Genomic DNA, 107,935 nt, shown 5'->3' with positions numbered 1-107,935 from the left:
ATTTAAATATTTCTAATTTTGAAGCTACTCAGAGGGCGACTCTCCGAGGGGCAGCCTGTCCGGTCCTCCCAGCCTAGCGGAGACCCGCAACCAGGAGCTGAGACGCCGGGGACTGTGCACGGGCACCCGCGGGGACTGCGCGTCTCCACGTCTGGCACGATCGAGATTTTGCGGGGGGCGGCCCTAGCGGCGGGGAAGGGGGCATCCGCCATCCCCCTCGTTGGTCCCCAGGAGAGGGAGCACAGCCCTGCAGCCGCAGTCCCGAGAGCCGTGCTGGAGGCAGGCGGCGTGCAGGGCGCGCAGGGGCAGCCGCGGGAGTTGCGCGCAGGCTCGGCGGCCTCGGGCGGCTCTGCGCGGCCGCGGAGCGCCCCGCGGGGACGGGCGGGAGGCGGCCGACGCGCCGTGCTGCGCTGCGAAATACGCTAGGGCATGCAAACCGCAAGGGGATGGGGGGTTTTCTTCTTTTTTCCTTCGTGTCTCCTCTCGGCTGCTCCCTCCGCAGACGTAGGCGGGAAGGTAGCCAGTCATGCCCCCAGCAAGCCCGCACGCACATCCCTGAACCTCAGGCAGAAAAGCGCCGCGGCAGAGACCACAGGTTCCGCGCTCGCAGGCTTCGACCGGCAGTAAGGGCGAGTGGGCACGTCCCGGCGGGACCAGCGCTTGGATAACGCGTATTTCTCCTCTCGGCTTCAGGCTGTCACCAAGCCAAATCCCCGTCCCCGGCGATGCCCTTGTTCGCAGCTCTCTACAGGGCACTTATAGAGTAACCTGTGCACCGAGTTCTCGGTGGAAGTAGCAAACCGTTTTATAGCCATCATCATCATCCTCCTTTGAGTCAAGTTGTCACTGTGCAGAAATGTAAATAATCCCCCATCCAGTGGTTCTTCCTATGAAAGGCAGTGTTATGTCTTCTTTACACATCATCATCTGCTTATTATTTTATATATACAGCTTACTGCTTTAATGGTTAAAGAAACTCACCATGGTTCAGAGAGCTGCAGTACATTAAATGAAAATTCAACAACTTGAAAATTAATAGCCAGTCCTGGGGGTAGTGGCAGACGGTAAAGGCACATATTATTGCATGACCTGAGGTCTCTTTACTGGTGGATTAACACAGCAGGCAGCATCCTAGCATGATGGCAAAGGCATGAGCTCAAAGCATTGCATTTATTACAGAGTAAGTGCAGAAGCAGCTCCTCTGCTGCAGCTGGTGGCACTAGCTCCAAGAAGCAGGATTGCTGTCCCTCTCAGCAAGACAATGAGCACAGCCCACCCCCAAGTCCCTTTCTCTCTGGGAAATCCCTCTGCCCTGAAAATGGCCTGGGTCCTTAGGTTTATTATAAATTTATCTGTCAAATCGACTGCATTTTGCAAAATATGCAATAAATGCTTATGTCTTTGCATTCTGATGTTTTTGGAATCATTAAAGCTCTTTACCACTCTATAAAATTCTACCCTGTCGCTGAAAGATACGCAATTAAAGTAAGTACTGCAAAAATTTGACATAAGAAGTTTAAACATACTTACAGGATTCCAAGACATCTTCTTTCTACATGAGCAGTTTGGAGCATCTACCTAAAAACTTAATTTCACCCCTGTGATGATCCAGCAGCTTGCTAACAGTGAAAGAGGTGGAAGATTACAGCTAAAATAACATGTAGCACCGAATAGTGAGAAAATGGAATTTTTCATTTGATTTCAGGGTTGAGAACACTAAGGCATATAGAAGTACTGTTAAAAAAATTAAAAGCAGCGCCAATGCTATTTCTCAAATGAGACAAAACTAAGGATAACATCTGGACAAGCTGGTTTCAGGTTAAAGATGACATCTGGACAAGCTGGTTTCAGGTAGTGAATTTTTCTTGTACTTTCATGCAAATAGAAATCCATCCCTCTAAAAACTAGAGAAGAAATTATTCCATAATTAAGTAAAATACTAGATGAGAAATAGGTATAAAAGTTTTGAAAAGCAAAGAGGGAACAGAAAATAACAAAAAAAACTTTTACCATCAGAAGAATACATGAAGGGAAAGAAATCAACTCAGATTGTCTGTATTCCTGAAGAAAATAAAAGAAGCAATAAATGAATTTTAAAATGGCAAAATAGAAAAGAGAATATCAAAGAAAAGCTGGGGAAATCACCTAGTTGGGTGTCAAAAGAAGGAGATATTGATACAGGACAAAACACTAAAAGATAGTGAGTTAGTTACTAAGACCTGCAGATATTTCTCCTGGGCTTGGTACTGGCACAGCTAACCTAACAACAGTATTTAAATTCTCAGTTAAAAACACCTTCTGATGCTGGAAGTAAGAAGGCCATCTTTAAAAAAAAAACAGCAACCAAGATGAAGAAACAAGTTAATCATGTCTCTTCAGACCTGCTAGGCATCATTTCAGAATCATCAAATTAACCAAAGTTAAGCAAAACTGCAGGATTCACATCACTACTATTACTAAGGAGGAACAAACCAGAATAGCTTCTGCAATGGAAAACCACATCTCTATCTTCTACAGTCATATTTAATGAATCTATCAATAGAAGAACAGAGCTTCATAATTCACTGTCTTTCAAAACCATTTTAGGTCTATCAGGAATTTGTTAAAGAAGATGCATAGCTCTGGGGTCAGTAGGAAAGTAAGGCCATCTTTCAGAAACTGCTTGAGACTACTGTCAGCAATTAACTTTCCATGTTAAAAAGTTGAGTTCTTACAAGTCTGGTCTTGAGACTATTGTATTTAACTGATTACTTACTGAACTAATGGTTTCAAAGAGAAGAAACCCAAAACCTCTCAGATGAAAGTTTCAAATTGGTGAAGTCTATAGAAAAAAAAGTGAATACATTGTTAAATCATCACAGTGTAGAATATCAATTATAAAATGGGAAGTGATAACATGCTGACAAACGGAAAAACAAAAATAATTCATGGGTTGAATTTGGTAAAGATTGTAAGTACCTAAATGTAACATCACATCTCAGCTGTCAACTCTGCTGCTGCCTAGTAGTAGAAAATCCAGAGAAGACATATATTCATAATTAACTGAAATTTCTCCAGGACTGTAGAGAAATACCCATACAAACAGGAGGAGCACTAATTTGAGCAGCCCAGCACCTAAACTCTGCCCAAACTCACTGGAAAACTTTCTCTACTCTTCAGATTTAAGGAGTGCAAGATAGGCTAATCCAAGGTAAAAGACCTCTAAAACACAGCCAGGCAAGATCACCGGTTCCCTAATTTCTTAAAAGTGTAATTATTGATTTGGATTCCATAATAATACACCTAAGCTCATGCACTATAAAAGGAGCAAAGGCACTTAGCACAAACTCTTGATTTCCAGTCTGGAAGACACTTACTCAACCACAAGGTACCTACAACGTGATTCATCTTAAAAGGACATAAGAAAGAATTTTTGTTATTAAAGCTGAAGTCCAAATAGAAGGAGGAGGAAAAAAATCTGCCGCACTAATATATAAAAAGCAAATATCACTGTATTTTTCACCTGGGAGGCTTCACACTTAGTATTGAAGAGCATTTTGATTCTTCACAATTCAATTGCTCAGGACCACAGAGGAACTTAAAAACACTCACATGTAATTTTACTGAGCTGACATCCTACATCTGCTGAATTTCTCTTGGATAGAGAGAAACATCTATACTGATATATAGAGAGGAGCATATGAGAATTGATGCATGGTTTGTATGCCTGCATACCATTTTGAGTACATAAGAGCTTTGAAAACCTAGACTTAGTGGATGGCCCATCTTTGTTCACTGTGCTTGAGGGAAGTTAATGGCTCTCATGTGGTTGTGTAAGGAGCACTTAACCTGCTGAAAGCAAAGTTATCCAGCGTGTAGAGATAGAAGAACAAATTATTGTGGTGTTCTGTCCTCCACCAAAAAACAGCATATAGAGCAGCAGGAGCTCAAGGACCACTGCAGTCATATCTTCAAAAGCCAGCTTTACATAACAATATTTTGATGAAATTGCATATGCAGACCTTAACTGTGCATTCACAAAACAGTTTTCTTTGTGCACCTCTCTCACTGTAGGACATGAAATAAAACGATGCGGACATGCAACTCTCCAAGGCAAAAAAGAGAGCGTTTACTTTCTGACTCCAACATTTATATATTTCCAAAAGAGATAGTGGATTGGAGCATGACAGTGCCACCTCTCCAATGACACTGGACAAACCAACAGTCCATCAAATTTTTCTTCCTCCATAAAAGAATGCAAAACAATAAGTTACTTCCATAAAGTGCATAGGGTTACATAAAGTTCGTTACAGGAAGGTAAACGTCAGAAGGCTTAGAAAAACTTTAAAAAAGAGGGCAACACACCTCACACCTTAGTTTTATAGTGTCAGAGAATACTTTAGGTTGGAAGAGACCTTTAAAAGTAATCTAGTTCAGTCTCCCTGTCATGGGCAGGGACAATTTCAAAATGTACACACATATAATTTGTGTGCTTGTATTTGAGTAAGCACAAACATAAGAACAGAGTCAAGTGCACGGTACTGAAAACCTGCAACCCAAATGAAAACAGTTCCATTCTTCTTAGGGAAGTTCAGAAAATGTGGTTTTAAATATGCATCATCATGGTTAATCCTACCTGAATGTTTATTCTAATATAAACTTAAAGAGCTATCTTAAACAGCATAATAGCCTAGTGCTACAATAAAGGTAAAGAACATCTCAAAAAATAAAGAAAACTAATGAAAACATTTTGGTATAGGCCTTTTTAAAAGGGGCCTTAAGACTTGATGGTGGTGGATATCCCCAGGAGGAGAAGAGAAAGATGCAGAAATGTAACTTCAGTGCAGCTTGCATATTGTGATTTGAACCACAAAATAATTGCTTTCAGTGAAACAGTCAACATCTTAATGGAAAATAAATTATAAAATTCTCACTTTTCATAACTAAATACTATTTTAATTAGGATTTCTTCTCTGATACATTGATTCAACTACTCACTCACATTACTCATTAAAATTATTATGAACACATATCATCAGTTGCACTTAAAAATTAAGCAGGAAAAGTAATCTCTAGTAGAGAAAAACTGATGAAGAAAGAAGACAGCACCTATCTTTGCATCTGGGGAAGGGGAAGTGTTGCAGTATATAAGATGCTATTCCTTTACATTTAGCATGTTACACTTCCCCTCCATTTAAGTTAAGATGAAATGAAAAACAAATTGAAGTGTAAACAGATCTGTGGTAACTAGGCTGAAGTGCCTAGGTACAGAAAGATAACTTCAAACCACAAACATTCCCCTGGTCTGTTACTATTGTCATTGCCTTTCACTAGACCTTCAAGTATTCTCAACACAAGCCAATAAACAGCAAATAAATACTTTTTGATCTTTCCTGTTTTACAAGGCATAAGTCCACAATCCTTAACTCTTCTTCACCCTAAGAGCATATTTTTAACTTTGCTTCTCCTTCTCCTATCAGACAATTTCCCAATAAACAGAGACTAGGACTCTGGATTTCTCAGGAGCCTGGATTTACCATCTGTTAAAACACATCCTTGAAAGCAGCCAGCTTTTGAGGGAACATGGTGACCAGTGGGAAGAGGGGTGCTTCCAAGTGTGAGGCACACACATGTATGATGCAGACAAGGCAAGGAGTCTTACAGGGGACTTGTACACCAAGGTGCATACTAGTTAATTTAGGAAGTTAAATCCAGCTTGGAGAGCCCCAAAATCATGTGCAGGAAGTGGGCACTATTCAAACTCATCTCCAATCTGTGCTCTCTTTTCCCTGTCAAGGAAGTGACACAGTTCAACCAGTGGACCCCAGTGGCACAAATGTGCAAGGAGTGCACAGTTTACATTTGCACTGCAAGGCAAATGAGGAGCATTCATTTTAAAAGTGGGCCATGAGGTACATGAAGGTGCTTGCAGCATCTTTCTGAATGTGCTTACCAGGGCTGCTGGAATGTACTGTGCTCCAGCACAGTAATGGGTCATCTGTCTATGGAACTAGCTTGGCACTAGTCTAAAGTAAATCCCCTCCAAACCACACTGTGGCTCCTGGGTTCTCAGTACAGCGGATTGTCTCTGAAGATCTGCTTTTATTTTACTCCAGTATTTGCCAGTGTAGCCAAAGGCACAGTAAATTATTAGAGGACTAGCACCCTGGCATGAATCATGGCAAAACAGCATGCCAATGTATGTTTGGTGTATGCTCACCCATACTTTGAAACCCCATAGCAAAGAAATCTTTCCTTTTTGCTGATTTCTCTTGTCTCCATCTAGGACAAAAATCCCCTTCAAATGGTTAAGAATAAGAATAATTTCATGGCTTATAGGATGCTCTAGGGAGAATACTATTTGATTATCTATCTGGTCTTATTTTGTTAGAGGCTAACAGGGCAGCTGTTCTACCTGACTACTGTGAGCACTTACTGTTCCAGCCAGATCAGGAGGACAAAGACATGTGAAAATGAAAAATAATGGGGCAGGTAAAGACTGTGGTCTGTACTTTTTCCAGTTTCAAAAAGATTCAGTTGATACTTGCCCCAGCCTTTGTTGAAAGTTGAAAGTGGCTTTTCAGTAGACCCTATCCTGAGTAATCCTCCTTAGAGTATAAGTTTTTTAATCTGCAAAGCACAAGAGATAAAAAGGTCTCTTCAGAAGGCTGGTCTGTCTGATAATTGGAAAACATTTTCTCCAGAATGACAATTTAACTCTTGGTAACAGTATCCCATAGCAAATCTAAAGGAAGAGCAAAGTAATTCTGTCCAGAACATTAACACTCTGCCTGCAATATATTATGTCACTTGCTGAACTTCTACAACTGCTATTAATTGACCTCTAGGTCTCTCAATTGTAACAGAAGTCTCAGATATGTAGAGATTGCTTTTTAGTATAATAGATTGTATTTTGCCTCCTTTTACATTCTCTAAAGTTTCACTAAATTTATCTTTTGCATCTCCATTTTTCTTAAGATTCCTCTTCCATCTTCCAGTTATTGGTTACTATACTACACTTTATGAAACAAATGTTTAATAACCCAATTGAATACATCACAGTCATAAGTATCTCCTGTGCTTACAAGAGAAATAAGCAGAGATCTGTCTGAACTTCGAATTATTTTAGTTGCTATTGGATATTCACTACATAATCAGATAGAACTGCCTTACAATATACCTTGGTGTAAACTCAGCAGCCAGGTAAATAGATTTATTTACATTTGTAGGATCGTGTCAGAATACATCATGTAAAACCAGCATTCCTCCCTAGTTTAATTATTGAGACAAAAATAGTCTATTATGACAGGTCCTCACTAGATTGTGTAAGGTAAATACTGTTGATTACGAAAAATCATTTGTGGGTAATATCCAACATATAGACATTTAACAGCATTGGCATAGCATGGAGGTTAAAGAATACATGCATATTACACTGTGTCATAACTCACAAGTCTGACAATATTTTAAATACATATTTCATGGTATGTTTTCAAAACTAATTCATTGCATCATCAGTATGATGAAAATGCCTTGATTTTTATATTTTTTAAACATGTCCCAGAGAAGAATAATTTTCCCTCTCAAACAATACCAGAAAATAGGACTAGAAGACCCTTAGTCTTAGGTCTGCTGCTCCTAGACAAACTCTTTTTTCTGTGGTTGTCTTTAATCACAGACTTGCATATTCTAGCATTTGCATATGATGAAAACTCATCATTCTAGCATGACAAAATATGTTGCTGTGCAGAGATAATTCTAGTGAATAACAGAGAAATCATCTATTTTTGAAAGTGGACACATTATCCTGTGGTTTATCAGATGCTCTCAGGAAGGCCATTATCAGTTATGATTATCAATACCAACTCACCCTTTTGATTGGAGACTGATGAAACAGCTGCTTTGATTTGCATCATTGATGACTATTCTTAAGAATGATCCTCTTCTGGAGTAAATCAACCATTCTCTTGAAAGTATCTCCTAAAATAATACTACTGACAGAACTGGTGATACTTATCTTCTGCTATGTTGCAAATGATACTCTGTATATCAGAGTCTTTGATTTCCCTAATAGATGTTAAAAGCATTGCATGTTTTTGCAAAGATTCACCTCAGTGAATTAGCCATGTAAAACAGCTTTATTTAGTCTGATTTAATAAAATAAAATGCAATTTAATTTTCTCATCTATTTTGTTTCATATCTCCTTTACTTTAAATTATTTCTTCTAAAGTACTAATGTTCCCCCCCCCCCCCCCCATTAAATTCTCCTTAGCTTCTGGAAAAATATTGTCCATCCAGAGACCCACCTTCACTTTTTTAGGAAGTATTGCAAAGGCTGTAGTATGTTAGTAGCTGCCAGTCTCAGTGTGCCACAGGCTTATGACAGGTGGTGAGCAGAAGCTTCCATTTGTACAGTTTGCCAGTGTCCCAGAGCTGAGGAATTTCCATGATCTATCTTCCATATATCTTTATCATAGCATGCAGTGTTGGGCACCACAACGTAAAAAAGACATAAAGCTATTAGAGAGCATCAAAACGTGGCCACGAGGATGATGAAGGGTCTGGAGGGAAAGCTGTATGAGGAGCAGCTGAGGTCACTTGGTCTGTTTAGCCTGGAGAAGAGGAGACTGAGGGAAAACCTCATTGCAATCTACAGCTTCCTCACAAGGGGAAGAGGAGGGGCAAGCACTGATCTCCTCTCTGGCAACCAGTGACATGACCCAAGGGAATGGCCTGAAGCTGAGCCAGGGGAAAATTAGTTTAGATAAAGGAAAATGTTCCTCACCCAGAGGGTGGTTGTGCTCTGGAACAGGCTCCCAGGGAAGTGGTCACAGCACCAGCCTGACAAAGTTCCAGAGGTGTTTGGTGAGTGAATGCTCTCAGGCACAGGGTGTAACTTCTGGGGATGCCCTCTGCAGGGCCAGTTGGACTTGATGATCCTTGTGGGCCCCTTCCAACTCAAGATATTCTATGACAGTTCCTGCTTCCTTCCAGATCAATACCAGAATTTGGATACCTATTTACAGTAGAATTTGCAGCTCTTCCTGCATCACACTGTTTCTGCAATGAAAAGATTATTTTCAGAGGACTATATTCCTACTTCCATTTTTCCAGCTTGAATCTTTTTCATCCCAGACATTTCTCAAAGTAGCCACTGTAGTATCAAAGACTTTGTACAATTTCTTAAAATATCTCATTAAATTTCTGAGCTAGTTGCACAAAGTCCACTTAGTTAAAAGTGTAGGGTTTGAATGAAAAATCTATAAAAAAAAAAAAAAAAAGAAAGGAAGGTATAAAGGCAGTCACTCTTTTCAGCGTCGTTGTTCTGCAGAGCCTGTGTCCATCATGAACCTTGCTTGGCTTTGCTAGTTCCACAAAGTGCTTCCAGTAGATTGTTACGTTGTCATCTGATAAAGTCCTGCCTTCAGGTTTTGACATTTATAGCCTGGTTGTGAGCATTACCTGAAGTCCAGCTGCGCTCTCTTGGGAAATCATGGCAAGAATGGGAAACTTATCCTTTGCTCATAGCTGTTGTAGCTCCACATGCTGGGTTTATAACAAAATAGGATCTGCCCAGTGTAAGAAATGATTGTTGCTTAGGAATGGTATTCTCCAACTCAGCATTTTTACTAAATGCTTCCCTTCCCACCCCCCACATGGGCTGAGATAAGAGCAAATAACTGGAAACAGCAATGAGGTGAGAAAGGAAACAGTAGCGGCAACAATAGCAATGAAAAAAGGTGTAAGAAAAATAAACAATTGGGAGCATGGAAAGCTCCCAACAATAAACAAAAACCAGACCACTCCATGGCCACACTGTTTACTCAAATGGAGGATCCCCTTCTCCTGGGAAGAGAGAGAGTCTCTTTCCCCCGGGGCAGCTAGGTGATGTGGTATCAAAACACATCAGGGCCCTAGCCATACTCTCTCCTAGCTCCTGCAAAAAATTATCCCCATCCTGGCCAGAACCAAGGCATGAATGTTGCACCAATGGAAAAAACACACTCCTACTACCTCTTGGCTTTGGGTCATAGAAACATTGTGCCAAGCAGTAGTCCATGTGTAAGCCCAGATAAAGTGAATCATGGCTGTACAAAACACAGGGATTGCCAGAGCCTACTGCAAATGCAAAATACTCTTCAATAGCAGTGGTGTAGTCCCCAGTCAAATTTGGTATCACAGAACAATTTTGTCATGGTGAGTAAAAACTAACTGCCTTTAAGAAGGAAAGCAACTTGCATTTTCAGGATGATGAAGACTTTTGCTAGCAGCAGGTATTCTGGCTGGAACCTATGTGAATGTGTTAGCCAGGAGCACCTATTTCTTGTTTGGACTCAAAATAAGCTGCTTATTCACAAGTATACAACTCTTCAAGACGTGTGACAACTTGTGACCTTACACACTGCATCTGTTGAGGACAGATGAGTTAATAATCCTGTTCAAGCCATTGGTGATTAAGAATGTATTGAAAATAAATCCAAATATTAAATTGCATCTAAATAGAGTTTGGATAACATAAAATGGCAGGATATGTTATTAGATGTACCTAATGTAATCTTACCTTACATCTGTTAGTGTTCAGTGCTGTTTTTGTTTAGAGATGTTTCAAGATAGCACAATAAGCTTTTATCCTGTAAGAATGCTCCCTGAAATAACATCAAATTTTCCTTGGAGAAGCAGTCTGGTTAAAAAAAAAAAAAGAAATCACTATACTGAAACAATCTTGCTTTTTAAATCTATATGTAGGGAAAAAAAAAGTAACATTTTAAGAAGTCATCTGTATGGTTTACTGGTATGTGTGCTTGGAAAGCAAAGTACTTAAATTCAAGTTATAGATTATCTTCAGGCTGGCACAACTTGATCTCAGTAATGTCAATGTCTACAAATTGAAAGATGGTCCTGAGAACAGGCTGAATTTTTTCAGTAACCAAGTGCTAATCTAAAATTAAATGGATGTATTGTCCTAAATCATTCAAGCTACTACATTTCTTTATTAACACATATGCCTTAGAGCTCTGTTGCAGTGGTCCTGTTGTCTCAGCTATAAGTACAGAGTCACGACTGCATTGCTGGAGCATTTCTGGAATAAACAGATTTGAAAAAGTAAAGTAACTACTACATGTTGTCATCTTATGGCAAAGCTCCCATACCTTCTCAGTGATTTCTCACAGGCAGCTCCTCACAGCACTGACACCTTTGTCTTCACATCACAACCAACAAACTGCATGTCTCTCCTCACCTAGCTAACCCGCTCTTTTGTAGCACTCGTCTCCTTATTGGACATAGCTGTGGCCTGTTAAGGGCAGGCCTGTTCCTACTCTTTGGTGATTAGCACAGCTGCAGCTCCTCAGGGGTGAGATTGCCTTCTGCACTATTCTCTTATATTCTATCCCCCCCACAACTATGCACACAAGCACTACTCTCACATTGTAAATTGTGATGGTGGCTTTTAACAGTAGTTTTCCTATAGAGTAAGAGAAAATCATATTGCCAGTGCCTTCAGTACCCACAGGTGAATTCCATGCAGCCCCACAGATTTGTGTCTGAGTAGAACAACAGGTCACTAACTACTTCCTCCTGGGTTGCAGGGGATGCCTGTCCTGGTCTACCAAGGGAGAAGACTGGTTGTCCTGCGGATAGCTGGCCTCTCTTTTAAAGACTGAGGTAAAGAAGGCATTAAGTACCTCGTCCTTGATGACAAGTGTGGAGTACCTAAGTACCTCATGCCTTTTCCTCATCCTTGGTGACCATGTTGCCCTCCACATCCAATAAAAAGATGTAGATATTCCTTTTCCCTTCTTTTGTCATTAATATATTCATAAAACCATTCTTAATTAACTTTCACAGCAGTAGCCAGATTGAGTTCTAGTTGAGCTTTCACCTTTCTAATTTTCCCTCTACATGACCTAGCAACATCCTTTTACTCTTCGTGGGTTGCCTTCCCCCTTCTTCCAAAAGTCATAAATTCTCTTTATTTCCTATCAAGTTACAGCAACAGCCCTCTGTTCAACCAGGCCACTCTTCTTCCATGATGGTTTGTGTTTTGGCACATAGGGACAGCCTGCTCCTGCACCTTTAAGATTTACTTTTGAAAGTATGTCCCACCTTCCTGGATCTCTTTGTTGTTAAGGTCTGTTTCCCAAGGGACTCTCTGAACCATTAACATGTCAATGACCATCCTGTGCAAGTGCATCTCAGAGGTGTTGCTGACCACTTTTCTTACTTCATCAAGAATTGAGAGCTCTCTCATTTCATGGTCTCTGTGTCAAATACAACCCCAACCACCAGCCCCTCTCTGCTTGTGAGCAGCAGGTCTAATGGAGTCCCACCCCAGTAGGCTAACTCACAAACTGTGTCAGGAAATTACCTTCCACACGCTCCAGGAACCTCCTAGGCTGCCTCCTCTCCACTGTGTTGAGTTTCCAGAAGACTTCCAGCGCGTTAAGTCTCCCACAAGAGCAAGGGCTGGAAATCATGAAACATCAGCCAGCTGCTCATAGAATACTTCACCTGTCTCTTCATTCTGGTAGTTTATAACTACACTACACTTTATAAGCACACCATGTCTTCACCAAGTCTGAAAAAATTGTGAAAAATTCCAAGCAAAGCAGAGGTTAAGTGCAGTTGCTTTGGATTTACCATGGTTGCATTTGTCAAACAGACAAGTTGAAAGCAAGCAGCACTTAGCACTCATTCAAGAACTACAGGAGGTAGGAGATGAGGTATGTTGGTTTAATGATCAATTTGCAATGTGGCTCTCAATCAGAATTTTCGCTTTGAGCAGCACCCTGAACATTTGGTTGCTGGACTAAGAGATTTGATGGTTGGTACCTGAAGGTCTTAAGAAGAGTTGACTTTTTGGAGCTGATTTCTCAGAATACCAGGGGAGTGTTCTGCCATGAGGTCTTGGTGACACTATTTTTCCATCAGTTGCTATAAGTTTTACTACCTTTTAATGCCTTTAAAACTTTAATTAAATATTTTTGAACTTCTTGCCAGATTCAAACACCCTTTTGAAAAATCAGCTTTGTTTTTATAGGTCTTTATTGTAATGTAGCCAGTCCACAGATTTCACTAAGGAATTCCAAATAATATTTTAAATATGTAACTGTCAAAATGTCTGATCCTGAATGGGAGAGGGTTGGGTATCCAGCATGTTGGTCTGCCCTCGTTCTGTTGCCAACCTGCTTAAGGTGGTGTAAATACCTATGCAAAACATAAATGGATTGAAACAACTGTTAAGTCCGTCACCAGAATTAAATCATGGTTATAATAACAACAAGCTGGAAACAAAGAGTTAGAAACAGCATCCCAGTCCTACCTACCAATGAATTTTTCACATGCAGTGCACTCAAACAGAATTTCTCCACAGTTAATCCTACACAGTTTTGACAATGTGCAAAGTGCACTAAAGATTTGAGTTCAAATGTTCAAATCTGCCCTCAGCTCCCAAAGCTACTAACTCATACTGACAAGTTATTAACACCTAAAGTAACACACTGTAAACTTTTTAAAATTCCTACTCCATTTCTAGTGACTGAAATCCCTCCTCTGGTAAAGCAATTTCCATAACAGTGATACTGCCATAACTAGTAGATGTTTAATAATAAGTAGTTACCAAAACATATCAGTATACAAATAGATGTACCCATAGAGCATTCCTCTTTGTGGCATGAACCCTTGAGTTACTCTTGAATGAGGCTGTGTGCTTGACTGGATTGTGCTAGTATAATGCTACATTACTGGGAAAGAACAGCTCCAGGCTTTTGAAGAAAAACAGTGCCCTCCAAAAATTCAAGCACAAGATGCAGAATGGGCCTTAAAAGTGAAGAGCAGGATGGCATCAGAACTCTTAGGGCAACAGACCAGGGTAGAACTAGATGTAGAGATAACAAAGGCAGCAAAATTCAAGTATCTAAGACATGGAAAACACACCATATATACTAAAACCTAATGATAACACAGAATTTGCAGAGCATTGAAGAAAGAGCAAGTAAGTTAATTAGCAAACACATAAATATAACATCAAGTGAAACCAGAAATGATGAGAAAGAAGTTCTACTATAACCACCATTTTCCTATCAGTGAAGCAGGTCAGATGCTGGATCCACAGTATAGCCACGGTCCCTATTATCTATTATATTCTGCTTAACAGTAACTCCATCTATATGCTGACCCAGAATAATAAAGGTGTGTGTAAAAGAGACTAGGAAATCTGTGTTCAACAATTGTATTTTAAATGAGAAATTCTTTCAATTGGCTAACTTCAACTGTATGTGAATAATTGTAGCTAGATTGGTAATATAAAATTTGATTAGATTTCTAATACTCTAATTGGACTAACAATAAATTCCTGAGTTTGTATGAGGTGTGTGTTTCATTAGCCCAGATGCACTACACAAAGAATTTGGTCTGCTACCTTGAAACTGTATTTGACTGTATTTGAATGCACTGCTCTTTAAAGTTATATGGCATATTTCATGTATTATTTATTCTTCTTTGCATATTCATCCAATGTAATGATAGACAAATTAATAGGACAGCTTTTCTTTTAACCAAAGACTGTGCATATATGAAGGCCTTGTGACTAGGTATGTTTCATCACTTTTGATGCCATGACAATCAAAATGAGAATAATGGGAATTCTGCTGCAGGCTGTCCTAACTCCCTGATGCTCTGGAAACAAGCAGGGACAGCACAGGTAAAGGCACAAGCTGCAGCAAGGGAGGAGCACAAGCCTTCACAGCACTAGTGAGCTGCCAGCACTGAGTGGTTCTTCTAAATCACAGAGTTAGAAGCCCTGTGTCACACACAGAGAAGTTACCTGTACCCTAAATTCACTCATACTGACACTCTTTGACTTCCTGTCCATCTCTGGAATGCTTGCATGCTCTAGGTGCTGCAAATGCAGAAAATATGTAATCCCATCTTGGTGCAAGTCTGGCTGGAGGGTTTGTCTTTTCCACCTACAGTTCCTCTTCCAATGCTCCTGTGAAGCACCTGAGATCAAACTCTTCCCTTTGCACAGAAAGTCCTACTCCCTCCTGTCTGCAGGAGACTTCTATTTAACATTACATTTCTGAGACTTTTCTGTGAGGAAATAACACTGGAAATATATTCCTCAGATGTTTGATGTTTGGGTATAATTATAATTTTTCACTAGTAGATACTGCATACTACATAAAATGACATAAAACAAGTATTTTTTTTTAACGAGTATTTATAAATTAGTGAAAAATGCTCATGAATAGAACTTCTGAAATCCCTTATAAAAATCATGGCCAGTCAGGCCAAGACAGAGTTACCAAAAGATAACAAACTACTTTGTATAACACAACACTTCTTTTGATAATATATTGCAGCCCCCTTTGAATGCATAACCCTTGCAAAAGTCATTTCCAGAGAATCCATGTTTTTATCTCTCTAATGTGTCTCATTCCTTTGCAGAGTTCTTAAATAATCTGCATCCTAACATAAATCAATAATTTTTAGGGATAATATCTTCAGGAAATTGCTTTTAAAAGGAGTAACACAGTAGCATGTGATTAAATACTGCAAATTATTAATGTGCTTGCTTGTTGCTTTCTCCATTCTGAATTGCCTAAGCATAATTTTAAATTTTTCCCCAGTATCTACTTTGTAGGCATTCTTTCTACTTCAAAATACTGTCTTAGTCATAAAGCATCAAGACCTATAAAAGCTGACTTTATGTGGTGTCCTGAAATCCCTTAGGGATGATCCAGCATTCAGCAGATTTAAGTAGTAGTTCTTCAAGGCTGAAATGACATCTAAGTGTGAAATGCCCTTTTAGGAAAAAAGTAACTCTTGGATACTATAGTAGACAAACAAGTCTTTTAAAAGACAACTCTTGCAGAGCAAAGTCACTGCCTGGGTATTAGTATATGTCTCAAGCCTGTTTTCATACACTAAATGAAAGAATCTGGGATAAAAAAGGCTGCTTGTGCTCCCTTATTGTTTACAGTAGGCAGCAGTGAGCTTAGCTAATGCTTAGTCATCTCCCAGCTCTACCTGTGGCTGTGTAAAGGCCTCTCTAGTGGAAAACAAACCATTCTCACTTAAAATTACCTGCAAAGTTACCAGCTGGGCTTTAAACAGAATCTTGAAGATTCTGTGGTGACTGGATATTGTGCAGCAGCCCTAACATTCTGACAAAACAATTAAGTGTTTACAGACAATGAGCTAGAAATGTTATTTTGCCAATTCACATAAAATGCCCATGACAATGAAAACACAACTAAAATTCAAGGAAGCTGGTGTAGGTAAACTTACTAGTAAGTTACAAACATGTAACAGAACTGAGGGATTCTATTTGTGACACCATATCCCTGCAATTACTCTTCCATGGCTGCAATACAAGCAGTAGGTTTGTATTGCAGGCTCCTAGGAGGTTTATAGTGTTGGAGGGAAAAGCCTCTTGGGTTAGCAAAAGCTTCATAGATCTCAAAATCAAGCTTAAGAAAAGCTATCTGAGGAAATGACACTTTGAGGTTGACCTTTCTTTGCTATTATTTCTAGAAAAGGAAGTGATGGGACCATTTCATTCTTCCTGCTCAGACAAGAAAGTACAGATGTACTCTTTGTGCATGCAAAATATGTAGAAGAAGAATTCTTGTGAGGCAAGGTAAAGGGAAAACAAGATAAAATTATTTTTCATGCAATTCATACTAACTGAACTGGGAATGGAAATACTGAAAGAAAGGAAATTGTAAAACTCTGAGCTGTATTTTATCAAGAGCTACAATGTGATCTACTTTAAGAGAATTCCCTGGGGATCAGTCCAATATGCAAGAATTAATATATGCTCCCACACAAAATTTCAGTAATAATTTGAAACACCATGCAAGTTGGAAGAGGTAGAAAATATCTGAAATAAATTTAAGTTAAATATCTCTTATAAAAATATTGTGATTTTATTGAGCCAAGAAGCTCCTTTAGGGCTATTTAACACTTGTTACAATTCTAATTTTCTTCCACATTATTCCAATACTTAAACAATCTCAATTGCTTCTCAATGGAAAAAATACAGCAAGCTACTTTGCCAAAATTCACCAGGTAAAGTGATTGATTACATCTGATGCATCTGGAGGGAATTTTATTCCCAAAAGTGCTTCCAAGGCACCTGACATAAAAAATGCACTCCATCATTTTTATTATAGAGTGCTAACATGGGATTTTCTGGGAATAAATAAGGGTTCAAATTGTCTCTAAGCCCTTTCTGAGTAAATTTTGGTTACTGTAGGAAAAAAACATCTAATGATATGGATCCTCTGCTTGACTTAACTGCATGTTTTCTTTGATGTCTTGATAAGTTCTCCCACTGTCTGCAGCAAACTCACTGTAATTCTCCACCATAGATTTTTTGGATAACTTTCATTGCTGCTAGTTTATCTTACTCAAGCCCTCTCATCTGCTGCAAAAGGATGGGTCACACTAACCTGCACCCTGTCCTGTGCAGTCTTAAGTCAGTTTGCAAGGGAAAAGAGGAGACAGCAAACAGCTTGGCAGCTGGCAGTTCCCTCCCTGCCCTTGCTGCCCTGCAGGAGCAGGAGGCTCACTGTGCTCCTTGCACCCATCTGCAGCTCCAAAAACCTCTGAGCATCCCCTCCCTTAGCAGTGGCTGAGCCAGCCTACAGGAACCAGGCAGAATTTCTCAGATGATTCAGAAAAGCTAAGGAAAGGATTATGGCTTTACATATATTATAAATGCTTATGCCTTCATACCTTCAAACCATCTGCAAAGGGTATTATGTACTTGAGGTTTGCCTGGTATTTCGCCTGACTTCTCTCCATTGCATGCAGAAGTTTCTGTAAACAAAAATGTTTCTTCCCCAGAGTTCTGTGCCTCAGAAATAAGAGTTGTACTGAATCTAATCTTCCTTGGGCTTGAGAGGAGAAAGGAGACTCAGAAATGTTCTTGTAAACTCTCATGCTTTTATAGAAAGAAATATGACGTTTTGTATTGAATCCAAGGAAAAATTCATTTCGCTAAGCTAAGAAGGAATTCACTAGAATGAAACATGTCAGGAAAACAATCAACACCAAAATCTAATAGAAAACAACCCCCAATACCCAAAATGAATGGAATTTAAACAAATTCTTTTCAGAAAAGTTTGAAGGTGTAAAAAAAAATAGAAAAGCACTGGAAAAGCCTGACCCTAAAGAAAAATTCTTTTCAACTAAACTAAGGAAAAATTTAATGGGATGAAATGTGTTAGGGAAAATCAAAAGCAAACATGACCAAATGGAATCTAAACAAACTGGTTTTGTAAAAAGGTATTCTTCCTCAATTGTTCAGCAAGTTTTCTCTGAGAAAGTACAAGTTCAATAGCTCTCTGTTTGTCTGACTTTCTGCTACGAGGAAAAAGCACAAAACTAAAACATTTTTCTTTTGATAAAGCCCTCCTTGCCTTGTACGTGCATTACAAAGAGCTGAAACACAATAACAACTGCCTTTATCCTGAACAAGTCACCTTGAGAGGTACAATCTAACCCTGAATTTATTTATGGTGACTCTGAAATATGACTATTGAAATATGAGTATATGAAAGGGATATATAGTACTGAAGATTGAATATGAAATACGTTTCATTTGAAGTGATACATTATTACATAATGTCTTCTTTGTTATATAGCCTCTTGTAATCTGATAGAAGACTGCAAGAACAAAAGGGAGACACTCTAAGTAGAGGAACAATTTCTAAAACTCAACTGCAACACGAGCCCCCTGTTAAGTATGAAATCAAACCAACAACAGCCCCTTCTTCCAACATCTCTGTGGGATAGTTTCCAAATAAAAAGCACATCTAAATACTAATGTTTTGAGGCAGAAAACAGTACAGAAGAAGAGAAACTCACAAAAAATATTTTTTCATTGATTTTAAAGAATCTGTGCTTCTTCTTTCTTATGGATGCCTCTATCAGAGGGAAACATGCCCAGGTTGGAGCTGCACATCTGCACCATCAGCTGCCTGGGGCAAGATAGTAAGTCAAGGGTCTGTTTATTCAGAGATTGCATTAGGATGTGAGTTGCCTCAAAATATTGTCTATTGAAAATAGCAATAACCTTTCCTAAACACTTATATACTAATTTTAAATTATTCACAAATTGTACAGGTACTGATATTTACATTCTGATGTTTTCTGTGTCAGATTGAGTAACTCCTCAATTATCTAACTAATGGAAATTACCTAGACTGTGTTTCTGACTCGCAATGAGGGAAATAGTCCATGAAATGAATATACATACTCCTATCTCACAACACATTTGTTGAAATCCAGGTGCCTGTTAAATATTTTTATGCTTTAAAGAGTATTACACAGTTGCATGAACAGGTGAGATGGAAAACTTATACAGGTTTTCTGATTATTTTTCTAAATATTAAGCATGATTGCTTCAAAAGTAGTCCTTAAAGAACCCGTAATCTCTCTCATGGAAGACATCTCATTTTTATTATAGGTGCTCCCTATGAATGAGAAACTTAGTTTTCATGCTTGTGCATACAATGTGCTTTGTGCAATCTACATTTTAACCCTACTCTAAGACTTCACTGAAATTACCATATTTCCAGTTTGGCAGGAAATATGTCTATTGTGCTTTTTGCTGAACTGCTTTTTAAAACAGATGTATCAATGAATCATGTTCCTTTATGTAGTCAGATTTTCTGAAGTGCAAAAGAAAATGATAAGGATTAATTCTTTAAAGGTAAATCAGACTGGGAGGTAATTTGGATTAGAAACATGAAAATGTTCTAAGATTTTAATTTTAAATACGTAAAAATATTCAAATATACAAATAATATGCCAAATTGACAAGATTAGTTCTGTAATTTGCTATGAAAATAGTGTGAGTCATTATCCTGAAGTATTCTACTTGAACAATTTCTCTCCTTCCAATTATTTCTCAATTAAAGTAATTATTTTCTTAGATGCTTTGCATGTTTCATTTTCTTTTATTCCCTATGGTACCATACCACACAACAGATGTGTTGTAGCTTTTTGCTCTTTAAATTAAACCATTTTTGGGGAGAAAGAATAATATGTGGGGGAGCGAAATTCACTGACAAACCATCAAAGGACTGCTAAACAGATACCCAGGTTATTTTATGGCCTCAACATTTCTTTATATTTTAAAAGCTTTTATGCAAAACGGCAAACTATAAAAAAATAATGGTCCTTGAAGGTTTTAGATAATGCCTCCAGGCTTATCCTGCTGGCATTGATCCTGGATTAGGTAGTTTGAAAACAGTTCTTGGTACAATGCCTATGGAAAGTAATTTAATTCTCTTTGCTGCAACAAGACCCTGCTATGAACCACTACGATGGGAGGACAGAGCACTGGGCTCATCCTCACTGCATTCCATTGTGCTTCCTTTGGGACTGCAATTGAACTTGTTAATGAGCTGGTCAGATAGCAGACAACTATGGACTTTGCATAGGTGCACCATGAGACGGTGATCATCAGGGCTCTCGCCTTCCTCAGGCAGTTTTTGGTGGCTCACTTACTATGTACCAAACCAAATGAACTGTCACAGGTCACCAGAGCACCACAGGATGTGGGACAGAGGCATTAAGCTTTGCTCTCCTACAGTGGCCCCACGAGGTGCCTGCTGGTGTTGAAGGGAACCAGAGAACCTGGAGGGGAAAACCAAAGTCATGTAGAGCAGATCACAGCCCACCAGGGCAGGAAAGCGCTGCGTGAAGAGGTCCATTAATCCAGGATTACCTGAGGCAAGTCACCACCATATGGGCAAGAGGGCAAATCAGACGTGACATGAGTACCAAAGGGTTTTGCTTCAACAGAATCCCATTCTGCCTTTGTGTCCCTGTGCCATTAACAAATGTGGGTTACCTGGGGCCTTCCCCTGGACAGGATTCTGGTCACTGCTGCTCCATGGCAGGGAGCCTCTGAAGTTCAGCAAGGTGGGAATACCGCCCACACCAGACCCCTTCAGCCTGGGAGGGCTTGCTCTGCAATTCAAGCAGAGGTCTGAGCTAAAGACACAGGGTGAAGGACTAGTACTTTATAACATTTGATTTGATCTTTTCTCTAAATGAAATGTAATATGTAGACATGGGACCATTGTATATATCATAAGGTCAGGTGTTCACCAAGTCAAAAATGCTTGCTTCCCTGTGCCACTCCAGCCTTCTTGTTTGTTTGCAGTACAATGCTGCACTTTGTTCCATACTCAAATGCTATGGCTTTTCTCAAAATATAGACAGGAAGCAGACTTTATCCTCTCAGTGGTAATTCCTTCTAAAACAAATACGTAATTATGATGTGCAATGGCCCACTACTCCACTGAAGAACTCTTTAGGCTGACAAGCTTTTGTTTCAGATTTTACATGAGGTATACATTTTAGAAATTGTAATCAATAAATGAACTTGCAAATGAAACCATTAATCATTGTGAATAATATATGTACCATCTATTAATCAGAGATTCAGAACTTATAAAACTCCTTCACCATGGATCAAAGTAAATTCTGATGAACGACATAAACATTCTGAAAAGTACTATCAATCTGTGATTGCAACACTTAGCACAATGAAAAAAAATTAACTGTTACTGAAAAATGGAATTGGATGCAAGGATATAGTAATTGGTGCTTGAGCAAGTGTAAGGGATTCAGGAATATTTACTGAAGTGAGAAATGAAAAGCCAACATACATAAAAAAATAAATGTCAGAAGTTATACTTCTCTGTGGAAAGGGAATAGTTTAATCACCTTTATTTAAAAAACATCCAGTCAATAAAACCAGGTAGAAACTCTGAGCAGAAAAGGATAAGACCTGCAGGGGGAGTTAGTGAGGGAAGTCAAGCTGAGATATATTTCTTGTCATAACCCAAATACACTGCTAAAATTAACAAAATATTACTCATAGAAGATTCTCACTTCATTGTGATGATTCATTTATCATTGATGATCACTATTTCATCAACAGTGAAATAATTACAATAATATTGATATTTGCATCATGCTCAAAGGTCTTGAAAGTTTTGCCATTATTATAATTTGTCAACAAAGCAGTTACACTTCAGACATAAATACTAGGCTTCAACAACAAGTGTGATGTGTGAGTAGTGAGAAAGGCAACAATTTCAAGTAGTCATCTCTTTATGACATTGTGATTAGCTCAGAATAAATAGAAGTCATCTTGTTGCCATGAATTGTCTACAGAAGTGAATGGAAAATTTTGAAATTTTCATTGTGAAAATGGAGAATGGATAGCAGGAAACATGTTGATTCAGTTGTAGCATCTCAGCATTAAAAGGACTATTTAATGCACTTTCAGAGTCATAAATATAGCATGTCAAATTGTAATAAGAGATCTAGTCATTCAACAGAGAAGAAATAACTAAAGTCATGAAACGCATGAAAAGCCTTCTCACACACTGGTTTTCTGTGGTGGGCAAAAGGGTTCTCCTTGCCAACACCAAAATGGGCCTGCAATTCCAGCATGTGTTCTACCACGGGAAAAATTCCTTATTAAAGGGCAGGAGTCTGTACTCTTAATATGAGTATATTATATGCTTTATAACTTGAGAAGGTACTTTTAAATACATCCTTCCTTGCTTACAACCTTTAAAACTCAGGTTTTTTGATTCATTATAGTGTAGCACTGTATAAACCTCAGTTGGCTCTTATTTTATGATTTCCTCTTTCCCATCTCCTAAGCACCAAAGTTAAAAATATGTATTTGTAGCCTGGCAGAGGAAACAAACCCTCTTCCATGCTCAAATTACTTAAATTGTCCTAATTGGAGGACCAATTAAATGATTAACTGATTTTTCCACAACACACTAAAATGACACTTCTCAGAAGTGATCTGTTGAGTCAGATTGTCTGCAGATTCAGGGAGTGCTGTATCTTTTGATGTTGAGCGTACACTTCAGAAGCTTTCTTTGTAGCTGCAAGGAATAGAAACTGTTGTTCTAAGGCAAAATGAGACATCAGCATAAAAGGTAAGAAAGGGGGCAATGGTGAAGAGTTGCCTACTGTGTTGACTGTTGTGGGAATGCAAGAGATATAGCTAATTTTTGCTAAACTCTTTCATGTAGGAAAAAAGAATCTGCAGAATCAGAAAAAAATCCTAGCAGCCTAATAGTAATGTTATACTAGTGGTACTGCTGGAAAAGATTCACTCCTTGATGCCAGACCTTCACAAGTAATGTCACACACATGGAGTTCAATGGGTCTGCTGTCTTTAAGATGTTTGAAAATGTTTTCCAGGAGTATTTGTTTTGTTACAAAGAAACCAATCAACAATCAAGGTAAAGATGACCTGTAGGTCACCAGACCCTCCTTCCACCCCTCTTTGAAGGTAGGAATAATATTTGCATCCTTCCCATCCTCAGAGTTTTGTTTTTCCACGACACTCTAAAAACTTAGAGAGTGTCGCCATATCCCTTCCAGGTCATCTGCCCCTGCTTCCACCTTTTTATATTTGAGTTTAGTCAAGGCCAACTTACCTGTACAGGCCTCCTGCCACCTTGGCTTGACCTGATGCTTGCTGAGTTGGACTTTGCTTGAGGTTGGAGAGGAATATGTTTGAAAATCAACCAGATGCTCTGGATCTCTTTTCTCTCCAGAACCATCTGCCAAGGGACTCTTTCAAGCCTCAGCTGCCTGGGGCTGTGAATGGAATTAGCACTGTGCAGAGATCAGGACCAGTCTGCTCTCTTGCAGTCCAGGGCTGGTATCCAGTTTTTTGCCTTGTTCCTTCCTCTAAGGATCCTGAACACCTCTATCTCATGGTCACCCAAGGCTTGCACATCACTATCCTGTCCATTCCTTTTGTAATTATGAGCTGCAACAGAGCTGCATGAGCTCCTTGACTCCTCCATCACCTCAGCCAGGAAGTTGTCTTCAATGCACTTCAAGAGCCTCCTGTATTTCCCTGGTTTTTTCAACTTTTTTTTTGGAGTTTTTTTAAATACTGTGTCTTAGTGTGAGGTGTGAAGTTACCATTGGTAACTGGCAGAGTTGCCAGATGGATCTAGTCTTTGATATTCCCCATATCACCTGATCACTGGCTCATTGCTGGACACTTGTTCTAGACTATTAATGCTGTCAGAACTCTTCTATTAAAAATAGAAACACTTACCATTGTATACAACCTACAGTAAAAAGAGCTGAACTCTACCTATAATGAAACTTGAAGCATGGTTGACTAAACCCCCATCACTGTCATTTCTGAGAGCACTAACCTGTTTTGTGTCAGGTGGCTGTGGTAGAAAAGAGTAACAGAAAGGTGTTTTGAAGGAAAATGTGTTCCATCAGAAATGTTTAAGATAACAATGTCAAGTCACGACTTGAGGGCAATTTTAACTGCTGGTTCTTACTAGCTCCAACATTAACAATTGATTTGGGGGGGTGGTGGGGAGGGAGAGGAGCGCAGGAGTTAAATATGCTGCTATACAAAAAACAGTAATCTTCATAAAACTGTCACATTCTTTGTATTTGTCACTCATGTCCAGCATTAGCAAAAAGTGATGCTAATCTTTGGAAAGTTGAAAAGACATTAAATTCCTTCCTCTTTAATAAGTTATAGCAGGGTCTCAAAAGATCTGCAAAGAACTTGAAAGCAGAGTTGCTTTTCAATATTTAAAATGTTATGAATATTCATCTTTCACTTTTACTCTGACTCCTATCCACCACAAATGCACAGGACAAAATGTTCAAAATGTTTTCCATGCTGGATCTACTTAAATGGTTCTTTTCTCCCATATGATTTGTCAAGTCTGCAAATATTACTCAGGCCCCTGTTTACTTCTTATCCATACATAAAACACATTTTTGAAACTAAATCCTTATTCATTACAGTCCGATTTTTGGATTAAGTGTTTCCTGAAAAAAATATACTATATTTTGCACCATTTTCTGCATTGCTGTTAATCCCTTAGCCCTCCATAAATTGCCTTTGGCAAGGACACCTTCCACTAGACCAGGTTACTCAAAGTCCCTTCCAACCTGGCTTTGAACACTTCCAGGGAGGGGGCAGCCACCACTTCTTTGGGCAACTTGTGCCAGTTCCTCACCACCCTGAGGAATTTAAAAAATTTCTTCTTAATATCTAATTTAAATCTCTTGTCTTTTAGTTTAAAACCATTGTCCCCTCTCCTATCACTATCTACCCTATCTATGTAAAAAGTCCCTCCTCCTCTTTTTAATAAGCCCCCTTTAAGTACTGAAAGGCCACAACGACATCTCCCCATAGCCTTCCCTTCTCCAGGCTGAACAACCCAGCTCTCTCAGCCTGTCCTCACAGGACGTGTCCCAGCCCTCTGAGCATCTTTATGGCCTCCTCCAGACCTGCTCTAACACATCTGTGTCTTTCCTGTGCTGAGGACCCCAGAGCTGGGCACAGTACTCCAGGTGAGGTCTCACCAGGGCAGAGCAGAGGGGAGAATCACCTCCATTGAGCTGCTTTTGATGCAGCCCAGGATGCCATTGGCCTTCTGGGCTGTGAGTGCACACTGATGGGTCATGGCCATACTTTCATCCACGAGAACCCCCAAGCAGATGTCTTCTCAAGGACATCTTCTCTCAGTCTGGGCTCATGTCTAGGGCTGCCCCAATCCAGGCGCAGCTCATTGCACCCGGGCTTGCTGAACCTCATGAGGTTCACTTCCCAAGTGCATCCAGGTGCCCCTGAATGGCATCCCTTACTTCTACTGTGTCACCTGCACTGCGCAGCTTTGCATCATTGGTGATGGTGCATGGATCTCATTGTCTGTGTTCTTGATAAAGATATTGAAGAGCATCAGTCCCAAAACAGCACCCTGAGGGTCACCTCTTGTCATCGGCCTCCACCTGGACATTGAGCCATTTGCCACAACTCTCTCTCTGTGTCCATCCAGCCAATTCCTTACCCATCATATCATCCACGTCTCAAATCCATGTCTCTCCAATTTGAAAGGAAGGATGTCATGTACTTCATCATTCATGAAGAACATTTATGTGTTTCTTGTGAGAACATGTGACTTTACAGGAAAAGAAAGGATCATCCCAGAAAAATCTACAGCTTTTCCACTGAAAGATTTGGAATCAGAATGCTCATTTTAAAGCAAAAAAAAAAAAAAAAAAACAAATCCAAACCGACACCTTACTAACAGTATAGTCTTCTGTTTGTTTCTAAGTGAGCTTTGTTACCCCATATACTCCCACTGATGAATTAAGCTGTCTGGTAGAAGGTTTCTTGTGCTCCACGTCATTCGGTTGTTAGTATATACCCAGCAGCAACATGTTTTATAACCTTCAGAAAATATGAAACATTGCCATTTGTAATATGAATACATGAGGGTATTCTCATTATATAAATAGGAAATCTGTTAAACTCTCACCAAGCTGAGGAATATTTTCTTTCCAATATATTGTTTGTTTCCTTTGGGAAATACTGTCTTTAATAAAAAAGCACCTTTGTAGAGGCTGTAATGAGTTGTTTAAAAACAAGAAAATGAAAAACCCACACACAAGTCCTAAGAGAGAAGACATGAAGGGAATTGAATATTTCTGCTGTCAGAGCATTAAAAACAAAAATACAAAATGTGCTATATTTAAATTAACTTTAATAAGAAGTACAAAAAGATAATGTTAAGCAATATTTTGCATGTGGTTAATAAATATTCTTCAACAGCAAGCAGTGACACATTCAAACATAAATCCAGTTATTTCTTTTACATTTTAGAAAAGTAACGATTTTCCCAGTTAAAACAAGGTCACAAATTACAGAATATTATAATCTTCTTTAATTATTTATAACTATGAAACCTACTAAATAAGTAAACTGTCACCCAGAAGATTTTATATGACATTGATGTTCAAGGTTAAGTATACTTACATTTATCATGCAGTTTCTTATTGTGCATATTTGATTGGTGTTTAAGTTCAAAATTATTGGTTTCATTCTTCTCATTCCCTTATTTCTTTTTAATATACTGGGAGTGCCTATTTTCCAAGTCCTATGTATTTTCACACCTAAGTGACTCACTAAAGTAGATGTGTCATACAATGCATAAATGTTTTCTGACTCCAGCCCAGCTGAGAAATTGCAAACTATGTATGAATCAGAGACCACTTTGTTTTTACTATTTTTTTTTAATCAAGTATAACAACATTTAGTGTAATCACTTCCATTAAAATTAAAGTGCCTTCAAATGTTTCGCAATAAAGTGACTATTTGGAGGGGAGAGGGTGAAGGGGTGCAGTTTAGGAACTGATATTTTAACAGTTTATAGATACGGTGCATATGTGTTCTAACAGATGTAAAGTACTACATTGCATTCCGTGCTATTGCTAAGCTACAGTAGCCTATAAACTGATAAATTCAGCCAAAATGAACATCTAATAAAGAATATCAAAAGCACTTGATCAAAGTAATATCTTGTTCCATTCGCTATTTCCATCCATCCTCAACGGCGTGGTTTGATGGATAAAGTATAGGAAAGCAAATATAACACTTCAACCTGTTGAAGCTCACCCCTTTTAATATCAGATGAATGAAAGCACTCATTGCAATCATTAAAAACCTTGAATGCATAAGGACACACTCCAGAACACCTTATCAAGTAAAGTATTCACATTATGTAAATAATTTGAAAGCAAAATAGAACTTTTAAATTATCCAACAATAAAAATATAATCATATATATTTATGTAGACTCCAACACTAGAGGAAGAGTATACATTATCTTGCATATTTTAAAGTATCCTCCAAATTTCTTTTGTTAGTGTTATCACCTCATCCTAACTTACAGCACTTTCACGATATTCTTAAAGGGTACTAATAAATATCAAGGAAAAAACAGACAAAGCTCTGTATTTCAGTATGGTTGACACTTCTTTTAAGGGCTTATTTTCATGGATTAGAGAACTGACAATCCATATCCAAAGGAGAGTCCAGGTGTAGTTAGGTGTACTCCTCTTCTGGAAAAGTCCTTACTGATTTCACCGATAGAGATAAATATGATGAGGATGTAAATTACTTTTATTTTAATTTCAGAGCAAATTTTGCCCTGATCTCCATCAGAGATGTCAAGCCCTCAAAATTTATTCTCCTCCAGTAAGATATAATCACAGACTCCAAAAACATGAGTTAAAAGATTCGCCTAGAAGATCTGAATCTAGAAAATTAAGAGTTTAAACTAGAGAGAAAGAAAACATTTTATGCAATTAACTTATGCCAGGCATTGTAACAAAGTTTTGATCCTTTAACTTCTACTACTAAAGACCTAAAGTCCCTCACTGATTCTCAGATGACTGTAATTAATAATTGGATTTAGAAAATAATTTAAGGTTCTATTTTTTTAGGGACTTTGGGTCATCTACAGAAATGAGATGGAGGTTTCCTTGACTAAAGAGAAAAGAAAAAAAAAGAGATATTAAAGGGATGTAACTAGAATTTATATTGTGCACTAAGAGGATTCTAACAGGAGGTTCACTGGTGCTGTGATGAGATGGAAGGAATCTTAACAATGCTTTATAAAAAACCATTCATTTTACTCAAGGCTGAAGGGTGATCTGACTTTTACACAAATTCACGTAATTATTTTAGCATTTCTGTAAGACAAAAACTTTATATGTGACATGAAATTATAACACATTTGGAGAGTCTATTTATGTATGTTTAGATATTTCTACAATTGCCAAACTGTGTTTTTTTTTAACGAAGCCACTTAACTTACTGGGTTTATTTTAAAATGTTTTCTTCCTCTACTTTAAAACTCACTGCATGGCTTTAAAAATTTTAGCATTATGTGTCTGCACATAATCGGGCACAGATGATGACAGCTTCATATCCACACTGAAATAATCTTTCATGCAAACTGGTTAGGAGTGGTAATGTTCAGCAGCATAGACTTCATCTGTTTCGTGAAGGCCAAAGCAAAACCTATGCACTACTAAGCTTTCAGAAAAGGAAGGAGAGGTATGCAGGATGAGTGCTGACTCTCTGTGCTTAAGTGAAAGCTATGCTTTTTAAGAAAACAAAGTGTAGAATTAACAAAATTCTACTTAATTTCTGAAGGTTCTTTTCTCCTTCCACCCAAGATGTTCCAAACAGCAGGAGACACACAGTATTGCATGGTCTGTTTTCACAAAGCAGTCACTAGAGGCCTCTCGCTTTCAAAGGCACAACTCGTGTCCCTCAAGTTCAGTAAAATTATACAAGTATTTCCATTTTATGTGCTCTAGGAGTTATTGTCCACAACTCACATGTGGCAGTGAAGGCTCAGAACTGAAGCTGAAACAAAAATACACATTACCTCCCTCAGTGACTTCCTCCTCAGTTATCTCACATTCCAGTGCCATGGTAACAAAGCCATTTGTGTGCTCTCTTTTCTCCTTTCCTCCCCCATGCATCCCTACCTCCTCCCTGCTGCTTCTTGTTGATTTCATGCAGAGAGTTTTTGGTCTCTTTTGAAAAGTCTCATCACCCTGTATGTTATCTGTAACCACTGGGAGGGGAAGGGAAGGTGATTCAGTAAGGCTCCTGTTCAGTCTCTAGATGCTCTTTCCTGTGACTACATGGGCAAATTGGCTCCTTAATTTAGAATAATGTTCAGTGGTATGAGTGGTCTGCCAAACTAAAGCTCATCTCTCAGAACACCTACCATAATATTTTTTTAAAGATGCTCAACAATGCAGCAGCTACAAGTTGAATTAGCTTACATATGACAGGTGGAGGTAATTTAATTGGCCACAGCATAATTGAGAATTTTCTACTCTTCTGTCATGAAGCCTCCAGCAGACAACTCTGACTGATAAACTGTGCTGATCTCTACTTTTCATGCTGATTTATAAATTACTGTTAAATTACCTGACACATGCATCCAGAAATATGTGCCCCAGTACTACACTGGAAGCCAACTTCATAAGGCTCATTTAGAATTACTGTAACTCCAATCTAACTTTACCACAGTGTTTTATCTTTGTATTTATTTTATTAATTTATTAAATAATAAAATATGACACACTGACCCAAGAATAATAGGAGAAGTCAGTTAGATTAATATGCCAACCAAAACATTCACTGTCAGATTCCATTGCAAGTCCTTGATAGAGAAGTGACTTGCATTTTCTCCCTCATACTCCCCATTTTAAGTATTTAAGACCTGCAAGATTTACTCAAATTATAGGAAACCTCTACATATTTGGCACATAGATTTGTGACATTAGCTTTAAAATCCCAGACACAGATTCTATGGTAAATGAAATGACACAGATTCCTTCTAAAGGAAAGTAAGGCCTAACTCTTGTATTCTGGTATTCCTTGCACAATGCTCCCATCTTTACATTTATATTCACTTATCCACTTATCGTTGGTAGTCTTACAAATTTGCAACTTATGTGTACTCAGTTGGGCCCCTGTAAATGTTTCTGCAGTGAAACAGTAAAGCATACTCCTTCTTCCCACAGGAGATTGCTTTAACGTTGACCAATTTACTAAATTTTCTGGAGCGTGCCCATTTAAAAGCCTTGTGATGCCCACAATAATAACTGCATGTATATATTTAAAATGTTTTGGATTTTTTTACTGAGTTTATATAGTATGCCTACTTTGCTATATAAGTGGGCAATAAACATAACTTTACCATGCGATAAACACCTGTTTTTTCTACTGACTCAAGCCAGTGTAGAGAAAAGGGTCAGTGGATGAAAAAATACTTGTACCTAATGAAAGTGGTAGCAGCAGGGCTGACTAGCATGAGACAGCATCGGGCTTCTTGTGCAAACTGAAGATGGGCTTTTTGCATGCAGCTCTGAGTTACCCAGACGGTATTTTCCAGAGAAGTCTTGCTGGAGAAGACTTTACCATTAAAAGCCTTTGAGGAGGTCCCATTCTTGGATAAGGATGCAAGATCCTTCCTTATCAGATAATTCAACATGACCGAGCACACACATTTGGCATGGGGAGACTTCTGACTATACAGTGTCGTGCATGAAGAAATACACAACAGTTTCAACACTGTGAAGGGTTTGAGTATCTGGGATGTAGCCAAGGGTGAAACACAAACCTCTCTTTCTCACACTCCAGTCTGGTGAGGTTTGGAGAGTCCCTAGATCTTGCCAATAAGAACAGAAGGTAAGAACTCTCACTAGGTCACAGGAAGGAGACCTCAGCCACAGAAAACATAATCGAGCTATTCAAGTTCAAGAGCATTTTAGGAGGGGCCTCCATTAAACTATACAGTCAGAGCCCTTTGCCAAAAACAGAGCTAAAAGTGAAGGGATTTTTCTACAGTCCTAATATTTACAATTATTTGTACATATGTACATATTTATATATTTATTCATACCTGGACAACGTGATGTCGAAGGGAAAGTTTTTTAATTTACAAATGAAACATTTTAAAAATGTATGCTTATACCATGAATAAACCCTTTTTTTTTATTGCTTGCCTTCTAGCCTTTTGTTCATAATCACACTATTGCACACATCTCCATGTTACATGGAAGATCTACATTTACATATAAATATATATGAAAATAAGGATATTTTTATTTTCATGTTCTGAGTAAAGTGCTCATTTTTAAGCTACTGTTGATGAGAAAGGTTTAGTCTGACAGTTTAATTAGAGGGAATTCAAGGAATACACACCTTGTCCATGCTTCTCCCCTTCTTTTATAACCTACTAAATGTCTTTATTTTACTGATGTCAACTCTGTCTTAACTATTAATTCTATTTATAATATGCATTTGTGACCTTGGCATCTATACTGTCACACAAAGTACAAAACAGAATCACATCAAAAGCAAAGAAAAAGCAAGAAAATAAAACAGCAAAAGAAAGCAGTGTTTCTCTTTGTTGTTTTTAGCACACTTCCATGTCTTAAGATACTCTTTTATTTGATTTTAGAAATATTTGTACAACTTTTTTTTAAACTCTGAACATATCTATTTTATGCACTATACTCAAGTTACTGTACAAAACTGCAATAAATGACACTATACGACTACATATGTCTCTACTAGAAGACATCATCATAAAGGTGTATCTTTTCTAAAGGTCAACTAATAACTGCTAATGTATGTGTGAATCAAAATATTTTTGATTGGCCAAGTATATTAAAATCTAAATACAGTACACAGTTATTATTTATGCTATGATTTACCAGGCCTTTAGGGGCATAAAGAATCTTTGCAAAGGCTCAGAAGAAAAACAATTTTACTGATAGTATTAAATGTTCTTATAAAATTGCCAATTTTGTTTTATTTCTGTATATGAAATACAGTTGATTCCTACTGATGATGCATGACCTTTTATTAAAAAAATAACATTCAAATCTTAGCAAAATCATTTCTAGTATACAAAGTTGTTGTAAAGTTATGTCAGCAAAATGTAAAGTTGCAATTTACAAAAGCAGCAGTAAATTTTATTATATGGACATATTCCTGAACTTAAATCATGGTTCTTGTTTCCGTTGAAAACAGTGCTTCCTGGGACAAATACAGGTAAATATTGTAATGGCAGGATTTAGGAAAACATTAAGCAAAGAAAAAAGGTATATCATATTACTGATAAACTTAAACCAGAAAAATTTCTGAGTGATTCTAGAAACCTGAAAATAATTCAATTAAGAACAAAATCAAAAATAATAATTTAAAAAAATCCAGCTTTGCTGAACCAGACAATCCAGCTTAGTAATATCAAATAAATAAACAGTGAAAAAATAAGTATCTCACTAGCAGAAGTCGGTTGATATTGAATTTGATTTACCCTTTTCCCTGAAATCAATTAGATGAATTTATTAACAACTTCAAAGAGGACATAAGTAAGAAACTTGTGGCTTTTGCCATACAGTAGTGTTTACTACCTCCTCAATCTAACTTGTATCCAGAATGTTTGTGAAGAGCAGAACTGTACGACCTCCGTACTGTGGTATGTACATGGGTACTACTATTGTATGAAACAATTACACCTTTTTAAAAAAATCACTTTTTTTAAATGACAGTTTCTTTCACTAAAGTAGAATTAGTTACTTTATAGAAAAATATTTTAACTTTAAATTAAAAAAATACTGCTCCTAAATAATTATGTAGGATCACATCTTCATCTCATTGTACGGAGAGAATATAATTCTGTATATTTGAATCCTAGTTTAACAGAAGTCCCCTGGGTTTAACTTTTAAAGAGCTGGCTGTATTTGCCATGGGTGCTATCTGTTTACAGACCCATGAATTAACGCTGTGTCCCTCCTTTGGAGACACACAGACAAGACATTTATATACACACTGTACAGAATGGTTCACAGATTAGCAGTTATTAGTCGGACTGTACATAGCGAACAACCTATCTGATTAGAATGATGCTTGAAGTCCTCAGTGCAAGTCAGCTTTTAGGTTGATGGTGCAAAGCCAAGTAAGACAGGCTCCCTATTTAAATATGTAGCCCAATACACTAAATTAAAAGTACCAAATAAGACTGGAAACACTATTCTAGACATTCTGTCAATTTTGCTAACACTGTTGAATGTCTTCTTTGCTTCTTGTGGCTTTGCTTCTGGTTTTGCCTTGTTGGGTTCTGCAGTTGTAGCACTCTTGGAGATGGTTGGTAGAACTGAGTCCTTGGTAATATTTGGAGCATAGTTGGCAACAGCCACTGCATAGGCATTGTTTTTCTTAATGACAGATGCTTTTTCTTTTTTCTATTGGAAGACAGCAGGAAGTTAAATATTTCATGTGTATTTGCCAGAATAGACTTAATAAAACATAATTTCAAAAATAAAAGAAATAAGTGAGCATATTAAAATAAATACCATGCCAATCAAATCAGATATAAAGAAAGACATTTCCAGTCTATCCAAAAAGAAGGTTGAGGTGACATAAGATTGCTCTTGCACCATCAAATGCCCTACTGAAGTTATGTGAGGAAGTCTCTGTTACTGTGACTGTAAGCATAACTGGAGAAGCATTGCCCTTTCAAGTAGTGGCTTTGCATCTGTCTCCTTACAACAGAATTGCAAGTTCTTTACAATGTTTTCTGTGAAGATTACCCATCATGGTAATAAAATTAAAATTAGGCCACCTTTCTCACATAAAACTAGCATGATTATCATTTGGGCATGTCATAACATACCACTAATAAATACATGAATTTCAGTTAAGGGTATACATTTTTTAGAGACTCTGGAGAAATGTGCTTACACATATATATATATACATAGGCACACATATAGAGAGGTCAGGAAGAGATTGCAATTAAGTGAAAGAAGGAATCCAGACTGATAGTTTTAGAACGGAGCTGAGATTTAGCCCTAAAACTATTTCCGTTTCTCATAAATTATTGGTTAAAAAATGCATAACAATGATGAAAACAGACCAAGAACCTAAAAAACAGCAGAAGATGAGGAGAGTGGGATGAAATTAATTTAAGAAGCTCAGAAAAGAGCAATTTAAGTCCTGCAACTGGGGAGGAATAAGCTATGCACCAGGGCAGGTTGAGGCTAATGGGTTAGAAAGATGCTTTGTAGAAAAAACCCGGGGGGTCCAGGTGGCCACCAAGTTGAACACAAGCCAGCAGTGAGCCCTCACAGAAACAAAGGCCAGCAACCTCCTGGGCTGCATCACAGAGTGCTGCCAGCCAGCCAAGGGAAGTAGTCATTCCCCTTGACTCAGCTCTGGTGAGGCACATCTGGAGTGCTGGATCCAGTTCTGTGTTTCCCTGCTCAAGAGAGACATGGACATAATGAAACTAGTGTAGTGAAGGACCACAGAGGTGATTTAAAGCCTGAAGCATCTGAAATACAAAAGGCCAAGAGAGCTGGGGCTGTTTAGCCTGGAAAAGAGAAGGCTCAGGGGGAGTCTTGTCAATGTATGTAAGTATCTGAGAATAAAGATTAGACTTTCCGCAGTGAAATACAGTTGAAGGACAAGAAGCAATGAGCACAAAATGAAATACAGAATATTCCATTTAAGTGTTAAAAACCCTCCCATTTTTACTATGAGCTTGACCTAGTGCTGGCATAGGTTACCTAGAGAGGTTGTAGAATCTTCATCTTCAAGCATATTAAAAAATATATCTGGACAATGACCCTGAGCAACCATCCCTAGCTGACCCTGCTTGCACTAGGGGAGATAAATGTAATGATCTCCAGAGGTCAATTCCAACTTCACCAGTTCTCTGTTGTTATGGGACTGTGTATGCTTTCAAAGGGCTGAAGTTCAGCCAGAGGCAGGTCACTGGAGAGTCCATGTGGACACATGGGGACAGGGATGTATAGGGAATGAATACAGGCTTGGGGTTTTCGACCAATACATAGGTTCACAGACTAGTTCCGCAATAAGACTAATACTGTAAATTAATCCAATGCTTTGCAGCAATCTCAGACTAAAGAATTTCCAATTACCTACAAGAAAGAATGGAAGGCAGTTCCTCAGGAAGCAATATATATTATTTAGATATATATAAATATAACATATATAATTTATATATAATTTATATATAAAATAATACAATAATATAATGTAATTTAAAATATATGTATGTAATTTAGAGACAAGCAAATAAATCTTAGATTTAGTCCATCTCTTCCACAAAATACAGAATTAAGCAGATGAAAAAATAGCTAATTTCTGGATCATATAAGAAATCATCAGTTGTATTGGTTTGTTTTGATTTTTAATCTGATGGAAGTGACACAAGTAAGGGAATTCTTGTGACATTTCTCATATAGGGGCATTTCAGCTTTTTACTTCCACTGGGAGGCATCTATTCCATTTCCAATTTTGGTTTTAAATTACATCCAATTTGATATTTATCTGGTCCATCTAAAATCTTGCTAGGATCTTCATGGTCGGATGTTGTGCCTATAATACCTTGTCTTAGGAGATGGTGTCACATAAAAAGAGAATCTGGGAATCAGCTGGGAATTCAGCATTGTTCCTTATCAACTGGCATGTGAAAAATAGTTGATCAAATGTGTAGCTTTTTCCTGCACTTGCCTTCCTGTGAGGCAAATTCCCTGTCAACAGCACTTAGAGAAGAATTTCCATGTAATGTGAACACAGACAACTGTCACTGAGGAAACATATTTCATTTTAATTAGTGAAAAGTAAGCTTGGCTTTAGGTGTACAGATACCTTCAGCTAAAAAAAGAGCAAATTACCAAATCAAATTATGAGAGGAACGCTTTAATTCATCTGTAAGTCCTTCCTTTCAGACACAATTAGTGTGTTTTAAAAGGTATCTGTAATATCATTATTGAGACCTGCATAATAAGGCTGAACCATAATTTTGTCTGAGAAACTATGACTATGTTAAAAGCTTATATTTTTGTTAAGTCAGTTTGAAGAAGAGAACTGGACACATGGATGGTATATAAATCTTAAAATGCAATGGATGCTATTGTCACTCCTAGGAAAGGAATACTGGCTAGCTTTTAAACAGTCTTTAAAACTCCTAATATCATGAGACAATGCTGTTTTACTTTAAAGGAATAACCAAAGGATGATCAGTGAGTTTATAAGGGCTCCCTACATTATTACAATTATAACTACCATTATTGTAATAATGGCAATAACTGGCACACAAGGCAATGTGCCAGTCTGAAAAGCTTCACTCAAGACATGCTGATAAACTCGCCCTGATTTACTTCTAGCAGGAGGTAACAGACCCTGAAGTTATGGATAGCACATGCCCCTCCAGAAATCACAGGAAATTATGAAGAATGAACATTTCTTCTAATTCTCCTTTACTACTGACTGAACATTTTGCTTCTTTATGAATTGCTTCTTATGCATTCAAAATGATGAGAAATCGGTTAGTGAAACCTGCTTCATATTTACTGCAATCATTTAGGAAGCAAATAAAATTCTATCCTATTTTAAGAAGGATCACAGAAGTCTATGTATTTTTCAGAAGAAATCTGTTTTCATTGGTAAAATCAAGGACTACGATAGGAAAAAAGGATAAAATATATTAAGTCAGTCAAAATGAGTGAGCTTTAACAATTGTTCTGTGTTATTACAATTCTAAACTGCAAATACAAAAATCACTAGCTCATTCTGTTTATGAAATGAGAAATTCTTTCAGGACAAAACTTCTTCATTCCATCACGGCTACACCATTATAAAGAGCAGAAAATTAAGGCATGACTGTGTTTCTGTGTACTCAAAGCATCAACACATCATAGGTGAAGAATTTTGTACATCTGCTATCTAAAGTGGTTTTAACATTAATGTCTACCTATCATTAGGAACACGTTTCAGAATACTGGAAATGTTCAGAAGTTCTAGATTTTGTTATTCATAGTACTTACATATATGGACATTAATTTGCTTTTCTAAACCTTACATACCGTGAAAATTAATATGCATTATATATTTCTGTATTTTTTTTATTTTGAACTCAACTGAATTAAAAAATACAAAAAGTGATCCACCAATATAATCTGGATTAAATTTTATGAATAACCAGATAAACAGTTGTGTCTGAGGAGTCAAAAAACAAGACAAACAGTTCCCAAAATAAAAAAAAAATATTCTTTATAACCAAATCTGGATTAGTGAAACCAAATGAGATTAGCAAAAGGGCAGAAATATTCCTGTTCAGGACAGAAAATACATGTATATTCTTTTGATTTAAAGCTTTTTTTTAATATATATAGCAAAATATCATAACAATATATTAGAGCTGGTTTAAGTAACTGACTGAAAAGAGGACTATTTCCTTAGGACTTACCTTATCATTCACTACACTTTTTCCATCCCAGGCCCATCCTCGTTTTGTGAAATAATTTACAGTTGCAAATTCAATTAATGCAGAGAATACAAATGCATAGCAAACAGCAATAAACCAATCCATAGCTGTTGCATATGCTACTTTGGGGAGTGAATTTCGAGCACTGATGCTCAGTGTTGTCATTGTCAACACAGTTGTTACTCCTGCAAGGGGACACAAAAACAGAACATCAACAATTTCACTTTGATTTTGAATGTTAGCAAAAATAAACCAAAAAATATCATGGTTTGCTTTTGAAACACAATGAAAGTTTTTTTTCTAAGTTGGTGACAAACATCACTAGAATTGTATTAAATGTTGTATCTGGATTTTCCTTTGAAGCATTTCAGTTCAATTTCTTGTCTAAACTTTCCTTTTTAGATGAGCTGATGATTTCACTTAGAGAAAATAAATTTTTTAACCTGTCAGGGAAGGATACATTATTGTAAGGAACAAAATTAATAATTTCTTCACAGATTCATAATATTTAGCAACATTAGAGAAATAATGATTAATAGGTTAATGTTTGGTAGCTGGCTTCTCTGCAATGGCTGCAGGTTTGGCTCCCATATTTACTGAAATTACTACAGAAATACCCTTTTTAAATGAGAAATTTTTTTCTTTACAGTTGCTGTCTTACTAACCATTCAGTGACATACTCAAGGACATAAACAGTGTAAGTTCTCATTCAGGTAACATGGATTGTATTCTAGAACAGTATTGATTTGAAATGACAGATTATTGTAACTGTATTATGTGTCAGAAAACAAGAGCTGGTGATACAGGAAGGCTGTGCATTCTCTGTGCAGTTACTAAAGGAACTTTGCAGTACTTTTTTACATAATGAGGATCCAGTAAAAAAAAAAAAATCCCTCCCAAAAGAATCAGGAAGAAGATACATGGGCGGAAAGGAAGAACTTTTGTCTGAGTCAGATTTAGCAAGCAGAAATCCACAGCCATAAATACAGTCTCCATTCCTTAAGTAAATCCGTTCTCCCACCTCAGGCTGAATCACACGTAGACAAACCAAACTATTCCCTTTGTGGCACACCATTAAGCATGTCTGCAGAATTAAAGAATTAAAGGCAACACAAAGTGATGTACTCAGCACAGATCAGCAAACCTACACTCCACTATGACAGCAAAGGAGATGCCATGGCAGAAGTATTAGTAACAGCACATCACAGCTTCAACAAATACACACTCATAAAACTGGTGTAGGAGGCTTCCCAAGAGAAAGTAAAGTGACTCTCCCTAAGCCAGATCTTCTGCTGTCAGCAATCTGTCACCTGGGTTCTGAGGATCAACAGAGCTCTGATTTTCCTTCTGCTACAAGAGAAGAAGCAATTTTAACCACTGTATGAAAGAGAAGAGAGGCAGCATTTGCATCTACTGAGACCTCCTCAGACTCCACAATTTTCATCCCTCCAGTAAAGATTCTCCATCTCTGAAGGTGCCACAAGGGTGACAGAGCAAAGCCAAGTGGATTCAGCCTCAGTGCCTTCAAAGGTCTGTGCAGCAGGGAAAACAACACACAGAAGCATTCTGCTGAGTCACACAGGAGACACCTTAGCAAACATAAATCTCTAATTGCTGTTTTTCAGCCTCCATAAATTAAAGTGCGTGGCCTGGAATCAGCCATGACACTGTTGGCATCTACTAGACTATATAATGAAAAGAAAGCAGCTATCGTACAGAACAGTACGAAAATCTGTAGAAAAAATATATTTTGTAAAGAACTAGTCTTTCCTAATGCTTACAGAACATATGGCTTAATTATTTTCAGCAGCTCAGGGAAAAGACAGACTATCTTATATTTTAAATTATCACATGTAAATTTTAACACTGGTCCCGAGCTGCAGATAAACCATTATAATTATACAGAGGTTCAGTAAAGTGAGTGTTTCTCAGATATAAGGTGACCTTATCCACATGTAAATATATACAGTTGCTAAGGTATTACTCAGTTTAAATCCCACTTTATAGAATAAATTAATCTTCTGGAAACCACATTGACTTCTTCAGAAACCTGATTTAAGATTTACTGCTGACCTTTCCTAGTCCCAGTTAAAACATTGTGAATTTATATCTTGTTACCACATGCTACCACTTGACAATTTCTCTAAAAAGTTCAGCAAGTTACACCACTTTGTGACCCAAATGCTAATCAAGCAGCACACTGTCAGACCATTGCCAACATACTTTCATTTATTCCTTCACTCTATAAATTCAGTGATGTTCAAGCTACCACAGTCATTTAACCTGAATTGAATGGGAAAAAATTGGACAGAAAATTTTATCTTAATATCTGTCAGTTTAGGATTCTCTAGTCCTTTTAGATTGCTATTATTCTTCAGAGAAAAGACAGATGATTTTGCACATTATAGTTAATTTGAAAAATCAGTTCTATCAAGTCTTCTTTATGAAAAAGACTGAATGGAAATAACCTGCCTCCTTGCCACTGCTAAACCTGAGAGGACTGAAAAGTTAATAATGTGGAAGAACATGGTCAACTTGAAAAAACAAAACTCATTTATTTCCTAAAGGTTTAACTTAAAACCTCACAAAACCCATACATTGATCAGAACAAAACTGTTCATCATTGCTCATCTAATTCATAACACTAGTGACCTAAAATTGGTATAAAATCAGCAAGTAGATTGTAGCCCCTACAATGAAGTGGTCAAAAAACATTTAAAAGGCTATGTAAAGACTGCATGATATCTCACTATGATGCAGAAAAACCAGTTTACATACAGGGCAAGAACTCTCTTCTATAGCCCAGCACCCAGCAGATGTGGCAACTGAATTGATGCCAGAAGAAACAGTCATGTATTATTTTGTGAGGACCGTGAGCAGTCATCACTTAGTCTTTGAAAAAGATCCAAAAAGTAAACCATCCAACCACCTTTTTTCTCCAAAGAAGACCAAGCATTTTTACTTCACAGTGAACATCCTTACAAGGTTTGTTCGCAGCAGTGCATGCCTACAAAGCTAAATATCTTCTATCACTACAGGTTTATCCATTACAGCCAAGACTGGAGCTATTTGATTGCCTGGGATTTTTTTTTTTTTATGTTTCTGCTTTTTAAACAGCATTTGCTTACTGGAGAGAGAAAATCCATCTCCAGAGCTGCAAATTCAACACTTTTCACTGGCACTAACCTTATATCTCTGGAAAATAGCAGCTCTGTTATGCTTATAACAGTGGAAGAGGTAATCTGAAAAGCTAGACATGTCTAACTAGAAACAGAGAGTGGAAATAAGAGGAGTTAACACATATATAATAAAGTTAAAATCTGTCAAGATAACTACTTTATGCCCACATTTATTAGTTACACATAATGGTTGAAGAACATATCACAAAAGGATTGATAAATCACTTTTTTTTTTAATTTAGGAAATTAATTTCATTATTTTTTTAACAGCAATTGCAAATGTGTTTTGGTAATTAGATATCCAACCTGGCCCAAAACCCAAAGAGATTCATAAATACAAATAACAGTAGAAAGAAAAGATTGTTGACCATTTCAGAGATACAGATTACCACTTCATTTTATCACTCCGAGACCAAATAGAAGTGTAAACAAAAGTTTAAAAATTCTGTACGTAGCATGATATTAAAGCATTGCACCATAACATTTCAGCACACAGGATGCTGTTTGCTTTTATTTACTCAATGTATATGTGTTAGCAGGGAATGCAATACAAAAGGAGTGTACTTTTTTGCTTGAACACCAGCAGGTAAATCTGAACAACCATTGAGAGAATGATTACAGAAAATAGCTCAAGCACTCTTTTCACTAAAATAACAACACCAACCAGCCTTTTTAAATATCTTGGGAGACAAGAACTATAACAAAATCTCTTTCCAGAAAAGTTGAATTCAATCATTTGGGTAAGCTATGTATCCATATAGTGAAACTGGTACCATGCTGCTTCACTGTATCAATACTGAGCAATGGAACACAATTTCCCATGGAGCAACAGACAAGTTTATTCCCAAAGCCAAATGGCAAATGCTATTTACCCCAACTCCAGGAAAAGCTGCATGCAATTATGCCACCCCTGGAATATGAACTAGCGTCTTCACACAAAACTAAGCTGAGGAGATATACTGGTTTGTCTGCAGCCAGCTCAGTCTCTTGCTCAGGGCTAGTTTTCCACTACCCACTGCCTATCACTATATAATTATATCTACATTAAGCAGAAATTCCCAATTAAGAAATTATAAACAGAAATGTGTGAGTGGTGGGATATCTCTAAAGGCACAAAAGATAATCTGCAGCATGTGGAAGGAGAGAAGAATAAAGACACTTGAGATTTTTTTTCAATAAAATGGGAAAATGTACTTTGTATTTATAGAATTGCTCAAAAGGACGGGTCTCTATTATTCAATTCCCATGTAAAAATAACTAGAGAACAAATCTTCAAAGTTCTCCAAGAACTTTTCTTGGGTTCCTCTTCCTGTAGTGTCACAATTAAAAAGTTGCTTTGGGTTTGCATGGCAAGGTTTTGGTAGTGGGGGGCTGCAGTGGTGGCTTCTGCGAGAAGCTGCCAGGAGCTTCCCCCATGCCAGAGAGATCCAAAGCCAGCCAGCTCCAAGAGGGACCCACAACTGCTGGCCAAGGCCAAGCCCAAGCCCAAGGGCAACACATCCAGTGCCTCTAGGATGACATATTTAAGATGGAAAAAAAATTTTGAGCAGACACAACTGCAGGCAGAGAAGACAAGTGAGAATATGTGACAGAAACACCTCTGCAGACACCCAGGTCAGCGGAGAGGGAGAGGGAGGAGGTGCTCCCCCACCAGAGATGAGATCCCCCTTTAGCCTGTGGTAAAAGCCATGGGGAAGCAGCTGTGGCCCTGCAGCCCACAGAGAGGTCCACGGTGGAGCAGAGATCGACCTCCAGCCCACGGAGGCCCCCCCAAAGGAACAGCTGAATGCCTGGAGGAGGCTGTGACACTATGGAAGTCTGTGCTGGAGCAGGCTTCCAGCAGGACCTGTGGCTCCACGGGGGACCCATTCTGGAGCACTCTGCTCCTGAAGGACTGCACCCCATGGAAAGAACCCACATCAAGAACAAGTAAAAACAGACACAGAAACTGTGTAACAATAAAATTATCACAGTGAACTGACAAAAGAACATAGCTATGTGAATTTAAATATAATAAATAATAAGACTAATTTTTGTTCTTTCCTGCTTCAGTTAACAAAGATTATATACCTAACTATATTTATTTTATCATTCTCATTGATACTGCATGTGAGTTAAAGGATAGATAACTGTAGAACTAAGAAAACTAATTTCTGATTTGTCACCTGCATCTAATGCTGCTATTCAAACACATGTGATGCTTCTAAGTGCTATGACCCATTAAAACAAAGCAAGAATCCAAGAAGCTGCACAAGATTAGTTTTGCTAATATTGTTGACACTAAATGCATGACAATAAACACATTAGTAAATGAAGCAGATTGTAATCTTGCACTAAATGAAGGCATTATGAACCAGTCTTATTCTCTTTCATTAAGAATGCAATCAGATTTATCTGCTAGAGAAAACACATTCAAGACTTATTTAATCAACGATGACGAAACTTTCTTCTTCCAATAATTTAAAGCAAAGTTGAAGCAATATAGTAATAATATTAAATAGATGCCATAAAGAAAGGGGATTAAAGAGCTCAACTATAAAATAAGCCTCATTATACCAACCCCTAATGTTAGCCTAGAACTTGAAACCACATTGCAAGAGAATAAAAAGGGAAAAGAAAAGTAACTTCTTTCACCCATGAAATAATACATGCTAAGTTGTGCTTTGAATAACTTGAAGGTATGTTTCATTGAAAGGAACAGTATTCCTGTAGTTGGTCCTTAGCTCTCAAGAAGGTCATTGAAATAAATTTCTCACTGATTTTTAAAAACACTTTGTCAGACTCATAAGTTCTGTTTAATTACATTTTAAAATTGATATATTCAATACACAATGCAAAAATGGGTATCTAACAAGTGACTACTCCATATAAAAACTAAAAATTAAGTATGATCAATAAAATGTAAAGGAATACCCCCTAAAATTTTTATATTCTCTGCTGAATGTAGCTCATTTCATTAATGTGACTGCAGTATGAGCTTCTCTTGTAACCGGATGGAGCCTACTCCAAAGAATCACCCAGATGAAACCTTGAGTGTACCAGCCCAACTCCAACTGACAAGAATATTTCAGTATGCTCAAAAACCACTAAAGAGCTATAGAGGAACTTTGTTATGAAACTCTGACTAACTGCACATTTTTGTAACACATTCAGGCAAGAGACCAGGGGGTATCAGAAATCCCAGTGACAACTGCTGCCAGTAGGTATGGAGAAAGCCTGGGAGATCCACTTGAGGCTGTGCATTTAGAGAGCCCATTGGCAGCTTCTGCTGACAATCTCATCTAGAGTGTCAAAGAATGTTATGAAATAGCTCCTCAGGGAAAATCCAACCCAACCCAATGAAAAAGGCTAAGCCTGGGGAGCAAATGCTGCATGCTAGGGCTAAGGTTTCTTCAAAAGGCAGAGCCTGGATGTGTCTTGTTTCCCTGGGTTAAGGGTGCCTGAAGGGGACAGAGCCCTTACTGGCATACAGGGTGCATGTCTGTGTGGCAGGAATAAAATACTAGCATAAAACTGCCATGTCTGCAATAAACTCAATGTTTTTAGTCAAGAGATTTCAGGTTTGGTGTCGCTGAGTGGTGTGATTCTGTTCTTGTGGCCCTCCTATGCACTTCCCTCAAGACTGAATCAGTCCTGAAGCAAGACACTTCATTATCCAATATTATACTAAACCCCAGGAGAGTAAAGCAGCAGGCTGCCATGCAGATACCACTTATTTCTAAAAAAAATTATAAATTAAACAGAAAATAAATCAAGAATAAAGAACAGGTGTGCAGGAAGGGACACATTTCAGGAAAATTATCCCAGGGTCTTGTTAGGGATGGAGGGCCTTGTTAACAGTGACACAGTAACAGAAAGTGCATTTTAGGAAGAGCAGATGTGAGACTTTTTTGGAGAAACCAGTGACACTGTCCTATATGTATTGGAGTGGATACAGAAAAGGGCAAAGACAGAGATATAGAAGGATTTGACAGTGTACTTGCGAGGGTGAAAAACAGGAGTGTACGTTTTCATAATCAAAAATAGATAAATTCACAGAATATTGTGAAGAAAGACAAAGAATCTGCCTGATAGCTGCCTGGAAAACCATGGTAGAATTCTGGTCCCACTGAAACCACTGACCCATTTCATCTGACTTCTGTAAGGCTCATATTCAAACCTGCAATTTTCACAGTGCTTTGTGTGGCATGTTTTCTACCAGGAGAGACAGTAAATGCTTTGTTGTGCATCATATTTAATATGCATTTGAGTTTGGCCTATTTTTTGAAGAGTACACGGTGCTCACTGATGACTAAGCATACCATTTTATGCAGCATTTTTGATGGGTGATTTCACACAGAAAATAATTTTATTTTGCTGATCTCTTTTTCTTTAAAAGCAAACAAACTAAATGAACTTTGCTTGGCAAATAAGAAAGACGTTACTTTGAGAAACACCATCTTATTGCTCTGCTGAACCTACCTCACAGTAATCGCCAATTTGAATTAGCAAAAAAGTGTTGCCCAAACCCCTGGAATAGGGTTTCTTTAAAAGAACTTCAGCTTGAAATTTTAACACAAATAATTCAACGAATTCAAATTTAATTAGCCTAATTTACATATAAATTTAGAAATTTGCTTATCTACCAAGTACCGGAATACTTGGATAACACCAAGGTAAGTAAGATATTTCAGAAAATCATCTAAGTTTACTAAATTTACTTTTTAAATAGAAACATTATCATCTTTTTCTTTTTTTTTTCTCTTAAGAGTCAAGGATATGAGGACAGTTTGCTTGCATGTACTAATTTCCAAGACCTCTGGGATTCCCGGGAGATGTGTAAGCTGCAGTTGAAAGCTGTTTGGAAAAGAAATCATATCTATCTATCTAACATTCTACAAACACTTTAACTTGAATGAAAAAGCCCTTTAATTCAGAAGTTCTTTCCAGCATCTTCAGCTACTGCAAACAGAGCTAATGCTACTCAATATACTCACCAAAGACTGTCCTGGCAGGTACAGATTCTCTGTTCAGCCAGAATGACACTTGAGACAGAATGACAGTCATGATACAGGGGAGGTAAGTCTGAATGACAAAATAACCAATTTTTCTCTTCAAGTGAAAATGAGCCGTCATTACTGTATATTCACCTAGGTGCCACAAACAAAAAAAAAAAATTACAATGAAACAAAAGGTAATCATCTTCAGAAAGTCCATTTCCTTGATAAGAGAACATTTGCTATATTTATGTGAAACAAATGTTCTAGGGTTATATTGTACCAGAGGTATTTTGCAATAGCATCCTGTAGAATGTAAGAAAGATTTTGAGTACAGCTATTTCTTATTCCCACTGTGTTCCATGAAAGATGAGTGTTAAGGAACTTCCAGGAACTCCTGTATGCACTGAGAAGTACTTCAACCTTGAAGTCTTCTGCTTATAAGCAACTCTCTGCATTCACACAACATCTCTCTGAGAATTTAATTATGGTCAGAAGCGGTCACGGGGGTCCAACACAGTGTGGCACATGCAGGAAAACAGTCTAGAGTCTAGTAGAATAGTCCAGTGTTTCACGTCAAAAACAGGATGGAAGGGAAACATAGCTGAAACCTGTCTGCTTTACCATTTAATAGACAAAATCTATGCCATTTACAACATGAAATTTAACAAATATCCCAACTCTGGGTTACAAATGTTAGGATTAAACATGAACCTCCAGATAGCATTTTAAAAAACAGTTACTGAGGGCAATTTCATCTCTGCTATCTCAGATAATTATAATTTGAAAGAATCAGTGAAGTGCTGTTTTGTGTTACTCGCACAGTACATGCCTAATAGATCCCATTTTGCAACATTATTTTTCAGAAGCCTGTAACACCACCTGGAATATAGTTTTCACAGCCAGTAACTGCCTTTTTCTCCAAAATATTTCAAAATTTCTTTTACTAACCTGTACTTGACTTAACTGTCTCTTTTCCAATTGTTTGGCCTAAAAGATCATACTGATTCAGTCTTGAGCCATCTGGTGCCACTTGCACTGAATCTGAAGCATTGTAAGTCCAAATGTATGTCACTTCTGAAGTTGTGTATGCATCTGTGAGAAACAAGGTAAAATATTTCATCAACAATTTAAATTAAATAGCATCCATCAAAACTCACAGAATTACAAGAGCTACTTATTTTTCAAATAAAACTCGCCCCAAAGAATTTAAAATTATGTGGTAAAAAGTATCTTTGGTCATTTAAAATAGCTTTACTGTAAAGTAAGTGCCTATTGCAGCATGGAACAGGGCACTCACTTGTGATCTTATTAAACACAATTTCTTTCTATTAAACTACAAACAACATTTCTTCTACACTGTTAAAAGACTTGTCAGAGATTATTATATGTATCTTATAATTTGTGATAACACAGATGAAAAGAAGAACAATTTGCAAGATTTAGGACACACGGCATTTTTAAAAATTCATTCCTGTATAGTTCTGATCTTCCATTGTCTCCATGCTCAACCTCAGGGATGTATCACAACAATTTCATTATTAGTTGAAATCTAGACTTAAATATGGCAAGCCAGCAGTGAAAACACCCTGGCACCTTGTTCTGCCTACCCTCTTAAATCTCACTAGTGTCCATTATTTTGGGGGACACACCAACATTAAACAGGCTGCTCTCTCAGTACATTCATGATCAAACATACATTTAGCCTGGTCTCTCAAAATAACTAGTATGAAAGCAAATCAACACTGAATTTTAAACAGCACTTATGCCTCTCCAGTAAGTAAGAAAAAAAAGAGTATGTCCTGAAAGTTTTTCCAGTCTAATATGCTATTAACAGATGGGATATGAAAGAAAAAGGGTGAACTACTGACGGAAGAAGTTGGGTGTTCATTTTGATTGACTGAGACAAGTACATTTTAAATCCTACACCATAATTGCAGTGTAATTAAAAAGTAAAGCATCATTACTGTTGGTCTGCAAACATTTTCACTTGAGAAATCTCTAGAGGCTCAGAAAGTAGCTTCTTCATGCAACTAGCCATAAATTGCATGACTAACAAAATCTAGCAGGTGGGTAGCAAGTAGAGATTTTAGCACTTCCCATGTATCCTTCCAGCTTTACACAAAAATATCTCTGCTTTAATGCAAACCAGCAGTATGGCAAATTGATAATTTCTCTCCATTCTCTTCACTTTCAGCTAGACTTTTGGAAAAGAATAAAGAAAAGCAATCTACTAAGCTACAGCTTCTCCCATACATTCATTGTGGCTTTTCTCTTATGTATAAAAAGAGACATTCATATATGCTGATGATCCTCCTAGCAACATAAGATTAGCACCATATGAAGAGCTGTGACAAATATATACCACCGGCAAACTTGCCTTAGTTAAACCAAAATCCTCAGGATTCCTGCTTATTTTCACCACTATTCATCATTCAGATTCTATCCCAAAATAAAAGCTGAAAAATGGACAGTTGTCTAGAATTGAGTCCTAGGTAAAGAAATAAAATGTGTGCGAAGCCACTCAAAATGAACAGAAATAAGAGTCCCCTGAGAATGTGCCAACAGGCACGGGTGACTTTGAGAGAAATGACAATACACTTTTTAAAATCACATTGCTCACATTTAGAATTCCTCTGATTATTAGAAAATCATAGGCAGAGAAAAAAAGAGCAAGCTGGTAAGAGAAACAAACAATCAGGACCAAAAAAATTGACAAAAAAAAGAAGTGATTCACAGAGTCTAATACACCTAGTAATAAGGATTTCCAACCTAAAATTGCTCCTGAAGAAAGTAGGTTTTTGGCCTGAGTATCAGTTCCATTATTACAGGAGTTTTCAAATTTTTTTGAGGCTACAGAGGAGTCTTTTTTTTCCTGCAACACCTTATTAATCAACATGCCTTGCTGGGTACATATATGCAAATATTATTAGTCAGTAGCTGATTTTGGCTCACATCTCTAGTGTTAGTTATTTAGGCTGCATTATGTACTACAAATATAATATTGAGGGGGCAGGAGAAAGCTCCATGATGCAAATAGTATTCATTTTAATGATCTTTCATCTCCATAGCTAAGATTTCCTACAAATGTGGAAACATCATCAGAAGCACAGGCTTTGTTTAATTTGCTACAAACTCCAAGGAAAAGGAATATTGGAGCATGATGGAGAGAGTGTGCACAGTAGCACAGTGCTATGACAAGCATCATGTGGTTAATGAGGTCCTTAGTGGCAGCATATCCCCCGTTTTGTATTCTGTGGTTTCTACAATTATTGTAAAGTCAGACAGAATTTATAGGCTTAACTTGTTTCCTCAAAAAAACCCAATTTCCTTTCCTGGGCCCAGCAGAAAAATGTAGGCTGCAGCCAAAGGGAAAAAAAAATAAAGCTTTTAGTGTAAAACATCCAAAATATATATAATGAAGAAGAAGAAGAATGGCTGTAATCTAAGAAAGTGAAATAATGCTGCTGTTAAAAATAATACCAGTGAGGTCAAATTCCACCTGTCTGTAACATGCAGATGCACTAAAGAATGAAATTTTTTATCACACGAAGCCATTCTTTATTGCCTTCGTTGAATAAGAACATTAAAAATATCATTAACAATAAAGAGAAACTAAGTTTTGGTGATAAATTTTAAAAACCCACTCACTGAATTCCTCTATCTGCTCTTTGTTAATGCTACGCAGGCTACATGCATCCAGTTCTGTGTTGGTCAGTGTGATTTGCACACTGTAATGAAAGTAGACCAGTGCAGTGTTGATCAGATGCAGCGTGTTTATTGTTAACTGGAGTAATGAAATCTTTAAAATAAACTAGAAGACACAATACTTGAATAGAGAAAAGAGATTTTGATGTGTCAGGTTACAGATTTTTTTTTAAGTCCCATCTTGTGGTTTACATTTCTCATGTAAAAATTTACTGAAACAAAATTATGCTGAGAAATGTTAGATATTCACTAATCAAGTGAATCAAGGCTCTACTTCCCATTATATACTTACAGCTGCCAAATTTCAGTGGGCACGAGTGAGCATCCATAGGGAAGTCCTCCAAATGCATTGGACATTCAGCTTGGACTGTAAGCCTAAAAGGCAAAAGATCTCTATGCATTTAAGTCATTTAGCAGGACAAGAAAATCAGCTCCACAGAAATGAACAGAAATTCATGCCAATTTAGTAGACTAAATTGAAATTTTATATTAAACTAACAAGAATTTAAATCTACTTTTACTTCTTCCAATTTGTGCGTTCCTTTGAAAGGCATTTACTTATCATATCAAGAACCTGTAAAAGCTGACCTCAAAATTATGAACAAAGGTCATTTAAAGAAAAATACAAATTAAGAACTGCCAGGCTGTTAAGAAAAATAATTTTCTTCTCATAATATTCTGTTGTACTTGTGTGCTACTACAGGTCTTAAAGGAGCATCTAAAATACAATTAACTTGGCCAAGAACCCTACTCCAGTCTTTTGAATTCAATTTTTTTCACAGTTTGAATGGAAGATACAGAGAAAAAATATTTTTTTTCTTTCAAAAGATTGCTGCTGCTCATTCTCCATGTTACTAGTGAGTACTCTTTATGTAAAGTGTGTATATGTTACGTATGTTAACAAAGCGTCCACTTTTGCCTATTTTGTGAAACATCCCAGTATCATTGTAGTAGGATTTCTACAATAAAAATAATTTAAAACAATTTGAAGAAAGCATTTCATGGACTTCTCCATTATTTTTAATTTTTAAAAAAGCCAAGAAAAAACCCTTTGTTTCTCCTTCCTATCCTTTAAGTCTTCTCTGGATAGAGATTTTTTTCTGTATGCCTTTTCTTCCTCTTCATCCAGCCCCAAACATCAGTTACATCCTTCTGTATTCCCAGTGGTTCCTAGTCATTGCATTCTCTGCCATATTCTCCCAGCCTTCCACCAAAAAATATTTCATATTTCTACCCCTCCACTCCCCAGCAACGTTTATCTGAATTCAAGGGGCACCAGGAGATAAGAATCAGCAAACAGGCTGAAGGCAAAGGAAAGAACTGCATGAGCTTCTGATGTAAATCACACAATCATTTTATGTAGACATGATAAAAATAGCTGTTTAAAATCTAGGCAAAACAGATCAGTGTACACATTAATCTCATACCCTGAGAACCAACATACTCACAAGTAACAAAAATGCTTAGTCAATTATAATTAACCTGACCCAGCTTATGCTTCATAATGGTTTCAAACAGTATTTCCTATAATAGTATATGATTCTTATACTCTCTGGAGAAGGAATTTCAGTCAGCTTAGACAGATTATTCTCGAATATTAATTTGAGCCAAAGCAAAAATACAACATTGGGGGCCTGAATTTACTTCAAGCAAACTTTTCTGAATCTCTCCAAGCACTACATCATCCAATATCATCAGCAGCCTACTCATCAACTCTCAATAGCATAAGGGTTTCAGATCTGTGTTGTAAAACTGGGTTTCAGGGATGCTGGCATGGCTGCATGAAGAAAGTACCAGAGTACATGCTAACTTTGAAGCTCACATTTTCTATCTGACTTAGGCTGGGGATTTTAAGTCAACATTCATGACAACTTCAATTTATTATGTATTCTCCAAGAAAAAGAAAAAAACTAAGTCGAGGGCTTCTGGAAACTTGGGTAAAATATTCAAAAAAATTCACATAGGTAACAAACATTATTGCCAAAAGAGTTACCAAAGAAGAAATCAGCCTTATAAAAATGCTACTAATATCTGTGTATACATGATTTTTTATAATTTTTCATATTCTATATTCTATTTTCTAAGTAAATTTTATACATTTTACCAGCTGAAATATTTATCTTAGCTACAAATGATGCACAAGATGAAAAAATTAAAATTTAAAGATAAATATTTTAATTATATATAAAGAAACAGTAATTACACAGTAAGACATATTTTCCCTTTAGCTTTTGCTGGAAAGAATTTGAGACATTATTATCTCTTCATTCTTGCTCTGTTTTTTTATTCCCCCAATCTTAATAAAAAATTGCTTAGGGGTTCACATATTCAGTACAATGGCTGCAGTAATAGGTCAACTCCTACATTACCTTAATCTTCTAAAACAGACTTGGTAAACTCTACCTGAAGGTCTCACTTAACTTTATTCAGCTGTTCAGTATCTTCAATGCATTACAAAAACTGAGGCACACATAAGAAAACTATCTAACTCATTATCAGCCAAAAGAGTTTAACAGAACTGGAAACAAAACATACATTTTTCTAGCTTTCTTTCTGCTTAGAGAAAAACAAAGCAAAGGAGAGTTCTCCTGAAACCTGATCTAATTGTTCAATGGAAAAATTCCATCAAGAAATAGCTTGAGTAGAGAAGAGATGAACAGACATACCTCATGGTGTACAAGAGGGTCCCATCGTCCTGGATTCGTAGAAGCTTGTTTGGCATTGTCATGTTATGAGCCACTGACTTCTTCCCATTGTGGAAAAATGTATCTGGAGTCCAGATTTTGCTGGCCATTAGGTTGTTCAGTCGAAGAATGTTCATTGGGCCTTTAAACTTTAATCTCTCATCCTTCCATCGCTGACGGAAGAACACATCTATCGTGTACTCCTGTAATGGAATAAATATATGCCTTTCTTGACACAATGAAACACTAATCTGCTTTCTGAGAACAAAAATAGAAAAGCTTTGTCTGCAAAATTCCCTTTGCAAAATTGTCAAGGGAGAACAATCATCACAAAAAAAATTGTATAGTACTGAGAATAATAAGCAGGAAGTCAGTGTATTAAGGGTATGACATCCTTCTTCATGATTGCTAGGTGTTGTTTTTATATTGAACTCTTTCAATATTTATATCTGTTTCTGATATACAAAGTACCTGTGACCTGGGTAATAACAGTAAACACAGTAAGGAAGGAAAGTAAGGAAAAAATACACAAGATTAAATAGTTATTTCAGTATCTTCTCCAGTAGAGTAACCCAGCATTTCAAGAGCATGGAGAATGGCTGAGCCTGGAAGAAAACAAGGCAACCCAAAAGGGGTACAGTATATACAAACAGAATGATATAAGATTTTTCCAAAGAGGAATGTAAGGCCCTGTAGTGGTGTGGATTTTATGAACAAAAGTACCTGGTTAGGAAACAGCAGCTGATGACTAACAGGTGACACACACCGCCTGGTGAATATCACCCTGATGCCTAGTCTTGGGAAGGCAGTACAGTGGGGAAAAAAGGATGCAAGCAAAAACAGACTGATGACCTAGACCAGATGCCTGTGTCAGCAGGCTGGGTATCCCATCTGGTGGGTTTTGTTGCTGTTTAGTTGGTTGCTGGCTGGGGTTAAACCACAACACAAACAAACAAAAAACTGATTAAACATTGATAACTTAAATTTATTCAGCTATCTTCAAAAATGAAACTGCAAATGGATTTAGTGCTTTGCTTTGCCCAGCATAAAAATTGGATATGGGAGAGCTTAAAAACTATGTTGGAAGCAAACTGTATTCGGCATATTGGCAAATGCTACCTTGGTGCAACTTTGTTTTGTTGGACAGGTACAAAATGTCATCTCATGACTTCAAAATATTAGTATGCTGCAACAGTCTGTACTACTGCAATTGCTCTGCATAGACCATTTTCAAGTAAATTACTTTGAATGGACAAGGCCTGATAAAATTTAACCAATATAAAATTTTCAAGGGATTTCAATATAAAAGTGACTTCAAGGAACTTATCAGCCTCTATCATTTTCTGCTGGCTCCCTTATGTGCTGATTAACAAGGCTTAGGGTTCTTCTCCATCAGTCATACAGCAATACAAAAGGAGTGCTGACTAGACAGAGACAAGTGACAGCTCTCTTCAGCTCCTTTGGTCTGCAAGCCAAAGAGCTGTGAGGACTTTTCCAGGTCAGGGCCAGAGGCTAAGGAGAGAATGAGGAATAAAGGAAAGAGAATTTTGTTATGTGAGGAGCATGACAGGGGCAGGAGAGAAAGCTGTTCTCTTATGAATGGTGACAGATGCAAAGAGATATTTTGGAAACTATGGATACTTATAAACTAATCTGACAAAAAACAGAAGCTCAGTTTTTAGCTATACCAAGAGGTATATACATAATACATTAATGTAATAAATTCTGGCATTTTTCTAATTAAAATTTTAAATTTTTAAAATAAACTTAAATAAAACTAACACAACAGTACACTGAACATTTATTTGCTTAGTTTTCTTTAATCCCATTTTCTATTTTCTCTAATAATATTTTAGCAAATATATCTGTTTAATACAAAACTATGAACCTCTAAAACATGCATTTCTTTGATATTACACTGGATTTTGTTCAGTGCCTCATCACTGCTGGAGACACTGCCTCATAACAAGTGGTTTGCTCACTTCTTTATGATAGATCACATTTAATTGTCCTCTTTTATTTGCTGATTTATATGTTGTTTTATTTGTTAGATATCATGTGACTTAAAATCCCATTTACAAATAACAAGTTACCTATCAGTTCAGTTGCAGACCAGGGAAAGTGACAAAATGCCTAATATCGTGGAGGATCAGGAGCAGCAGGGGAGTATATGAAATATGGATAGAAATACCAGGTAATTAAAGGAAAATTGCCCCAAGAGCCTCCTTGTACCTTTCATCTGAGGGGCTTTACCAATAAATCATTTTTATGGTAAGACTGATGTTTGAGGTATAAAGAATTGGGAAGAAGAGCCTGAAGGGATTAAGACTTTGAAATTCCACTGAAATTCAACAGGAGTGAGTGATACGTCCTACAGGTTCTTTTGACAAACACCTCTGCACATAAATGATTAGAATATAAATCTGAACCTTTTTGCAATGTTTCCATCAATAAAGAACTTCAAAGATCCTGCTTTTTTACTGTCTTCCAACATTCATAAAAATAATTACGAGAGAAATAAAATAGAAAAAAAAAAGCAGACATGAAATGCTACTAAATCAAACCAGCAACATTTCACAAAACCCTGCATCTGCTGCATGGCAACAGCTAAGGAAGTAGAATGAACAGGAAAGAATGAGCAGTAAAATGAGCTGCAGCCTTGAAAGATCCTACTGGGAAATCTCTGACTGATCCACAGGTAATGGTTAATGGCTCAAACGCTGTTAAGGTAATCACCAAAGGACTTTGCCCACTATGGGAAAGCGTGTAAAGAAGCAACTGCTCTTCTGAGACCACAGAACTCCCCTCTCTCCCTCTCCCCAGTATGCCTCTGTGAATTCCTGGAAATTTGGACAGCAAGTTAAGCCTCCAGATAGGAACTTGAGATAAGATAAAGGTGCTACTATTGTCCCATTACCTCAGGTCTAAGGAGAAGTAGACAAGGCTGAAGCAATGTATCCACAAGAAAAGCCAACTCTGCAGATGTGCTGGAAGTAAGCCCTGGCTGGGTCTGGCAGGGGAAGGCCATAGCTGCCAGACTCATTTCTGGGGTCTTCCACCTGAGGTCTGCACATGATCCACACTTGCAACACATCCACATATTGCAAAAGACAGTGTAAAGCTACCTTCCCCAGGAGAGGTGTCTGGGCACTCCCATGTAAACCTGAACATATATTAACGCATTGTTAATACTAACATACATATTAACTCTATGTTTCATGGTCTTCCCACACCCCTGGCAGATCAAAAGTGTGGCCATCACTTTGACTAACAAACGCTGAAATTACATCAAGTCTTGTTGAATCCATGTGTGGTGATATCTTTCTATTCTCCTTTCCTTCTCTTCTTTCATTTCCTCACAAATTTTCTTCAGTGTTATTTTTATGCTTTTGTACTGCTATATTGCTCTTGATACTAATAACCAAAATGGCTACATACCCCCTTTCCATTGAACCAAAGCTTTCCAAAATTAACTCATACACACACACACACACACACACACACACACACACATATAGATATGTATGTATGTGTTTATAAACACCGGTCATTCAGTGTTGTTTCACCCTAATCTGCTCTCAGGATCAATTAATAAGAACCTGAGTTACCCTCACATTTAGGGTGGTTTGTAACACCCTCTGGTCTGTGCTGGAGATCTTTATTTCAGAACATCTCATTTAGAAGATGGAAACAGGATAAACCAAGGTTTGGTGTGAATGATGACAAACACCTTCTGTTTCCATTTTCCACAATAGTAGTAAAATCTCATAGCTCTTAAATAACTTATCTTTCTACAGACTTCTTTGCATTTTTTTTCAATGGAAGTATTAGGATCTGAATTTTGTCACTGTTCATTTAAAATGAACAAAACGCAACCCCTGCCTTTGCAGCCCAGTGCTATATTCACTGACCCTATGTTCCCTTCTGTGCCAAATCTATTCTACTTATGATCAGGAATATCCCTACTGATGTTTACCATATTAAAAAATGAAAAAATAGAAGGAATTGAAGTACATTGAATATAATCAATATGATAAAAAGCCAGCTACAAAAAGCTGCTACATAAAGATGTTGAGACTAATTCCTATTCAATATGTTTGATATATCACTTTGTGATAAATGCTGTGTAATGTTTACTTTTCAGTCAAGACTAATGTCCATGACAAAGGCAAATCTGGACTCCAGAAAAAATACTCAGATTAATACCTGATACTAATTTCATTCATTCTGCAAATACTCTCCTATGAAAAACGCCTGTTCTCTCTGGATATAACCTAACCACTCTGCAGTATACAGTGCAGTATCTCCTCAAAATCACAGGATCAAAATCACTTCCAAGTTTTCAGAGGAGTCTTGTGATAATTTCTAGACAAGAAAGTGCTGTCTACTGTGTCCTGTCTAAAATGGTGCTTATACAGCCAGACTCTAAGGCACTATGATTAAACATAATCTTTCAAATACGTGTTATACTACCTTACATGAAATTTTAGGTGCAGGCAATGAGATTCTTGCTACAGTTTTAAGAAACACTTGACCCTCTGCCAGTTCAATGAAGAATAAAATGGCAAGGAATTTTATTCCTCTTTTAATATGCAGTTGGTGTGCGTAACACTACACACCATAAAAAAGATGTTAGTGTCTCTGGCAGAAGCTTTAACTGACCTGAGTATAAGCAATCCCTCCCCACTACATGACAGTTTTTGGGGTTTTTTTGGGGTTTTTTTTTGGTTTTTTTTTTGTTTGTTTGTGTTTTGGGTTTTTTTTTTGCTAAGGCCAGATTTGTATCTGTTCAAACAACAAAAAAATGTACTTTCTTCCTTTCCAATAATGGTTGGCAAATTTTGGAAGTTTTAGCATCTGGAGTAAAGATGGACGTGTTCCAAATATCTCAAAAATTGTAAGTGTCCATTAGCAAGCAGTATTGTCCTGAAGCAGATGGAACATTTTATTAATTACCTTCTGGAACACAGCATTTTGTTTAATGAATAGTTCAAGCCAGAGTTCCTCATTCCCTACTTGTAAAGATTTCTGAGTCATTTATCTAAAGTGTATTTGTCTTTTTCCTGACCACTCTCATAGCCATTAATGGACAGATATATATATATATAACCACAAAAACAAATTTCAAATAATGCAAAATATAAAACATTTAAAACACAAATTAAAAAAATTAAAAGCAAGCAAAGGGGAAATGGCACATATAGCTTTCCACTGAATCCTTAAAACCATTAGAAATACTGCAGTTGACACACTGATGAGACCGTTCAGATTCATGGACCTAAATCTTGCCTAGCTAATATAGGGACTGCATGTTAATATTTATTTTTATATCAGTATAATTTCTTCATTTTAGTTCTTAAAATGTACATTCTTGTTTTCATATCTGCCTTAAGGAAACGTGTAATTTCTCTTTTGGATTTTTTAAAAAACATTAACAACCTTAGTATGTAACTGGTGCAGCAGAATACTAACATGATTAGTATGTATCTAAGCATCAAAATTACTTGCAAGAAAACCAAGAAGGGGTTTAGACAGAAGATTCAAAAAAATGTAATTAGTCAAAGAAAATTAATCTGCCCATTATATGCACTCTTACCATAACCTGATATTCATCGGTGTGACGAGTGTAAGTTTGTGATGCAACTTCTGCAGTTCAATTTATTAAACCTGCACACTAGATATTTTCAGTGAGTGCTGAATTTAGCTTTACAGTAGGAGGATCACATCACTAGTTGGTTGTCTTGGAGGTTGTCTCTGTGGGCAGATCCATGCAGGGTGCAGATGGCACACAGAAGGAAGGACTGACACACTACAGCAGTCTGCATAAGCTACTTCATCATTGCACTGCTTGGCTTTGCCTAGGCCCACCTATCAGACTGGACAAACAATCCATCTCACTTTCTACTTTTCTCTTCTCTAAAAACAAGAAATTGTCTTACGATATGAGGACTGAAAGAGTTCTCCTCCAAATCCCCTCAATGCTCCAGTAATAAGTACTGACTACTCAGGCTCTGTACAAGCCCTTGTCTATCAGCATCAAACCTCACTGCACAGATATATAAACTGAGTCCATTTTCTCTTCTCCAAAACCTACCTCCTGATGTGTGCACAACACAGAACATAGACATAAAAAACAGCAAACAGACAGAAATTTCCTTCAGGTCCTTCAGTGTGTGGATCTTACATACTAGTGAATGGAATCCTTGAAAATATTCTGATGAAGGAGGATCTGGTTTGAAACAGCACTGTTGGTTAGTTTTCATAAAAACCCTTCACATCCCTGTTAAAAATTGAAACACATTCCCATCACTGCATTTCAAAGGAACATGTATTCATTTTTAAATACATAAGTAATGCCTGCCAGATACATATGCCCTTTCATACTATCAAGAATATGTGGAGTATTTCTAGGGAATTGCAGCACAATTTTTCTCTATTTGAAGAACTTGTTTCAAGCCTTTTATTTCTGCCTCATCTGTCAACCTCAGTCATTTCTGTCTAGGCATTTAATCGAAACATGAAGTATTAAAAAAAAATTGGAAAAAATGTGTTTAACCAGTTTGAATGATAGCGTCTAGGGAAGAGAATGTCTTTCTATTCATATTCATCTGTGAAAAGGACCTTCTCAGAATAATTTTCTCTCTCTTTTTTTCCATATACCTGATGTAGAATGAAAGCTGAGTCTAAAAGAAGCACCAAGGAGGGATAAGAGAGTTCTGTACAAGATACAAATAGGGATTACTTAGAAAAGAGAGTACAGGATGTTTTCTGCTGTCGCTGAAAATAAAAACACTTGTCATTATCCCTTTTTTATTCAGACATGGAGAAAGAGCAACCCTGAAACACAGTGGATGCCTGGTGCCAGGAACAGGAATCCAAACAAAGGTACAGAGAGAGCTAATGGCAGTGACAGGCTTGGACACAACCTCTGACAAATCAATCTCCAATACTGATTCCCTTGGCAGGACTTTGCACAGAGGAAAAAGCCTTCCCAACAGAATAAATGGATAGAAACTCTGCAAGAGATCATGTGAGATATTCTCATCAAAATTTCAGTGTATGGATTTAACTTGCAAAGGCAATTACCTGAGCCAACAATATATTGATTTTCAGAAATATATCAATTATAAAAACACAACCTAGATGTTCCCCAATTCGTCCCAAAAATTCCAGGTGTATGTAGCATTTCCTTTACTCTTTAGTCTTCTCTTACTGAGTTCAAATAATAACTACGTAAAAGTAACTGCAATACCTTTTTTCTAATCTATTTGAAAATTTAATCATCTTGATGCATTCCCTTATTCTGTCCAGACTTAAATATCATACCAGCTCTGTAAAGCTTCTCTTAAGGAATTCTACCTAATAATTAGACTCTGAAACAGAGCTAAAAATAAGTTGCATAGAAAAAAATTCCCAAACAAAATCTGAAATACAAACTGAAGTGACGAAATTTGAAAAACAGAGAGAAAAAAAGAAACAGAGTTCTAAGGTCAGTCACTACCTCTAAAGAACCATCCTCAATTGTAGTGATGAATGCTGTAACAAACCTTCTGCTTATTTCTGTATTTAACTTTCAGCCTTCACTGAAAATTTCTAATCTGGTTGTATCTGAAAAATCAGAAACACTTATTGACATTTCAGTTGAAAACTGATGAGATGGAAGTGTGCGTAGTGATGAATATACACATCATACACATACCAGCTGTGTATGATGATCTCTACAAAGGAATGTTCCTGTTCCTTGAGTTCAAAGTGAAAAATAGGAAGTCTATCATCAAGAAATTAGGAAAAATTGTTGTTTACAAGCGACTTGGGAATAAAGGTGCAACTACAATAAACAAAACTCCCCAATAGCAATGAAAATCTAAGACTGCAAGTTGAAATACAAAAGTTTCAGAAGGCGTCTTAGTTTTAATATTCAAGCTAAACTGATTCAAGTCCTGCCACCTACTAACCATGTGTTGGAGGAAAGCAGGAAAGACCATTCCCAACAACAATCAGAAAGACTGTTCTGAGGCAAAATTTGCTGCATCTTGGCAAATCTTTCTTCACAGCAGACCTTATATAAGGGACTCAGTACCTACATAATCTGTCTTACATAAAATAACTACTGCTTGAGGAGTAAATAGGTGTCATTTATTATATGTATAATTTTTTCAATTGTAGACATCCGCACTATGTCTATGGCTGTGGGAGAAATTTTAGGAGCCAAAGTGCCAGGACAGCCTGGAAGGACACCAAGCCTGAGAAAAAGAGGTAAAAATACATAGCTTTCAGTGAGGAAATTCAAGTGAGCAGCATGTAGATTTATAGTGATGGTACAGTCAACCAGATTTCAAACAAATATTTAAAAATAGAAAAATAATCAGGTTTGATGTTCAATCCTTTTATATCCTACAAATTATAGTCCAAAGAAGTTCATCCTTTATCTCTGAATTTTCAAATATTAAACATTTTAATTTCATGATAAATGCTTTAATTAGCCCCTGTAACAAGAACTTAATCCTATAACACTTCAGAAAATTAAGAGATACTTTGTTTTTCAGTTGTTCTGTCCAATTTTTTCATTTGTTTGTTTTTCTAAATAATGCAGCTTTTCTTCTCTCAGGCTAATGTCAAAATAAATTTTTATCACTGATTGGGTTGGAAGCCTATAAGGCATAGCATCACAATACTGAACTTGAACATTTCTGAGAAACAACAACTCAAAAAGATAGAAGGGCGAAAATAAAATCTGTTTAAACTCGTGTTTTGCTTTGCCTTCCTTGATTCTCATTAGCTTGCGAAAGGAAGTCGAAAATCCTTATATATTGGCACTGCATATGTGACATTAGATAGAGTGGTTGACATACAATAGCTTTTCTTTGACACAAAAGGTATAGATACCAAAATATTTTTGTTCATTTGAAGCACAGTTTGCAACTGACTCCTGGCCAAGAGAGAACACATTTGGTAGCTGACTATTTTGGTCAGAACAGAGAGTAGCATCTTTTGAACTTAGTCAAAATGTTAATCCACGACACGCAACAAATGTTTTTGACTTTAACACATTTAGAGAAAAATCTCAGCCTCAGCTTCTACTTCCTGAATTTATCAACAGCAATTCCAGCTAGCTTCAAATCAGTCAAAGATCAAATTCCCCTGGACATAATGATTTTTTGGCAAAGTTGCGATACTGGAGAAATACAGCAAATGTGAATAAAAACCCACACTCAGCAATGACTGAGTCACAGATCAAACACCATACCACTTTACCATTAATGGGAACAGCTAGTGAGGGAAACAGAGACCTCATGAATTCATAGCAATGCAACAACAAAGGTCAGAATTAGATTTTATCAACTTTGTGTATCAACACTACGTAAGAACTGTGTCCTTGGCTCCAATCCACCCATCACTGCTTGTTTGTCACTTCCTTATTCCATATTGTAAATGCATATTAAACATCTCGCATGTCAGTGAGTCCCTTCCTGTTTTCAAAAGCACCTTTCTTCCAAGCACCATCATTCTTCACAATACACTGACCAAGGAGGAAAAAACAAACTGCAAAACAGATCATGTAAAGGGGTGCAGTCACACAGCTGATGATCTTATTACTGTTAGAAACCTGCAGTGGAAGGAATCCTAGGGGCAGCAATAATCCTAAGAGTTTTGGGCAACAGCAGTGTTCAGCCTAAATACCTCACATGACTGAGGGCCTCACCATTCACATTGTGCCAGGAGAGGACTTCCTGAGATGGGACCAATCTTCCTGAAAAAATCTGAGCTTGGGATCCTCTAAAAATTCTAGAAGACATGGGCAAGAGTCAAATTTATTCTTGCAATAAAGCCTTTTAAGGAAGAAATTTAAAAAATATATAATATCCCTGAGTTTCCAGCATTTACAGAAGAAAATATCAACGAATCCTCTACATAATAGTTTAAATTATTGATTCAGTCATGCAGCTCCTAAATGAAAAAGTACTCATGGTTAAAACCCTAATGTCACCTTCATGTTCGACAGGATATGTGATGGTTTGGAAGCTATTATTTCACAACTCACATGTTGGAATTTTCTCATTGACTGCTCATACGTTTCAAAATTATTCTATAATTATCAACAGAACAAGCTAAATTAACCCTGAAGCTTGTAGTAATAAGAATTAAACTGCTCTTACTTATCTATCTACTTATGTGCAAATAAACCTACCCATTAGAGTAACAGCTGCCATTCTAATGCAGTGCACTCTGCTTTGATTAACAACTCTGCACAGATCCGTGCACTGTCTATATGTCTGTGCAAATAAGCACCCAGAGTTCTCCATACATTTATCCACTGATGTCAGAAGTGTGTTGGGAGGGAGGGAATAGGCTCAGGGAGCTTTCATTACTTTTCCATTTAAGCACAGATGACTTGACAGCCTTGGGTAAGTCTCCTTGTGGCTCAGTAATCATCTTTAAAAGTGGATTAATATCATATTCCTGTTACACAGGAATACCATGAATGCAAGACTTCAGCAGTCTGAAGTCATGAGATACTAGACCAACAAGGTCAAGATGTTCATATCATCTTTGTACATAGCCGTGGATACCTTTTTTACAAAATTATTAACAAAATAAGAAATATTTCATAAACCTAAAATCATCAGAAAAAGACACCTCAGGAGAATCAGCAACATGTACAGTAATATAAACAAAAGTCTATTTCTCCTGTGAAATCACCTTTCATGGCCTTTCATTTGAAGTCTTACCTGTGTATTCATAACTTTCAAAACAGAGCTTGAAAACACAAAAAAACCCACACAAAAAAACACACAAAACCCCACTAGAATATATTTTCCAAAGCTATGATTACCTGGTAATCAAATAACTTTTAACTTACCAGTAAGCAAATAACTTTTAAAATGTTCAATGTACCATGAAAAATTTAACTTCATAAACTTGTTCATAACATCATAATGTTCCCTGTTTTGTATGCTGCATAACCTGATTTTTTTCATAGAAAAAGAAATGTTGTCTTACTTTAAAAAATATTAATTTTTAGTATCTACAGCTACACCAAGGTAGTATTTAATATGTCTCATACATAATAAAGAATATTTGAAACACTTCAAAAATAATTTCTTGCAGGATTGGCAAGGGTAGTGTGAAAGATTGAGATGTTAATGGCTAATGGCTCAAACAATCCGCCATTTGCAAAAGCAGCAGGTGCTTTGCTGAGGATAAGCACAGTAACAGCCCAGGTGCAGAGGGTGTGAGCACCAGGGGATGACCATGACAAAGCAGCCTTGGCTTATCAAGAAGCTGGGGTTTGAGACAGATGAGGGAAGAGGCCAAAAAGTAGCAGATCCTGTGAGGTGGATTAATACTTTTTATCATGCTGATGTCCTTCCTTACACAAGTGGCTCAGTTGTGAAACTCCTCCCCACCTGGGGGACATACTGGGACATTCACACGTAGGCCTGAAGATGTTCATCCCATCTGATGGGGCATAAGGGGCTCAACTGCACTGACTGAGAGGCAGTTGTCATGTCTTAGAAAATTTCATAAACCATCAAAGACCCCAAAAATACCCCCAGAATAATTCCTGGGGTCTTCCACCAGAGGACTGAGCAGGATCCACAGTGTTGCAACAGATTCAAGGTGCTGCAAAAGACAGCATAAAACTCCCTACCCCAGGGAAGTTGCCTGGGCATTCCATCTAAAGCTAAGCATATATAAACCCTCTGGAATTTGTGTTTTGTGGGTTTCTCCCACCCCTGATGGATCAAGATACCATTTAGACCAAAGGACATCAAAATCAAGTCTTGTTACTAAATCCACAGATGGTGGTATCTTTCTGCTCTTATCCTTTCCTTCTCTTTCTTCATTTCTTCTCAAAATACATTGTCAGCCAGACTAAAAAATTCCTGTCAATGCCTTATTCAGTGTCCTGTATCTGGATTTGTTAAGCTTGGCTAAGTTTGCTAAACTAAATTTTGTGAAGTACTTACTTTGGATGTTTTTTTAACATCAGTCAAGTATCTTATTCTATCTTGATGTTCTACATTTTGCAAGTAAAAGATTGTTGCTGACTCTTCTGAGAATTTTGTTCTCTCCTACACATTTCCCAGAGTCAATTAAACCACTTTCCCTACACCAGGCAAGTGAACAGGAGCATGACAGGTAAAGTAAGTTTGAGACTGTCCTTCCCTTTCCTTTTAGACAGCTATATCCATCAGGTCTTTCTACCCAGTTTGAAACATTCTCCCTAATCTCTGTATTATTTGCAGTGAGCCTACAAACAATTCCTTATAATCCAGAGCAATATTCTGAACATTTCTTTCTTTTCTAATGTCACTGACTTCTTTAAATGCTTACTAAACAATGCAAACTATCAAGGACAGATCTGCAAAACCCCACAATCATGTTGATGACCCAGCTTCCAAGCTATGTCTTTCAAGAAGTTTTAGATTTGATTTCCATCAGGTCCCTCAGTCTATTGCCAATATTAAGAGTGCTCCTTTCACTCCAGGTTTTCAGGTTTTCATGCAAGAGGAATCCAGTTCATCCATATCAAGATTTCTCCAGAATATAAACCAAAGTACAGTCAGTGGAAAAATCAGAAGATTTACTGGTCTAAATTAAACAGCTAACACAAGCACACTTATCATGAAAAGTCCATAAATCAATTTTCAAATTTCAAACTACATGGGGTTTGGCATGTTCTGATTTCAGTAAGATTGTTTCAAATCCATCCACAATAAGTAAAAGAATACAGGTTTAAAGGAAGTTTATACATATCTTACACCATTTACCCATATATGCAAAAGATTCAGGAACTCACCATATCAGTATCTGACACAGGTCCAAAACTGGTCACATAGATGTTAGTGAAGACTTCAGTAATACTATCTGATATAAAAAGAAAAAAAAAAAACAAAACAAGCAAACATTTTAAATTGACAGTACTTTTTCTATTGTTATGTAAGATTATGGGACATTTTGAACAGGTTTGTCTCCTTATTTACTACCCCTCACCAGTGTCCTGTTGTAAATACTGGGGGTTTCTTTCCCACTTAACACAGAGGTTAACAAACAAGCATTTGTACCACAGAGTAGTTTGTTTAAGCCTGTTTAGCTATACAATCACCAGCAACTACATACACATATCCCGTTTCTCTACCAGCAAAAATAGCCCCAGCATCGTGGACTTAACATGGAAGGAGAGTTCTGAAAACAAAATGCCTTTGTTGCAGAGGTGTTACCTCTGTTGTTGCAGATCTCTCCTATTAAAGCCTTTCTAGTTGAAGGCTGTTTTCTACATTCTTAATAGCTTTTTCAAAGAAAAAGACAAGAAAAGGCAATTATTGACTGTACCAAATGTAACACAACAGGATCCTACTTTTCAATTGGGTGTGTTTTTAAGTGGCACATATTTTAATATAACAGTTCCTTTCCTTGATAGGCAATGCTCATGACACATTGCTGTGGTACTGTGAACACTTTGAGAAAATGTCCTTCCCAATCATTGCAGTCAGACAGCCATGAAATCAGAATATTAGATATTGTACTGCAGGGAAAAATAACTGCTTAGTTTTCTATCTTCAGTTTTCAATTAGGCTCAAAATAGAATGATATTCACTAAGAGGGGCAGTATGCACAGGAAATTTCTTAACAGCAGTTGCCAACCACAGTCTGCATTCTAGACACACAGTCAGCATTCTAGACAGACAACACAAGGAATTCTCTGCCTTAAAGCCAGCTACTGATTGGAAAAGAAAAATTTGAATAAAACTAGGTGCAATTTGACTCATTGCAGAATTTCCCATTCCCAAAAATAATACAACTGCCTGTTGTATAAGTGATCCTGCTGTTATATTATATTTCCCTATTTAATCATTATTAAATGTGGGTAGATAATAGTTTCTGTTTTCCTGAAAGCTGCCTTTTAACAAATACATGATACAAGCCAATTTTACTTCTAATTATATGGAGGCCAACAGTACAATCCCTGCTCCTCACTGGGAGAAACCAGTGGTGCTCACTCATGAGAACAGTCTCTACCAGGCACCAGGAAAAGGCCAGCACTGTTCCATGAGCAGCTGCATGGGGAGCAGTGCATTTTCAAAGGGATGTAGCTGCAAAAATACAGTGATTTCAGACAACTTCTGGAGCATGGACGAGGAATATTCATCTGTTCTCATCTGCAAGGAAACTTCCTTTTTCAGCCAAACGCTAGAAATATAGGACTCCAAAAAGCCCTTCCTACCAAAAAGAATCTTTTTCCTAGGATCATGTCTGCTTTTTAAGCAAATAAATAAAGATTGACTCCTAAAAATCCTCTGCACGTCCTAAGATTGGTTTATTTGTATGATAGAGACTTCTGAAATCCATTATGAAGCATCCTTACACAAGCTAAGTTGATTTCTACTCCAAACTTCTTACAAACAAATTTTAAGTCAGTGGACAGAAAAGGTGCTGAGTCTGCACAGCCTTTGCTATTCAACAAGGATAAAGTACAGATATGGCTGAAGTATCCTACAAGAGCCACAAGTACATTTCAGAGGACTAGGGACTTCATGCTGCCTGTGGGAGACTCTCCAGAAAAAAAAAAAAAAAAGATTATTATCTCCAAATGGTTACCTGGCACAGACTGGAATGAAATGGGAGAGTGACAAGAGAGCTACTCTTCAGGAGGTAAAATGGAGCTGCAGGGACTAATTGTGAAATTTGGCCTGTACTGATGACAATACAAAATATTAATTAAAATTCCAAGAAAAGCACTGGTGTTACAAAAATATGACTGACAATCAAGTATCCCAACAGCAGAGTATCAAGGCTAAATTCAAATATAATTGTATAACTTGAAGGAACCCTACTATAGGCAACAAAGTCACTTGGCAAATCTTTACCTGCATGCTCCCCACCCACCAAATGCTTGGAAACATGGTCCTCTTGTAAACTTATTCTAATGCTACCAGTTATTTGTATGTGATTTTTTTATTTGACACAGAGGAATGATTTTAATATTTGCATAGAAACTACAGGACATGGAATCTTCAAGCTTGCCTTGCATTCCAAGTTTTAATTTTTTAAAAAATTCCCATATTCTGTTATATGATTTCTAAACCCTTCTGGATCTATTTTTCCATCAGAAATGAGTAGAGAAGACAGAGAGGAGAGCAAACATATTGATCACAGCTGCTATTAGAACAGTCTATCGATTCTCCCTGTTGGTTTGTGTTAAAAAAAAGTACACTAAGGAAGAAATGGCAGTTTTTTATATTTTTACCTCTTATTTTCCAAATTCTTCATAGTTAAGAAGTTTCTATTCATACCCTACCTTAAAGAAAACAAGTCCTTAAAGACAAAAGAAGCTGAAATGTAATAAATCTTGAATTACTCCTGTTACCATTTGTGTTAGCAGCCTGAATCTTGTGTTAGTTTCTTCCTTGTTACTTTACATAGTACTAAAATAAAGGTACCTCCGAATTACAAATTTGAACTTGAGGGTTCTGAATAAACGTCAACAAAAACAAAAAATACATCATCCTTTTTTTACAACAAATATTGTAGCTATTGCTTTGAAGGAGTATGTACTTGTCAAACAAACAATTCAGAAGCACAAAGCACAGTTTCAAATGGGCTCTCTAATCAAAATTCATCCAGCAGGCGTCACAGTTACAGGCTTTTTATAACTCGTATTCTGTCAAGAACAGCACCAGTCATCGTACTTAGCCCACCAGAGATTCAAACAGTTCTGGATCATCAGTTCTTGTGGAAAAGCCAAGGAATATACTCAGCTAAAAGATGTTCAATGCAACATGTGTTTGCATAAAAATCGAGCTTGTTTTTTTGAGAAAAGGACAAGCTTTTCCCACTGGGATTATAAAATTTGTTTCCTCAAGTGACACATATGCATGTAACTAAAAGGCCTGATTTTCAAAAGTGCTGAAATCAATGGAGGCCCATACTGAAAAACAGCCTAGATTTTAAAGAACCCTCTGTTGGGAGGAAGGGGGGCAGATTGATTTATACTTGTGGGCTCTTAAGTTATTCTGAATCACTGCTTTTGAAAGTTATACAAAGAAATGGGAACAGCAAAGGGTAAGGATATAATTTCTATTTAAGATGCTTCTTTTAGGGGAAAAAATCTCAGGCAGAGAATATAACAAGTAGCTGCCACCATCACATGACTCTAAAATTCTGCAAAGGCTATTACAGCACCATTTCCAACTTACTTTGGTCATAAATGTTTAAAAAATTCCCTATCTGACTTAGATCAGACCAGTTTCTCAGATGATGGAAGTCAAGGGTAAACTGACAAAATATAGTCAATAAAATTAATGATAAAGGAAGGAAGAAAAACACATCCCATGGAAGTAAAAAAACCCCCAGTAATTATTAAGATCACATTGCACATGGTTCTCAAGCACTGGTTTCTTCTGATTCCCCTTCCTTACTCGAACTGACATGATATTATTACTGGGGAAAATAAAAAACAGAAAGGAAGAAAAATCAATAATATAACAAATTGTTATATAAGGATACATCCTTATCTGTCCTTAGCTGGAATTTTTGCTGTGTATTTTAATTACATTTAGGATTTTAAAAAAAATGTTAATTATAACAAGTCCTCTATGAAGATAATAATTTTATTATCCTCAATTTTCCTTGGGAAGCTGAGGCAGAAGGATTAAATTATGTGCAAGTAAGGTGAAGTACAGGTGTTTGCCAAGTCTGGTTACAGATGTCCAATACTAAGTAACCACACTGGAAAATGTCAACATCATTGACTTGTCAAAAAATTAGAAAAGTGGTTCAGCACTTAGCTGGAGTTGGTATCAGTGGCATCACCAATTCCTTTATGCCAGCTCTCCAGCTGTTGGGATACCCTTTCTGATGGTCTGAAATCCTGCTGACTTGTGCCTCAGCAGAAGAGATGGCTCAGCTGAAGTAGGCTGCTTGGCATAGAATTTGCAGTGGCTGAAGTTTAAACCAATCCAGGCTGAGTAACAGAGATGATCAGAAAAGTCAGATGAAAAGGCTCCTCAGGAGCATTTACCAGTTTGTCAAAATGTTAAGATTCCACAGAGGCATTTAAATTTTCAATGAGTTCCTTTGGTCTGCTGTCTGACAGCAGTTTTCAAAATTTTTTCGAATTCTTTCATATGTCCCTTCTCAGCTGCCTGCATCCCTGACAGGGTACACAGAGTTCCAGTCTGTGATGTGAGGTAGATAGACATGCAGGATTCTGCATACCTGAGAGCTCCCCCTCTCCTGAAGAATGCTGAGAAAGCATTACCTTTATTGAAATAAATTTTTAGAGTATTTCCCATATTTGAGAATGACCTGAGTATTATTCATTCCCCCTCTCACCAAAATAATCTAGATTCCTTTCTTCACAGAGGGTAGGGACAAAACATGCATGGCTCACTCTATGTATGTTTAAAAGAAGAGAAGAATGGAGTGTGATCACTGCAAAATCTTCAGAAAGGTTCCAGATGTTTGTTTGCATGAAACTGGCTATGTTATTGATTAATGTGTCAAGGCTGTTTTCAGAAGAAAACAGGCCTGAAAGATTGGGTTGGGCTTTTTATTCTTTTTAATTTCAATTTTTATTCAATAAAGCTGTAAATACAGGTTTTGGGCAGCTAAAATAGAAGACAATCTCTTTGTGGTAATCCAAAACCATCGAAAGTCTTCTTGGTGGGATAGAACTTTTAAAGTATACATATGCAGTTCTAATGTATACTATAAAAAATATTCAGACAAACATTATTTTAAATGTAGAATTAATAGTGCCTGTGAGAACACTGCAAGGCTGTAACTGAAAGGCTGCTAAAGCATGCAAAAAAAAATTAAAAAGAAGCAAAAATAAAATACTGCTCTTTAAATAAGTATGTCAACAACAAAAAAAAGGAGGTCAAGTTGCAGTGCTATGGGAAATTTAACTGAGGATTTCTGAGTTTTTGTGGAAATGCTGTCAAAAGCTTGATGTTAATTTAATTATTTTTCTATAAAAAATTATTTATCTGGAATTGACATTGTTCTGACATTGTAATATGGTCTCCAGGGGCATGCTTGGCAATGTTGCCCAAAGGCCTTGAAAATGTCATTCATAATACCAGTCAGAAATTGCACAGGTGAAACAGCCAGGGTCTTAATCCATCAAACACTGTTCCAACTCAACATGCTGCCTTTATCTGACAAGCTCCTTAGTGTGTCTGTTGACAGCTCAAGACACTGACTGGCTGGCAGGGAATGGGGGTCAGAGGAGGTCATGCAACACAGAGCTGTAACAGCAGCAAAATCTGTGGGAACACAGATATTTCAAAATCATGTTCTGCCATTTCTTTATTTTTGGTTTAGGTGGTTTATGCAACCATTTTTATTTATCCAACTTCAGCATCTTCATTCATTATCCACTATTAAATTACAACAGTCTCAAAGACACTTATGCCCTACATAAAACCACTTCCAATTTATAAGCTGAAGTCATCGGTGAGAAGAAAAAATCCATTTCTCCCCTTAACATTAGCACTTCACTTCCAATGGCCTCACTTTATCCATGAACTATCAGCAAGAAAATTTCTTCATATGGGCCACGATTGTCTTTCAAATCTCCCTCTCTAACAAAGCTTATGTAGAATAAGCTTACCGTTTAACTTCTGGAGCTTCTAGTATAATACTACTAAGTATTATATTAACAGCTGCACTCTTGATTCACATTGGTGTAAATAAGACCAGAATCAGACACTGTACTTAATTTCTCATGGTGTTGATGGAACAAGAATATATTCTAGAGAAAATGTCTGGAGAAAGAGACAGGAGTTGAAAGCCAGTAGGTTAAGAGACCCCAACTGACTTACCTCTGAAGAGCTGATTTCTATTTACAGATATTATATCGCTTATTAAATTAATGACAGCTCCATATAAAGTCTTTCAGGGGCCCTCCAAAGGCCTATTCAGAACTTAAAAATTCAGCAGCCCTGTAAAGCAGTACCATAAATACTATTATGTCATTTACACTAACAGAATACTTGGGCTGCATATAAGCCTACTCTTTTATTTCAGCAAAGCAGTATTCATTATTCTGAAATAATTAAAACTTGTTCAAAATGACAAGAATTTGCTATAAGACAATAATTCAGTTAAACATTAGTGTTTCTTTAGAGATGAGTAAGACTTTTTGACCATCAGAAAAACACACTAACCTGGAAAAAAGAATTTAGCTTAGCTGTCAACACCCTTCTCTACTGTAGCAAAAAATATGACTTGTGAAAACATTCTCAGATATGTTTTTAGCTAAACTAACAGCTTTTTTAGGTGTAGGTTACCCACAAAATATGCACAGAATGATATGTAGGCACATCTGAAACACAAATAATGTGATATTGTAATCAGTATTTACTCTTTGTGCTGTATGTAGAAGATGCTGGTTTGAACTGCCTTAGCACCATTACCAGATATCAAATTAAAAAACAAAAAAATTCTGTGCTGAGAGAAAATTTACTCATTACAAAATAATTTTCACATGTATATGACAAATTTGAGGCTTAACTCTCAGTGAAAAAGAAGAGTGCAGATCACACACACAAATGTTATATTTACTACATTTTCTTCTCTCTCTCCCAAGTGACCTTTAATTTGCAAACCTTATTATTTCAGATCACAAATTTAAATTTCCAAAGGGTCTTGTGAATGAAGAACTTTGGATATAAGTGATATTTGAGGTGCAGTTTTAACTTTATTTTATGCTTTCTCCACAAACTTGAGAAAGTTGCTCAAGGATAGCGCTAAAGACTGATTTTGGTGCTCAATTATCTCTTAAAGTACATTGGACAAGCTGCACAAAGTTATTTAAGCTCCAAGTTTCCATTTAAATCAATCAAAGTTAATCTGAATGTCTCTGTGATCCAGATCATAATGACTAAGTTTTGCGCTTATATTTGTCTGAATCCCCTTTATTCCTAAATTTCTGTCTAACATTGTCAGTACCTAAAATTCCCCGGCTGCTTATATTTCCACCTTAAGGCAAAAAAATCCCAATGCTGCCAAGTAGCCTAAAGAATTGGCTCTCAACCAAGTCCCAACGAGTTCCTCAAACTATAAATAATTACAAATTTACTGAGCCAGAAAGATTTTGAGAGAGAAAGCAAGAAAACGAGCAAGAGACTGATTCCACAGCCTAGCAGTACTCATGGGATAGAGCAGACTTAAATTGAAGCCTCTGCTCAAGATCTAATTATTTACACAAAGCAGAATAATTCCTTCCAAAGACTGAGGAAGAATGCTGTGTCTTAGAAAATTCACCTTTGTGGTAAAGACAGAACCTGACACACAGTAACTGAGTTCATGTCCTTTCTTTAAATTAGAGCATGCACTTGACAAGAGCTGCTCTCTATTTTAGAAGTTTCCATTAAACCCGACCATCAGCTTCTCTCATGGCTCTTTCCAGGAAAGGAGGAATGACATGAGAGGGAACACCCCTGTGAATACATGAAAAGGAGACTAGTAAAGTTTTCACACCCAAACTTGGTTGTTTCACATGTGTTGGTAAGGAAAGGCTTCAGCTGCTTGCTCCTCTTCAGCATTTTTACTTACTTAGCTTGACAGATTTCTACTCAGTTTATCAACTTTAAGAGCCACATTTGTAGACAGTTATGCCAACACCATCTCTGTGATGTGCCAACATGCCCAGCTTTTCTCATGTTCCACATAGGATGCCCAGCTGTTGGAAGCAATGAATTCCACTGTATGTGGGCTCCAGGAGATGTGGAAACTGACAAACCTAAGCCCTCAGTCTTGTGGGGCCAACTGGCCAAAGACCGTGAATGCCTCTATGCCTCTAAAGGGCAGCAGGAAAAGAGAGATCTGAGTCCATGTTCTGACACATATGTAGCTATTTTATACAAATAAATAAGTAAAACATCTCCAGTGGAAGAAGCCACTTTCTCAGGATGATCAAAAGCCCCGTGTCTACATAAAAGGTTTGGAAAGTGGGAAATATGGATTTAGATCCCTTTTCCAAATCAGGCCTTATGAGTAACTAAGATGTTTAATCTAGAATGTACTTCATCCCTGATGAGAAGGCTGCTGTACTGACTGGTGCAGCTCATATCACATTGGGCCAATCAACCATCCAGTGTCTAGCCTGAATCCTGCCACTACTTTAACATGAAAGAGATTTCAAACAACCCAAAAGTGCATAACTTAATTGGTTCTTTGCACTGGGAAAAGAAGATATGTACTCTCACTCATTACTGTTGAACTTCATAGACTTTTGTCGCCTCCGGCAACATTTTGACAATCTCAGAGGTATTGACTGCCAAGTGATTAAGGAAGCAATTAACTATCTAGACAGCTTTTTGGATTTTTTTCCCTATCATTTTAATAGAGTATTCCTCCAATTTACAGGTTCATTGTAAAGGTATATGGATGCTTTGGTTGTATAAACACTTGTAAAAGCTGGATAATTGTTAACATTAGTGTTGACCGTTAAAAAGGGAGAGACAAAATGTTGAAAAGTAAATTGAATCGTTGGGAAGAGCAATCTAAACACATGGGCATAAACTTGTTCCCATAAGACTACCATGAAATCCACCAAATCTCCCTTTCTTCCCTTTTCATTACATCCTCATATACCATGAAGGCAAAAAAATAAAATAAAAATAAAAATAAAATAAAATAAAATAAAATAAAATAAAATAAAAATAACTTAAAAGCATGCAGCTCTAAAATAAACTACCAGTGTGAGAAATTTTTAGTTAAAGTTGAACAAAATGTTCAAAAGAAACATGAAATTGAAAATATAGTTGAGTTTGGCTGGAAGAAATGTGATCTTGCTGAAACAGATTACTTAAATGTTGAAGTTAGAGGAATTTAGAAAACACACAACACATTTGGCAGCAAACCAAAACCACATGTCACACAAATGAAAACTAAAACATCAGCACTAAATCTGGTCCCTTTAGACACTACAGCTTCCATCAGGATGAGGAGTGTTTATAATTACCAGGCTGAGTAATAAATATGACTGCTGCATTGTTCAGATTAACTGGATGAGCATGATGGAGCTAAAATGAACCAGACTGCCCCAACACTGTCTAAAGAATGAGACAGAGGAAGACAAAAAGAGCGCTCAAACAAGTCTGGAAGGGAGCAGACTTTGATAAAGTAGAGCAGTAATTATTTGAACTGACCTGAATTGGTGTCATCACACAAGTAGGGAGGGCAAAGTTATTACTCGCATGAGACCATATTTCTGTCTACTCTGTTTGGAGATTTGTGCTACTAGAGAGAAAATCATAACATGTAGGTAAAGCAGAAAAATTCCCAAAATTATTCCAGATTGCAGAAACTTATACTCAGAGGTCTTTATCTCTCTTCTTTTTTTTAAATGTTTGAATTTTATGACCTCAGTACCTAAAGTCATGGAACACCTTGGCAAATTCTGCTGCTTTACACTTCTAGGCTAATTTCAGGTTTAATCTCTGTGCTTTATTCCAAGTCATAGCATTTATAAAGCATCCCATTTGATACACTCACTCTGATGGTCCCTCCTGCATTTCAAACCACATCTAGCCCTAACAGCAGTATCATTTTTAAAAAGTAGCAGCTTCCAGTTTCTCTTTGCAGTTATAATGCAGCCAAGTCTGGATTTCTTAACAAGTGATTTTATTGTATAGTGGCTATTGGCTCTTCAAAAACTTCATTTTTGTTGTTGGCTTATTTGCTTGCCCATCACTTACATAGGCCCAGCTGTTTTTCTAACCAAGATCACTCATTCTAGATTTTATCCAAATTAGATTTCAGAAGCCACTTTGGTTCACATATATATATATTAAATATGCAACATGTCAACTTGCCAGTGAAAGTACAAAGTTATGAAAGTATGCTGTCCTTCAGGACCTTCCCACATTCTAAACATTTAAAAAACCCTAAATTCTTATTATTTCTTGGAAGAACATCACAAGTCCACATCAAGCACCTATAAAATGGCCACAGAATTCAGTGGAATGTCCAGGAAACATAGATATACATAGATATACATATGCATATGATATACACAGAGCATTTCATTCTATGGCTACACTACTATTTCTAAGCTCAAACAGACACTGTCACAGTGCTTATTAGCTGTGTTAATTATTTAAGGAGGAATTTGGGTTGCATGCCAGAGCCCAGTGAAGTCAGTGAAAAAGTCTTTGCCTAGTGACTACCAGCTTCAGCAGAAGCCTTTGATTATGTCTGTATCCGTGGTCAGCCACAGCAAAAAAGTTGCCACCCTGGAGCTGAGAGAAACTGTGATGAAGCTCTGGGAAGGATTGTCTTGCTTGTTCTGTGGCAAGCACTCACATCACCAGAAGCTGGCATCTTCCCAAAATTTGCTGCTCTCAGAACAAAGTATGAAACTCACATGTTCCAAAGTCCCAAATGCTGATGATGTCCTCTAGAGATCAACAGACATAAGGAAGCATTGAAAATGAAGATCCTTTCAGACAGATTAATTTTAATGTCTGTGCTTAGTGTCTGGGTATTATAGTCCTGGATTGTATAGTCATTAAAAATGGAGCTGCAGCTCTTTTATCTTTTGCTAGCCTTGTACTTTGCATTCAAGCATGACAGCAACCAATGGTAGAAAGAGGTAGTGCTTTTATTTAATAGAGCTGCATATTAGTGGGCACTTTTAATGCATCTTTTTGCAGCAGTATCCTCAAATATATTTTTCATATGTAATGCTGTATGAAATTCTATAATAGTATTTCAGAAGACTGTGATACACTATGAAAAAAAAAAATAGAGAGTGTTCTAATCCTCCTATCGACTAGGCAGCAGTTCCTATTTCAAGCCAGGTAAAATAGCTATGAAGGACAGGAAATTAATGTTTATCCAGACTACTCTATATTCTCAAAAAAGCTAGCCAGATGAATTACTAAAATCAGCCAGAGGTTGTGTGCATGTGAACACCCTAAATACCTAGCATGCTTAAGCACACGTAGACACACACTTTCCTCACACATTCCTGAGCATCACAGCTGCTGAAACACAGGGAAGGAAGGAGTAGAGTTATGGTTTCAAGACACAGCAAAAATCAGACTGGATGCCAAGCTGTCTTTAATTTTTTTATTAACATTTTTTGCCTGGCAGGACAACTCAGGGGATGGTCATGGGTAATAAGCTTCCTGCTAAACAGGAGTCCTGACAAACGACGAGTTCATGGCTTGATCCAACAGAGAATCATTTTAATACTTCAAGAAGCATCTCCCAAATAAGCAAAAAGTACTGGCATGGACAACAATGAAGCAATTTTTAACTCTCATTTTAACATGTTACAGAGTTGTCATTTATTCGTCGATTATCCAGTTAATACTAAAAAAGGTCTTAGTGCGTACAAGAAGTGTACTGTGGCACTCAAAAGTCCCACAGCTGAGTCACTAGAATGTCTCCAAGCTACTTACAGATAACAGTGTTTCCCTGAATCTCCTCTAAAACATACTCCCAGGGTACTCCCAGAGCTTGGATTAAGCAGCCTCAAATTTGTCTTTTATTTTTGCCTATGACAAGAGAATTTGCCTCTGGCTTTCCATGGAACTTTGAGAATCCACTAGGTTTCTATATGTGGAAAGACTATATATTTGGGACTGGAATCTGCTTGTAATATTAAATTAACAGGTTGGATTTTCTACAGGCATAAATTAAAAAAGAGAGTGGGGTTTTTTTAATTTGAAACAATGCCTAACATGAATTTAATCAGAACCCCGTTCCTTAAAGTGCATATTGTTCTAAGCAGAAATATTTGTGAAAATGCAGGTAATATCTACTGCAGATATTATTTTAAAACAGTCAATTACTTTAAAAATAGCATTATCATGCAGTAGCAAACCAGATTATTTATTCTTTAAGAATTCTCTGACAGCTTTTAGCACCCAGCAGATGAAAAGGGATTATTAAAAATGTGACCATTTCCTTATCTCAAGTAACAGGCATTTACATTTCTCCTTTCTCATCTTTACTTATTTATTTATTTATTTATTCATTTATTTTCCCAGGTGGAAGTCTCTTCCCTTTTCCTTTCACAAACTGCATGAGATGATGCAGTACCAAATTCACATTTAAAGATCTGGTAAAAAGAAGTTTACTTTTTGATTCTCACTTAAAACTATTGACACAAACAAGTCCATGAAATGCTATGGAATGCCTTAGGATGGCAGAGTGGTTATATAAACACAGCATTGCATTTATGACTAAAACCTTTGGTTTTCTCATTTATAAACACCACAATACAACTCTCTTCAGCTGCTTCTCATTCAGTGAGCCTTTAAATTATTATTTCAAATAGTGAGAATAAACAGGCATCTACAGTAGCCTTTAGACTGTCACTCAGAATGACACATCTAGAACATTATGCTGGTGTATTAAGGGTAGGAATTGTCCCTTGAACCCATCTCTAAATTCTTGAATATAAACACAGACTTCCTCACCTGTTCCATTCCTTTTCTGCTCTCTGGTGTTGTGCTGAGAGGCTTACACACTTGCAAGAATGGAAATAATAATAATAATAATAATAATAATAATAATAATAATAATAATAATAATAATAATAATAATAATAATTCCCAATTTCCAGATAGAAGTCTGAGGAACCTATTGTCTTAGAACAACTAGGAATGGATACAAGAAAGAAAAAGGAGGGAATGTGTTGGAAGACAATTATCTCTTTTGGATGAGAGAATCAGCACCAAGCAATTGAGACAAACAAAGAAGAACTAGCAACATTCAGGGCAATCATTCAGTCAGAACATACATTGCCTTCATGTCATCTTGGTATTTAAGAGATGGACAGTATGCAAGTTTTTTAATTAAAACAGAAGAAGATGCTAAATGAAGATAGGTGACTCCAGGAAACTACTTTCACACCAAATATCATAAATGCAAGCAGTCTTGAAAATTTTACAGCATACACCACTTTTTAAACTGATTTCTATTGAACCATATGTGAAGGTCAGTGGTCCATAGTACTGCATTTTATCTTCAATCAACTCTATTAGTCATAACACTACCAGATTATAAAATACTTATTATAGTCCGTAAAAAAACATAGATTAAGCAGATGGAACATGGGACACCCAGGTTTTCTCAAACAAATTGCAGGTAAGGACATGTGATCTCTACTGGTTCAACAAAAAAAATGCATGGGGAGGACCAAATATGTATGTATATACATTAAAAAATGAATGCAGTTTGGCCAGACTAGATCCAATCTCTGCAGCTGCACAACTTCACTGCAGTGTTCAATGTTCTCTGATGCACAATAATCCCAGGTAAGAGGGGAATTGATTTACATTTCTTTCACAGTGTTAAATGCTCCAATTATTAAATAGCCCTCAACATATGGCAAGGAATTAAGGAATGTAAATCAGGAGCCATGTGCTACACAGTAATCACATAAATGGTTCCCAAATAGCAATATCACTTCTGGAAGATTAGCAGAATCATACTTTTGTGATTTACATACAATTTCCACAAACTAGTGGTGAAATACTCTGCATGATAAAGCAAACTATTAATTGGGTGACAGTGGTAAACAAAATTTATTTTAACTTGTGATTAATTTCATTAGAGCATTAACATGTAAAGAAACAGATATAAAAATGTGTTTAAAGATTAATATTGGCATATTAAAGTCCTTTGATTCTTATAATTATTAGACTTTTGACAGTAAAAAAATTTATTAGACTTTTGACAGTATTAATTCAAAATCTTCTGCTGCTGCTTTAATTTAGCAGTTTGGTGAATAGTACAGCAACACATCCTCTATACCTGTTTCTTGAGATGGATGACTCATTGTTGAACAACTCTAATATCAGAAATTTAAATGCATGCATATACCATAATGATAACATTTCTTATCTATTCTACTTTCAAGTTTCCAAAGGATATTTGAAAAAACGATCATTCAGCTGCTTAAATCTGCCAAGTTTTTTAAAAGTTGTCAATGGTTAGTATGACAATTTTATCTTCTTTCTCTCATCATCTCTTTTGTTCTGCCCTCCTTCCCTTTCCCATATTTATTGCTCATAGTGGTTTTTCACCTTGGCTTGTATTACGCTAATGCTAGGTTGTTGAAAAAGAGCTTTTTTTTCTACTTCATATATGTTATTTGAAGTATTTAGAAGCTACTTGTAGATATTTATTATAGCCATGAATACTAACAATTAAAACAGACCAAAATACTGGGAAAAAAATAAAAGCATGTGCTGTTTTTATATATAGACAATTACAAGGTCCTCCTCTATGATCCTTTCTGATGAAATACCTCTATCTCTCTCTCCACACTATTAATTCTAAAAATTGGATGCACTAGATTGTGCATTGAAAAGGTTATTCTAAAAGACAGTCACGAAATGGTAGCATTGCAAGAAAACAGAAACAGGAATATGCAGTCAGGAGAACTGCCAGAAGCAACAGATCTGTCTCAGACCAGTCAACAGCACCAGAGAACTGTGCTGGCACAAAAGGAAAACCATTTTATCTGTGGGTAAAGGATAATCTTTGCTTTCTACCCACATAGGAGCCTGTCTTCACATCATTTCAACCTCCTCCATCCAGTTCCACTGAATAAGAAATCTTTCAGGTACAGCTGGATGTCAGCAGCTGTACATCGATATGGCAGGTCTCACCTGGACTTGGCTAACTCTACATTTAGACGGAATTAGATAAATTCATCAAATTTTGGTCAAAAAAGACAGTTGGGCATTTTTTATAAGAATAGACAAAATAGACAGGTATTTAGGAAAGAAAAAGGCAATATAAAAACAGAAGAATGAAACAGGAGGAGCCTTGGAAGGTATCTTGGGACACTTTAGAAGGGTAGTGATTAGAGGTTCCTGGATGCTTCCTGAGGAGGTGTTGATCTCTAGGATGCACAGTGTTGTGCTGCTTTTCACTTCCCTGTACACTGCTGAAGTAAACTGAAAAGGATTTGATGAAATACAGTGCCTGTCCTTTAAAATACTGTCTTTTCACATATTTAACCCTTTTCAGGACTTCAGCATAAGGTGATCGTAGGAAAAATGTGGCTAAGACTATAAACAAGGATATTTCTTCTTCATTTTTGCAGATCCTGTCTACCCAAAATCTTATATTTTTCAGTGGGGTCTTTATGAATAATAAGCTCAAGAGTTATACAACACTGCTGTTCTGAAGCAGTTTAAACCTTTCATTTACATAGACTTTTTCCTTCAGCTATATCTTCAAGATCTAATATACTAAATTTTTTTTACCTTTTCCAAGTAAGATGGAAGCTGCAGCCATTATTTCAATGTCTTGCTGGCCATCAGTTAAAGAATTTTAGAGCAACTAAGTTTAAAAAGAACCTTTGGAAGGTCCAAAGCAGAGCAATCTCTGAAAACACAGCAAGTTACCCAAGTCATATTCTGTCAAATTGTGAGGGTCTCCACAAAGATGGAAACTCCACCACAACTCTGAGCAGCCATTATCTCTGTATCTGTTGAAAATCATCAGCATTGGCATAATAGTTATGAGTTATATTATAACTATAACAGTTATGAGTTTGCCTAGAAAAGCTAAGGAGGGGATGAAAATAATTCTTTTTTTTTGTTCCTTTTAGAGTATGTCTCATAAAGACACAGTATTGTTACACTGTTTTGCCACAATCAGGCCTTAAATGTAGTAGGAGCCCATTCTGCTATGCAGAATGAACGTCTCGTGGCAGTTTTTTCTTTATAGGTGCTAAAATACAGAAGATATATCGAAATGTATATTTACCATTACAGGGCTCAAGAACAAAGGTTATGAAAACCCCAGTCTTTTCTACACAAAGAAGTTGAAGGAGTTATACATGCCCATTTAATCCCAAGTTTTTAATTTTCATTGAAAATAAAATGTCAAAACTTGCCAATTAATTGTCTTGAAAGTTATGCTTCACTATTTGCTTAAATATTGGTTGTTGTCACACAAGTAGAAATCAACATCACTAAATAGTGATGCCAGTCATACCACAGTGATATAATTGGCATTTTTCCTTAAATCAAACATCTTCCAAGGTCCACGTTTTCACCTTTATGGAGGGCAGTGAATTCCAAATATTGTCTGCATCCTATGCATCTAAACCCAAAATGTCAAAGACCATCAATGCTTTTATAATAGATAAAATAATAATTGATTTAATAGCTCTTCACCAAAATTTTCAGAATATCTTTAGATAATTATAAAACTGAACAAGAGATCTCTATAGCTTCCTTCTTACATTCTTAATTAGCACTCTTTTTTTGGTATATCTTCCTTAAGAAAATATTTGAAATGTAATTCTCTGTGTGTCTCCTATAAAAAGAATATACAAAACTGAGTACTCCATGGGTGCATCACAGCCGTAAACATGAAAGGATTTCCCTGATATTCTTTATAAGTGTAACCTAGAATAGCATTAATTTTGTATTATACAATCTCTTCATTTCTACAGATTGAATAATAATTTTTTTCATTGTAAGTAACATATACATTGATTACTACATTTTAAATTAACTTTTTGATTGGTTAAAATCCACTAGTAAAAGCCCATGAAATCCATAAAAATACCCAAAGTTATCCTGGATGAATTTCTAATGTGCTTAAATATTTCTGAAAATGTTTTAGAGTTAGATTATTTAAATAATAATTATATTTCCAATTCAGGTAGCTTTATGCAAATTGTATCATTATACAAGGGTAATAAAAACTTTGGAACTATGATATTGCATTCCTTTGGTACTTAGCTATTTAAACTAGTCAGCCTGAATGACAAGTAGTTGTATGTTTGAGACAGAAAAAAAAATCATTGCAAGATTTAACAAGATAAAAGGCCTTAGTGGAAAGCAATCAACAGTAGAATACCTTGGATACCAGCAAGACCACTGCTTCTCAACCCTTTCTAAATAACCCAGAATAACTGCATGACAGATAAAAAGTGATGGTTTTGATTTCTTTGTCTATCAAATCTGACTGAAAAGAAATGTAAGCACCCCATTAGTCTGATTTACAATGAGCACCAATGAGCTCCAGAGAAATCTGCAGTATCTGCTTTCACAGCTTCCTTGCAGATAACACAAAAGTAAGCAAAGCTCTAATTCAGCATTGGTGTCGTCAGCAGTAATTCTAGCATTAGAAGCAAATGCTGATGCTTTGCCAGGAGAGAAAAAAAAAGTACTAAATATACATGTTCAGTGAACTGGGAGAGCCTCCCAGACTAGCTCCTCTATGGGCACATATAACTACTGTACAGTACCTATATTTCTGTTAACTCATCTGAGGCAGAGCATTTGACTCTTTGGGATGGTGCTGTTGAGGCCCAGAGTTGGGTTCAATGATCCTTGTGGGTCCCTTCCAAATCAGCTTATTTTGTGATTCTGTGACTTTTTTGCTTTGCATTGTGCAACACTTTCCCCAGAGTACTATGCAGTACTCTGCATAGCTGTAGCATTAATTTTATTTATATGTCTTCACTGTTGATTTATTCACAGACTTCAATAAATAAATAACCAAATAACCTCTGTCTAGTTACTCAGCCCTACCCTATACTAGACAATTTTTCTGATTTGTTCTTAAGTATCAAAGAGGTTTCTCTAGGTTTTTTTATCCTTCCACTTTCCTAATGAATCATTCCCTGGAATGCTTATAGCTACTGAGTTAGTTCTGTTCTTGCATCTTAGCACTGTCTGCATGCCCTGGATAAGTTATTAATGAGATGTTCATATCCTGTTCTCTATTGCTTCTCCATTTTTTACAAGGAATGCTTTTTGCCAATATACATTATCCACAGCTCTAACATGAGTTTCTCACTGACTCCTCTGAAAGCACCATTATGGCCAGATATTCCATGTGTCCCTTCCAGGTATGCCCAAAAGAGGAGCATACATACAGTAGTTTATCCCTTTGTGTCCCAGCATAGCTACAAGGACAGTGGGCTTTTAGAAGATGCAAGTGCTGCTCTGAATTGCTCTGGACTAGCACTGGCAGAGAGATATTACCATTTCCAAAATATTAACCTGGATCAAAGAAAGCCTAAGGAAGCAACCAGAACTGAGATGGGGAGCTGCACTTTTTCCCTTTAAAAACAGTAGTGGAAGATTTCTAGTAGTGCTCTGCAGAAAAAAAAAATAGACAAAGAACCTTCCTTTATGATACTCTGAATTTGCATTAAGCATGTTTGGGGCTGACAAACACCACTAGGTTTGGCTAGGGGACTAGCCAAATGAGGGTCCCCAGGCTAGGGACTGCTATAGCTACAAACTCTTCCAAAGCTCATTAAAAACTCTGAATCACAGTGATATATAAATACAGTGCCCTAAATTCAACATATTCCAGATTATCAGCATATGACCATGGCTGCGTTTCCTGGCAACTGAAAACCTCCAGCTATTTGATAAACACACACACACACACACACACACACATATATGGATACAGCTCTCCTGATCCAGGCAGGAGACAAAGGTAATATGTGAAAAAATGAGTTTCCCTTGTGCTCATATTGGTGAGCACATCACAAAACTTTTAATCACCAAGTCTGATATTCTGATAATGATATACCATTATACTGATTCTATGCAATGAAAGATCCAGCTCTCCAAAGATGAAAGATCACACACAGCAAGTGCTCATTGCTGACCATCTCTCTGATAACAATAGTCAGAAAGAATTCCCCTCAATTCTTTTCAGTTTTCCTGTTCAACCGATTTACAAAATGTTGGGAAAAAAGAGGATTTGGTCTGTCTGTGTGAGAAATGCAATGCAGATGCTTGCTTAAAGCAATCAGGACATTTCAAAGCAGAGATGGTTCCTTCAAAATAGATTCACAGTGCATTTAATTTTTACCTACCTACTGTCTTATCTTCCTCTTTTTTTAACAACCATCATTCAACTCTTTGGTTACAATAAGAACACCATTCCTGAAGCTGATGAGACTGACCACAGTTTGCAGAAGGATCCTGACATTTCCATAGATCTTTTCAATATCAATATGGCACTTGAAACTTTAGGCTATGAAGTCCAGTCTTCTGCCCTTGTAACTTCCCTTTTCTTTTGCTTTGCTGCTTGTTTCTTTTCTCCAACATTTAAGTTTTCTATTCAGTTCTGTTTTATAAGTTTCTGAGAGTAGAAAAGACAGAAGTTCTTTAGCTGTTGGAAAGGCTAATTTCAGATGTGAGAAAGTAAAGAAGACTGAATAACTTATGGAGATAGTCACATTACTGAAGTACCCAGCATGATCATGTCTGTTCATGGGGCAGAGGAGAGCAGACAGATAATTCAATCACTTACAGATATTTTGGTTCCTTGCTTAGTTTTAGTGCCCATTAATGTGTGTATTTGCTTTTCTACTTGCTAATAAAAAGCAAAAGATTTATGAAAAAATGTTAGCCTAAGTGTATTGCAAACATTACAGCAAATAAAAAGAAGAAAATACCTTCATTACTAGTAGAAAGTCATAAACAATGAAGGTCTGTATGAGTTGCCATTTGCATGGCTATATTTCATATAAATTAATGCTAATGATACAGGAAAATTTGGTTTGAAGTCAAACTTGTAATTTATTTTGTTGACTAAACAGAAATGGCATGGAATGTTTGGGTAAAATGGTTCACTTCAGAGCTGAAAGTACAGTCAAGAGTGTTCCAGCTGCAATCCTGTGCTTAGCATAAAATGAGTACAGAGAAAATATTATCTCCCCTCAAATAAACCCATGCTCATCCCTATCAATACAGCAGGCTGGGGTATATAGCTAAGTCATATGAGATGTCTCTGGCTTCAGGAGATGGTGCAGTGTCATCTTCCCCCTGCCCACACCCATTTTGCAGGTCATTTCATCATTGTAGTGTTCATACATCACTCAAGGATCCCAGCTGCTAGGATAGCCAATAACCAACAGCCAAAACCTGTTATCTGACTGAGGTGTACCACCAGTAAAAGTTAAACCTTCCTCAACAGCTTATAGAAAATAGTACTCTGCTTTGAATTGCATCAGTAAAGCATCAAGTTACATACTGTCAGTAGTCAGACTGTGTCCCAGTAAAATTAATTACAAATCTATCCCTTAATTCAAGAACAACCTCCAAATCAGACATTTATTTAGCTGGATTTAATATACAGACTTTCAAGAAGCCTGTACATTTCCTTTTTGTTGGTCAATAACTAGATAAAATGGTAATATCAACCCAAAATATTTCATTACTAAAGGAGCAGTTTTTTACAATGAGCTAAATTCTTGCTGCAAAACATCTCTGAAAATGTCTTTCACAGCAAGTGAAAGTGGGCTGATGAACAGCTCTTGCTTTCAGACAACTTCAGAAGCATCTCAGACCCTGGACTATTTCTGTTGTAGCATGTTAGGCCAGATTGTGATCCCAGTCATAGCAGTGATATGTGCACGACAATGCAAACGGCTATGCCAAAGTAAACATTCTGCTGCATTCAAATGAGCTATTTCAGATTCATATAAAGGGAAGTGAAACACAACTGAGACTAGGTATCTTAAATTAATGATGTGTGGCATGGTCAGAATGCAGTCATCTCTTGCAAAAACACTTTTAGAAAATCCCAGGCTTACTAGGCACATACTGTTAAAAAACAGAAGGGTAATTATTTCCACATCTCTTTTCAGACTACAGGTCAGTATAGAAAAAGGAATAAACTGCTAGAAAATTCCTGAAATATGAAGCTAAATAATTACTAAGCACTATGTACAAAAGCCTTGTTTGGTATGCTTTGTATCATGAATTATCACAACTGCCATTTACAAGTGTTCTTTAAAACTGTAAGAATCCATCCATCCACAACTGAAGTATTCTTGAGGATTAAGATTAATGTGTCATGAATCTCCACGGTTTAATATGCATGACACAGTTTCATTTCACACATATTCTGCATGGGTTGATTGCCATGTATACCAATATCAAACAGATGTTAATTCTTTAATTTTTTGTTCTCAGAGTATGTTTTAATTATCTATGAGGTTTCATAAAGAAAAAGAGGGAGGTTATTTTGAAGCAAATTTAGTGAAAAATAGAAAAATCCATTAGGTCTGTATTTCATGTTCTCAAAAATATTATTTCAATAATAAAAAAATTGCTTGATATGCAAAGGAACTGTAGACTGCTCTCATTAAATGGCTTATTCCTTGTAAGCAAGAAAACTTTGACTATTTTTCTAATAAAATGCATTATATTAAAAGCTCTGTCAATTCAACATGAGTTTGGTGATATGAAATGTTTCTGCAAGTCATTGTATGTTTACACTATGCCTAAATTCCTAAATTTGAGTATATTGCAAAGAAATCAAAACTCCACGTAAAAAATTACTATATAAATTCTGGCATCAACGGTACTATAGGTCCCCTGTAACATCCAAATTAAGAAATCTTTGAATATAAAATATTTCACAAGCCTTCACTGTACAGAGGCCAGAAATGGAAATGAAAAGACATCCTAGTTTAAAAGCAATGCATAATGAGAAATCTGTTTCAGTCAGCGTCAGCTCCCACTTTCTGCTATGTCAGATTCAAGCCACAATTCCCCAGGACCAGAACAGCAACAGAGCCACAGGTCAGGATGGAATAGTGTTGGATAAAAACTCTGAGCTTTAACTAATGCCTAATTTGATCAGAGCTGTTATTGTAATTTTCATGGAAGTTGGAGTGTGTCTCTAGCTTTGGGCCTGATCTTCCTGAAATCAACAGGAACAGGAATGGCTCCCAAGGATTTTGTACTGGAATTAGCTTCACCAAGCTGAAACAGTCTCCAGGTTGAAAATTACAATTACCAAAACCGTTATAAATAATAATAATGGCAGTAGAAGTGTATATTTGAATCATACATGTCAATGTTGATAGTATAAACACAGATAAACAATAGTAGTAGACAAAATATTGTCAAAACTGAGATATTCAGCCCCTCCCTATGTCATAGATATTTTTCTGTACACAGTAATATTTTCAACACCACAAAAATTATTTAAATTTCTTGCCAACGTAACACATACTGACAAAAGATGGCATACAGCTTTAAAATCAAAATGTGAACTGACATTTTGAAAAATAACTGACAGTCATGGCACAAGAGTGCAGTGACCTCTGTCCTCCAATATTCTCTTTTTCTCTATTTTTTTTCCAAATGCTCAAATAAGTGCAAGGTGCCCAGAAATTAAATGTATATTACCATTGACACCCCAATTCCAAAGAAGTCAAAATCAAAACATTTTCACTGAACTTACTGGCCAAGGAACAAATCTCAAATGTGAAATTTATATGCATTGCACAAAACACTTGTGCAGATTTCTGAAAACATACACCTTTTAGATTGCAGGGAATTAAGCCTGGATTCCTTGTTCAACCAAAATTCCCTGACTGGAATAACAGCTTTAGATGTTATTTTTGTTCACATTCTGTTTTACTATGTTAAAACACCAGATTTTTTTCTTTTTACTTAAGATAAATGTGTGAAAATGCCTTCTTTCCATTCATAGATGTTATCTTCCTCAAACTTCAAATGATTCATCTGGGTGAATGTAGTTATAAATAATTTATCAAGATGCATACCAGTTGTTAGGGGAAAAAAAACCCCGAAGGAAGAATATCACTGCATAAAATCTGAACATTAAAATTGATTTTTTAAAATCAATCTTTAATTGGTTGTATTACCTCCTAATCCAGGTCTCAGGCGATTATCATAACCATCCAGAAGTCTGTCTAGAATTCTTGTAAAGATGGTGATGTTATTCTTAGCTTCGTCTTCCAGGGAGTCAGCCAGCACCGATCTAAATGGATATTTTACATTTTAGAAGGTGCTAAGTATGTTTTAACATACACTCAACATGCATTTTTTTCAGACAGGTCATTACTTGCTGCATTCCAACAGGAAAGGTGTATTTAACAGTATGCAAATACAGAATTTCTATATAACAAGTTCAGACATATAAGGGTCAACAGAATACTACTTAAAATATCCAGGAAGTCATTTTCAAGTAGTCTGTACTTGTATGCATCATTGCATTACTGTGAGTGCTGCTTCCAGCTCCCCAAACACCGTTAGTGGAGGCTGCACTGGTGCAAAACCCTAGAAGAGCCTCCCAGGCTTTGGTGGCATGTCACTCCTGGGCTGATAACCCGGGTTCCCATGCACAAACCCATCTCCTTCTAGCTCTGTTATCTGTCCTCACTTAGGCATACTCTATCTCTGGATAAATCCTGTGGATTTGCCTCCACCCAATGGTCATGTAATGTACATGACCAGAAGAACTAACATGAGGGAAAACTCCAGCGATCATGCTCAGGGAGTCCTCTGACGCCAGCAGTTGGTGGGAGGGAACACCAGTGCTGACTAGCAAGCTGCAGGGTAGCTGTGGACAGCCTTCATCTTTCTAAAATGCTATTTTGTCATAAAACGCACTGTCTGATACTCCATCAGATGCAGACAAACCTTATAAATGTTGGATGGAAAAAGGAATCATAAATGAAGTGTCAAGAAGAATCTGTAGAACACTGATGGCTTCAAAGTTCCCCAATAAAGAAAGAGACATTACAGCCTTTATGGATCAAATCTCAGTGGGACATTCTAGGAGCTGGAGTATGAACCTGCTGCCCAGCCAGCCGTGGTGCCCCACAGTCCTCTGGAACCTGGGCACCCAGACCAACAGGGTTTGTGCCAGGGAAGCCCTGACACACAGAAAGCCTTACACATGCAAATGTTACCGTGCCAACAATTTTAAGCATCATGCATGTGAAATACATGAGCTCATCAGTCCTAACTACTTAAAACCAGCACACTGGTATCAAGGAAGTAAAGCATCATATGCTACGCACATTACCATTTATATCTTTTTCAGCTACCTAAATTTTTAACCCTAAATGTTTGAGTATTAATCATCTTGAAATGAAGATATTCTGAATGCCAAAACAGCAAGCATGTTTCCTCCTCCTCCAAACCAAAAGTAGGTTTGGGTGATATTTTCGCTAAAGCAAGCTATAAAAGGATTAAAGACAAGGCTGTATGTTGGTCCCAGCTCAATGCCATAAAGAAGTATTTAAATGTAAATCATTGCAGTCTGTGCTTTCCATCATATAAACCATAGAATCGACCCAAATCAGATAATTTGTAAAGAACCCATGAAAATGCCATGTGTGATTTTACTCATGTGTCAGTTTTTTCTTAGTTGCAATAACCGGATGGTTCCTTTTCGGTTTGTAAAATGTATCGTTGTACTCATGGACTACCAGAGTACGTCTCTGCCATTTTTAAGCTTCTTTTTGAGATACAACAGTTTTTGAACTCAAGATCCCACTAAAAATATTAGATCAATATAATTACATCAAATTAGGGTCGAATCCTACAAACTTTACTCAGGCATAAAGTCTTTAATAACGCTTATAGTCTCTTTGACGTCAGTAAGATTACTCACTTGAGTAGGGTTTGCAGGATCTGGCCCACTGTGACTCAACTAATACTGCACCATAGTTAGGTATAAAGTGAAATAGAAAATACAGTTTCAGAAAATATTTTGTTCACTGGGAAACAAACAAAAATATTGGAGACATGTTAAATCATAGGAAACTTGCATTATATAGCCTACAATCTTTACCATATTAGGACAAGACCTACTGCAGCCACAGCCAAAGCAAGTAAATCAAAGTTACAAACTACAATTAATTATTGTGTTTAGGGACTGTGAGAAACACAAAAGTGTAATGTAATAAAAATTACTTGCTCTTATGCTGTCACTTTAGAAATTGAGAACTTTACACAACATAAGAAAAGTTGATTAATAAATGATGCTATTGTTTTATTATATGTGATTGTGAAGTTGTATGCTATCTCCACCTAGAGGTTTAAGGCTTAAGCATCATTTTGAATTCTATTATGTTTGACCACAAAAAAAAAAAAAATCAAGGGAAAAAAAAAGGCATGGCCATATTAATAAATATACGAGCATTATTTTAAGGACAGTGATTTGCAGTGAGACTTCATAAAAATCTATTTCTCCATTTTGTATGGTACAGAATCACAGTCATGCAGTAGCTCAAGTCTTTAAGATCCAAAAAAGCATTTAAAGAAATTGTTATTTTAATGGTGGAATAAAGCATCAATTCACAAACCGTTTAAGGACAAGAGATCAGGCTTTTATGGTCCTTAAACTACATTCTACTGCATTTGCTCTCGAAACTATGTAATACTGCATTCAAACAGCTAAGAAAGATTTTTTTATTACGTTACTACATACTGTACTTTTATAACCCCTCACACAAGCTTACCCTTAGCAGATTGTAACATACACGTTCGCACTGAACAACGAAACTAAATATCCTCTCACCTCGTTGGTAGCCACACCAATAAAACGAGAAGAACCAACTGCATCTCGGAGAGTGCCAGCTTCTTCTTCATCGCTGCTCTTTGCAAAACCTAACGGTGCAAGAAAAACACAAACCCACTCTCAGCCACAGTCAGTCTCCGCCAAGCAGTGCTTTCAACTTAAACCCGAGGAAAATATGTCACTTCACTGGAGAAAGGAAACCACTGGATTTCCGCAGCACTTTTCGGTACTAGCAACTTATTGTATCTCCATCTTTCCCAACGATCCTGCTCTGTGCAAGGAGGCAATGTATGATCAGAAGTGGCATGTGAGCCGGCGCATCAGATGCTTTCCTGTTCCGTGATGTGAAAGCCCCGAGACGAAAAGGAACAAAAAATAAAAACCGTATGTATGGGAGGATGGGGGTTTAACCACCCCTCGCCTCACTACGGCACACCGCAGCCGGGGGGGCGGGGGGGCGGGCGGGAGGCAGAGTCATGCCATTCGCCGGGGCTCGGTGCGGGGACCGACCGCGGGCGAGCCGCCCCCCGCCGCCGCCGAGCGCCCAGCACGTTTGACAGCTGCTCGGCAGAGCACCGGCGGCCGCCGCCGGGGAGCGCAAGGGGCGCGGGGCGGCGGCGGGGGCAGCCCCCGCAGGCAGAGAAGTTGCGGAGCGCAGCAGAGCCCCCGACACGGGCGGGCGCTGCCGCCGCAGCTGCGGACCCCCGGGGACCCTACCTGGGAGCAGCGGGCGGGCGGGCGGCCGAGGCGGGGAGGGAGGGGAGAGGGAGGGAGGGAGGGAAGCAGGGAGGGAGGGGAGGCGGGTGCCGCCGGCGAGCGGGGCAGGCGGCGGCGGGGAGCGCGGGGCGGCGGCGGCGGGCGCGGCCGGGACCGAGCGGGGACCGAGCGGCGGGCGCGCGCGCGCGTGCCCGCTCCTGCCGGGGCGCGGGGCTGCCCCGGGGGCCGTCACGGGGCCGCGCCCGCCGCCCCCGCTGCCCGGCCCGCGCGGGACACGGGGGGTGCTGGGTCCCCGCCGAGGAGCACCGGCACCGGCCCGGGGCGGCTTCCGCGGCCTCGGAGCCCGGAGCGGGCGGGCGCGGCAGCGTTGCCGGTGCGCGAACGAGAAACGGGGCGAAAAGCGGTCCCCGGAGCGGTACAAGACATTTTCCGTAACCCTCCCTCCTCGGCCTCTCAGTCGCCTCCGGTCAAGCGCGCGTTCGGCGGGGCACAGCCGCGGCAGCCGCGCCGCGCTGCCCCGGACTGCGGCGGGAGCGGGGAGCCGCCAGCCCCGGCTCCCAGCCCCGCTGCCGGCTGCCTCATTAACATTCCCTTCCCCGCTTGCCCACTGGCACAGTCTAATTGGAATGCAGAGAGAAGAAAAGTCTATCATTTAATGTGAGCTCAGGATGAAGGCAGACAAGGAAACAAACCTCGCTTGTATTTTTTTCCTTTTTTCCGCCTCAAATTGCATTACTTTCTGTTGTATTGTCTTTTAAAGCACGCTGCCCTCCTTTCGTATATGCAATCTTTCTCTGGTACTAACTGGATCGCTGCTGGGATTCGTTCCCATTGATTTCAGGTTTTCCAGTACAAGTAGAACAGGACAGGCTTAATAATTAAAGATAAGGGTTTATATTTAGTGTACCCTCATTTTGCATTGTTAACTTGGAAATAATTAAATAACGCTGGCAATAATATTTCAGCCCTTTTTTTGCATTTTAAACCAATCCTTATCTATCTCCATTCCTTTCAATCTAACTGCCCAAAGCACCATCTCAATTATCCCCTCTTAATGTCACTGGCCCGCTTTTTGTGTTTAACTGAAATTATTCTGATGAAGTTTGGTCCTGAATCAATACCAGTCCCAACATGAACATGTACAATAGGATGCACAGACATGGAAGGGGTCGGGGGGAGGGGGGGGCAAGGAGGGAGGGGAGGGAAATAGGAGAGAAAGAGACGTAGGAAAAAAATAAGAAAAAAATTCTTAGGCTACCTATTGAATTGGGGTGTTCCTGCTTCCTAATTGTTGCAGTTTGCAATTGGTGGTGTCCTTGTTTCCTTCTCCTTTCATGGTTTAATGACTCCACAGTAGAGGATGAGAAACAGAAGAAGGAAGAAATAAACTTGGGCAATCAAGACAATTTGCTCCTTCCAACTTAGAGATATTTTGTAAATTGGAATAAGACTGAGAAGAGAGAGGGAATAAGCTGAATGTCTTTGCTTTAGAATAACTTGTAAAATGACAGCCCAAACTATGGAAAATTACAAAGATTGGACACAGGAGCAAAAGCTGAAATCTGAAAAACACTCTTTCAGCAACCATCTAACCCTGGCTGTGTCTAAGACACAAGGCCCTCATCTCTCCCTGTACAGATGTGAAAATGTGTTCTGTTCACTGTCAGTTAGGTATCCATGGTGGATCCAAAGTCTTCTTTGGATCTGCCTCTAAGTCCCAGATATTAGGAATTAACAACTGATACTAGATGCAGAATCAACCCTCATAGTAAAGAAAACTAGTTTTAGCTACTTGTCCTAAGAAAAAGTGACTTCACAGATATCAAAATTGAGGGAGAAAAAGAATCACTGAAAGTAAAGTCTTCAGGATTTATTCTTATATGAAACACATTATGTAATCCAAGCAGAATGATTTTTTTTCCTCAGGTTTTCATGCCATTCTTTTTCAAAACACACTTCCAGTAATAATACTACTGCAGCTATAATCTAATTTTCATATGTAAGTTGCAACAAAAAATTTTAAAAAACAGATTCATTAAGGAGAGCAGTCACAGTGGCTCCTTGTTGCTGTGATAGCACATTGTCACTCCTCAAAGGCCACACAGGGCAGGTATGTATTTATGCTGAGCTTGTGCTCATAGACTTTCCTAAGGAAAACGTGCTAGTTTATAGGCTCTAATCACAATTACCCATGGTGCTCTTTGAGATTTGCCATAGCTTCATGCGTTGAAGTCATGCTTCAGATTAAAATTTTTAAATAAACCCTCATACCCATTTTAAACAAGTTGGACAGGCCTGTGAGGCATTCCAAATCACAGAAAAGCTGAGTACAGGGACAAACTATGTGGCAACAAGAAAAATCAGAGGCAATATAATTACTAACAGAGAGAAGGGATTTTCTGGTAGGCTCACATACTTACAACCTGTGCTGCTGGTGAACTAGAAAGTATTTGGGAAGAAAACTGTGGTATTGCTGGGCTGTTATTGCTTTGTTGGGTTACATGCAAGCATAGAAGCATAGCTCAAATGTGTTGGCTCTAGGTGATTAGAAAAAGTGTGTTTGAGCCTCCTCAGGTGCACAGTCAACAGGGAACCTTTCTTCCCTTCTGCATTATTATTTCTGGTATGGTATTGAATGCTGTCATTTATTATTGGATTTCAATTAACTCTAAGTGATATGCGGCATCCAACACCTCACCAGGGTTTGTGAGACTCCCCTGAGTCCTGATGCAAGCACCCTGGAAAGTGGGGAGTCATGCCCTTGGTTTGAATAGGACTTGAAATAGTCCACAGAAATGCAGCAGGTCTCCAAATTGTTACTTTCTAAGTATAAATAACGTATTTTACTTAAAAGGCTTTATTTCTTTTGTGCTATATTTGCTGCAATATATAAATAGAATTCAATCCCTATTTTAATATTTAAAAAAATCTTAAAAACAAACAAAGGACCTTACAATCCTATTATCCCCCTCGCCAAGGATCTCAAAACTCTGCACAGGCTGATAAATGATGTTTCAGAATTCTTTTGTGAGACTGGAATGACTTCCTCTGTGAGCACAAATTGAATAGCAGGGTAGGTATGTGACATTTCATAACCATTTCTTAGAGTTTAGAGGTAATAGAAACACAGGAGAGGTTAAGCCAAGGCCTCAAGTCATTATCCAGACTGAAAAACACTAGATTGAATGCTTCCTTTAAAATTGTGCTTAAAAGAATCATCTATATGACAGAGTTACACCATCCTTCAGACAAAATAAATTACTCAAAAACAATACCTCCAATTTGTAGCCACTAGGGAGGTCCCAGTAATCATTTTCTGTCATGGACATAATCAAGTAATGCAAAACAGAACTTAATACATAATTCTGATCTGAGGTACATTCTTCAGTATAACATTTCCAGAAAAACAATTGGCAGATTGAGGTAATCAGCATTTACTTTGTACTGCTTGAGAATAATCCCCACCCTTATATCTAGGCCAGCAGCACTCTGAGCTGTAAGGATATAAACAATAATCACTGGAGTTAAATGAAGTGATGCATATGTGTGAAAATCGAAGTGATATATCAGAAATTTTTGTATGTGATAAGTGGATATTTTTAGTATAAATTCTGCTTTTTATAAATATTCTTATCTCTAAAAAGACATAAAACATATTTCAATATGATATTAATTTTCTCATAGACTGTTTCATCCTTTTAAAATTTCTATTTCCATTAATTAAATAGTTAAATATAAGCTCAAGTGTTGAGATATATATCCAAGACATAATTTCTATGTAATTTTAAACATGTATGCTATCTTATTTCTGTAAATAATGATGAAATAAAATGTTGAGGGGGGAATTCGTTTTTGACCCTAGACTGGCTCATCATAGAGATACATGATTCCTAGTCTAAGAAAAAAGAAGGAAGAAGCTGGCTTTTTTCAGGAGCCCCTTAAAACCATAATGGAAATCAGATTTCTGTAAGAAGGTTCAGGTGTCCAAAACTCCTCTTCCTTATGCAAAATTGCAGCACAAATTTCTAAGAGTTGAAATTATTTTGAGATGCACCATCCATCACTAGATGCTAGTATAACAAGGAAACACAAAAAAATCTTGCAACTTTGTGCAGTACCCATCATTGTAAGTGTCTGAGCAACTTTTCAATTTGACTGTGTCACTTTCAGATTGGGAAGGGTTTCTGTGCTTGTCCAAAAGCTCTGACTATCATAGTCTTCCTGACTGAAGAGCAAGAGCAGAAGCAAAGGGCCAGTGCCAGCTTTATTTCAGCTGTGTGTAATCGGCTTTAAGTTGCTTTCCAATGTGCCCTGAGAAGTACAGCAGAACAGGAAAAAGAAATGAGCTTTCCCACCTTAAATATTGATGAATGTTTCTTCTTTCCCAGGATTATACTTCTCCCAGATTTGGACCTTAAATACCAGATGAGGATTTTTAGCTTTCTCCAAAAAAAAGATATCTACAGAAGGAGTGAGCAGAGAGTCTTTGCTGTCTATCAGGAGTAATGAAACTTTCCTCATCCCTTTAGAGTAGATCTTCGTTGGTGGGAGAAATGCAGGACAAGCGACAGAGGGCAATGTAACACATTTACCAGCTGGGACAGGAAAGCTCCAGTAAATAGAACTGGCTAATCACTCCGGGTCTGAGTTGAGGGGGAGATCAGTTTTTATAAAAGCAAGGCTTTTCTTCATCTGCAAATCCCTGTTTTCTGTTGTATAGCTTACAGCAAAATGAGACCTTTGCTTGAGTAGACAAGGTAGGATGCTGGAAATGAAAATACATGTTAAATTGTTCTATAAATATAATTATTTTTGTGTTTTTTGTATAAATACAGTTTATCTTTCCGTTGAGTATTTCTTGGACTCTGAAGATGTTTTTAAGGTAAAGCAACACACTTCTATGGTGTTTCATGTCTCAGGTGTCCAGTTTGGGGCAAGTAGAACTTTTATTAGAAAGAGAGAAATATACTTAATTTCAAAAAATCAGTGTTACAATATAGAACTATTTTGAGTTCCCCTTTGTTTGAATATATTTTAAAGCTCAAAACCAAATCCTTTTGTATTGCTACAATGAAATTGATATTCAGAGAAAATTTTACAAATTTATGGCCAGTTATAATCAACTCTTTTTCCAGGAATAGAAAGAAAGGAAAGACACTAGACTTCTGCCACTTTGTGTGGCCTAAAAAATTGCCATGTGCTGACTGTGCAGCCTGGTAATATGAGGAATCATTTGTCAGTGGTTATCTTTGTTTCTGCAAAGGCCTCATCTCCCCCTGTCAATAGCTGATACTGGCCATCCTAAATAATGTTTGATGCACATGAATTTATCAATGACCACAGGATCTGCCTAAGCCTCAGGGCCTCAGACAACTTCCTAGAGAATGTGCTTCTGAACATCTCTTTCCAACACCATAAAGCAGGCTGTAGGCAGATGACATGATTAAGCAGTGATATTTCTATGTTTAAAATATCTATTTAATTACTTAAATTCTGCTTCTGGGGATCTATTAACATGAAAGATCAGTTAAAATAAGCAGAAAGCTAAATGGAGTATAATATGACAAACAAAGGGATTGAGGAGGGATGAACTTTTCAGACAAACTGGTTCAAAAATACTGTCTTTTGTGAATAAGCACAAGTCACTCTAGAACAAGAAGCACAATACAGACCTTCAGATTGCCTGAAAATTGCTGAAGTTGGCAGTTCTGGCAGTGCCAGGTTTTGAGCAGAAAATAATCATGGGGCATTTATTCCTACCAAGAGTGCCTTTAAATTATAAATTTAAAATAATGGATGTCTTTCTAATTTCCTTATTAGAAAAATTCATCCTTTGGCCTTATTTCAGTTCTCCTCAAAAAAATGGCCAGAATTCAGTTAGCAGTCTGTTCCTAGTCAGGAATGCTTTTGTTCCTGATCCAAGACTACATTATCTTGGGTGGCAAAAAGTTTGCATTTTAAAAATGATTCTGCCTCCCAGGACTTCAAAGAGTTTCCTCCTGTCTTTTACTAATGTTAGCTAAAACACACACAAAGGTGTTCTTCTATCAGTAACAACAAATAATCCAAAGACAGTTCTAACATGAAATGTCTTGCCTAGCTTCAGCAAGAACAGCAACAACAACAAAAATCACATCACTCCATACTTGCGTTAACACAAATGCAGCTTCTGCATCGATGGAGTCTAAGAGGAGAAGTGTTATGCTATGTCCCATGTTTTTTAGGAAAAAAAAACAACATAAACCATATAATTGCTTAGGGGTGTAGCTGTAGTTTATAACAGTCTGCTCACATTTTGCAGAAGCATGGAGCTATATATATCTGGGTTAATTGACTGCCATTACAGTATTTTTATGCATTTAAAAGAAGAATTTAATTTTTCAGCACACTGCAGATGACATATTATGCAGGATGACAATTAAATCATAATATAGACAACTGCATAAACAAACTGCTGGATTTCAGTGCCTACTCTAAGTATTGCTGTTTCCTAAACTGCCCCTTGCTGCAAGAAAGCTTCAAAGCTGGGCAGAGGAGAACCACCCCAGGACCTGAGGAGGTGGTTAGATGGGTTCCTCAGCCTGCCCTGGTGGAGGAGGTAGAATTACCCAATGATTTCTCCTAGCATGCACCTAAGCTGGCATTATGAACCCTTCCTTCACTCTTCCTTGCTTTAGCACAAGAGATCTTAGTGTGGATGAAGGTTGTCCATCTCATCTCTCCTCACTTCCAAACATGCAGATGCCAAGTATAGCCCAGAGCCTGAGAAAAAGCTTCAGCCACTGTCAGTCCAGCTGCATTCCATTGCTTTGAGAATACTCCAGGCTAAAAGAAATAAATAAATAACCAGATAAATGGATGACAGCTCATATAAACAGTCCTGATTTACCTTCCTCTCCTTTCAAACAATGAATCACCAGTGAAAGGGTGATGACTCACTAGGGGAATCCAAAACATGCTTTCTCTTTCATATGTGAGTCTGCAGTAGCCATCCATGCTCCAAAGGGGGAGAAAACTGGGCTGCATTTAAATATTCATTTTCACAAAGCTGAGTCAAAGCTGCTGGTAAGTGCCAAGGGATTTTCAAGGAAAAACAGCTGCCCTCATATCTCCTGGATGTTGTGAGAATGTAAAAATAGTTGCATATGGCAGATAGTTTATGTCAACACAGTATTTTATTTGTGAGAGTCTGGGTAGCAACTGCTGGACACAAGACAGGATCTGCAATAAAAATAATATGCTTCTGTCTACAAAGTAAGAACTGTGTTACCCAAAAGCTCTGCATGGTGCTATTCAAGTTTCCACACAAAAAGGGGTGTCTGGGGTAAGAGTTCATTAAATATCACCAAGATTATTTGAGAAGAGAGCTTGTGTCCTTTTTAATTGATTCTGTGGTGAGCCTTTGTGCTCTGTGCTCATTCTGATGGTCTCTGTTGTCTCTCTAAGAACTGGACAGGTTATCACCTTGGCCTGGCCAGTCCCCGGCATGGGTGGACAAATTGCCTGCCACATTTTGGGAACATGGCATCAGGCCCCTCTTCCCTGTTTGGGTTTCCCTTTTCTCTCTGCACAATTTCCTCACTGTGCCACCTGGTTTTAGAGGCTTGCTTTAGTGCATTGCAAGTCCCTTTTTCCTGGGAAGCCCTAAGGGATGCTGTGGGTGCACAGGGACAGCTCCTTCCCCACCCTACCAGGTGAGTGCAGGGTCACATTTGATGGAGGAAGCTTTTAGCTAACCACAAATTGCCACTGTACTGAAAAGCAGGCACGAGGATGGCCATATGTCACAAACATGCTTGTTAGCTGGGACAAGATGCTCCCCAGCACTGACTCTCTCTCAGCACCTCAATCTGTTGTCACAAACACCAGAGGCAGAGGGACAGTGATCTGGGATGCAAGAGATTGAAGAAAAAAGTCATTTTTTAATCTAATTTACTGAGTCACACAGCTTAAACTTCTAGCTTTACAGTCCTCACAGAATTCCCACTCCTCTCTTTTGCTTCCCGTTTACCACAGGCAACAGTTCACCAGGAACCTCATATTGTCATATCCTTGATTGTAAATTTTTAAATTATGTATTTGCCCAATAGGATTATTTCCACTATAAAAAAAGTATATGTGGCTGTTACAATTCTCAGTTTCTCTTCAAGGAAAAAATTGTAGCTGAATGGAATCCTATTTAGTTCTTGAAATTTTAAAGGACTAGCAGGGGATTCTCTTTGTATGAGGATCTTTCTATTGCTCCAAACCTAAAGCCTACATTAAAATCTGCAGCTAAAAAAAAGAGATAAGTCTACCACAAACCAAGAGCTTACATTCAAGAAACTGAAGAAAACATGCAAGACAGTCTTTGTGCACTGTTTATATTAGAGGTCGTACCTGCAGCCCAATTTGGCAGTCTTATAGCATTCACAGAGATGTACCTGCAGCCCAATTTGGCAGTCTTGTAGCATTCACAGACTTTCATTGGGGTAGTTTGGATTGCAGAGAAAAGTCTTTCTTCTCTGGATTTTACTCATGAGGGACTGGATTGAATCCCTCATGACTACATTCAAGAAATGGAAAATACTATTTTTTTTCTTTCTGCATAGCAGCACATCTATCTTTAATTCAGTATAAACAGAGTGTTTCCTCTAATTAATTTTATCATTAATTAAAAAAAATTTAAAAAAATCAAATGGATCAAGTTATTCAAAGGGATTGTAAAGATTTTTTTTTTTTAGATATAATTTATTTACCCAATTGTCTTTCTTTTTTAGGGTGATTTTTCTTCTCAGCTTCCTGCATTTTTTAACAGCCTGTTTCATTTTAAGAAAAATCTCACAGGCTTCAAGCTGCTCCTGTGTTACATCATTAAAACCCTGGGAAAATTACTATTCCAAAGTTAATTGTTACTAATATTTTAATTTTGTGAACATTATTGTAAATGTAAAATGAGTCTTTGGTGTTCTATCCCTTAAAGTGAAAAAAATATTTTGGCATTAAAGAATTTTGTACTTCACTGGTACATCAGCTGCATTGATAACAAGTCTCAAAAATTATAAACAGTACTTGTAAAGACATGCAAGTCTTCTCAAATGACACAGTATGGTTTTATATGGCTGAAAATTAAAGAGTAAATTTAAGTTTATTCTGAATACTGTTCAGACATATTATTTAAACAAAGAGTGCTTGTTTGCAGTTTTCATTATTTTACATGTTCTGTACTTCAACTCTCTCAAAACTTGGTAAAACATTAATCACATGCCACCAGTTGCATATTGTTGCTGTGTTTCCTCAAGTTTTTATGTATCTCTGCATTCCAGCCACCTGGCAAACCCAAGCTGTAGTGTTAAAACCCCAACCAATTCTCATTACTTCCACAGGACCCATAATTCTTTCCAAGGGTTTTCACTTCAGAGCCTGCTTTGAAGGCAAATCCTTTGGATGTGTTTCACAGAAGAATGACAGGAACTAGCACATTATTCCACTCAAATACCTGTGCTTGAGTGAGAGCATCTGTATACTGTGATTTTTTTGGGAAAGAAATGTGAAGAAGCTTCAAAACAGCTCAGATTCTGTTAACAGTGTGGAATTTGGGAATAGGAGCAACAAAAGTTACTTGATAATGTTTGCACCTTTGAGATGGCAGGGTGAACACTCAGTGGTAGGTAACACCATGGCTTTAGTACTGTTAACCCAGATTTATCTGCAGGTATCAGGATGAGTCCCCCTATAAACTTAATGATTTTCAGACAGTATTTATGAAACATATTTAAGACGCTAAAATTTTGCATATGGTCCACAATGTCTTTTCTGTACCTGTGATCTGATGGACTGAGGATGTAGAGGAAAATTAATACATTATCAACTAAAAAGTGGAATTTTCTACATATATTGGTTTTGGAATAATCCTGAAGTATTATAAGATCATGGAAGGACTATTAACATAATATATTTATACAAGGACAATGTATATTTAATCAGTACTTAATGGTGATATCATAATAGGTTTCCCCATAGAGAACGACAATGTGATTTTCATCTTCCTGAATTAATAATCTTGCAGAATACTGAAGACCATTTTTACATTTCACTCATATGCAGAAAGAAGAAATCTTTTTCTGAGCAACTAAGGAAACCTCTAAAACAAATCAAAGCTGTGGGTAGTGAGCACAGAGAACTCATTAACTCAAGGCGAGTAACCCAGGAAAATTAATGCTGGACTGGGGGGAGTTCAAAGATTTTAAGGGTAACTGTTTAAAATGAAGTGTTTATGGCCTTGAATAGTTAAGACCTTGTGAATGACTATATTCTTTTCAGAAGGCATGAAACATCAAAGGAGAGGGGAACAGAAATAAATCTGTGCACAAAAATAACTGAGAAAGAGAAAGGAAGAGCTTTCATTGTGTTCACAGAAGGGAAAAATTCCTCAAGATCCTCAGAGTCTACTCAGGAGACAGTGACCACTACTGCTGCACTATGAACAGGGGCAGAGATGCAGGGAGATTGTCAAAGGATCATGTGCAAGGGTCCAGATATGCTGGGCACCCCTTAGGTGGTGTGTCTGGTGGATGCTCCAGCTGTGTCAGGATCTTCAGCACAGTGTGTCCCAGGTCTGCAAGTAGCTTCTTTTGTACTGTTCCTAAATTCAGTGTTCATTAGTCAGAAACAGAGAAGAGAGGTGCCTCTGAATCACTGATGTAAAGTGGCACTGTAAAGCAATTGTGGTCCTAGGACACACCAGGAAGATTTTTGCAGGAGAAATAAAGTATATGATGTATATGTGGTCCTGTCAAGGAATAATAATGATCAGCTTTTAAATGTGTGTATCAGAAGAAGGAATTGAAATTTGGAATATCTGTCCAAAAGGGCCATGGAAATGACAGGATTACTTGCATTACAGAAGAAAGTCAAGAGTTGTTTCCTTGTGCCTACTACAGTGAAGGCTGAAGAAAGAGGGGCAAAAGGAGGTAGGAAGCTCTGACAAGGTGTCTTTAGGAAATATCAAAGAAAAAAGAGATTTTGCTGCTGAAGAAGAAAAGAGGTGAGTAACCACAGGTCTCAAATAGATGTACCCATGAAAATAGAGGGATTCTGCAAAGTGGAACAGCTGCAACAGGAGACTGTGAGAGAGAAAAACACAACTGTTGGTAATAAAAAGGGAGCAAACCAGTTGTTTGAGCATCACTTTTCTGGATGCTTGTTGTTTTGTGATGTATTTCTCATTCTTTGACTAAACTTTGAAAATACTGGAAAGCCCTCTTTTATCATCTTCAACTATATTTTCTCCTGAAAGACAGTGTTGACTGGGAAAACTATAGGAGTTATTTTACTTCTGTACCTCTTGAATGTTTCAGCACTATTTCTTGGTGGTAGAAGAAAAAATCAATTCTAGCAACAATTTTATAATAAATATGGTACAAAACTGAGGAGCACACTTTATCATAAGTGCCTACAGACACTGCTGATGGATGTTAGTTTGGCAATACTGGTAGCATCTATTGCACAGATATTTAAATACTATCACCATCCAGTTTTTGGATGGAGCTGTCTTGCAGAAAATTGTAGTTTTTGAACAAATAATGTGTACACTGCTTCCTTACACATGAAACCTGCTCTCTTCCAGGCAACCACACTACATCAGCTCATCATGGTTATGAAAAAGATACAGTATTAAAATATGTTACCATTCCTGCTCTAGAACTTTTAAACACAAACTTACTTTTTTTTTTGAGATATATTAGCTGGTTGAGACAAATTTCTTCCAAAAAGACACAGAAAACAACAGTTCTACAGTTCTTTCCTTTGTTTTGTAAAATTAGGATTTTCTCCTTAAGGCTCAATATGAATCCAGTGACATCATTGTTGTATATTTTATAAAAACATATATTGTGAATACCTCAGAAGAGTAAGATACATGCTGACAGAAGTCAGAAATAAGTGAGATGTCTCAAAGTGTCTTATAAAAATCTACACATGGATGAAGATCAAGTTTGGATATTTTCTGCTGAACGGGAAAGTATTTTTACAAAACTGTCAAAAAGTATTTATTAAAAATATTTTTAATAATATAACATCTCATTTTCATTTTACTGTATAGTAAAAATTACAGGCCCTACAGCATCACCATAATTTATTCAATATGCTACTACCTCAAATTTATTTTTTCTCTATTAGAGAGAATGAGCCATGACATATGTGTGTGTGTATATATATATATATCTGCACACTAAAAAAGTGTGATTGATTAGGCCTGATTTTGATTAAGCAGATATGCATTGTTCATTTCCATCCTAAAAGGGATGGAAAGTAAAAAATGAATGAAAAATGTTATCAAAGTCATTTAAGAATGAACGTGATTAGAATGCATATCTTTCTTACTGTACCCAGAACTCTCAAGAGCAAATGGCAAATGTATTCCAGCCACTGGCAAGCAAAGATTAGATAATAAATCTCAGAGAAATGAGAAAAGTTAATAGAAGACCATAATAAGGGAAGAAAATTATCTCATTAATTCAATTAGGAACTTTGATATCTAAGGCTAAAAGTAGAAACCAGAGATTCAGAGGTACCTGGACATGGAATTGTATGTCATTGAAACAAGAAAATACAGAAAAAAAAGCTTTTTGGTAGAGAGAGGTCAGTTTTACACAGGTATAAGAGCGACAGAAGTGTTCAGTCCACTGAAAAACTTCTTTACTAGCTGGATTGGATACTGTTGTGTTCCTGTATTAAAGCTGGATTAAAAATTTGTGTGTTTCCTAGACTGTGATCATCTGTCAAAGCCAGTCTCAATGGTCAGGAGTACCCCCTCTATTCCTTGTTTCACAAGGGAGTGTCTTCTCCAGTGAATTCTACAGCCCTGTTTTTAACCTTGATTACTTAAAGATAAATAGGTAAGTATAAATAAAAAAAGCAAAGAGTTTTCTCCTACTTTGGTCTGTTATTATCAGATACATTTAACAGAGAGGCTTACAACTTCTATCAACTCACTTCCAGGTCCTTATCCAGAATTACAAACCAGAAATACAGAAAAGCTTTTGCAAAATGTTATTTTATGATTTTGTAAAAATCATAAAAAGACAATTCCCCTATTTTTAAGAAGAAAATACCGCGATAAATGTAGTAGGATGTTCATAAAATTTGAAGTTAGAATATATGTCTTTCTGCAGCAAAAAAGCAATTAAGTCTCAGGGAAAAAAAAAAAAAAAAAGAGGAAATGTCTCCTAGAGCTCAAGGAATGGTTGTTCACACACTTGGCCAGGAGAGGGACTGCTGATGTCTGAGCCATGCCGTGCCCAGCAGACGCTGCCTTAGTTATGCCAGAAAGGCATTTCCAGGACAGCCCTGCTGCCAGGTAGAGGGGTTTGCTTTTGATACTGAACTGCAGCGTGAAAGAATCTCCACCTGGAGATTCAGTCAAATGCCCATGCCTTCAAAAAATGCACACACACCTCAAAATACTGCATTGTGCTCTAATGGATGAAGGGGTTTACCTAGATTTAAAATGACAAAGACATTTCTCCAGGCTTAAATGAATTAATTATACAGTGACTACAATACAACTAAATCTCAGCAATATCCAGGCTGTTTGTATATAGGCTGAAACTACTAGTCAGCCAGTGTCCAGCATTCCTTTCCCTTCCCCTTCCTCCCTTACCTGCCAGGCAAGCCTCTGGCTCTCTCTGCACATTCTCTGTTTCCTTTTACAAGTGCAGGCTGGACCACTAGTTCTCCCAATACTATGAAGACACAGTGATCTCTGTTTTAACTTGTATACTTTTATGTTTCCAGTAAAAGGCCCAGAGTTTTAAATAAAGCTTTGAAATATGTATTTTTATCATCCTACTCTCCCTCCTTTTATGTAATGACCTAATGCACTTTGGTTTCAAACATTTTCAATTTGCAGACCTCTAAAATCCTTCCTGTGGAGATATATAGTGAATTAAAGCCTGCCAACATTTCACAGTTCCATTTCTTAGAATCTTTGAGAAGGAACCCATAGACTTTACAAATTAAAATCTGCCATGGTGTCCGAGCCTTATCCTGATTGCAACCAAACAATGAATGTATCCTGTGACTCTAATTGTACCATTTGATTTTCCAGGCCTTCCTAAAGACAGAAGGATATAATTCCCATTCAAACAGTATTAAATTGGTGAGAATTTACTTATATATGTATATTGAAGACAATTTTGTATTTTCTCATCAAAGCTTTGCCAATGGTGGTTCACTTTAAAGGGATATAACTATGAGAAATTCTTCCTTTATTCAGCTAGAATACCTTTATTTCTATCAGTCAAGTGCAAACATACCAAGAAACTCAAGAAATCCCTTTAACTCCATACATGTACTTTACAGCCAGAGGAGTAGTATTCTGGAGAGCCAATTTGCCTTCTGCATATGCAGTCGTACCTCAGATAGGGCACCCAGGAGGAAAATGGACCTGTCAAAGCCTGGCCCATCCCTCATTTTTCCAGTCATTGGTGTGTGCACAGTCCCTAGGTCCTAGGCACCCTGTGCTGAGACAGTTGAGGCTGTATCCAAAGTAGGGCTTAAGCAGAATCCAAACCTTGTCTTAGCTACCCAGAAAGAGGGAGAGCTCAAACAGTGTTCAGAACAGCGGCCTGTTACTCTACAAATATCTTCTCCTGAGGTGACTACTTTAAAAATCAAGCTGATTTCTATTTTTATAAGATACTGAGGCACTTGGTTCTTACATTCTAGGCAGATATTTATCTGCCAAATACCTTCTGACCCATCTCTCCCATAATGGCACCCCAGTCACTTTCCAACTTCTGTGTGACACTATGGGAACTCATCTGTCAACATACAAGAGAACAAACTCCATCTCAGTTATGGGACCACAGGCTGCTATATAGAAACAAAAGGAATGACCAAACAGGATGGAGATTATGAGAAGATTCAGGGATATTGCTCTGAAGACATGTTTCTTCAAAGATATTTCCAGAAGGGATATGTTCTGGAGGAAAAAAAAAAAAAAAAAAAAAAAAAGAACAGGCAAGCAAATAACCTCCCATCACACACGCACTGAGTTTTTATTACTCTGCACTTCTTACTGAGATTTCTGAAGAATTTGCCTGGGTAAAAAAAAATACAGAGAGAAAAGTTAAGTTACTCTTTCTTCTCCCCATATGCTTCAGATTTGTCTAATTTGAATGAAGAGTGGTGGGTGGGTATGCTGAATTTTCAAGGACACTTACTCCAATTGTACAGAAAAGCTCAGCATCCATTCTGCTTTTGGCAGAGCAGAAAGCAAGTAAGTAGCTAGCAAAATAGAAACACCATAATCTGTAAATCCTTACTTGAACTGAATGTTCAAGCTTCTGTCTATAGGTGATGGACTCCATTCCCCACTGGTGCAAATCCTTTTAATCAATGTATTGCATCAAATAATATAACTGTAAAATAAAGTAATTTGTCTTTGAATTTCTTGTGCTGCAGAGAAATATATATCCTATTGTCATAGGTGTCTGATACACAAGTCACACAAAACATTTTTTGGAGAAAAAGTTTAAAACCCAATGGATTATGCAACATAAGACAGGAAAGTGTTGCATGAAAATGCAAGCTGTGCTGCTAGAGGTTTTTGCAAAGCAATCATTGGTTTTAAAAGCTATTTCACAAGAGTATTTAAAAGAGCTGTTAACCCAACTTCTCATTCACATGTAGGAGTTTCATAAAAATTCATTTTAGAATATAAAGCAAATGTCTCCCCAGCCACTTCAAAAAGATTGTATCCCTTGTTGTTTCAATATATTAAGATGCTGAGCATACTATTTTATGTGAAGTTTTAATATGGCTAATAAGGTTGAATTAGTGTGTTAAATAATCAGTCCTTAAAATAAGTGAGGGAAGAGACAAACTAAGGCATTATGTTTTTCTTCCTCTGAATTTATAGTTATACCTCTGCTATTACCCTCTAAGCATTTGTATGGTGAATTTGCATGTTTAATAAGTATTGCAGTCCAAATAAAGGTTTAAATAGACAACAAGAGAAAAAAAATTCTTACATTTCATCAAGCCAGGAACACAAATATGTCAGATATATTTGAAACCAACTACATTAGTAAATTGCATTCATTTAGGACCTTTCACAATAAAGTAGACTGAAAAGCCATTTAATAAATTCAGTCATCATGGTCAACAGAAATCTTTTCTCTCTGCTTTCAGGAGACATGACTGCTATTTCATATCATCAGTATTTTTGCCAGTGAACTCTTGTGATCGTACTGCCCTGATTTGCAATATTTGCTTCCATCCCAGAGGTACTACTGAACATATAAATGACTGCTTTTTGTGCAAAGATCACACGAGTTACACAGGGTAAAGAATCTGAGTTAAATATAATCAAATATCAACACTGTGCTATAAAATTACAGCCTGGATTATTTTTGCCTGCTTGTAGTCAAGAGATTTAAACAAGCATTTCCAATAATCTCATTTTAACATTTTAGATTGACACTTTACAATAGCTGTAGTTGAGTCAATTAAATGTTTGGGTACCAGAATGAGGAAGGAAGGGAATTTTATTTGAATTGACTTTTTCAGCTGCTCTCTGAAATACATCTATAGCATGCTCACTATCCTTGTCCTACTCAAAAGACACTATTTTGACTGCAAAATGAGATTTCAGCTTCAA

General features: G+C 37.3%; 1 protein-coding gene across 1 annotated transcript; it reads right to left on the bottom strand.

Moving 5' to 3' along the window:
• Positions 1-26,557: 26,557 nt before the first annotated feature.
• On the bottom strand, positions 26,558-91,215 carry GABRA2 (gamma-aminobutyric acid type A receptor subunit alpha2). Its single transcript, XM_036383086.2, has 9 exons — positions 90,574-91,215; positions 87,908-88,023; positions 65,057-65,124; positions 52,234-52,454; positions 49,860-49,942; positions 46,811-46,954; positions 45,860-46,012; positions 37,687-37,889; positions 26,558-33,652 (listed from the first exon to the last, which is right to left on the bottom strand). The coding sequence occupies exons 1-9, from the start codon at positions 90,642-90,644 to the stop codon at positions 33,344-33,346; spliced, it is 1,368 nt and encodes a 455-aa protein (XP_036238979.1). The 5' UTR covers positions 90,645-91,215; the 3' UTR covers positions 26,558-33,343.
• Positions 91,216-107,935: the final 16,720 nt, after the last annotated feature.

Source organism: Molothrus ater, chromosome 4 (genome assembly GCF_012460135.2).
Source record: "Molothrus ater isolate BHLD 08-10-18 breed brown headed cowbird chromosome 4, BPBGC_Mater_1.1, whole genome shotgun sequence".
Classification (NCBI taxonomy): Eukaryota; Metazoa; Chordata; class Aves; order Passeriformes; family Icteridae; genus Molothrus; species Molothrus ater.
The sequence above is the reverse complement of the archived record's forward strand: the minus strand, read 5'-3'. Positions and strand labels throughout refer to the sequence as shown.

Coding starts and splice junctions, on each gene's coding strand:
- GABRA2 (XM_036383086.2), bottom strand. CDS start 90,644: ATGAAGAAGAAGCTGGCACTCTCCGAGATGCAGTTGGTTCTTCTCGTT. Junction 88,024..90,573: donor TTGGTGTGGCTACCAACGAG/GTGAGAGGATAT, acceptor ATATCCATTTAG/ATCGGTGCTGGCTGACTCCC. Junction 65,125..87,907: donor CCTGAGACCTGGATTAGGAG/GTAATACAACCA, acceptor TTTTTATATCAG/ATAGTATTACTGAAGTCTTC.